This window comes from Taudactylus pleione, unplaced genomic scaffold, assembly GCF_031769625.1.
Source record: "Taudactylus pleione unplaced genomic scaffold, aTauple2 ptg000842l, whole genome shotgun sequence".
Lineage (NCBI taxonomy): Eukaryota > Metazoa > Chordata > Amphibia > Anura > Myobatrachidae > Taudactylus > Taudactylus pleione.
The window spans coordinates 4,719,988-4,849,170 of NW_028285244.1; the positions used below are offsets into that span (position 1 = coordinate 4,719,988).

Here is a 129,183-nt window from a genome sequence, read left to right on the forward strand (position 1 = left end):
ACTGACATCACTAGTGATGTCAGTGGGAGTGATTTTGGCTCTGATAGAGCCGAAATCACTCCGGAGCTTGCGGTTGAAAACCTCAACCGCAGGCTCCGGCTCGCAATTTCGATGGTCGCGATGGTCAAGACCATCGCGGCCATCACAATGCACGCTCGTATAGCCTGTGGGTGGTGACCCACAGCTATACGAGCGTCCAGGAGGACGCTCCATGAAAATGGAGCCCGGCCCTCATTCAGCGCGTGCGCTCTGCTCAGAGCGTACGGCTCTGAATGAGGGCCTACATCTGCAAGATGTTGACTGCCCTTCCCCACATTTACAGAGGGCACACAAATGTTGGAACTTGGAGGATCCTCCAGTACACTTGTATTTAGGTCTGGCTCACACATGGCAACCGCGGACACACTTGCACTCTCCTCGGGGATTTGTGATTTCAATTTCTCAGTTTCTCAGGGCACACAGTTGTTTTTTCCGAAGGGCTATCAGAATCAGCAGTCTTCCTATAGAAAGGCCAAGTGTAGTGAATGGCATATTTCCAATTTTTGGTTTATCTAAAAGCAAATTTCCCTTAAATTTTTTTCTTAACTTCAGTAGTAGCTTTACCATATCGATGGCGTGACTTAAACCCTGGGGCATGGGCCTTCATAGAGGACGAGGAAGTTGGCGGCGTTGCACTGCTGGCGGCAGCTACAACATGTGGTTCTTGGCCTTGCTCTCCTGTCATGTGACAGCCCTCCATATTTTCTGCGGTCCTGAAGCAGTGTCACAAGCCCCAATAGTGTAGCCAAGGTGTGGTTAAAAAATTCACACACGTGCAGTCGTGCACACACACAGAAATATTAGACAAAAAAAAAAGGCAATTGATTTTTATTTTTTTCAGCTCCAGAACTTGGGCCCAGAGCACAGATTGATCACGACTGGAGTCGGGGTGCTGGCGGTGTCGGCAGTGCAGGGGTACCGGCGGTGTCCTCAATGAGGGGGTGCTGACGGTGTCGGCAGTGGGGGGTGCCGGCGGTGTCCTCAGTGCGTGGGTGCCAGTGGTGTTCTCAGTGTGGCGGTGTCTGCAGTGTGGGCATGCCAGCGGTGTTCTCAATGCAGGGTGCCGGCAGTGTCTTCAGTGCAGAGTGCCAGCAGTGTCTTCAGTGCAGGGTGCCAGCAGTGTCCTTAGTGCAGGGTGCAAGTGGTGTTGGCAGAGCAGGGGTGCCAGTGGTGTCCTCAGTGTAGGGATCCTGGGGGTGTCGGCAGTGCATGGGTGCAGGTGGTGTCCTCAGTGCAGGGGTTCTGGCTGTGTTGGCACTGGCGGGGTGCTGATGGTGTACGAGGGGCGGCAGTGTCCTCAGTGCAGAGTGCCAGCGGTGTTGGCAGAGCAGGGGTGCCAGTGGTGTCCTCTGTGTGGGGATTCTGGGGGTGTCGGCAGAGCAGAGGTGCCAGCAGTGTCCTCAGTGCCGGGGTGCTGGCAGTGTCGGCAGTACAGGGGTGCCAGCGGTGTTCTCAGTGTGGGGGTGCAGGGGTGTTGGCGGTGCAGGTGCCAGAAGTGTCCTCAGTGCACGGGTGCTGGCGGTGTCCTCAATGCGGGGCTGCCGGCGATGTCCTCAGTGCGTGTTTGCCGGCAGTGTGAGGGTGCTGATGGTGTCCTCAGTACAGGGGCAGCAGTGCAGGGTGCAGACAGTGTCCTCAGTGCAGGGTGTTGGCAATGCGGGGGTGCCAGCAGTGTTGGCAGCGGGGGAGGGGCAGTAGTGTCAGTGCAGGGGGATGGGCAGCATCTTTCTTCCTCTTCCTGTGCCCATTGAGGTCTATGGCCAAGCACTTATTGGCTGAAAGCTGTGATATACAGCTCTATCAGCCAATCGGTGGTAAGCCCATAGACTTCAATGTGACTTGAAAATGGCTGCTCGAGGCAAAACTCCGAGATCCGATAGCGGGATCTCTAGGTTTAGCCTCGATTAGGGATCCAGGGAGGACGGGGAGATCCGAGCAGTGTCTCGGATCCCTGAAGTTCGGGTGGGCTCGGTTCCCTGAGAACCGTGCCTGCTCATCACTAGTAATTACCATGCATGAAAATAAAAAAATTATTTGCACCCCTTGCATGGTTTGTTCCAGATAAAGAGTTTCTTTCTTTCTTTGATCTGCTCCCAATTCAGAATCAGACCTTGTGAGCCAAATGTAATAGGGTGAGAGTTTAGAAAATGTGAGAGTTTAGCAGTAATCTCTCACATTGGTTGAGTTTTATCTTCAAAATGGGAAAACATCTGAATGAGATTTTAAATTGTGAGAGTTTTTTAAGTCTAAAAAAACATGCAAGTTCGCTCTGTTACTTTGTTTTTGGACTCTATTACATTGGAAAATGTTTAAAAAGTGTCAGAAACTCTCACTTTTCTAAACTCTCACCCTATTACATTTGGCCCTATATGTTAGAACTGGTCCAATTTGGATCCTGTAGAAAAATTGGAGGCATTTATCGCCTACAGTATAATATGATTCAAGTCTTCTGGAGCTGTAACAGAAAGCGTAAAGGGAACAACAGCTAACTGCTTCCACATATACTTAATATTCTCTTGGTAAACCTCCTCAAGGATATCCAATTTACTCAAGAGGATTCACAATGCACAAAGATAGAGTGTGTCAAGGGTCTATTAACCATCCAGAAATTAAAAGATTCTGTAGTTCTAGCTTAAAGCATTTTTACAGATATATGCATTACAAAGAATGAAAAAGAAGCCTGTGGAAAATACTCCATACACAACTTCATATCCAACTTCCTAACCTGACTTTGTGGTAGACCTTTCTAGTTCTAGCTCAGTGGTCAACTTTAGTGATGCCACTTGAAATTCCCAACGATCTCTAAACAGGTAAAAGCTCCACCAGTGACAGATCTCCCGTTGACAGGGAGGTACAAGGGGCACAGATGTACCGGGGCCCACAGATAAATCTATCTATAACTGCTGCCTTCGCTCTGCTACTCACTGCACTAAAGCAGGCAACGGTTTTAGATGGATCTAGCTGTGGGATCCGGAGAGCCACTGCACTCTTGATCTTTAGGCACCACCGCTAACAGGTGGTGTAATAAAGGTTTTTATGTTTATGGTGACATGGTGCACATGACGTCATGCCACACTGTTGAAAGGCAGAGGAGCAATGCAGCCAGAAGACCTAGAAGAAGGTGTCTGTTGGCTGGAGCCGCAAGGATGTGAGGGCTGGAGCTGGAGAGACAGAAGGGGTCCTGCTGGAGAAACACTGGGGCTGCAGAAACTGAAGAGGGCTGGCTGGAACTGGAGAAACACTGCAGGGGCTGAAGAGACAGGAGGGGACTGGTTGGAGAGATATCGGGAGCACTGGAGAGACAGAAGAGGGCTGGCTTTAGCTGGAGAGACACTGGGGGACTGGAGAGACATAAGCGGGCTGGTTGGAGCTGGAGAGACACTGGGGCCTGAAGAGACAGAAGTGGCTGGTTGGAGCAGGAGGAACACTGGTGGGCTGGCTGGAGAGATGCTGCAGGGCTGGAGCTGCAGAAAACATAGGGTAATGAGGCTGGAGAGGTACAAGGGGAAATTAAATTTAAGGGGAAGCCGCTGGAGATTATCCACAACTGGAACACTACTTCCTCTGTTGTGCCCTCAGCTGTGCTACTGCGCATAAGCAGACATATGGCATGCCGGAGCCACGAGGGGGGCACCACCGCCTATTTTACCTGGTATGAACTTTTGCCCGTTTTTGTTTATTCCTGAACATTTTTGCTAATTTGTGTATCTAACTTGGCTCCGTTCCTGAATATTCCTCAGGTTTTAACTTCATTGATTTCTAAATGGTGTACCAGATCCTTGAATGTTATTGGACCAAGTTTCTGCCTGCTGTAACTTGTTACTATAGTATATCGGACCCTTGGAACGAAATTGTCTCTACTTTTTGTGTTAGGTCTCTGTGACATTGGGGATTGGGTATGCATTGGAGCACAAACAGCACAAATACAGGCTGGTATGCATTGATATTTCTTGCTATCCTGGACTCGAATTCCAAATAACAAAATAAGCAACAATAACAATGAAAGTAAGAGTAAGTCACTTTTTAACCCTCCTTTCTTCTAACAAGGCATATATAAAAAACTCAGTGAACATTTTTCTTACCCTACAGTGTGCAATCTATAGTAAATATTGAAAAAGTGTAACAATTTTTTATACAATAGGCTATATAAGAAATAGATATTTTTTTTCTTAACTTTAGCAACATATTCAAGAAATCATGCTGGAAGATTCTTTTTTAAAAGTAGGCCATTAAATATGTGCTACAATTTGCACATTGTTGGGTGAAACCGTGAAAGTGCATTTTCTTAATTTGTCCACAAGGGGGCAGCTTTAGTACATATATAGCATACAGTGCCAGAAATGTATATAATTAGTATGTACTTAACCACTTAACTGACGACATAAAAACCGGTCAGAATTTGCTGGGTCCGGGGAGTCGGAGGAGATCCGTTGTACACATGTGTAGAACATATTTCCTCTTAAAAAAAAAAGAGCGCCGGTACGGTCGTGCCGTGTCAGATGAAGCAGAGCTGGCTGCGTTCGCATCCCATACGACCACGTCAGTTAAGTGGTTAAAGAATAAATTCAATTATTACATACAATGGCGTGATCTATAGTTGCATCTTAGTGCACTTGATCAATGTAAAGGCACATCCAAGTGCAATTTTGTCACCGTGCACGGATGAACAACTTGTATCTGCATTTACAGTGGCACGTAACTGGGCCCTTTCCCTTTAGGAGCAGATCTGGGGTTGTCATGTGTAAATGTAATACGGTAATAGCATGCATCTTTAAGGTGTGAGTCACACGAATCTTGAAATACGTCAGATGCGAGATATATGTTTAACAGTCGATGATGATTGTTGCATATTTGCTCTTTATGTATCTATACAAATAGATTAAAGTTTGCAAATCAATATACCGAACTGGAATCAAGAGTATGCAAATGTATCTTTGCTCACACACAAACAGTGCATCTTTATGTTTACTTCTAAATAAGGGCCAATGTGTTGATTGGGGCCTGTTTTTTTTTTTTGCAGTTAGGCATAAAGATGTGACCAGTGGCGTAACTAAAAGGGGGTTGGGCGGGATGCGTGCCCCGGGCGCCATCGGATTGTTGGCACGCTGCCGGCCTCCAGATCAGTGGTTAGTGTGTAGTTTGGACCGTACTACACAGTAAAACAAACACACCACCGCCGGGTTGTACACTCGTACTATCCTGTGGCAATGTGTATGTTTTAGCAGCCAATGAGAGTCAGACAGACTCTCATTGGCTGCTGCACCTAGGGCCGGAGCACACTCATAAGCTCCACCTTCCGGCACCCGCACTGGGTCATGACGTCTCTCACATAGTGCCGAGTGGGAGGACGGAGGAGCGGACAGCAGTGGGCGCAGAAATGGGGATTCAGGTTAGCGTAATTTTTTCTGTGTGTCTGCGTGTTTTATGTGTAAAAAGCACTACTACTGGGGGCACTGCATAGGGGCACTACTGGGTCACTTTATATTGGGTACTGCATAGAGGGCATTATATAAGGGGCACTGTATATTGGCCATAGGAGGCACCATATAAGGGGTACTACTGGGGGCACTATATATTGGGCACTGTATAAGGGGTACTACTGGGGGCACTGCATTGGGGGCACTTGGTTGGTAGAAAAGATATGCCTCCTACAAAAAAGTATCATCTCTAAGGAGAATGTTTAACTTACTATATTGCATCCGAACGCCCATAATTTACCTCTCCAAGCAAAAGGGGCACAAGTGCAAGATACGTGTAAAGCTGGGTGCACACTATACAATGTATTGTACAATATATCACGGATTGGAACTAATTATATTACATGTCGTATAGGGTGTACTGTTACGCCCGATATATATAGTACATGTCGTATAGTGTGTACACCAGATCCATTGTTCCTTACGGTCGTTCATCGCATCATCCCATCTAACGATACATCGCTCCATTCAATGCCGGATAGTGCAGTGCGTATGGCACAAGAGGTGTATAGTTGCATCTGTCGCTGCATCGCTGGGTTGTACAGTGTGTACCCAGCTTAATACTAAATGTGGATGCAAATGTTTGTCATGCAACTAGTTTTAGGGTCATTCGACGTCAAGTGGACCAGGGGCCCCCACTTGACCATCTCCGATTTTGTTGAAATTTTGCATGAAGGTTGGTATATATGTAGAACTTTGGTAAAGTTTCAGGTCACAGTAATGGAGTTGTGGCCCTGGTAGTGGAGGTAGGTGAATCTGTCACCAACTCCGCTGTACACAATCAGCAATGTTCAAGTAATTGCTGTGGTAGATCTACGAGAGCAAACGCTGTGAAAGTGCACATGCTTATACAACTTTTGATGCCAATTTCAAAAACCACTGCCTCAAGGCTTAGAAAAAAGTACTTTTCTGACAGTATGAGGTCAAAGTAGGCCAAACAATCCATTGTGTCAATTTTTTTCTGGAATTCAGCTGCCCATAGCTCTAAAGGAAAACATTATTTTAGAATGACATTCGTATAGCTAACTATCCAAGTGGACACCATCACAATCATAAAATAACAGACTTTATAGTAACTTAGTTCCTGTGATAATGTCATCTAAATTTGCTCTCACAAATTGCGCATTAAATTTTGCGCCATCTTTGAAGTCAAAGAGCAAAAAAGAAGCATCACCGATTTTTTTGAAACGTCGTCCACTAAAAGAGCAGACTTCAAACTACAACATAGATTTTTTTGCTTTAAAGTTAGGTCACAGCAGCGGTGAGATTGATTTCCCCCAACTTCCCCCCACAGAGGGAGACTGTGGCCCGCTGGTGGGACGGTCCCTGAATAGCGGGATTGTCCCGCCAGAAGTGGGACAGTTGGGAGGTATGCCGAAGCATGACCAGCGAAGCGAGCCCGCAAGGGTACAAGCTTCTACTATTGGTGGCCAGATAATACATTTGGGTCAAAATAACAGCGCTTTAAGGGCATCGAACTGCACTTCCGCATTCCCTCGACGTCACGTCCAGGTCCATTAACTGAAGGGGATCTGAACTCAACCCTGACAGAACACCTGTGGCAGGGCAGGCTGGAACGTGCCACAGGTTGCCTTTCCCTGATCTACTGCATTTCCTTCCACTTTTGCTGGTCAAAAGGTTTTACCAAACCTCCCCCATATTGTGCAGTATGTGATGTGTCCTCCTCATGAAGGTAAAAGGAGCCCACGTGACGTCACATATTACGCCAGGCTCTGCGGTAAAGCTACAGCTCTCATGGCTAAAACGAGCACCCAGCAGCTCCTAGCAGTAAAGGCCGAAGCCGGCATTGTCCTGTCCTTCATATTGAAGAGACTGAACGCTCCTCTTGGTCTACTAAAAGATGGACGGCGCCGTGGACGTCCGGCAGCCCAGCTGGAGACAGGATCACATGTCAGAGCAGTGTGGTGTGTTCGGCCTCTAGCAGATGGGACGGTGTGAGGGGGGGGGAGACCTGGGCGGCGTGACGTCACCGCCTGTTAGAGAATTTTCACGGCGCCATTTTGAAGCTGCAGCGTGAGGCTCCTCCGTGTGTCCCGTCTCCCGCTCGCTCTCGCCCGGATCGCAGACGCTCGCTGTGAGGAGGAGGAAGATGTCCAATAGGAACCTGAAGCAAGTTCGCATCGAGAAGAACAACAACAGCGGGGGCCGAGGCGGCGACATGGTGTCTCCCCCGCAGCAGCAGATGGTGCCCGGAGGGGGGAGGAACAGCAACAAGCGCAGCCTGCAGGAGGGGGACCCGGCCCTCATGCCGCCCAAGATGGACGAGGGGGCAGCCGAGGAGCGCGGGGTGACCATCGACATCAAGAGCCTGCTGAAGCCCGGGGAGAAGAGCTACACCCAGCGCTGCCGCCTCTTCGTGGGGAACCTGCCCACCGACATCACCGAGGAGGACTTCAAGAAGCTCTTCGACAAGTACGGGGAGCCCAGCGAGGTGTTCATCAACCGGGACCGGGGCTTCGGCTTCATACGGCTGGTAAGCATGGGATGGGTTCCGGGGGCATCCATGGGGGGGGGGGGGGCACTGGGATGATATCTGTGGTAGAGGTAAGGGGAACGCGTTTCTGTGTTCTACCTCAGTGTGTAATGGGGAATGTACATCTCTGCGTTTATGTTGCGTCAGTGGGTGATGGGGAATGCACATCTCTATGGGTTTATGTTGCGTCAGTGGGTGATGGGGAATGCGCATCTCTATGGGTTTATGTTGCGTCAGTGGGTGATGGGGAATGCGCATCTCTATGGGTTTATGTTGCGTCAGTGGGTGATGGGGAATGCGCATCTCTATGGGTTTATGTTGCGTCAGTGGGTGATGGGGAATGCACATCTCTATGGGTTTATGTTGCGTCCGTGGGTGATGGGGAATGCACATCTCTATGGGTTTATGTTGCGTCCGTGGGTGATGGGGAATGCACATCTCTATGGGTTTATGTTGCGTCCGTGGGTGATGGGGAATGCACATCTCTATGGGTTTATGTTGCGTCAGTGGGTGATGGGGAATGCACATCTCTATGGGTTTATGTTGCGTCAGTGGGTGATGGGGAATGCACATCTCTATGGGTTTATGTTGCGTCAGTGGGTGATGGGGAATGCGCATCTCTATGGGTTTATGTTGCGCCAGTGGGTGATGGGGAATGCGCATCTCTATGGGTTTATGTTGCGTCAGTGGGTGATGGGGAATGCGCATCTCTATGGGTTTATGTTGCGTCAGTGGGTGATGGGGAATGCACATCTCTATGGGTTTATGTTGCGTCCGTGGGTGATGGGGAATGCACATCTCTATGGGTTTATGTTGCGTCCGTGGGTGATGGGGAATGCACATCTCTATGGGTTTATGTTGCGTCCGTGGGTGATGGGGAATGCACATCTCTATGGGTTTATGTTGCGTCCGTGGGTGATGGGGAATGCACATCTCTATGGGTTTATGTTGCGTCAGTGGGTGATGGGGAATGCACATCTCTATGGGTTTATGTTGCGTCAGTGGGTGATGGGGAATGCGCATCTCTATGGGTTTATGTTGCGTCCGTGGGTGATGGGGAATGCGCATCTCTATGGGTTTATGTTGCGTCAGTGGGTGATGGGGAATGCGCATCTCTATGGGTTTATGTTGCGTCAGTGGGTGATGGGGAATGCGCATCTCTATGGGTTTATGTTGCGTCCGTGGGTGATGGGGAATGCGCATCTCTATGGGTTTATGTTGCGTCCGTGGGTGATGGGGAATGCACATCTCTATGGGTTTATGTTGCGTCCGTGGGTGATGGGGAATGCACATCTCTATGGGTTTATGTTGCGTCCGTGGGTGATGGGGAATGCACATCTCTATGGGTTTATGTTGCGTCAGTGGGTGATGGGGAATGCACATCTCTATGGGTTTATGTTGCGTCAGTGGGTGATGGGGAATGCACATCTCTATGGGTTTATGTTGCGTCAGTGGGTGATGGGGAATGCACATCTCTATGGGTTTATGTTGCGTCAGTGGGTGATGGGGAATGCACATCTCTATGGGTTTATGTTGCGCCAGTGGGTGATGGGGAATGCACATCTCTATGGGTTTATGTTGCGCCAGTGGGTGATGGGGAATGCACATCTCTATGGGTTTATGTTGCGTCCGTGGGTGATGGGGAATGCACATCTCTATGGGTTTATGTTGCGTCCGTGGGTGATGGGGAATGCACATCTCTATGGGTTTATGTTGCGTCCGTGGGTGATGGGGAATGCACATCTCTGTGGGTGATGGGGAATGCACATCTCTAGTGTTCCCTCTAGCTCCGGTGGCAGGCAGGGCGCCGGAGCCAGAGAGGGCAATCTAGTGCGCGCGCCGAAGGCGCGTGCCCGAAAGGGGGCGTGGTCATGAAAAGGGGGCGTGTCTATAAGACGCGTCCCCTTTTCGTCATACTTGGGGGCGTGCCCGGCGCTTACGGACATGCCAGGCAGCCCCCAAGCGCTGCAGAAAGGGATAATAGACGCGCCCGGCGTCTACTCTCCGGCGGTGACCAGGTCACCGCATGTTTCTCCACCCGCGGGACACTGCGTCCCGCTGGTGAGAACGGCTCCCGCAGGCTGTGAGGGCAGGGCGCTATTTGCCTTTTGCCCTCCTCCTGGAGGGCAGGGTGCTTTTTGCTCTCCAGAAGGAGGGCAGGGCGCCGCGCCCCGCTAAAACAGCCTAGCGGGAACGCTACATCTCTATGGGTTTGTTGCGTCAGTGGATGATGGGGAATGTACATCTCTATGGGTTTATGTTGCGTCAGTGGGTGATGGGTTATGGGGAATGTACATCTCTTTGGGTTTGTACCGTCAGTGTGGTATGGGGAATGTACATCCCTTTGCGTTTGTACCGTCAGTGTGGTATGGGGAATGTACATCCTTTTGCGTTTATGTTGCGTCAGTGGGTGATGGGGAATGTACATCTCTGCGTTTATGTTGCGTCAGTGGGTGATGAGGAATGCTACATATCCCTCTGCGTTTATGTACCATCATTGGGGAATGAACATCCCTTTGTGTTTATGTTGCGTTATGGGTAATGTACATCTCTGGGTTTGTACCGTCAGTGGGTGATGGGGAATGCACATCTCTATGAGTTTATGTTGCGTCAGTGGGTGATGGGGAATGCACATCTCTATGGGTTTATGTTGCGCCAGTGGGTGATGGGGAATGCACATCTCTGGGTTTATGTTGCGTCAGTGGGTGATGGGGAATGCACATCACTATGGGTTTATGTTGCGCCAGTGGGTGATGGGGAATGCACATCTCTATGGGTTTATGTTGCGCCAGTGGGTGATGGGGAATGCACATCTCTATGGGTTTATGTTGCGTCAGTGGGTGATGGGGAATGCACATCTCTATGGGTTTATGTTGCGTCCGTGGGTGATGGGGAATGCACATCTCTATGGGCTTATGTTGCGTCCGTGGGTGATGGGTTATGGGGAATGTACATCTCTTTGGGTTTGTACCGTCAGTGGGTGATGGGGAATGCACATCTCTATGAGTTTATGTTGCGTCAGTGGGTGATGGGGAATGCACATCTCTATGGGTTTATGTTGCGCCAGTGGGTGATGGGGAATGCACATCTCTGGGTTTATGTTGCGTCAGTGGGTGATGGGGAATGCACATCTCTATGGGTTTATGTTGCGTCCGTGGGTGATGGGGAATGCACATCTCTATGGGTTTATGTTGCGTCCGTGGGTGATGGGGAATGCACATCTCTATGGGTTTATGTTGCGTCCGTGGGTGATGGGGAATGCACATCTCTATGGGTTTATGTTGCGTCCGTGGGTGATGGGGAATGCACATCTCTATGGGTTTATGTTGCGTCAGTGGGTGATGGGGAATGCACATCTCTATGAGTTTATGTTGCGTCAGTGGGTGATGGGGAATGCACATCTCTATGGGTTTATGTTGCGCCAGTGGGTGATGGGGAATGCACATCTCTGGGTTTATGTTGCGTCAGTGGGTGATGGGGAATGCACATCACTATGGGTTTATGTTGCGTCAGTGGGTGATGGGGAATGCACATCTCTATGGGTTTATGTTGCGTCAGTGGGTGATGGGGAATGCACATCACTATGGGTTTATGTTGCGTCAGTGGGTGATGGGGAATGCACATCTCTATGGGTTTATGTTGCGCCAGTGGGTGATGGGGAATGCACATCTCTATGGGTTTATGTTGCGTCAGTGGGTGATGGGGAATGCACATCTCTATGGGTTTATGTTGCGTCCGTGGGTGATGGGGAATGCACATCTCTATGGGCTTATGTTGCGTCCGTGGGTGATGGGTTATGGGGAATGTACATCTCTTTGGGTTTGTACCGTCAGTGGGTGATGGGGAATGCACATCTCTATGGGTTTATGTTGCGTCCGTGGGTGATGGGGAATGCACATCTCTATGGGTTTATGTTGCGTCCGTGGGTGATGGGGAATGCACATCTCTATGGGTTTATGTTGCGTCCGTGGGTGATGGGGAATGCACATCTCTAGTGTTCCCTCTAGCTCCGGTGGCAGGCAGGGCGCCGGAGCCAGAGAGGGCAATCTAGTGCACGCGCCGAAGGCGCGTGCCCGAAAGGGGGCGTGGTCATGAAAAGGGGGCGTGTCTATAAGACGCGTCCCCTTTTCGTCATACTTGGGGGCGTGCCCGGCGCTTACGGACATGCCAGGCAGCCCCCAAGCGCTGCAGAAAGGGATAATAGACGCGCCCGGCGTCTACTCTCCGGCGGTGACCAGGTCACCGCATGTTTCTCCACCCGCGGGACACTGCGTCCCGCTGGTGAGAACGGCTCCCGCAGGCTGTGAGGGCAGGGCGCTATTTGCCTTTTGCCCTCCTCCTGGAGGGCAGGGTGCTTTTTGCTCTCCAGAAGGAGGGCAGGGCGCCGCGCCCCGCTAAAACAGCCTAGCGGGAACGCTACATCTCTATGGGTTTGTTGCGTCAGTGGATGATGGGGAATGTACATCTCTATGGGTTTATGTTGCGTCAGTGGGTGATGGGTTATGGGGCATGTACATCTCTTTGGGTTTGTACCGTCAGTGTGGTATGGGGAATGTACATCCCTTTGCGTTTGTACCGTCAGTGTGGTATGGGGAATGTACATCCTTTTGCGTTTATGTTGCGTCAGTGGGTGATGGGGAATGTACATCTCTGCGTTTATGTTGCGTCAGTGGGTGATGGGGAATGCTACATATCCCTCTGCGTTTATGTACCATCATTGGGGAATGAACATCCCTTTGTGTTTATGTTGCGTTATGGGTAATGTACATCTCTATGGGTTTATGTTGCGTCAGTGGTGATGGGGAATGTATATCCCTTTGCGTTTATGTTGCGTCAGTGGGGTATGGGGGATGCTGCATATCCCTTTTGCGTTTTTGTTGCGTCAGTGTGTAATGGAGTATGGGGAATGCACGTCTCTTTGCGTTTGCATCAGTGGGTGATGGCGTATGGGTAATGCTGCACATCCTTTTGTGTTAATGTTGTTAGTGGGTGATGGTGTATGAGTTAGTCTGATGGGGAACTTGTTTTCCTTTTGAGTTTGTTCACTAAGTGATGTAAGGGGAGCACACTTCCTTTTGCAATTATACTGCAGCAGTGGGTGAAAATATATGGTAGTCTTATTGGGACATGTTTCCCTTTGTGTTTATACTGCATCAGTGATTGCTGTATGCAGTAATTGTATAGGAATGCAATTCCCTTCCTGTCTTTTCTGTGTCAGTGGGTAATGTATGTGGTAGACATCTGGGGGAATGTGTATCCCTGTATCAGTGGGTGATGTATGGGGAACGCACACCTCCTTGCGTTTATACTGCGGCAGTCAATGCTATGTAGTTTTTTTTTTTTGGGGGGGGGGGGGTGAGGGAACAATGTTTCACTTTGTGTTTATACTGCAGCAGTACTTGATGTATGTATGGGCAGTGCACATCCCTTCGTGTTTATGTTGTATCTGTGGGTGATATATGTGGCAGTCTTATGGGGAGTGCATAACGTTTTACCCATGGGCAGCGAGGAACTTATCTGTGGGATGGACATCACACGGGTACTGTAATCTATTTCCTTGTACATGATGGTAGTGATCATCCTTCTGTGCCCCTGTGAGATGTCTAGTTGCATCTGAGATGACTTGTAATAACGAGAAACTTTTATTTGCCGTACAGAAGCATGTGTTAATAAAAGGCCATAGTGTTTTTTTGTTTTTTAGATGTATTTTATTCATAAAGGTGTATCTTGTTCATTATTTGTTACTTTTACGTATTTCAGTGGTGTTCAGTCAGCGACAATATGTAGAGAGATGTTTATGTAAATAACTATTTTCTTTATCCTGGCTATTTAAATAACTTCATTACTATTCTAATTCTAAGTGGGAATTCAATTGTTTAGCGCTGCCACAGTTCTTGTCTACACTGATCGGGAGCAATTCAATTATTTGGGTCGAAATGCTGCAGTATCCCATAATTTCTGCTAGGACCCTCCTGAGGTGGCAACACAAATCCGCCCAAAGTCGGGCTTTTGGGCACCCGAACTCAGCGTGCCAAGTGGTTTTCATGGGTGTAGATGCTCTACGCGTCTAATCCCGGCAAATCTAGGACAACATGCGCGATAAGTAAGGGTCGCCTGTGGAACTTATTCCGGTCGGCAAACTCTTTTAATATAGCCCGTCGGACGTCCAAAAATGATTGAATTCCCCCCTAATGGTGCATACACACGATCAGAGTTTTCCTTCAGATATGAACGATAACGATATAAAAATCGTTCAATCGTTCATATCTGAAGGAAAATCGTTCATATCTGACATGCCTGAACGATGGACGATCAACGATGCGCGTTCCCGTTTGTCAGATAACGATATCTGACATCTGATGGGTTTGCAGTCAGACTTGGACGATTCCATTCATTTTAATGTAGTCAAAAATCGTTCAATCTTTCAAATCGTTCAAAACTTTGGTAAAATCGTTCAATCGTTCAGTCGTTCATCTGACAAATCTGACCGTGTGTATGCTCCATTAGGCTTTTGATATTTTGACATTTTCTTCATATTTAGCTACATTTTTCATCAGATATTGCTGTATGTACAGCCATAGCCAAAAGTTTTGAGAATGTCACAAGTATTGGTTTTCACAAAGTTTGCTGCTTCAGTGTTTTTAGACCTTTATGTCAGATGTTACTATGGTATACTGAAGTACAATTACAAGCATTTCATAAGTGTCAAAGGCTTTTATTGACAATTACATTACCTTTATGCAAAGAGTCAATATTTGCAGTGTTGACCCTTCTTTTTCAAGACCTCTGCATTTCGCCCTGGCATGCTGTTAATTAAATTCTGGGCCACATACTGACTGATGGCCGCCCATTCTTGCCTAATCAATGCTTGGAGTTTGTCAGAATTTGTGGGTTTTTGTTTGTCCACCCGCCTCTTGAGGATTGACCACAAGTTCTCAATAGGATTAAGGTTTGGGGGAGTTTCCTGGCTATGAACCCAAAATTCTGATGTTTTGTTCCCCGAGCCACTTAGTTATCACTTTTACCTTATGGCAAGGTGCTCCAAAGGCATTGTTCATCACCAAACTGTTCTTGGATTTTTGGAAGAAGTTACTCTTAGCGGATGTCTTGGTACCATTCTTTATTCATACCTGTGCTCTTAGGCAAAATTGTGACCTTCGGCTGAGAAGCAACCCCACACATGAATGGTCTCAGGATGTAAAAGTAACATCCTATGCAGTGGCGTAACTATAAATTTTGCTCCCCCATGCCAAAAAAGTTTCAGGCGCCCCCCCCCCAACCCAAAGATCAAACACACCCAAAGACTACGTTTTAAGGTGTGTGGTTACATGATACAGCAACGTGCCTTACACATTATGACACACTAAGTAATGCCACTTATAACACAGTGTGCCACACCGGAATGCCCCTTACAACACATTATGCCACACCGGAGTGCCCCTTACAACACATTATGCCACACAGCAATGCCCCTTACACATCCCACACAATAATGCCACATATAACACATAATGACATACAGTAAAGCGCTTATAACAAATTTATGCCATGCTGTAATGCCCCTATTTCACATTATGCCACACTGTAATGCCCCTTACACATTATGCCACACAGTAATGCCCCTAATAGCACATTGTGCACACAGTAATGCCAAATACACATTATACCAAACAGTAATGGCCATTACATCCCACCCTGACAGATCTACTTCACCAACCCTCCTTTCTGCTCCTGCCAGTCCGTCACCTCCGCTCAAGACAGGTTGCACAGTTTTTATGTCCATGTAGAACCATATTATTGGGAACATAGTTTATAACCTGTAAACTGTGTATCAAATTAGTGCCCCTTATGCAATGCCCCCCGTGGTAGTGCCCCTTATGCAATGCCCCCCGTGGTAGTGCCCCTTATGCAGGGCCCCCCTGTAGTAGTGCCCCTTATGCAGGGCCCCCCTGTAGTAGTGCCCCTTATGCAGGGCCCCCCTGTAGTAGTGCCCCTTATGCAGGGCCCCCCTGTAGTAGTGCCCCTTATGCAGGGCCCCCCTGTAGTAGTGCCCCCTGTAGTTGCTCCCCCCCTCCGCGCACACAAACACACTTACCTTTATCCCCGCTCCAGTGCTGCTGCCGTCCATACCCCGGCCTCCGCTCCTCGGCACTATGGGAGTGACGTCATTTCGTCACTCCCATAGTGCCCTGCGGGACCCGGAAGATGGAGGGAGCTCCGGCTGCCGCCGGGGGTTTGAATAGGAGCCGGGCGCCTGCTGGTAACACACTCAGCGGGTGCCCGGCAGATGGAGGGTGCAGGGGCTGCGACCGTAGTTACTACTACTGCCCCCGTCACCCACAAGCTACCCAGTGCCTCCAAGCCGCTGCGGGGGCAGTAGTTACGCCAATGATCCTATGATCGTGCCACATTCAAAGTCACAAAGCTCTTTAGTATGATTTTCTTTCCTATGGAGATAGCATAGCTGTATGCTTGAGTTCATGCAACTGTTAGCAATGGATTGGTCAGCAATGGCTAAACACACTAATTAGAAGTAGCCTTGTGGTATATGTAGTCATGAGTGACTGTTTCTGAGCTTGCAAATATCTGACCTGGTTGCCTGGAAGCATTTTTTTTAGTCACGATGGTGTATGTTCTATTTTTTTTTTTTTTAGTTTATTTCAGAAAGCACATGGTGTAATCTGTTTTCTTTTACAGGAATCAAGAACACTTGCTGAAATAGCAAAAGCAGAACTTGATGGTATGATTCTCAAAAACAGACCTCTCCGTATCCGTTTTGCTACCCATGGAGCAGCATTAACGGTTAAAAATCTTTCTCCCGTCATCTCAAATGAGCATCTTGAAGAAGCCTTCTCCATGTTTGGCCCAGTTGAGCGAGCCGTTGTTATAGTTGACGATCGTGGCAGAGCAACTGGAAAAGGGTTTGTTGAATTTGCTGCAAAACCTCCAGCGCGGAAGGCTCTTGAGAGATGCACTGAAGGCGCATTCATATTGACAACGTAAGTAGTTTTATTATATTTCTTCAGTGCTCATGCTAATGAGTTCAATGATTCCTCTCAATCAGTGAATGAAATTAGGAGGCGACATTTGAGAAGTCAAATAAAAAAGACATTAGATTGATCATTCTACATCTACTACTGAAAAGTGAGTGTTTTTCAGTTTATCGCCTTGAAACACAATGGGACGTTAAATTCCATAAGTTTTTAAAGATACAGAAGAAAATGCTTAAAAAGAGGTGGATATATGTTGAAACTACTGAGTTTTATATTGTTATGATTCTAATTGTTTACAAAGGAACTGAATAAACTGATGTATAGCATTTCATAGATTAATGCCGGGTACTCACTGAGCGATTTGTACAGGTACGACATGTCAGGCCGTCATATTGTACCACGGACACACACACATTAGAATGAAGTAATGCACTACTGAGCGATCCCTCGTTCGTCCTCCCAATACCTGCAATGTGGCAGCATGCAATATCGTCCAGTTGGACCAGCCGATATCACAGGGGAGTCGCATATCTACCGTACACACTGAGCGATGAGGCCGATATGTCGTTATGATTCGGCTGGAAGCGACTTATTGTGCCGACATTGGGCTCGATTCTATTCTGCGCGAAGTGAATAGCTCTAGGAATCAGCTCCCGGAGATATTCAATAAACCGCGCAGCTAACCCCGGCTAAGGATTTCTTCTCGCCCCCCTCCGGGGATGTGAGCAGAAATGCGACAAAAGTCGGGAAGTTGGGTCGGGGAATGCCGTTCTCGTGCCTTAAACAGGGTGTTTAGTCGCGAGAACGGGCATTCTCCGACTAAACACTGCACACAATTGAATAGCTCCGGGAGCTATCTCCCGGCGCTAATTACATCGCGGCCCATTGTCTCAGCGTGTACTCAGCTTAAGACCTACAAAACTTTTTTATATGGGTGTTCTTAAAGAAATCCATTGTTCTAAAAAAACAAAACGGTATCATTCTTGTACATATGACCATGTTAGAGAATATAAGCTGTATCTTTCTTATTCTAAAATAATGAATTAAACTCATTTTGTCTTTTGTATGTGTTTTGTTATGAAGTGAACTTTGTCTTCATGTGTAATGCAGCTGATATTGTGATATGATGGTTTTATGTATTTTTCCATATTGCTCTCAATAATAATGCAGTGGTTCCCAAACTCTGTGTCCTCAACAGTTCACGTTTTCCAGGTCACGCAGCAGGTGCACAGGTGTAGTCATTACTCGCAAACATTTTAAAAGATCCACAGTTAGATCTCATTATTGCACTTGTGATTATGTGAGGAAAAACATGAACTGTAAAGCTGGCCACACACTAGATCAACTTACATCCAACCAGCCAACTAGTTGATTGGTTGGAATGAAAATCTGGTAAGGAATGCAATCAGCAATTTGCTCCCAAACGCTGGAAAATGGACCAAAACTGTTGTTTGCACAAATAGTTTAGATCAAACATTTAACAAACTTGTCAGCACGACCATTTTCATCTGTTTTCTGGCATTTAGGAGCAAATTGCTGATCATCATTTACTCCCGTACGTTACCAGATTTTCATTCCAACCAATCAACAAGTTGGCTGGTTGGATGTAAGTTGGTCTAGTGTGTGGCCAGTTTCACATTTGCCGCTTTTGATCGGGCAGGCATGAATTGGGCAGTAGCCATCCGGGTGTTTCCAGGCACTGTGTGCCTTTCACAAGCAGCGGCCTTGAGCCGCTTTGTATGTTTTAAAAAAAAAAAAAAAAATTGGGCATGCGCAGCTACTGCTGCACAAACCCGGCAGAAGCCAGTGTGCGTGAAAGGAAACATTGTTTCCTTTAGACCACTGGCATGCAGGGACGGCATAGGCACGGCAGCCGTCCTGCACAGTAGATATTTCCAGCTGTAACACCGCGACCGTGTCGTGTGAAAGGAGCCAGCAGATTCCCTGCATTACTATATTTCACAGCCGGCTAAAAACCGGGCAGCTTTTTGCCGCCCGGCTAATGTGAAATAGCTCTATGGGGTCCCGAGGACAGAGTTTGACAACTGTGCTATAATGTAATGTTGCTTCTGTCATTTTCTATTGTGTGTTTTATAATGTCTCCTTGTGCTGTCTTTTATTTTCTATATTTTGGCATACATCTGATGAGATGGGTATCTCATTCTACCCTATGTGTAGAAGCCCATACAGTAGTAAAGTGCAATGGAATATTAGTGTTCACTCAAGGTCTGGCATCAGGCAGGGCACTAGAGGTAGGGTAATTCTGCGCGCGCCCGAATAGGGGGCATGGCAAAAGAAAGGGGGTGTGTCTTTATGACGTGTCCCCTTTTCTTTACTCCTGGGGGCGTGCCCGGCACTTACGGACATTCCAGGCAGCCCCCAAGCGCCGCAGTCAGTGTGACTGGATGCCGGGGGCATGCGCCTGGCATCCATTCACCGGCGGTGACTGCTGTGCCGCCCTTTTCACCACCCACGGGACATTGTGACCCGCGGCTGGAGACAGAACCCGCAGGCTGTCTCGGGGTGCTGTGCTGGAGGGCAGCGTGCTTTCTGCCCTTCTGAAATATGGCAGGGCGCGGCGCCCCGCTAAAGCAGCCTAGCGGCAACACTAGAATGTACCAGAGGTTCCCAAATTCTGCTGTTACAGTTCACGTTTTAAGGCTATCCATGCTTCAGCACAGGTGGCTTAATTAGTGCCTCGTCATTTTGATTTAGACATCTGGACTCAATCATAGATATCTTTAATACCTGGACTGTAATGGCAGAGTTGGGACATCTGGAATATATACAGATTCAATATAAATGTTAATTAAAAATGAGCACGTCTGATTTAGTTTATCCCAAAAAATCTATTGACCAAGCATCAGTTTATACACTGAGCAGCCATAACATTAAAACCACTGACAGGTGATGTAAATAACATTGATTATCTTGTTACAATGGCAGAAGATAAGGGCTGGGATATATTAGGCAGCAAGTGTACACTCAGTTGTTGTGGTGCAAGCGTAAAGCTGCATACATACGGTACGATCTGTACCATAAACGACTTGAAAGATATCAGATGTAGTTTCACAACAGCTGGAGAGCCACAGGTTGACCAAGAAAGTATGACACTTAAGACTCAATTCATTTAGAAGTGAACTTAAATTGCATGTTCCAGCTGAAAGTACGGGAGATGTGCAGTGCGCACAAATCTAGGTACATGTAGAAGGCTTACAGAGTACATTTTATCAGAGCATCCATCAAAGCACAGACACTGTACCAGCAGATCTATGTTTGTGTGCTGTATATCAGCAGCTCTGTCAAATAAAGCCGGCTACAATGTAAGAACAAAGGGGCATTATCATCCGATCAGCATTGTTACTCCAGAATATATTTTTGGCAGCACAATCAGCGTATGAAAAAGGGTGTGTGTATATATAATTTTTTTTTTTTTTTTGCGGTGCAATATACAATAACGAGATCTTTCAGCGACGTCCTCCTGCCACATCCCTGAACAGGCAAAGTTGACGATATCGGGCAAGTTGGCCTGCATGTACGGACGATCATAGATATCGTTCATGCGGGCTGGTCGTTCACTGCATAAAAATGAACGATATTTCGTTGAACGATAGTTAGCGTTCATAGATATCGTACCGCCTGTACATTAAGAATCTGAGCGACTCTGACCAGGGCCAAATTGTGACGGCTAGACCACTGGGTCAGAACCTCTACAAAACGGCAGGTCTTGTGGGGGGCGTTCCCTGTAGCATGATCATTGGTCCTCAAGGCTCATTGATGTGCATAGATAATTATCAACTGCACCAGAATTATTAGACTCATTGTAATATCACAGAAAAAGACTATTAGGAATAAATGTCTGATTCCAATTAGGGGGTTCTACCACTGACTAATATGACTCTGCATGTTCTTTATTAAAAGATACAAATTGTTATACTTGTATTTATCAAGGTTTGTTACTAATCGTATCAAATTGTGTTCAGATGCTTGAAAAAACTTCCATTATCAAGGAAGCTCTATGTCCATGTAGCGAGTATTTGAAAGGAGAATATCCTTCAATCATGTAAAATGTGTATCAAAGGGTCAAGGGCCAGATTAAACAGGAGGAGAGAGAGAGAGGGCAACACTGCATTGTGACAGGGTTTCCCTTCAGATCATTTATATAATAAGTGTTTATCTGTCTTTTATGCGCGGCCAGAGTTTTGTACCCAGCTCCACCAAATTTGGCATGGTGGTGTACTTTGACCAGGATTAGGTTTTTGTCTAGCTTTGGACTTCGTCAGGGCCACACACTGTCACGCAATCCCATAAAACTGGGACACTCTTAAATTACACAGGTTCTGGGTCTGAGGGCCGGCTTCATACACTGTCACACTCTGCAGGCTCAAAGCAGCTCAGCAATCGATATATTCAGACTGTGGCAGACTGCATAATCAAACCACAATCTTTTTAAACTTTGGCAAAGTTTAGCAGATGGAGATTACAAACAGCAGGGGAGATTGATCGCAGCCACTGTGGGCTGGCCCCATTATTTCTTGGGAAACGGACTCCAGTCCCAGGAATTCCCCCCGATGCGCTGTGCTCAGCCTGGGATCGCCAGAGGGGGAAGTTTTCACTCCCCCGCTCCGGCAGATGAGATGTTCGTTACTGTTTCCTGCTTCGCCTTGGTATCGTGCTGCTATAATAAATCTCCCCCATTGTTTCAACTCATTACCACCTAAATGATCTCCTATATTGAGAGTTCATAATATTCACATATACAATGTATTATGCAGTTTCTGAAACTTACACTTCTATTATGAGCATAGATTAGGTCTGTTCAAGATATGAGTAGCCCACTTATTTTTTTGGTAAACTTGTTATTTATGGAACATTCTCACTACTGTCCCCATGCTGACCCCTGTCTACTGGCGAAAGCTCCTTCATGATCATCAGAGCTGGACCATGGAGCATTGGAAGAAGGTGGCCTGGTCTGATGAATCACATTTACTATTTATCACTTACATCATTTATATGGAGAAGAGATTGTACCAGGATGCACTATGGGAAGAAGGCAAGCCGGTGGGGCAGTATGATGCTCTGGGCAATATTCTGCTGGGAAACCTTTGGTCCTGGCATTCCTGTGTACTATGACACGTACCACCTACCTAAACATTATTGCAAACCAAGTACACCCTTTTATGGCAATAGTATTCCATTATTGCAGTGGCCTCTTTCAGCAGGATAATGCACCCTGCCACACTGCAGAAGTTGTTCAGGAATGGTGGGAGGAACATGAGGTGTTTATTTGGCCTTCAAATTCCCCAGACCTTAATGCAAATGAGCATCCATGGGATGTGCTTGAATAAAAAGTCTGTGCCATGGAGGTCCCGGATCACAAAACATCTGCTGGTAACGTCTCTGTGCCAGATACCACAGGACAGTGTCAGAGGTCTTGTGGCGTCCATGCCTCGACGTGTCAGAGCTGTTTTTGGTGGCACAAGGGAGACCTACACAATTTAGTTTTTTTTTTTTTTTTTTAATGTATTTTTATTGAAGCAATGAATGTTGCAGCAGCATATGACACACAAAATGTTACAACTGTTTATGCAAATAGATGATGGGTGTATCACATTGCCAGAAAAGGTAGAACATAAAAATAGTTGTGCAAAATCAGTAATTCAAATGACTTTTGTTACAATATGAGATATGGAAATAAGTCTAAAGGTTAAGGATAACCGTAAGGCGATGAAGAGTCACAGAGAACAAGAAACAAAATATGATGCCATCATCTTAATGTATCGCAATATTGGCTGATAAAAACGATAAACAAAAGAATAGTGGAAAATACAAGCAAAAGGGTTGTGCTCGCCCCCTCCCCTTAAATCCCTCATAACCAACCTGAGAAAGAGAAAACTAGAGGACATCGGGAGATCAACCTCTAAAATTCGGCACATATACCAAACAGTATTGGACAATGAGCCGTGGAGTTGAGATCTAACAGCACTGGATAACGTTGTAATGTAGCTTTCCCACACACCAAAAAACTGTTCTACTTTCTTGTCTCCTAACACTGCTCCCACCCATTCCATCCAGAAAAGATAAGAGTTTAAGCTTAAATACGGACAAAGATGGAAGTTCAGGGTGTATTCATACTTGTAAAATAGCCTTACAGCTACTGCACTAATTGCAAGCAGCAGTTTTTTGCCACCTCTAGAGATATTTTGTCCCCTTGGAGAAACACCAAAAAGCGCCCATTCAGGGCTTAAAGGCAGATAATTTATTAAATGCTCCGTTTGAACAGCTATGCACCTGCACCCAGAACCGACTAACCAAGGGGTAGAGCCAAAGGCAATGATAGAGATCTGCATATGACTCACAACTTAAAACAGCTATGAGAGGTAGTCTCCTGTCAAAAACAGTCTAAGTGGGGAAATATGTTCTATGTAGTACATTCAAAAACATTTCTTTATACATCGAAGATGAGTCAGATGATTTTTTAATGTTATGGCTGATTGGTGTATACCATAATATAGCAATAAAGGTGTCCTGTTGCCGGGGACCTGACCCACGTGTATAAGATGGTTGCCACGGCGCTGAAGGGGATAACCGGGACAACATTTTTAAATATATTTTCTCAGTGTCAATTGCAGACGCAGGTTTTGGTAGAAGTGCTGTATTGTAAAAAACTAAAATAAATCTACGTGTGTGTGTGTGTATGTTTCATACTTATCAAACTAAAACTATTTGATAAAGCTGAGTAAAGGGAGATCTTCCTAAATACATCAGCTTCCCTTTTGTCCAGAGTTTGCTGGGAGAGGTTTTAGAGTGACTTGATACTTTGCAGATGGTTTTCATGTGCTTGGATTCACTAACATGTGCAATTTCTTTCAGTACACCTTTGCCAGTTATTGTGGAACCGATGGAGCAATTTGACGATGAAGATGGTTTGCCAGAAAAATTCATGCAGAAGACTCAACAGTATCTAAAGTGAGTAATTAAGCTGCTTCCGAACAGTCTAATTGATATAAAAAGCATAGGAATATGACCCCTTTCCCACAAGCACTGAATCCAGGCAGTGAGCGTCTTAGATTTCAACGCAGTGCCCAAGACCCATTTACTAGTCAACCGGTTACTGTATATACATGGTTTACAACAAAATGTTCTCATTTGGGTTGCCATTGTACCTTCTTCTAACCTGGGATGGCTATTATGGCCAATTTTGTGTGTTCAAATGAAAATGGCATGTGGTATAGAGAAGTCATTTTTGATTTTTCCCTTTTATATAGCCCATTAGCTGAAGTAGGCGGCATTGCTTGGGTTTAAATCTTTAAGTTAAGTTAGGATCCCAGACCAATTGCCACCCCTCTGAAGTTTTCATTCAAATCTATCCAGTGGACACCCCAGATCAAAATTCTGCCCAGTGTACACCGACCAGGACCCAACCCCCCTAAAACTTGGCCAAGATCCAACTGGGACCACCTTGCGTTGGTTTAATCTCATTCGGTATTCAGTGCAGTGGTGTGCAAATGCATAAGCGGACAAACAGACCAATGAATTTATTTTATGTTCTAAAGATAGATATTCTAATATGCTGTCAGTCTGTCCCGAGAAGGAAAATCTAATTTTATAGATTTAAAAGGTAGTTATTCTATAACGCCACAAGTTCTGGAAGCCTAATGATTTTACGCCACTATTTTTGGACCATAAATTAATAGCGCTCAAGTCCCCACCTTTTAAAATAATTATAGTTCTCTGGAACATTTTGGGGGCGATTGAAATGCTTGAGCCGATTTTCAGTGGCAGGCACCCGACGGAGCAATTCAATTATTGCTGCTTTCCGGCGCGAACAGCTGCTGGCACCAGCATTTCTGCTCCCCCACCTCCTGAGGAGATGAGCAGACCTATGTGAAAAGTCCTTGGTTTGAGCAACCTAACCTGGACTTGACACTGGTTTAGCAGTTTTACACGGCTAAACACGGTCTAATTGGGGCGCGGCAATTGCAATAATTAATGGGCACCCACAAACAATTGAACTGCAACATTGGGTGCCCATTAAATACCGCGACTTAAAAAACAAATGATTTCCCCCATTGTGACCTTTAGTAAATTATGAATTTGCCCAAATTCAATGTAATGAATTACTATGAAATAAAAAAAAAAAAATCACTTTGTCCTGGCACTTAACATTATCTCGCATTTGCTGAATCAAACTTCAGCAGTCTGAAGCTATATGGATGCTTTGCTAGGTATAGTTGCAAAATGGTAATTTATATTCTAACTAACATCATGAGGGGGGCAATGTGTTACTGGGTCACGTGCAATGCTCCTGTCTCACAAGTGTGACCAGAATAAGCCAGTGGCACATTGTGTCACTGCAGGCAGAGCAACCCCTTTATGGCTCAATAGATTTTACCCAGACCACTCATGAATAACCTTATGACCATCCTTACGTCCTGAGTTTCGGGGGAAAATTTAACAGACCTTCTAAAAATGATTTGTTGGGGACATTGCCCATAGCAATGAAACCTATTCTAGGTATGTAGGACATTTTATAAGATTACCGCTATAAGCTGGTGGGTTGCTATAGGCAGTACCGCCACTTGTCCTCATTAGGTGGTTTGATAAATCTCCCCCTAATGGTAGGGGTGGGCAATAAGCAGCCCCCCCAACTGTTGTAGAACTACACATCCCAACATGCCCTGCAATGGTTTTTCTATTTGGCCATGCTATAACTGTTACAATGCATGCTGGGATTTGTTATTCAGCAACAGCTGAAGGGCCGCTTATTGCCCACCCCTGCAGGCCACAAGCTGCCTTCAATAATTAGTAACAAGATGTATGGTAACTGATAATGTTATTTGCTTCTGCTTCAGTGAGCTCTTACAGCTAATTAGTCTTTTGAATCATGTGAGCTCTGATTTGCTGTTAATCTTTTGCAGCAGGAATATGTAGATGGAGAGTTGCTGCGCTTCCCAAACTGTAGCATTGCCGTTCTCCCCTTCCTCTTTACCTATTACTCTGGCCCTGAGACAGCATGTAGGCGAGCATGGTTCTACAAGCCAGAGGACTAAACCTTTATCACAGAGCCATATTATAAAGACCTAACTATGATTTGCCTTTCCTGAAATGTCTTTTCATCTATTTTCCCTTCATTTGAATGTCTGAAAAGCAAATTGTTAAATAAAATTTCCCCTGTGTAGTAATAAATGTTCAAACAGAACAAATTAGCATGGTGGTCGCCCAGGTGCAGCTGGCCCACCAATGACAGGAACTTCCAGATCCACCATATAAGTCTCTGGCACAGTGTATATTGCAAACTGTTACATAGTATATGGGTTATGTTTGCCAAAAAGCTCCCTAGCAATATTAGCACTTGCAAAATACAGCATGTTTATTAGGTATTTCTACTTCAGGGTCCATAGGGTTCCACAGGATACCTTGGGGGTATAGGTGTGACGTCAGTCGCTGGGCACCATAGAGTTAAGCTTTTCAGCCTCCCAGGATGCACTAGGGTCCCCCTCCTATACCCCGCCCCCGAGCCAAGGCACCTAAGTTTAGTTTGGTGCCCGGCCGGCGTCGGGTGCACCTATCGGAGTGGGGGCTAGAAGAGCCCCTGAAGCTTTCTTCAGTGCAGCTGTGGCTGCACATCTGGATGTACAGCATGGACAGTCAGTCCTGACGTCCATGCTGTCTTCCCTACACCCCCCCGGTACCAGAACGCCGGTACCGATCCGGGGATGCTGGTGAGCATCTGGGGTCACAGCTAGCGGTGACCCCAGATGTTCCGGACCATGGCCGGATCCAAGGGGGACAAAGGTAAGCAGCGGGGTCCCGCGGTGGGTCCCCGCTGGTCACATGGTCCTAAGTCCCCCGGCAGGGGGCTCCCTGGGGACTGGCTGCAGCGTGGAGCCAGGCGACCAACCTGCGCTTTCCACTACCCCCTGGGACAGCGGACCGCAGCAGAGCGGTAGCGCTGCGGCGTCCCAGGGGTTAAATGCATGCCAGGGGAGCGCGCCTTCCCTGTCTCACAGCCGGCGCCTCCCCCGCTGCACATAGCCCTCTCTGCATGCTGCCGACTGGTCCTGTGGCAGCGCTCCTCCCCCAGGCCAGCCTCCTCTCTGCTCCTCGGCGGCCATCTTCTCCAGAACGCATGGTGAACGCTGCTGGAAGCGCTGGACGGAAGCATCGTGGTCTGGGTCCCCCCGCATACCTCTCCTCCGCTGTGGCTCAGGTCTGTGTATGCAGCGCTGTGTCCTACCAGGCCCTGTGTCTGTGTAGTTGAGTGATCAGCGCTGTTAGTGCAGGAATGGTTATTTCTCTGCATTGTATGTGACTGTGCTAGTGCTGCCTGTAACTTTTCTTCTCTAAACTGTCAGCTTTATTACTGTCCCTGTTTTTTCTGCTAAAGCCCTTGCGGTGCGGTGCTGCAGGGTGGTCTCTCGCCTATTTAATACTTAATTGGTGAGAGAGGTCACATACGTGGTGCCATCATGTCTGAAAGTGATTTTCCCCTCCGGCTACAGTGTACCACGTGCAAAGTACCGTTAGCGGAGGGGGAGGGTAGCGCGGAGGGCCTTTGCCGGCAGTGTTTGTCCATGGCGCGGCCTATTACGGTTACAGCACCGGTACAGGAGCCGCCCTGGGCTTGTTTCGCTCAGGCGTTAACAGCTTTAGTGGGCCAGTTAGCTCCGCAGCCCGCGTTTACTCCGATGGGTTTGTCCCAGCAGTCTGTGGTGTCGTCACCCATGCAGGGGTTCCCACGACAATTGGTGGTACCCCACAGTCTCCCTATTTCCCCGCTCCCGGGTTCTCAGGAGCCAGCGTGGGTTAACTCCCTGACGAGTTCTGTACAGCACTTGTCGGATGTGTTGCAAGGGGAGTCTGTGATGCGGCTTCATAAAAGGCCGGTGGCGTCTCTGTCCGCTCCTTATGAGGATGACGAAGGGACGTCTGATGATGGGGAGATTCTGGATCCTTACGATCAGGAACCTCTCCATACTAAGGACGCTGATGCTAAGTCCAAAGTATATATTCCTGGACTTATTCGGGCGGTCCGCACAGCCTTGGTGATTGAGGACGAAGTTCCCCCAGCGGCTAAATCTAAGTATGCCTTTTTCAAAGATGTGAAGGGCGATGCCACAGTCTTTCCTCTTTCGGGTCAGTTGGTGGACCATTTAGAGGAGGCGTGGAAACAACCTGGCAAAAGATACCAGCCGCAGAGACGCCTGGCGGTGGCTTATCCGTTCGCGGATAATTATTTTGCCAAGTGGGAATCCCCTCCACAGGTGGATTCTCACGTGACCCGTCTTGTCCGTAGTGCCACATTGCCGATGCCATCCATGTCCTCCCTTAAGGATGCTACGGACCGCAAGGTTGAAATCTGCCTGAAGTCCGCTTATTCCATTGCAGGGGGGGCAGCACGGCCGGCTATGGCCATTTGCTGGGTTGCCAGAGCGATGGAGCGCTGGGCGGATTCATTAGAGGCTTCTTTTGAATCCGACTGTCCGGCCGAACAGGCGGAGTTGATTGGCAATCTCCGTGATTCGGCCACCTACATCAACGAGGCGGCTCTAGACATTAGTACTCTGGTGTCTAGAATTTCTTCAGCAGCGGTAGCTGCTCGTCGCACCTTGTGGCTGCGATCCTGGAAGGCGGACGCAGATTCCAAGAAAGGTCTGGAAGCGTTGCCGTTTACCGGAGAAGTTCTCTTCGGTCCGGATCTGGATAAGATTGTGGCCACGCTGGCGGCAGCCAAATCGGCTTGTCTCCCGTCGGCCGCTGCTCCTTCTGGTTCTGGACCATCGTCCTTTCGGTCATCTAGGGCCCAGGGCAGGCCCAAACCACAGTCGTTTCCTCGACAGGCTGGCCCTAAGAAATCGGTCAAGCCCCGGAAGCAGGCATGGAGTACCAGACGTCCGGCCCCCCAAGCCAGATGACAAGCCTGCGGCCTGACGGTCCGGGCCTCCCTTTGGGGGATCCCAGGGTGGGAGGCCGCCTGCTACAGTTCGCCCAGTGTTGGTCGACCACTACGACAGACACTTGGGTTCTGGAGGTGGTTTCCCACGGATACGCCCTCTCCTTCCGGCACAGACCCCCGGCTCGATTCTTCACCACGGGTCTACCATCAGACCGGAACAAGGCTACGGAGCTGCGGAAGGTATTGCACACTATGCTCCAGGCTCGAGTTATAGTGCCTGTTCCATTCTCCCAGAGGGGCCAGGGTTTCTATTCAAATCTATTTTTGGTACAGAAACCCAATGGGTCATATCGTCCGATTCTCAACCTCAAAGCACTCAACAAGTCTTTGCCGGTCCCGAAGTTTCGGATGGAGACCCTACGGTCCATCATTCTGGCGCTGGAACCTGGGGACTACATGGTGGCATTGGACATACAGGACGCTTACCTGCATGTCCCTATTCTTTTGCGCCATCAGCGGTTCCTCAGGTTTGCAATCCGCAGCGACCACTTCCAGTTTCGGGCGTTACCTTTTGGCCTGGCAACAGCACCACGTGTTTTCACCAAGGTGATGGCGGTCATGGCGGCTTCTCTGCGGCTGCAGGGAGTCCGCATGTTGCCGTATTTGGACGACCTGTTATTGGTGGCAGGATCTCCAGAGCTCCTGTTACGCCACTTGGACCTGACCATTGCACTGCTGCAACGGCACGGCTGGCTAATCAACTGGCAGAAGTCCACTCTAATCCCGTCTCGGAGGATTCTGCATCTTGGAGCCTTATTGGACTCGGGACAGCAAAGGATCTTAGTGACGGAGGAAAAGATCTCGGCTTTACAGTCAAGGGTGCGCAGTTGTCTGCACAGCCGCCGGGTGTCCTTACACTCGGCGATGAGGTTACTGGGCTCCATGGTGTCGGTGTTCGACATGGTGGAATACGCCCAGTTTCACTCCAGACCTCTGCAGCACCTGATCCTGTCCTAGTGGAACGGGCTGCCTCAGTCTCTGAAGTCCCAGACGATTGTGCTCACCCCGGAGGTTCGCCTGTCCCTTGCGTGGTGGTTACAGACGACCCACCTCAACAAGGGACGTCCGTTCTGGGTTCCAAATTGGGTCCTGTTGACAACGGACGCCAGTCTTCGGGGCTGGGGAGCAGTTTCGGGTCCACACTTGTTCCAGGGCAGGTGGACGCCGACAGAAGCGGAGCTTCCAATAAATATCTTGGAACTCCGTGCGGTCTTCAATGCTCTCCAGCAGGCACAGCGGTTTCTCCAGGGTCGCCCGGTGCAGGTCCAGTCGGACAACGCTACCACCGTGGCCTACATAAACAGGCAAGGAGGAACTCGCAGTCGGGTGGCTCTCGTAGAGGTCTCTCGGATCCTGGTTTGGGCGGAGCGCAATCTTCCGGCCATATCAGCGGTCTTCATCCCGGGAGTGCTAAATTGGGAGGCGGACTTTCTAAGTCGCCAGGACGTTCATCCGGGGGAATGGTCCCTGCACCCGGACGTTTTTCAACTACTGGTGGACAGGTGGGGTCTTCCAGAAATCGACCTCATGGCGTCCCGGCACAACAACAAGTTGCCGGTGTACGGGTCTCGCACAAGAGACGAAGGGGCGTCTCTGGTGGATGCTCTGTCCGTCCGGTGGACGTTCCGGTTCGCATACCTGTTCCCTCCGGTCTCCCTTCTTCCACGGGTAATCCGGAAATTCAAACAGAAAGGAGGGACGCTCCTGTTGATAGCTCCCGCATGGCCCAGACGGCACTGGTTCTCAGACCTTCAGGGTCTGTCCGTGGACAGTCCTCTGCGGTTGCCGCTACGACTGGACCTTCTGTCTCAGGGTCCTTGCCTTCACCCGGACCTGACTCGGCTGTCTTTGACGGCGTGGCTGTTGAGACGGCCATGCTGAGGTCCCGGGGGTTTTCCAGCTCTGTGGTGCGTACCATGTTACGAGCTCGGAAACCGTCTTCCGCGAGGATATACCATCGCGTGTGGCATACGTTCTTCCAGTGGTGTCGACCGAGAGGTTATGCACCGTGGGAGTTTCGTCTGTCTCGGAGTCTCGCCTTCCTGCAAGTGGGACTAGATCATGGGCTTCGCCTTGCTTCTTTGAAGGTACAGGTTTCGGCCCTATCTGTCTGGTTTCACCGTAGGATTGCTACAATCCCGGATGTGCGCACCTTTATGCAGGGTGTTCTCCGCATTCAGCCGCTCTTTGTTCCACCTGTGGCGCCTTGGGATTTGGCTGTGGTCCTGAGGGCTCTCCAAGGACCGCCGTTTGAACCACTGGGCTCAGTGGATCTTAAATGGCTAACAGCTAAGACTGTTTTCCTTCTGGCCATTGCTTCGGCCAGACGTGTTTCTGAGTTAGGGGCTCTTTCTTGTAGACCCCCTTTCTTGGTTTTTCATGGGAACAGGGCAGTGCTCCGCACTCGGCCCGAGTTTCTTCCCAAAGTTGTTTCCCAGTTTCATGTTAACGAGGAAATAGTTGTTCCGGCCTTTAACTCACCGGGTCTTTCCGTGGGTGAGGCCTCTTTGGATGTGGTGCGGGCCTTAAGGACTTATGTTGACCGCACTTCTTCGTTTAGGAAGTCGGACGCTTTGTTTGTCCTCTATGGCTTCCGTAAAAAGGGTTGGCCTGCTTCAAAGCAAACTTTGGCAGCCTGGATCCGTATGGCCATTTCTGAAGCTTATCTTCATGAAGGCCTACCGGTCCCTCCTTCTCTGAAGGCTCATTCCACTAGGTCTGTGGGTCCTTCGTGGGCAGCTCGACGTGGTGCCTCGGCAGTTCAGATCTGCAAGGCTGCTACGTGGTCCTCTGTCCATACCTTTGTGAGGTATTACAGGTTTGACACCTTCGCCTCTCAGGATGCTTCCTTCGGGCGGCGGATTCTCCTTTCTGCACAGGAGCGTCCCCACCCTTAAAGGATACTGCTTTGGGACATCCCCAAGGTATCCTGTGGATACCCTATGGACCCTGAAGTAGAAAATATGAGATATGTTAAGAACTTACCCTTGTTATCTCTATTTCTACGAAGTCCATAGGGTTCCACAGGACTCCCACCCTGTCGCACCTGTGCTGCAGATGGGCTTTGCTCTGGTCACCGGTTTTCCGTCTCCCTCTGGTGAGAATGTGATTCTTGTATGTGTCCAGATCTTTTTTCTCTCTCTTCCTTCTCCTCCTCCGGCCTAATAACTAACTGAGGTGCCTTGGCTCAGGGGCGGGGTATAGGAGGGGGACCCTAGTGCATCCTGGGAGGCTGAAAAGCTTAACTCTATGGTGCCCAGTGACTGACGTCACACCTATACCCCCAAGGTATCCTGTGGAACCCTATGGACTTCGTAGAAATAGAGATAACAAGGGTAAGTTCTCACCATATCTCATATTTTATGTATTTTCAGGGAAAGGGAGGAGCCGCCACGGTTTGCTCAGCCAGGGACATTTGAATTTGAATACTCCTCAAGATGGAAAGCACTATATGAGATGGAGAAACAGCAGAGAGAGCAGGTTGAAAGAAACATCAGAGAAGCGAAGGAGAAATTGGAGGCTGAGATGGAAGCAGCACGACATGAGCATCAGCTTATGCTCATGAGGCAAGGTGAGAACTGGCAATGTGACCTAATCACAACTGGCATGGGTAGTTATAGTGTGTGTGTGTGTGTGTGTGTGTTAAGGAGTGGCGGTGGTGGAGTATTACACTGATGGTTTATTTCGTGCAAGAATTAAATGGCTGTTGAGAGGCAGGCACATGGGTGCTATACTATATAACTGGCTGAATGTACACTCATGTACAAGAAAAACACACCCGTCTAGTATCTCGTAGGTCCTCCTTCTGATCGGACATCAGCAATACAACGGGGCGTGGACTCCATGAGCACTCTGAAGTGCTGTGTAGATGGTGTACACCCCATGCCTTCTAAATAATGGTTCACAATGCTCTAATAGTCGCCGGTGGTGGAACCTTACCATTGATGGCACGTTGAACTCTAGCCCACGTGTTTTATTGGTTCAAATCCGGCGAACTAGAGGGCCAAAGTCGGAGCAATGCTCCTCCAGCCATAATCTGGTGGCTATGGACCTGTGACGGTGGAGCATTGTCGTGTTGAAAGATCCCGCTCCTACCTGAGTAAATGCGTGACATGAATGGGTGCTACGGACCTGTACAATGGCGCAGTGCTGTATTGAAGGATCCTGCTCTCGTCTGAGTGAATGCATGACAATGATTATATAGCATCTGCCGTTCAGTGATGTCTGCAGATGTATCAAGGGTACTATTATATTAAGTACCCTAACCCCCTCTCCTCTTCCCCCTTCTAACCATAACCCTCCTTTAGTGGTGCCTAACCTTAAACTCCCCCGGTGATGCCTAACACTAAATACCCAGGGGGTGCCTAAACCTAACTCTCCCGGGGTGGTGCACCCCCAGGGGTGCCTAACACTAACCTCCCCCAGGGGTGCCTAAACCTAACCCTCCCAGGGTGGTGCCTAACCCTAAGTCCCCCCCGGGGGGTACCTAAACCTAACCCCCCCCCTTTCTGCTAAGCGCTAACACTGCTCGGCTTACCTTGGTTCGGGAGCCATCCATCTAGATTTCGGCGTCTGGATTCAGATTGGCGTTGTGATTTCGATGCCTGTCTTTAGACCCGCGCCAGGATTTAGACAGATGGCCTTTTGACTGTATCCCTTGAATTACAATGAATGCCAGCTGACGCTGTCCACGATCGTTCAGTTTTCTGCGACCACATCGTAGTCACATGCTGGATGCCTTCTCTAATGTTGCGTAATCGCGGTATACCCTTGAAATTGTACTATATAGACATCTATATTTTCAAGATTGAGTGACCTCTCTCTCTCTCTCTGGCACCTACTAATATGCCTTCTCTGCAATGTATAAAACAGATATCTGCTTATATATAGTAATTGCGAAAGTTTTTAATGCAGGAGTTTGGTGGCATGTACTAGGAATGGAGGCAGCTGTCTCAGTTTTTGTGTTACATGAGTGTATATGCTGTTTATTTTTAAAGAGTAGCTGTTGTCTGCCCAAACTAGAGACAGTAGTTATTTGTCATGAAATACCTTATTGATGTCCTTGGTTCCTACATTATTGTACTCCTTACACATTGTACAGACCTACATATAATGTTGCTTTAGAGGTACTGGATAATAAATGCTGCCTCTACAGCGTGTAGGAGAAAGGTTTGAAGTATGCGTTTTTCTATATTTTGTTACGAAGTCTTCATCTTATGGGGAGATAGAAGTAATGTGTCTCCGCAGAATGTTATTACTATATTGTTAATAACTGTGCTCATTTGTTTATGTACTTTGTAAGGCACAGCAGAACCCTTGCGGCGCCATATAAATAAAAGATAAGATAATGATAAACCATTATTCATGGTGCAAGAAAAAATAAGCAACACCCATTTGCAATATCTTAATATTCATAAATGCGCACAGAAGCATATCACGTAAGTCTATGGCTGGACTGTGCTTAATTGAATCTCCCCCTTAATTTTACTTTTGTACATGGCTCAAAGTTGACATTGAGAAATTGCTGTCTTCCAACATCAGTTCTGGGAGTAGGATGTTCGACTAAACCACTGGAACCACAGTGTATAGTTGTGTGTGCAGGAGCTTGAGCATTATAAGAATCTCAAGTCTAATATCTTCACCTTCTATATCACATACCCGGGAGGAAATCTGTTTTTTCTCTAAAATTGTCAAAAGGAAATTCATTGGGCACGATTCTATTCAACGCGATGTAAATAGCGCCGGGAGTGAGCTCCCGGAGCTATTCAATACACCGCGCTGCCAAGTCCGACTAATGATTTCTTCTCTCATCCCTCCGGGGATGAGAGCAGAAATCCGACAAAAGTCCCGGCGCGAGGCTGTTTTCTGCCCTTCGCGCCTGAAAAACAGCCTCGCGCCGGGAAGTTAGTTCGGGGAATGCCTGTTATCGTGCCTGAATACCCTGTTTAAGGCGCGAGAACGAGACTTCCCCTACCTAACATTGCGATGAATTGAATAGCTCCGGGAGCTATCTCCCGGCGCTATTTACATCGCGTTGAATAGAGTCGCGCCCACAGTGTTAATTATCACAGTGACCAGATGACCTCACTCCGCCTGGCGATAACAGATTTTTGTCCACTGATGTGGAATAGAGGGTGGTTGCTCATCCCTGAGTGACCTGAGTCACCACTCCTAGGGATTCCCTCTCAGTCAATTACCATCTGTAACTAACTGCGTAGTGGATGGGTTACTCGTTTCCACCACCGGGCTCCTACCACTGGCACCTGGAACCAACGGCGAATGTCTGCTTATTTCCACTGGTCCCTCACAATGGCCCAGTCTGCACTGAGTAGCTGGGAAAGGGTTACAGCTTGGAGACATTGGGCTCAATCCAGAACAGTCTGAGAACAGAAGTGAATTCCTGTATTCTGGTGGTCACAGGTGCAAGCAGATGCAGGCATCTTGAAGCAAGTACAGATGTCTTTACAAAGGCTGTAAATCCACAGCATACAAGATATTACTGAAGTTTTCTCCTCAAGATGGTCAGAGAATGTACAGAGCCACATCAGCCCTTTATGTAGTAAGAGGACACAATACAGCAGATTGTAATCCTCCCCATAACTCTAAAACCAGGGAAAATACAACTCCCAGTTTACAGGAATTGGTAAATTGTGTTCTTTCTTTGCTATATCTACCACACAGAATCAAAGTAAGCACAGTGCGCTAAATAAAACATGTTAAAACACATTATTAACACCCTCTGTTCCGTGGCCACCATCTTGACCATGTATGTGGAGAGGGGGAGCCGGCAACTAGACAGACTCTGCCACAGTCTGGTAAAAGACCAACCACAAAATCTTCAGATTAGCAATCCGCAAGATTGACACTTTGTTCACCTTGGGACTCCAGTGTTTTGAGCCAGTCCTCTTCTCTACAGATAGTTGCAAGTCAGATACCTGGGTCAGAGGAACTGCAGATCTGGGCTATATGCTACACCTGACACGTACATATGCTTAAGCCCCTTTCTGCAGATTTTTTACCACAGGCCATCTGACAAAAACCAGATACTGGCTTGGCTAAAAGCCATTCTACCATTGGCTCTCAGGACTTGGAACATCACAAAAAATACCCAGTAGGTGCTATATTCCTGATTAGAGATGCACTATATCATTAATGTCAATACCGCAGCTGCTCTATATCAGAACTCTGCAGTTCCAAAATATCAGTCTTCCAAAAATACTATATAAGAGCTGCGCTGATATGTACATAGAGCAAAAAATATGTACAAGTGCAAAAAAATCATAAAATGTAGGTCTTGGAACAACCCTGTGCATCAAAACAAAACTGGGGAGGAGAAGAGGTGAGTGTGTCGTCATTCAGCCAGTGAGAGCTGTGAGGGGAGAGTCTGGTGTCTCCCGTCAGCTCTCACTGCACATCTGCTTGACAGACATTTAGAAGGATGTATATGTCGTCTTCTATAATTTCCTGTTTTAATTTAAAAGCAAGATCAAATATATTATTGCAGATCTTATGCGACGCCAAGAAGAGCTTCGAAGACTTGAAGAATTAAGGAATCAGGAGCTTCAAAAGCGGAAACAATTTCATATGAGGTAAGATTTTCTGAAATTAAGTAAAGCTGTAAAAGAAGAAATGAAACTAAAGTTACTTTGTTTAGTTTTTTTTTTACCGCTTTCTGTGTGAGACTTTTATTTTGCATGAATTAAAAGTAGCATTATTATTTTAATGTTTTTGTCTGCCTTCCTCAGCTTGATCTGGGATAGATATATAGTTTTGAACTGAAGTGTACTTTTGTTACTGGGGACTTATAATCACAGCCTGCAAAATGTAAATTAGAAGCTGATTGGTGATATATATCTCACATCAAGCTTTGATACATATGCCCCTTAATGTAGGTTTTGTCTTCCTAGAGAGTGTTTTAGAATCTAAAGCTGCCCATCCACTAGGCTATTTTGACAGGCGATTGCACGATAACGTCGTTATCGTGCAATCGCTTGCGAATCAGGCACTTTAAAGTCGGAAACTACCAGCGATGCACGCGCCCGCTGGTTGTTTCAGACATCAATCATCGGGCAAACATGCTGGTCAACCTGACGATAACGTCAGATTCAGCATGTTGCCAGATGATTGATGAGCCTGCACTGAATGACTGCTCGTGCTGTCGTTTCTATGGTCTGCTAGTGGATGGGCAGCTTTACACTACAGCAAGACTACACAAGGTCTACAGTCCTGGCAGGGACCGGACTCAAACCTTCTCTCTAAGGAGACAACCGAAGTGGCTTGAGACACCCCACATTTCGATGAGGTCTCCACTTGCAAACAAGAGTTAAGCTGGGCATCCACTATACAATTTCTGTCAGATATCTGTCCAATCTGGCTGGTTGGAATGAAAACCTGGTAATGTATGGGAGCAGATGACAATCGTCCATTTGCTCACAAACACTGGAAAATAGCCAAAAATGGTTGTTCAGACAAATTGGTAAAAAAAATTTTTTTGTCCTTTTTCCAGTGTTTAAAACCATATGATCGACTGTAATTTGCTCCCATACATTACCAGGTTTTCATTCCAACCAGCCAGATTGGACAGATATCTGACAGAAAATTGTATAGTGGATGCCCAGCTTTAGAAGTTTTGGTGAAGGTTGTAAGAGTTAGAAGATTTGGTGAATATTTTATGACAGACCCCTCAGATGTCAAGGAAACTGTTTACTCTATACTCATTATTCAAATGAAAGAGGCTGCAATGTATTTTTTCCTTCTTCCTCAGCTTTAAGTTTTGCTATGTGATGCCTGGACCACACCAGAAGAGCGGTTTATGGTCCCAGTCAGATTGCATGTATTTTATCCCTTCCTGGGGGAGGATAGACTCTAAAGAGTCTCTGCCTAAGATGGATGCCCCTATAGCATGCAAGTCAATGGCCACTACAATTTCTAGGAGTAGATTTGCTAAAGCTTATAAAAATGAAAAGTAATGTTGCCCATAGCAACCAATCGGGTTCTGTATCATTTTCTTAAAAGCATTAGAGATTTGACAGCTTGAATCTTTTCCTTTTTAGAGGCGTTAGTAAATCTACCCCCTAGTCTTCATGCAGCAATACTCAGAGATGGCTCTGTTTAGAGATGCCAACCCCTGTTTATACATATAGACCCATTTCAGCATAAGCCTAGTCTGAGTAATTTTCAGAAGGGCTGTAGTAAACAAAGATTAAAGATTCATAACTTTGGATGACCATATCATTTAAACTGGCCACACACATGGCGATCTGCACACGATCAGCCGATGTGTATGATTTGTGTACGATCTCCCCCCAGAAGCTCTGCACACGATATGCACACAATTTGGTGTCCAATCTTCAAACGATCTCTCCTGCAGTCAGACTTCCACAGTGCATCGTGTCCTAGATTGTCAGATCTGCCCTACTGCACGGCAGCTCTGACGATGCGATGTGCGATCAGCGGGGAGACGCGCATCGTGATCGTGCATGGGGACTCACTATTTTCTCTGGATTTGCCCATATTTTACACGATCTGTCGTTCCAATGTGTCGTAATCGGCCAGATCGGGTAAAATATTGCTGTGTGGCCAGCATTAAGCATCCAGGACTTAAAGGTCAGCATTTCGGCCTCAGTAGTAAAATCATGATACATGCTCTGGCCTGGGATATCGATGTGAAATATTCTTAAATTCCTGCCATTTGCAGGTAATGTCCCGTTTGGTCCCGAACTTGCTAAGATTATTATTAGGCTACAACGGAGAAAAGCTTTTTACTATATGTGAATACTCACAAGTGCAGACATTATTAGTTCTGGTCTAGCTAGTCTCACCGGCAATACTCAACATCCCATGCCAGGGCAGTAGAAGTGAAAATGTGTTTCGGGGCAACAAGATCTGTCCAAACCTTCAGCTGAAATACTTGATATAGCACCTGTGATGGAGAGTCCTTTTCAGGACTCTGGTTCAGTTCCACAACCGATATCTGGGTGCGAGAAATCATTGTCCAGGGCTTTGTTGTAGATTGACTTTAGGCTATAATCGATCTTCTGATGAACACTTGGTTTTGCCTTGGTGGGCGATATCAGGGTTTTGAAGATTTACTTGAATAGGGCTTCAGAAATGTAAATTACATGTGACGTTTTGGTACTTTGTGATGCTCAAAAATAGAGGCTAGCTTGTGACCAAGCAGACAATTGCAAGATGGATTACTTCAGTAATTTAGCAGGCATATATTACAGCATGGAAAGCTGTTCTGTACATTGTAAAGGCACATTTCACTGCCTTCTAGGCGGTACCACATCGGCCTCGTCTGAGCGGCTTTGTTGGATGTCACCTAGTCATCTTCCCATACATTAACTAGGTTTTGTGGGTTCAATGTTTTTTTTGTGTTTTTTTTTTTGTAACGAGGCGGCACAGCAACTTCAGAATGTTCCCTAACTTATCGGCATTGTTGGGGAGTCCCCAATGGTTCTGGTTTAAGCAAACACTTTATTTTATTTCCACTTGAAGCATTTATGCACTATTATATATTTTTTTTTAAATACAAAGTATTTTATAATTTGAGTAATTCGGTTATCCCGTTTCTCTTTCAGCAAGGCTGGGGAACACTGGACCATGGGGATCACTGGACCATGGGGATTGTAGGTTGGGCCTGGACTTTGCACTTAAATTAAATAGTAGCTTTAAAACCCAAGCTCCTCCCCCCCTGCAATCCCACAATTCCAGTGTTCTTTAAGTGCTTCACGGAGTAGGGCACATATTAGAGGGCTGCTTTGTTGTAGCTTAGGTTTTATTTTTATTTTAAATTTTTTTTATTTTTTAGTTAGGTAAGTGTGCGCTGTTTATAGCAGCGCACAGTCTGAGTACGACGGCTGCGTTTGTGCGCGGGCGCGTGTCGCAGTGACCCCGACAGCACTCCGGTCTCTTGGGAGACCGCCTGGGCCCATGGACTGATGCACGCGGTCACCCTTTTAGAGGGTGATGGCGGAGGGTATGGTCCTGGATGGCAGCTGCCATTTTGAAAACGTGCTTGTTGCAGCATTCCCCTCTCATACAAGAGGGGATGCACGCGCGGACAGGCTGCCCATCAGCAGGGCTGGAACCGGAGTTTACCCTACCCGTGGGTAGTACTCCTGGTCTGCGGAGCATGGAAAAAAAGCGCGGAGCTTCCCACGCTGCACTCCCACCTCCTGTTGCAGCGCAAAATGTCGGCTCTGCCATCAGCAGGTGCACAGACCGTCATCCCTCTGCAGGACCTGCTGGTTTCTCCTGCATGAAACAGGCAGGCTTCAATCTTCTCCCCTGCAGCTCCTGGAAGGCTAAGTACTCACCGTCTGTACTTGAATGACCTGCCTATATGTTAACTGCTTCTGTGTTAGCTACCTATGTCTGCGCAGGGTCAGTCACATGGGTTACCGATTCCAGCTTAACAGGTAATCACACTTGCGGTCTGTTATACTAGTTGCACTGCAGACGGTGTAATGGTTAGCGTAGCGGCCCAGTCGTACTGCAGTCGTGGGTAAATATCCTGCTACGGCCCTAATTGTGTGGAGTTTGGATACCGGGATTTGGTTGTAATTTTAATATTGTTTGCGCTCATGCACAGGGTACCGGCAGTTGCCCTCGGAGGCCTTGTGGGTGTATAGGGCCCAGTGACGCGCACGCATCTGCGGTGCTGCATCCACCGAGGGGGACCTATGTGGGCTCCGGCTTTTGGCAGGTTGGGTACGCCCTAGTGGCGCTGGTTGCAGTATACGAGGACACCAAGTAAACGGCTTGGGTATTCTCTCGTCCATGGCGCAGGCTTCTTTCCCTCTATAGGGTTAAGTACCCAATCACTGTATGTCCCGCTCTGGCTCCATGCTTTACAGCGTGTTTGGCGTCCACATTCTAAAAGGTTCCTACAAGAGACCTTATGGCACAAGATAGTGTCTGGCTCCAGCTCATCCAGTTGTGTGTTCAGACCATTTATATTGCACGCCTTTTCAGGATAACCTCTGCTGTGCGAGGTGCAGGTAGAGGGTGGTGTTGGTGGCGTCTTTCACCTTCCAGGGCTCTATTAGACGTTTGCATGAGATGGAGCTTGCGCAGTTTTGTGCCGTCCCATGGGGTGAGGGCCTATGCCCTTTTTTTCGGCTCATTGATGCTTGGCGCTGCTATCTAGGCAGTTTAGATATGGATTCCCCAGCGGGGGCTGTGGGTCTGGCCAAGCGTTGACGATGGAGTAAAGTTATTACTTTCCCTGCTGTGAATCTCTCCGGTCTCAATAAGGAAAGATAGGAGACACCGGTTTACGAGGTCTCTGTTCCTCGCACATTGCTTCCAACGGACTCTGTATCCGAGTGAAAGCATCTCCCACGATTGTCGCTGCGGTAGCAGTTTAGATCTCCGCACGCCCCCTCCTGTGCAGGGCTCTGCTTCCTTTAGGGATCCACTATCCATTCTGTGCAGGGTTGTCTCCGGTTGTTTTAATAGGTTCTGCGGTCATTATCCAGCCTTGGAAGCCTTGACACTGGTAGCGTGAGCTATGGACGCTTCTGCTGACAAATTTGTTTTGTGGGACCTCATAGTGATTTGCCCTTGGATTCCCTGCTGTCTTGGCATGACATTTCTGGCAGGCTCTGTGTGGGAGGCCAGGCAAGACTGGGCTCAGGTTGCTTACAAATATTCAGCTACGGCCGGTTTCGCTTGTAGGGTACTTTGGCTCTGCGCTTCGCATGCGCATTCCTTACCAAATTTATTTATTAACAGTTTCTTATATAGCGCAGCATATTCCGTTGTGCTTTACAATTGGAGACATAAATAGAACAAAACTGGGTAATAACACAGATATATAGGCAGGATTTGTTCCTTACACTATCTTCCGTTTGGTGAGGAAGTTCATATTGCGCACAGACGTTATAACAATTCGACCCTCTTCGGAGGCTTTGTTTGTGACTGATGCTTCGGCTTTGCAGTTACGGACTTTCCTAGGTTGTTTTAAAATACTTTCGGATCAGTGCTGTATCCCGACTTTTGCAAGGTCTCCCTTGCTTCCTCTTCTGCAACTTCAGTTCTGGGGGTGGCGTCCGACACACCTCTCCAGTGGTGTTTTTCTTGCGGTGGACAGTGAACGGACTCAACCAACCTTGGTCGGGGTGGCGTCAGTCGACCTTGTGGTAACTTTGTTGGGCATGATGGTCTCCACTACGGGACCATTCATTGGACCCAGTTCTACTCGCGGGAGTCCCAGGGGTTAATTCTCCAAACTTGAATGGGTTGCTCTGCATTCCTCTAGTCTCGGTCTTCCGTTCTGTCTGACAGTACTTGTCCCTCTCCATTGGTGGGGGGTTTTCCGTTCTCTAGTTCCAATACTTGCTCCTTCGGGATTGGCTCACTGTGACCACGGCTGCGAGCCTCCTGGGCTGAGGTACCGTGAAATTGCCTTTCAGTTTCGGGGCCTTGGGTCACCGTCCACAACTGCTCGGCTGTTCGATGGACTCGAGCTACAAGCCATAGTCCTAGCTCTATTAGGGGCCCTGTTCGTCATCGGTCAGACAAACAACTTGGCGATGGCATAGGTACGTCTTCCGGCAGGCACAAGAGCTTTCCGCTGGGAGAGCTTTGTTCCCTCGCTCTAAGCGGTGGTCGTACCGGTAGGGAGAAATCTGACAGTGGTCTTCCTACAGTTCAGGTGTGAGGCTTTAGCAGGGGGGGGGGGGGATCACATGGCCTCTCCACGTTTATGGGGCACCACAGTTTGATGTGTGATCCGGTTATGCACTGGATTTTGCCAGTGGCTGCCTTAGCTGTTCCATGGAATTTTTCATCCAAAGCATCTGTTTTTGCCCGCCACACTGTTCCCTCAGGTTTCCAGGAGCATTGAGGCTTCCTGAGTGAGGGTAAACCTAGTGGCTCCAGGCTGGCTGTGCTAGTCATGGTACGCACACATTCTCCCAAGGTCAGTAGGTCCGGGGTAACGTATTCCACTTCGTCCAGACCTGGTGCTACTGGGCCTGTTTCTACATGGTCACTTCCTTGGTTGGTTTTTTTGCGACTGGTCTTCTGTGATTGAGAGTGAGAAAGCTGCAACTTTTTCTCTCTCGTGGTTAGTACTAGGCTGCGTAGTGAGTCCGGACTCCGTTTCCATCTCACGCTTACCTCCGAGCTTGGAAACTCTACCTCTGGTGGTGTAACCGTTACATCAATGTTAATGATACAGGCTTTGGCCCTTTCTCTCACATCCAGTAGCGTTTGGCTCTTCTTCCGAGGGTCCAAACCATTTTTACAAGGTGTTCTGCGTATTTAGCCACAGTTTCATCTGCATGTGGAGCCGTTTGTTGCTTAGAAGCTGGTCTTCCTTATGGCTTATTGCCTTACCTCGGCATAGTTCCGTGTTTGGGGTTGGCAAGCTGCCTTTTTTCTAGGGCGATTTTACAGTTGCTCCGTACAGGTTTTATGTTCAAACCGATACTTGCTTCTGCCATGTACTTACACAGGATATTGGCCTTCTGGTTCTTCTTCCTTCGGCGACATCCCGGGACTGGTATGATCTGGCTCTGCTATTTGGGCTGAGCTCTGCAGATTTCCTTGGATGACACATCTTTGGCATGCCACACTGTTCTCTGCGGGTTCTTTATGACACGTGAGAACATAGTTGGATGGCTACTCAGCAGATTCTTGCGCGTTGGATCCGCTCAGTCATTACTCAAGCCTATTCTGGTGCAGGGCGGTCGGCACCAGACCGGTGTCAGTGCTTTCCGCTAGGGCGGTGGCAGTCTTATGTACAGCAGCACAGGTTCATCGTGCAGCTATCTGGTACCCTGTCAGCACATTTGCAAATTTTTACGTTTCAGATTTTTTGCCTCCGGCGGCACCCACTATGGGCATACAGTTCTCAGGTCAGGAAGCCTTTGCGTTCCCTCCCCTGGGGGCGGCTTTTGAACATCCAATGTTCCAGTGTTCCCCAGCCTTGCTGGAAGAGAAAATAGGATTTTTGGTCAACTTACCGTTGAAGCCTTTTCCCTTAAGCAGGCTGGGGAACACTGCTTTCCCTTCCTCATGCTCAGTCATGTGAGGTGTTTGGGTCTTGACCGATCTTTTCCCTACTGGTTGGTTTGTTACACGGGGTTCCTTCTACTCCCCTTCGGACACTTTTTTTTTTTTTAAAGTAGTACTGGAATTGTGGGACTGCAGGGGGAAAGAGCTTAGAGTTTAAAGCTACAGTTTAATTTAAGTGCCAGCTCCAGCCCCAACCTACAATCCCCATGGTCCAGTGTTCCCCATGGTCCAGTGTTCCCCAGCCTGCTTGAGAGAGGGATTCAACGGGTAAGTTGACCAAAAATCCTATTTTTACTGACTTCTCATGAATTGAATTAAGACATTGCATGATCTATAAGTTTAAATTAATTTTAGACACGAAGAAGAACAGAGACGTCGTGAAGAAGAGATGATACGTCAGCGAGAACAGGAGGAACTTCGGCGACAGGAAAGTTTCAAGTCTGCATACATGGACACAGTAAGTAACAAACAAATTCTTACTTTCATTTACGAACACAAGACAACGTAATTTTTCATTATATAGGATTATCGTCCCCTTTCCTAACTGGTTGTTCTGGGTTTCTTTTCTAAATTTATTTGTTTTATTTCCCAATACAAGTGAAAGGGAATCTTTCTGCCATTATTGTTGGCAATCTATAATACATTAGTTATAAGCGTAACTTCTATCACTGCTGTGTCCTTAACTTGGCAGCAGGTACTAAGGAAGGATTATATGACCGCAGTTTGCGTGGAAAATGTGCGCTCAAAAATTGCTTACCTCCAATTTATCAGACCATCCTTTCCTTGCCAAAGTCCTTCCCCCCTCCCCCCCCCCCCCCCCAAAATTGACTAACTTTACTATTTTGTGTTCATTTTCTTCCCCCCCTAGGACATACCTTGTGTGCTTTATTGCAATCATAGCTAATAAACTGGAAAGTATTTCCCAAAGATGCCTTTTATTTACTGTAACGTCTCCCTTATTCTCTAAATCTGCATTTTAACTGTTTTGGTTTTCGTTGGTAAGAATTAACCTAACTCATCTCTTGCCATGCAAGAGACTTTTAATGGGCTTACAGAATATTTTAGTTTTGGTCCCTGCTATGGAAGTAGACATAATTATTTGCATGAAAATGGATTTATAAGGGTCAATTTCGTTAGATGCGAGGGGGGGGGAGTTGCTGTCCTATTGACATGGAAACTGCAACACTTGCCCAATCTTGATTCGGACTGGTGGATTTTTGTATGCAGACCTAAGGGTCTGTGAACAAAAATCTGAGTCTAGTGTTACTGAAAATGCGGCAGGCATTTGCACTTAACCGTGGATGCCAGAAAGTTGCATGTAGTTGAAAAGACTGCTTAGTGTGTATCATTCTGTACCACGTCCCAACACAATGGGGTCTCTTCAGTTAGAAGCGACTTACACACGTCTGCGAGTTGAGGGCGGCTATATGCTTCACTTATGGTTGCGCCAGACTCGCAGATTTTGTTTGCAGCACCATAGGTCCAGGACAAGATCAGTCTGCAAGGGGGGCTATTGGCTGCATTTCTACGCTGTTACAATGGCAACTCTCCCCCCTCTCATCTAATTGAATTGACCCTACTGTATTTGTGGTAAATGACGATTTAGTTATTGTATGTTACAGCAGACATTTATTCTTTCTATATCAGTTTACACTTAGGACTTTAACAAAAATGTGCAGCCACAGAAAGTATTTCCACGGTTAATTAGTTTTATAGAATTGCATATTACTTTGAGTGACTTTATAAATGCCCTCAGTCAACAAAGGCTGTAGAACTAAGTCATTTAGTTTAACCATTTACTTCTTGTTTGAATATAGCCGCCTTCACATGTATAATTCACTGGTTAAAAATTAGAGGGGGTTCAATTATACTATACTTTATTATTAAGGGCATATTTTTAAAGTAATTTTAAGTCTCTTTGGTATTGCCCAGCCTGTTACTCATATTAAACAACAGCTAAAATAATAATTTCTCTATATTGCGGAGGAAGGTGGGATTTCATGTACAGGTTCGTACACACTGGCCGATCAGGAAAGACAGTACGATTATGACATCGTGATCACCTGTAGTGTCTGCACTGAACGATCGGTCGTTCAGTGCAGGCACTGTCCTTCATTCCTGAACATGCCAATCTGTCGTTATCGGCAGACTGGCCTGCATGTTCAGGTGATGGGCAGTGTTGGAAACGACCAGCGGGAGCTCGCATCGCTGGTTGTTTCCGTCATTATAATGCACGATTACTGAGCGATTGCTCGATTACGATGTCGTAATCGTGCAATTGCTCAGTAATATCGCCCAGTGTGTACGCACCTTTTAGAATGTGGTTTTTTTTTTTGTCTTTTGCTAATTATTTTGAAAACTAAACTCAAATATTATTTGGAAATGGATTTCAGAAATTACTGCTCACATGCTTCTGCTTGTTAGGCCAAAAAAACTTAAATAAAACTAATTTTGATTCATAAATTGTTTCCATTGTTAATGAAAAAGCAGGTGATCATCTTGATTATGTACAATAGAAATTGTCTGTGTCAAGAGAAATTATGTATATATAATGATTGTATTTTTTTTTTGCATAAACGATCATAACTTCCATACCTGTTGAAGTATAGTAAATTTGTTTTTAATTGTCTTTATATTTTTGTGAATTGAGGCCTGCTATGAATAATTCTTTCATGTATTTTTTTTTATAGTGCCAAATAGTTGTAATTGTTTTGCACTTATTATGTTTTTTAGTTAAATTGTTCAATTATTTTTCAATCTGTATCTCAAAATCTGGTATTAGAATGGTCTGCTTGATGAAAGTAAGTAAATTGTGATTACCAGACAATGACATCCAACATTGCATTTTCCAACGTTATTGGGGCACATAAAAACAGGGGTCCTCATTTGTTGCAGTAGGTTTTCTAGTCTTGTACTACCATTTTATGCTTTCACATTCTATGCATTTCATTTAAGACTGTGAAAGCTAGCAAAAAAAAGTAAAGCATACGGTAATTGTTTTAATACTGCGATTTGAAACGGTGGTTAATACCAAAGCTAGAACCACATTTGCTTTTAATTCACCTGCTTGCAACTTTAAGAAAAAAAAACTTTGGGGGGCATTTAGAGTAGGTTTCATTTGCCTTGTCTGGAAGTCTAAGCAGATTAGTGGTTTTCTGAAAATAACATTGTGTGATTTGTGTAGGTACTGTGTAAAGAAAAGAAAAAATGATGCTAATGCTACAATATGACCAGCCTGATAAGTGCTTAAACAGCTTGCACTCATGGTGGAGAGAACCCTTGCTAATGAAGGGGTTATAATTCCATCACCATAGCTTGCAGTAAGTAATGGAAGAGGAGCTTCTGTAGCCAGAGCAGAAACTTGTGTAAAAACTGCAGCCTCGTCAGTTTGTCTATAGTCCGGAACCCGTTATCATACCAGACAGTAATTAGACAATGTCTAGATAGACACCAGTTGTTAGACAGTTAATAGTTAGACAAGGATAAAAGGTCTACACAAACAGAAGTCAGACACACTAAAGTTAGACATGTAAAAACTTCGACAGGTACAAAAGATTGACAGGGTCAAAAGTTTGAAATTAAAAAGATCGACACAAATGATCAACACATTTTATTTATTGTTAGGGTTAGGCACTTACTGGAGGGTTAGGCACTTACTCCCACGGTTAGGGTTAGGCACTTACCCAGATGGTTAGGGTTAGGCACCAAGGGGCGGGTTAGGGTGAAGATTAGAACTAAAAAACAACAACAAAAAATTGTCAGCTTTTTTACCCGGGTTGGCTGTCCTTTTGACCGTCTAACATCTGGTGTCTTTCTCTTATACCACACCTGATAGCAGAAGCTGACAGAAGTCCATCATATTTATGCGTTTTATATTCCTTTTTAATAGGTCAGAAGCAGATCTATTCTTTTATACCAGATTCACTTATGCTGGGCATACACTATACAATTATCAGTCAGACATCTGTCCAATCTGGATGGTTGCAATGAAAATCTGGTAATGTATGGGAGTCAATGACAATCGTCCATTTGCTCACAAACACTGAAAAACAGACAAAAAATGCAATTCAGACAAATTGGTTAAATAAAATGAATTTATCCAATTTGAACAATCATTTTTGTCCAGCACAGGTAGCTGGCAGCTTTAGTTTCTGCAACACAAATCTTGAATGACCTTGTCTCAAATGAGCTCACTTTAGTGATCGCAAGACCATTGGATTTAAAACATGTTCCAGATCAGGTAAATGTTTGTGTGTAAATGTATAATCATTTGTCCATATTGTAAATCGCCTTGGAACTGATTTATGCTTTAAACCCTGTTTTTGTTGTACTGTGAATATTAATTTGAATATCTATACCATCCATTTGCAGATCTTTTTTGCAGTCTCATTTTATTCTAGTAATTTGCATAATTAAATTGAATTAGCCTTTTAGTGTTGCTCTGTCAGTCATATGATCCGTGTCCTATACTTGTGGGTTAACATTACGCTCAAATCACTAGGATGTTTTCAAGAAGCAGGCTCATAATTCCCTTGCAGTTTAATTAGAAATGGTTAATTGTGGATGTCGCACGTTAATTCTGCAGTGTGCGACTGCCCATGTAGACTGTTCTTAGTGGCCGTAAGCAAAGTATTGGAGGCAGTTATATTGTATCAAATAGTTAATTTTTTCAACTTTTGATAATTATGGCCAACTAATGTATTTCTGTAAATAAACATTTGTTTTTTGTTTTTTTTAAAGCATTTTGGGGTTTATTTAGAGTGTCCCCATAGTGATTTATAAGCTTGTACACACACACATATTTGGAGAAAAAACACTTGCAAATCCCATCTGCAAGTTCAAAAAAGCCTTTCCTATCAATACAGCACCTCATCATACATCATTTAACCCATCTTTCTGCTTTTTAAAAATGACAGGGTTTTTTTGGTCATTTTTTCCTATTTAAAAACTTCCTAAATACATTATTCATTGGAAAGGGTGTCCCAGGGATACTGCACTGTGTCCTGCCATTTTTGCTTTAAAATTAGTTTGATTTGTTTCCCCCTACTTTTCACCTAGTTAGGAGCTGCAAACTAAATCCATGTTGACTCCTATTGAGACTTGGTTTAACTCAGATTATTTCTAATTGAATAGAAACCCGCGTTAAGCAGTTTTCAGCCACTTTGCAGCTAATTAAATGGGTCCTTAAGAGTGATAGCTTTGGTTTCCAATACTTTGCTGTGTCTCTCTATACATTATTTCAAGCTCTTCTCTAAGAAAATAACATCTGGCAATTATACCATGTATTGACCTTCATTTAAACAATTCCGGGGCTCCGTTTTCTGCAAAGTAGTCCCAATATCACTGCATAACTTAAATGTCACGCTTCTACAGCACTAACGTGACGGCCAACATTGTGAGTCTCTCAGGAAAATCTGAGTGTGCCTTTCTTATTTTAGAGCCATTAATCTCTGGATACGGGGCACCGATTCTTTTCTGCATGCATACCATTTTGACAATGCCTTTTTAAATCCACTCTGTTTTGTTTTATTTAAACCACAAAGATTGATGCAGCCATTTGCTTAAAACATTTGGCATAGTGGTTGGTATTACTGCTTCCCAGCACTGAAGTCACTGGACTGTATGGAGTTTGTATGTTCTTTCCATGTTCTTTCCATGTTTGTCTGGGTTTACCCCATGTGTCTGGTTTCCCCTCTCAATCCAACAACATACAGTTGGGTTAATTGGCTTCTGCCGAAAAAAAAATGAAACCTCATATGTCCATGTGGTAGGGAATAGAGATTGTAAGCTCCGCTGGGGGCAGGGATTTAAGTGCGTGAAATACACTCTGTAAAGTGCTGCAGACTATGTGTCTGCTATATAAATAACTGGTAAACCTTTTTTTATATATCTATTTGCTGTTGGGTTTAACACGATTACTAAAAGATTCCATGGACACTGAATGAGCAGTAATATAGTACTATAATGCTGCAGACTTTCTCCTCACAGGCTGCTCTATATGGTTCAATGCTATGCCGTGATTGAGCCTCAACTGTCCACGCTTGTTGCTATATTCCCTGCAGTGGGCCATACCGTTATTATATATGCCCATTTGGTGGAGTCCATTTTCAATAATAATAATAAAAAAAAAAAATAACAGACAAAGCAAAATATTATTGTTTCATTAGACTGACTTTATTTGCTGGTGCTGACACACTAATGCTGGCCATACACTACTACGACCAGCATAAGATGAGATTCATCTTACGATTTCCCTTGAACTCCCCGGCAGTCCCGGCCACACGATTGAAGCAAGATCTCACGATACGATCGATCTGCAGTTTAGGAGGGAAGGTCATTGACTGTGAGTAATTGCGGTACTGCCACGATTATTATCGGTCCAACTTGCAGGGGATATTTTCATTTTTAATGAAAAGACCCATGCTATGTACAAAGGGGAACTCGCAGGGACAGTGGTTGCGGTAACCGCTGTCCCTGCGAGTACATCCCCGCCAAATTGTGGAAGTCTCTTACAGAAGTGAAAGACTTCTCCTGTGGAAGCTGACACTGCGCATGTGCACAGCGTCAGCTACTGGAGCCTGCCAGGGGCTGCGAGAGAGAGATCGAAAGATTTCTCTGTTGCTTTGGAGCCCCCCCATAGGCTCAAAGCAGTTTACACCATCTGACCATCCCAACAAAAATTAATCCGTGTGTGTGTATGTGATAAGGAATATAGATTGTTAGCTCCACTGGGGCAGGGACTGATGTGAATGGCCAAATATTCTCTGTAAAGCGCTGCGGAATATCTGTGCGCTATATAAATAACTGATTATAAATGATAAATAAGGGTCAGATCAATAGTTCCCTTTGATAATAATGGGGACTGCGATCTGCAGTGCTAATTAGCGATAAAACTGCAGTTTCTGCATAAGTTTATGTATCAGACAGGTTGATACATATGCCCCATAAATCTGTCTTCATCTTATGACTCCCATGCTTCTTGGGTGTGTGTGACCTCAGCAACACCCCTATATGGACTAGCATGGACACAATGCCAGGCAAAATCTGTTCAGGGCCTTGTTAAGGTTTTGTGCTCCCAGATCTCAATTAGTGACCTTGGTTGGACCCATCTGAGAAGGGTCTGAATATCTGGAGACTGAGGCTCTGGTTTTATTAGGGCTACAATTTGCAGCTTCAGTAGTTTGTGTAACCTTCTCGGTCATGGCTTGGGAGGCAGATGCAGACCTTTTTCAGACCATTTCCTTTTCTGTCTGGAGCTGGATAAGATCATTTGACGGGTCGGAGCAGTGGCTTTATGATGATAAATCTGCCAAGAGCTCAAGTTTCCTAATTTTAGTCCGTTTGCACCATTTGTAAAAAGCAAGGGTGAAGTTTTAAGATGACTGTTCTCTGTCACTTGTGGAGGACAACACTGAGCAAAAATAGACTTGCTCAATAGGGAAACCAGCGCCCAAACTGTCAGGTAAAACGTGTGCATGATGGGCACACTTTCAGCAGATTGTAGTGATGAGGTCTGCCAGACAAGGTATTTATGGCATTCATGTTGAACCACAAGGTGAAATGATTCTATTACAGTATAAGGAATCCACATAAGTTCCTTTTCAACTTTTGACAGTCACTGTCCTGATTGGTTGCAATGCTTCCAGGCATTATAAATAGGTACCTGACTGACCAAGATGGTCCTTATGCACTGACATTTTCAGCATGCCATTTGGTCTGTTGTGGCATCTTACAATAAAAAGGTACCTGTTAACTCAGGGCTTATTACACTATCGCATATTAGCATGACTGGCTTTAATGATGTGGCAGTTGAAACATTGTTTAATTTAAAAAAATTAAATTTGGATCTACTGACACAAGTCTCAATATGGATATTTTTGATCGGTAAGACAAACTGAAGGTAATCGGAGGAAGGAAAATGTAACAGCACTTAAGTTAAAAAAAATATATATATCTTTTTTTTTTTTTTGGTCAATATGTTGTCGATAGACTATAAAACTGTTCACTTTTTGATAAAGCATGCCTTCTCCCCCACAGGTAATTGTTCCAAGGACTTTTCATCACCTAAATCCAACAGCCAACTTGTGTGGTATTCTCACGCAAAGCAAAAATATCAGTAAAAGATGTCCATCTCCTGTAAAAAGAAAAAAATTCCATAGACTAAGGCTGGGTACACCAGAACGATTCCTGGCCGACATATCTCTCCTCGCGTACGACGTAAAATTACATGCTGCCTTTAGCAGCACGATATCTACACAATATCGTCTGATGGACCGTGCAGCACGGCCAACCAAGAGATATAGTAAATGACCCAAGGGAGCGCGCAATTACACTGAACGAACTTCATGATTTGTTGTTCCAATTTGCCTGGAAATGCCAAATCGTGAAGATATCGTTCTAGTATGTACCTGGCCAAAGTCCTGATTATAGGGGATTTATTAGCAGCATGTTAGGTGTTATTCCTTTCCCAAGTGTGTCTTTCAGAAAAAGCGAAGTCTAGCTGGTTACCACATGTCTCTTAACATTGCTATACCTGTGTTTTCCTTTTAAATCTGTGGCTGAGCATTGTACAGAGATTTCAATTCTTGTTCCTTTCATTGCTTACAAATGATGGGGGAGGACACCAGCTGAAACACTTATAAGCATAAGGTTTTTATGGAACATTATTCACAGATAGGTAATGCTACAGATGTATTCACCTTGTCAGACCCAACTGGATAAGTCTTGGTTCCCTCCCACATTTTTTTTATTGCTTTTAACTGAAGTACCCATTGCAACTACAGTACCAGTCAAAAGTTTGGACACACCTTCTCATTCAATGGTTTTTATTTATTTAAATTATTGTCAACATAGTAGATTAATACTGAAGACATAAAAACTATGAAAGAACGCATATGGAATTATGTTGTAAACAAGTGTTAAACAAATCAAAATGTTTTATATTTTAGATTACTCAAAGTAGCCCCCTTTTGCTTGGATGACAGCTTTGCACACTCTTGGCATTCTCTTAATCTGTTTCATGAGGTAGTCTCCTGGAATGGTTTTGAAATAACAGGTGTGCCTTGTCAAGAGTCATTTTGTGGAATTACTTGCCTTCTTAATGTGTTTGAGACCATCAGTTGTGTTGTGCAGAGGTAGGGTTAGTACACAGTGGACACCACTATTTGGCTACTGTTGTAATCCATATTATGGCACCAACCACTCAACTCTGTAAAGAGAAACGACAGTCCATCATTACTTTAAGACATGAAGGTCAGTCGATATGGAAAATTTCAAGAACTTTGAATGTATCCTCAAGTGCAGTTGCAAAAACCATCTAATGCTATGATGAAGCTGGCTTTCTCGAGGACTGCCCTAGGAAAGGAAGACCAAGAGTTACCTCTGCTGCAGAGGATAAGTTCATTAGTTACCAGCCTCAGAAACCACTACTTAACAGCACCTAGTGTTCACTCTAGCTCCGGCGGCAGGCAGGGTGCCGGAGCTAGAGAGGGCAACTTTGTGCACACGGTCGAAAAGGGGGCGTGGCCATAAAAGGGGGCGTGTCTATACGACACGTCCCCTTTTTCATCATACTTGGGGGCATGCCCGGCACTTACGGACATGCCGGGCAGCCCCCAAGCGCTGCAGACAGGGAGAACAGATGCTGGGCGCATGCGCCCGGCGTCTATTCTCCGGCGGTGACCGGGTCACCGCACATTTCTCCACCCGCGGGACACTGCGTCCCGCGGGTGAAGACTGCACCCGCAGCCTGTGAGGGCAGGGTGCCGCACCCTGCTAAAACAGCCTAGCGGGAACGCTAAGCACCTCCGATTAGAGACCACATAAAGTCTTCACAGAGTTCAAGTAGCAGACAAATCTCAACATCAACTGTTCAGAGGAGACTGCGTGAATCAGGCCTTCATGGTCGTATTGCTGCGAAGAAACCACTACTGAGGGTGAACAACAAGAAAATTGTTTGGGCCAAGAAACACAAGGAATATGGACATTAGACCAGTGGAAATCTGTACTTTGGTCTGATGTTTTGGTTCCAACCGCCGTGTCTTTGAGACGCAGAGAAGGTGAGCAGATGGTTTCTGCATGTGTGGTTCCCACTGTAAAGCATGGAGGAGGAGGTGTGATGGTGTGAGGGTGCTTTGCTGGTGACACTGTTGGTGATTTATTAAAAGTTCAGGGCACGCTTAGCCAGAATGGCTAACAGCATTCTGCAGCGCCATGCCATCCCATCTGGTTTGCGCTTACTGGGACCATCATTTGTTTTTCACCAAGACAGTGACCCCAAACACATCTCCAGGCTATATAAGGAATACTTGACCAAGAAGGAAAGTGATGGAGTGCTGTGTCAGATGACCTGGCCAGCACAATCACCCGCTCAGCTCCTCTGAGAACTCCTTCAAGACTGTTGGAAAACCATTCCAGGAGACTACCTCATGAAGGTGATTGAGAGAATGCCAAGAGTGTGCAAAGCTGTCATCCAAGCAAAAGGGGGCTACTTTGAAGAGACCTGGAAAACATGCACTGTTTGGGTACCTGAGGACCGAGTTTTTGAGAACCTGTAGATTAGTTTGTACAGCTGACCAACATATCGTTCCATAGGTCGTGCCATCACAATTAACTATTTGCAGTCACAGCTAGTTATTCTTTACGAGAACTGTAGAAACACAATGAGCCGATACTCTTTCCCAGCTGTATGATCAGCTTTGCAAATGTACAGCAAAATGCCGACCCCTTCCCCCTGTCTCAGGTTAGTGCATTGTTAGCGACCCTGAAGAGAATATGCATTGTACAACCTCCCTTTAAGGACATCAGGGCTTCAAACTTTAAAACTTACGATCTTTAAATTGGCATTTTGAATGTACCACAATTTGAAACTTTGTCAGCCGTAGGATATAGCTAACAGGTTTAGTGAATTCTGTAATTTTACTTATTTGATGTTAAAATATACAGTTTTGTGCATTTTGATACAGCCAATCCCGAAGCCTTTGTATTTAGATATAATATATACATTTTCTTAATAATGCAAAAGTTCTGACATCTGAACTCATTTTTTACAGATACTGGTCAAATTATTTTGTACTTGTTAACCTCACCTGTGTATTTTATATTATCAACAGCACTTAAGTACAGTAACGATAGTAAAAGATGTATGATGAGAACATTGTATCTGCATCAGAATACTTGGTAATATGGCTAAAGGATTGTGCTTTTTTTTATGTTGACTTTGTACACTGCTTTGGGCATCTGAAAATATACATGACTGATCTCTCCATGTATATACATTTTGTATCTTTAATACAATATATGCTGGTAATTTACTTAATGGTTCCAATTATTTTATACTTTCAAGATATATCAGATTATTTTAGATCCAATTCATAAAAATATTTGCATTGAGCTGATCTCATGGGATTTTTTTTTTTATCTGCCAAAGACCATTTAGGTAGTTGCTGATATTAATTTTTAATTGTATGTTCAGCCATTAACACGAACAGTAATGTGCATGTCTGTATGTGTTGTGATGTTTACTAATGTCTGAAATTGTGCAGATGCAGAATTATACTTCCACAAGGTCGTCCATCAACTGCTTAGTGGTGCAATATATATGGTCTTTCCAGAACATCCCATAAATACTCAGTTGGCTTCAAATATGGTGGCCGAGAGGACCATAACATGTGGATAACATCATTGTTGCACTTAAAAACCATTGAATAAACACACATGCGTAGTGGGTGGGAGCAGTACCATTAAGTAACCATTAGCATTAACAGTCATTTTAGTGAGTGACTACCCAAAGCATTCCAGTAATATAGGCCCTGCAACATTATGGAATCACCAGAACACTTCACTGTTGCCAAGGTGACATCTGTTGGTCAGACCTCTAGAACCAAAAATGCAGTTCTTCACCTACAGATGTGTCTACATTACTTCCTTGCGCGTTAAGCAGCCCTTCTAGTTGTGGCATGCCATGGAGTGACTCTGTAGCGTTGAGTGTATTTTTATGCGACGACTTATCGTCAAATGTCTTATTCGCAAAACTATGCTAAAAAAACACACTAGCTACTTCTGCTGATTAAAATGATGTGCGGCATGCCTATATTCTGAGGGTGTTTCTGCATGCAAAATGCTATGTTAGTGTCACAGCCGCTGACACTAACGTAGTATTTTGCATCGCTGCGCGATTAAGAATCATTTGATGGTAAAAAGTCGTACAGAAGACACTTGTCGCTACCGAGTTGCACGGCGCTCACGCATTCTGTTTAACGCGACTGTATAGCAGCTGCCTTACAGGGTGTTCCTATATTTTCTGCCAGTGTTGACATTACACAGATACATTTAACACTTGACCTTATTAGGGTGAATCGCCCAGTGAAGAAACTTAAGGGAATTCTCATATTTAAGGGAATTGTGTATGTAGAAACACCATAAAATCAATTTTGAAACATGTGCCATCATTATTAGTGTGTATACTTTTTAAAAAAATTTTGGTTTAAATATTGAAGGGATAGTTACAATTTTACGATCAAAAAACAGGAGAGGTGTAGAAATTACTAGTGAATGAACGCACAATGCTAGCAAATGAACGGACAAGTCCAGTAAATGAATACTATGGCTTAAATTTATTGAATACAATCTTAGATTAGATCTATTCACTATATTTTATTGATTTAAGATTACTGTATTAAACATGAAAATGTTCATTCACTGTCTGATTTGCCCTACAATGAAGTAACTGTTATTGCTGAATAAAGTTGGTATGCAGCAGTCAGTGGAAAATTAAGTACTTAGGCCCAGATTTATCAATAAGTGATATTCTTGTTATCACTCGTTACTAATCCTAAATAATGCTCCTACCAATCAGCTCCTGTCATTTTTCAAACACCTGACAGGAGCTGATGGTTGGAGTACCATTTAAGTTTGGTAACGAGTGATAAGAATAACACTTGTTGATCTGAGCTTCATGCTGGGCACACACTGGCAGGTGTATTGGCCAATCAATTGATCGGCCAGTATATCTGGTGCCAGTCGACCAGTATGTACCAATGATGTCTGTGAACGACGTCCAGACATATCGCGTCGGCTGTGCTGCACAGGTGATGCCCAATATATCTGCAGATATATTGGGGCACTGTGCTGTGCCTGTACACTTGCAGCCGAGGGGAGGGGTGCGAGATACGCCCTCCGCCAGCGGGACCCGTCCCCCTCCAACACACAGAACACAGATGATGGTTGGTCAGTGTGTATGAACAACCATCTACAGATCAGTCAATCTGCAGATAGATCTGTTCAGTGTGTACCCAGCATAAGATAGTATGCAAAGTACTGCCCTTCTAATACACACCATACTAAAATGTGAGTGTAGATAATGTACATTCATTAAATTGAGGGCCATATTCAATTAGTGGCGAAAAGGCTGTTTTTTTTCGCCATTGGCGCAATCTGCTGATTTTCACACACAACCTGCGAAAACGGCAAACATTCAAAAATGGTTTTTAAAATGGCTTCTCTACGACATGAAAATATACTTGCACACTTTAATGTACCCCCTATATATGTGGCACAGTAATTTCCTGGAAGAAAAAAGCTTTCTATAATTTTTAATGATTTTTTATTTCCACTCAAAATGTGCATAGTCGATTTTCACCAAAGTGCACAACTTACGAAAAAATTGTGAGGTAATTTATTATTAGGGGGGGGGGGTTCGCCTTTTTTATTGCGAAAATTGGGCAATTTTGCAGACTGCAAAGAGAACTGCAGTTTTCACCGCTATTTGAATACAGACCATGACCTGATGTACACCAATGTCAAGGGTTGGGGACAGGATATCAATGAAACATTCCAGAGTCAGTGCTGGCAGCAAGCAAAACGTAGTCATTGGAATGGCCAAGGTCATTAATAGTAAATGATATACAGAACTTGGTACAGCAGGTAGATCTCAGGAGCACAAATTATTACAAAGAAGCCGGGGATATCACTGGCTCGTGTGATTTGCCAGACATGCTATTTAAACTTGTCTGGGCCAATAGACTGAGAAGTGACTATACCCAGCACTGCTGCTTAGTGTGAGAGGGCTTTGCTCTGACAAGAGCAGGACACTAGTGGGGTTTCTGTGGCATCATATACTCAATAATGTGTGAGCAAATCTATGCAAACTTTTTTGCCTAATGGTATAGAAACAAGACAGGCAATATATGCTGGGAGGAGAAAGCTCAGGTCATTGTGCCTTCTGAGACTTCTACTCTTTGCTATACATTTATAATGTGTATTCCAACTCCTTGATTTTCTGTAAAGACCACTTTGCCATCCATTGGCATCCTAATATGCAAGTATGGGTTGAAAAATGTATCCAAGACTTGGCAATAAAACTAACATAAAATGGTGACAGATCTTCATTTAGGCATAACAGAACTTAATAATAAAGTGTGATTTTTCAGATGTTTGCAGCACAGATGTATAAAACTCCATGCAAAGATAATTGTCATGAGACTGCCGTAAACCTATATGGTGAGCCACAGGGCTAACATTACAGAGGATAACTTTATGCTTTCTATTGATCTGGTATCAAATTACTTTCTGGAATACTGGAATTTTTTATATGCCAAGATGTAGATAGAATGGTTAGATTGAAAGATAATTTAATTTTGTATAATAAGGGATTTTACTTTAAATGAACCATTAATGGGCTTGTACACAGAAGCATTGGAAGGCAAAAAAGGGATTTGTGCGCATTGGCATACAAGTCTGTAGCATTTTACCATTAACGTTCCGGAACACTACAAGTAAACGTTACCGGTCCAACCACTTGTTTTGTGGACTATAATCAGAATTTTTAAAACTCACACACACACTCACTCTTACTTTATGAGTTGAGTAAGGGACGCTGGCACTTGGGATCCCGGCTGTCAGAATCCTGACAGGGTTAAGATTCTGACACCTGTTTATCCCTACTCCCTAATCCTCCCTCCCTGGTGCTTAAACCTAACCTTCCCCTAACCCCAGTAATTACCATCTGGATGCTGGCGCCAGGACTCTAACAGGTGCCGGCATTCTAAGCACTGGCATCCTGACTGTCGGGATTTTGACCAGATCATATATATATATATCATATATTGAATTGAAGGCCCCACTCACATCCATAAAACCCTTCACAACAAATAGATGTGTATATATACACCTTTTTTTTTTATAGCATCATTTCACTAGAGATTATATCCTCCTACCAAGTAATGTCTGGACAGTATGGTTTGCCAAATGTTACTTTATTTAAAGGTAACTTTTCCATTGTATGGTAAAACAAATCTAATTATAATTTAAGATTTACACAACAATGAGAATTGGGAAGAAGAGGCGGCCTACAAGGCGAGGGATGAAAGGAAAAGGAAAAAAGAAGGCCAAACTGCTGGAAATGAAGAACATTACCAAATGAAATGGGTAATTTAGGATGACCCAAAACTTGGTTGGACTTTAGTAACTACATTTGTTTACAAAGTAGTGATAGTAACACTTTGTATAATAGTGTAGATGTGTGCATGCCATGTACTATCATGAGGTGTGTAAATAGATGTAATGTGTGATGAAATATGTCTTCTGTACAATTTTAATTAATAAAAACTTGGAAATGCACCTGGGCTTTGGCATGTATGAACAAATTCTTCCATTCTATAGTTAAAATGGATTAGATTTTTTTTTGTAAAATTTTAAACGACTGAAAGTTAAGAGGGTTAGGGCTTACATACACGTGAGCATTAGCAATTCTCTGTGCAGGTGATTTGACGTTACTTTGAGATACAATCGTGAACACTGCACTAGTATAGCGTACTATAAATTCACAGATGCTAATGAGCATTCCATTCCCTCAGTATCAATTATATTAACACAGCAGCAATGTTGAAATTAATACTTATCGTAATTAAATGTGTACAGGTCCTTATGGTTTGGAGCACTTGACTGTCTATAGCTGGCCACACATCTAATGATTGTCTGTCCAACCAGTCAACTAGTTGATTGGTCGGAATGAAAATCTGGTAAGGCATGAAAGCAAATGACAATATGTAATTTGCTCCCAAATGCCGGAAAATGGACAAACTGTTTTGAACAGATTGTTTAGATCAAACATTTAACAAACTTGTCTGATGACCATTTTCATCTGTTTTCTGGCATTTAGGAGTAAATTGCTGATCATCAGTTACTCCCATACGTTACCAGATTTTTATTCCAACCAATCAACTAGTTGGATGGTTGGATAGATAATTTGTAGATGTGTGGCCAGCTTTAAGGTGCCTACACACAGCGATATTGTACACGATCTGGCCGATTCCGACGCATCGGAACGACAGATCGTGTAAAATTGTGAGTAAATCGTGAGTCCTCACGATGCGATGCGTGTCTCCGCTGGTCGTACATCGCATCGTCAGATCTGCTGTGCTGTAGGGCAGATCTAACAATCTGGGATACAAATGCCCTGGAGAAATGTCTGGCTGCACGATGGATCATTTGAAGATTGAACACTGCAAACACCAAATCGTGTGCCGAGGAGAGTTTTTGTGTAGGCACCTTTAGACCAGTTACTTGGCTTTCATGATGCATGCTAAATGCACTTTCAGCAGTTGAATTAAACACCTGTGTATATCCTTGAAAGGGCATTTTACTACCCTTTATATAGTTTTGATTTAAAATATATTTCATCTCTGATAGAGATGCATTCCATTTGTAAGTGATCCTCAGATTGTGAACTGGTCTGCACATAAGCATTGTGAAAATGGTTAGAACCTTAAGAAAATGAAACACTTTTAGGATGTTTTTCATGAGCTTTTTGGTGTTGCAAATTTACCAGTATATTCTGTTATAATGGTAGCATGCATCTTATGAGGAACTTGAAATGCAATGCTACCAGTTTAGGAAGTACATATGGTAAAGAGCCACCAAGAAATTACTTTTCTGTCTATAGTGCGCGGAATGTGCCTGCTCAATCACATACTGTACATTTATTTGGAATGATGCTGAAACATATCTTTATTGTTACTGAATTTTTTTTTTAATCAAAATTAAAAATGGGGATGTGCTTCATATTTTGATAGACATTTAAGCACTCAACCCAGTGGCAATTTTCCTGATGTTTGTTCTGATGCCTAAACTCTTAAATATCAGTGAATAGCAGTTAAAATCATGTACTCTTCCCTCACAACTAAAATGTGGAGAAAAGTTGAATCTTTAATCACTCACATCCAAGTGTTCCTTCTATAGGATTATTAGACTGCATTAGGCAGCACTTGTAAGCTGGGCATAACCGTATCTGCGACCGGTGCAGCCGCCCAGGGCGCATGGCCGAAGGGGCAGCACAGTCGCTGCACCAGTGGTTCTTATGTCAGGCTTCTGGGGGGTGTTTGTTTTGTGAGTTGACTGGCGCACACTTGCTGTGCTTGCAAACCATATAAATATCAAATATGCATTACATGCGCTGGTCCATATCTGTATTTGTTTAGTGGGGCTAGCTGCAATGGTAAGTGTGATATATTAAACAACAATGGCTACATGCAGTTGTATGATGTGTGCCAAGCAGTCATAGTATTTTCCGCACAATCAGACTGGTGCGGAAATGTAATAGCCTGCGGACTGTAAGCATGGGCGAGTCCCGTGCAAGACTGCCCAAATGTTTTAAAGTGGTAGTCATTTAAAGGGTAACACCAGGTTGCTTTTTGCCTTTTAAATGACTGCTACTTTAAACATCTGGCAGTCTTGCATGGAACTCTCTGATGCCTGCAGTTCGCATGCTACTACATTTACCCCATGGCATTTTGCTATGTTTTTATAGTGTGTGAGATGTTTGCAAGCAGTTTTGAGTTATGGTCCAGCGTATGATTACAAATTGAGATGATGCTCTCAAAGAAGGTGCTGGAACAAGTCCGTGACTACTGTTTAATAACTTGTTTGTTGTACTCTATTGCTATAGAGTTTTTTTTTTTTTTTTTTTTTTCTCATATCTACCTTTTCATATGTATCATATTTATCTGTAGGAATTTAAATGCTTATGTTTTCAGTTAATTATATAGATTATTATTAAAACGAGTTACTTGTGGATGCTTAAGATTGATAATGCTGAGAATTTTTCCTAAATGTGGCTAACTGAACTTATTATCGGTCTTTTCCTACTATTGCTACTATGTCATTTACTTATACCAAAGGAGTCAAGCATGCAGCATTTAAATGGGCTTGGTTTCATCCAATGAAAAAAGTCTGTCTCTTCTTGATTATAAGGTGGTTACAGACCTCAGAAATAGAGATCTGATTATTTGTTTCTATATCCCTTTAAGAACTTAACATATGAAATCTGCATCTAAATTCATAGTTTTGCATAAAGAAAAGTGTACAAAAAATAGTGTTTAATATTTTTAATCACAACAATGGGAACTGCAATGTTTATTTGTACTCTGCGTTTAACATGTTATCACTGTTTTAGATTGTAAGCTCTCTAGAGCAGAAAAACACCTTTACTTACCGAACTTTCCACTTCTGGTTTGTGGAAAAACCCTGACATCCTAATGGTCATGACCGCATCATATTTAAATCTAAATTATTTAATTAGCAAAGAGTCTGCTTCAGTATGACAGTGCTAAAATGGAATTGTTCCACTGTACCTTGACAAATCCACCAGTTTGTAGATGAAAGGAAAAACCTTTTAAATATTTTACTTTGTGTGTGTGTTTCAGCAGTTACAGTAAATTAGGGTAGGCCATGTGGGTGTGTTAACTGGGAAAACTTCAACTCTCCACTATCACTGTTAAACCAAACGTTTATCTTTAATTTTTAATTTTTGTGTCTTCAAGTAACTCAAAATATCTTCAAGGAATATTCCTAAGTGCTATTTTGTGTTGTTCACCCGCAATTGTAATGTAAAACTATTTTTAGGTTGACTATGAAAACTATGTTTATTTTCAGAGAGAACAGGATTTGAGAATGGGTGATATGGGCGTCCGTGGAGCAATAAACATGGGAGGTAGGGATTTTTACTGAAAACAAAAACCTTTTTATTTTCTTAAACATACAATTCTTTGAGACTACATTGTGTTTCCCATGGATATTTTTGTAATTGGAACTTTGCAAATTGTATTTAAAAATTAAACATGAATCTTTTTTCACAGATTAGTATTAAGGAAGTCTTATAATAATAATAATAATAATAATAATAATATAATCATAATGTCACTATAGTTCACACTTTAACAACTAGTTAACTATGGGATGATTCTCCCCGCCTTAATAATTATCTTATGCGCATATGCATCTGCTTGTGCACTTATGTCTCTAACCTGGTGAGTATACATACAGCAGTTTACAGTAGCAACCAGTTGGAGATTAGGCACTAACTTCCCTAGCATTGCACTACTTTGTCAGAAATTTATTTTGAGAGGTACAAATCTGTCCACATAACCAATCCTTAAATATAGCTCCAATTAGCGCCATTTAACGCGCCACAGATTTCGCTACCTAGCCTCGCAAAAACATTCATCCTTACGTAGTACACTATAAGCGGACTAGACCGTAAAATTAGAAGGCTAAAGTACACAGCCCAGTTTAACCACTTGCCTGGTGTAGTCGCAACAGATGCAACCACACCAGACTGGGTTTTCCCTGACCTGGTCGCATCTGATGCGACCAGTGAAAAAATGTCCACTAGGCTGCTGCGGGAAGCTAATCTTCCCATAGCCATCTATTATCAGTGGGACCTGCTGGTCCCCCTGCACCCTCTGCTCCCCTTCCTTTGTGTCCCGATCACTGCTGGCCACAGTGATTGGGTACCCCCTTCCCAGCGCAGCTGCGAAGGCAGCAGTGACTTCCATATACTCAGAAGCTGCGGCTCCTAGTAGCAGCTGTTGCACTTATTTCCCGATCGCTGTGGCCATCAGTGATCCGGAAACTGGCTTCACTCTTCTTCCCCTCCACTAGAAGCAGCAGCCCCTGCTGTCGCCCCGAGCAGCCAGCATCACCCTTCTCCCCCTCCACTAGAAGCAGCAGCCATGGGTCATGGTAGCCTCGGCTGCTTCTGTGTCCCCAGACAACTGGCATCACCTCCCCCCCCCCTCCGCTAGAAGCCGCAGCCCATGGTAGCATGACGTTCCTTCTCCGCCACTTTGTGTGTGTATGTATATATATATATATATATATATATATATATATTAGATCCCTACCCCCCCCCCTCGCTCAGTCTCCCCAGCTAGCAGTTTTTATTTCAAAAAGGTCCCGACAATGGTAAAAAAAAAAAAAAATTATAATAATTTTTACATTGTCATAGCTTTTCAATTGCAATTTTACAGTTTTCTTAAAAATTATATTGAATTGGGTTTAAATTGCTTTGTCTATATTTTTTCAAAATATGTTAAAAAAAAAAAATATTTGGGAATTTTTTGGAAAACCTATTAGCCAGGTAAGTGGTTAAACAGGCAAAATACAGGTCCAATGCGAGTGACCAGCGTCATGCATTATCAACTTAAAACATGCTGGACATATACACCATCAGGTAAAAATATCGGGTAGTCTGACCAATTATCTGACATGCTGACAGCATCCAATGTCCTTTACATACACTGTCAGATTATAGCAACGATATTGGATGCTTTCAGCATTTCTGGTAGTTGAAATTGCAACACTAGTTATCGGATCTTTTGGACACGCTGAACTATTATACCTGTCCGACGGAGCGATATTTACTCTTCGGACAATACAATCCTCGGCCGATCAGTCCAATAAGTGAACAATGTATGGCCAGCATTAGTAAGAAATTAAATCAATGCATGTAATCTAATGAGTTTTCACCATATGCTTTTAGAATAGATGCAGATTACCGCCTTAACCTCTCACCTCAAAATACTCGTACAATCCCTCAATGTCTGTTCATCCAAAACCCATCACTTTAGAATTCCATTCACCAAAAATCGCTTGTCATACCTCCCACTTGCTTTAAAATACAAGTTTCTCAACTCACTTTTCAAATAGGGGCCGAGGGCATAAGTGGGGCATGTAAAGCAGACAGAAGCGTGCAGACCGGTCATAAAGCAGGAAGGAGTTGGTGTCCACATAAACTAGGCGCCGCGAGCCAATTACAACCCTCAAACTGCCTGTTCCCCATTGCCTGCTGTAGATATTATTATGTTGAGGATCAAAACTATTTTTCTAAGTTTGTTACAGAATGCTTACATTTTATATTAATGTATATCCATTGATATAGATCTACCTGTTACATTACTACAGTATATTTTGGTATAAATTCTGTCTGTATGAACGCAGATATTTCTAGGGTACGTTAAAGTTCCAGTGAGTTCTTAGTATTATGTAACTGTGTACATCCTACTTGATGATATTCACCCAAGTGTTAAGTATTTTAATGTTTATAATTGTACATTTGTATGTGATACTGTAAATAAGTTTTTTAATTTCTGATTGTAATCCGTTATGGACTAAATTGAATTTGTTGCATAAATGGAATTTAAAAAAAATATAAATATTTGTAATAGAGTTGTTTTCTGTCACATTTTTCTTATGCAGTAGCAGCCAATTGATCACATTAGAATTGTAATTGTTTTTAAATTAAATTTCTCTTGTACGATTTAAGAAGTTTTATTTGTTCCGGGAATACATATTTCCATATACATGAAAAAAAATAGTTTTAAAGGGTTTTTTTTTTCGTTTTGGGTTATTTGAAAATTGAATGTAAGGGCAACTTGTCATTTGTTATAAAGCCCACACAGCATTGACAGTTTTTAAATACTTTCAAAGTTTGCAAAAGAGGAAGAACAGTTCTAAGTATAGATTGTTTTGCGTAGATACCTATAGCCCAGCACCTGCTGGTAACCAAGGTCCACCTCCTCCTCCAATGATGGGGATGAACATGAACACCCGACCAACTGTTACAAGCCCTTCAATGGGGCCTGGTCCTTCGATGGGCTCTGAAGGAGCTGCAAACCTGGGAGCTGCCATGATGCCTGATAATGGAGCAGTGGTAATGTATTTGTAGTTTTTCTTTACATATATTTTCACTTGTAAACAGTAACTATTTTCACAATCCAGCCTATGTTCTCTCTTTTATTCAGTTTTAGAATACAATGCAAAACTTTAAGCATGCTCAAGTGACGATTTGAGTATGTTGCTTGGAAGCAACCCTAAATATTATTTTTTTTATTTTTTTTACTTTAATGGTTTTAAAGGTCTTGGTCTCTTATTGAAACTTTGAAGAATTAAGTGTCTTTTTCTTTAAACATATATATATATATATATATATATATATATATATATATATATATATATATATATATATAGGTTTGTTTTTTTTAAACATAGTTTAATAGACTTAATTCTTTATTTTATCCTTGCATAATTTTAATAGTTGACTGTATAATTTTCAATACATATTTAGCAATGGTTTTTTTTCTATTTTACTGCATATTGTTTTGATGCGATCATAATCTTTGCTCATGAGCTACTTATGTTTCAAACTTTGCATAGAAATGTCATACTCGCCGTTTTGCTAAGCCTTCATGGCAAATGTATAAAGTGAAAAATACTTTCTATATAAAAGAAAAGGCCATTTAACGTTTGTAGTTTGCATCACTTTGCATGGTCCTTATTAACAAACACAAATGAAATGTAGTTTCAAATATTTTAAATTCAGTTTATTTTTTCGGAACTTTGATTTCTTCCAAACTATTCTTGTGCATTGCACTCACCCTAATGAAGACTCTAAAAAGTACATTTTTAAATTTTGTCTAACTTTTCGTTGTTGTGATGATTTCTCCACACTTTCTCAGTATTTAGATTAAAATTGTTTCCAATACATGCTTTTTTATACCTAGAAAGCCTTAGGTGCGGTTTAGTGGCTATTTGTAAAATATTCATAAGAAAAAAATATGAATACTGTGTAAAAATTAATGATTCAACCTGTCGAAAACCTCATTTTAGACGACAATTTCTAATCATATTTTCACCACTTAACTGTTCGGTCATTTGTATATTTTTATTTTTTTTTTGTACCAAAATGGGCAGACAAAATAATTTGATGTCTGGATAACCCATACTTTATATAAAAAAGTGCTAATAAAATTTGTTTTAATATTCTAAATCATTTCATTGTTCAATAAAAGTATACCTCACAAAGGAATTACTTTCTTTTAACCTAGGCTAAAATATCTTTTTATAATTCTACCTTGTAATACATTACTAAAGCAGAATAATCGGTAATGTATGCTTTGTAGTGATGCTTCATATTTACCATTTTGCACTCTGCATAATTCAATCTTAGAACTATCTTTCAGAAACGCAGTATATAAACACATTTTCATGTGCAAAATGCATAAATTACATACTGCACTGTCATTATTTGATTAACACATTGAAAAAAAGAAATTAATACTTGTGTGACTGTTGATGCAAAAATGTATTTCCAAAGGAAATAAGTTAAAAATTCTTAATGGAAGAATACAGAAAAAATAGTTACTCAAGATCATATCTTAAACATAGTTTTTTTTATTTATAAATGGTAATTTAGCGCAGCTGCAGTGTGAATAACTTTGTGGATGAAACATTATTTATAATTGATATTATTCATATATTTTGTGATGACCACCTTTACAGATTTTTCCATCTTTGGTAGCTACCCAATACGAACATTGTTAAATGTAGCTATCAATATTTACATACTATATTTAGGGGATAGTTTAATGTATACTGTGAGGTAAAAATCATTTCACTTGTATGAGCAAAGAATATCATCCAGTCATATAAGTAGTATTTGATGCAAGTAGGATTTTCTGATCCATAACTAATTTAACAGCAATAAAATGGGACATTATTCACACAGAAATATGCAGCTGGTACTTTGATTTAAATCTTTGATACCAAAAATCCTTTTTAGGATACTTTTTTTTTTTTTTCCTGAAATAGTTACTAATTTAAATGCTCCTTTCTTCCTTCTATGTACGACTCCGCCGGATTGTCTTCTGAACGTCATCACTGCACTTTGAATATTTCCAATAATATTGACAAATCTTAATCTTATGGGACTGCACATTGAACGAATGCACTTATAGCGCAATGATAGATTCTCACAGCCATCTCCATCACAAATGGGATCTCCCATGGTTAACAGAGCAGGAACTGAAGCTGCTCAGCCAGCAATGGGTGGTGTAAATGCAGTTGGTGGTGGACCTGGTGGCTATGGTAGAGGAAGCCAAGGGGGAAACTTTGATGGATCTAACAAACGTCGCCGTTATTAGTACGTTAGTCCATACTGTGTAGTAAATAAATTCCAGTGGAATGCCTTTTTTATTTTATTACTTTTGTTTTTGTCTTAATTCTAGAGTTTGTAGTAGATTTTTGTTATGTAACTCATACATTTTGTGTTTTGATTAATGAGATTGATAATGCCTCATTGTGAAAGCTAAATGTGACTAATCTATTTGTAATAGTGGTGTAAAATGTGCAGTTATATAATTACAATAAAGGCAAAACATCCTTTGAATTGTTTAATAAAGCTATTTTAAAGGCAGGGTTTCATTGTCTAGACTTTATAAAATATTTTTTCCCCTCAATTTCACTTTTACATTACTTCAACCATTTTCGTATAAGTGTTTTATAGCAAACTTGTTCTGATTTCGTGTGTCTATAAGGTTTTTTCCTATTATATCCCCCCTAATTACCCACTATACCGTTCACTACAATACTAATCATAATGGAATAAAAAACTAAGGAACAAAAAAAAGACTCCTAGTCTTCGAAATGCATATATTTAGAAAATAATTATAGGCCAAATACAATTTTTTTTTTTTTTTCAAATTGTATTTTGCTTTGTGATATTCTAAAGATCCTTGTTTTGTGGAATTTTAAGAACCTTGAATTCAGAATTGGGTGAATGTAAAGTACTTTTTTTTAATTTCAAGCATTAAACAGTTGGGCGGGGGAAGGGTTGTACTAAAAATATATTTTGATGTACAGTTTTGACTTTGGTATTAGCGCTACATATATAGCTTATTACTGAGAAATGTGCTACCTTATAAGTAAGAGTCTACATTCTTGCATATTTAAATAGGTATTATTCAGTTTGTATGTCTGGCCTCAACATGATTTACTGGCTTGCTGTGTGGTTCTTATATTTCACTTTCCCACACAAGGGCATGACTTGTGCATACTGTTGCCTATTGCTTAAAGAACCTGAAGACATAAATTTCCTTTTAAATTGTTGCAGGACACTTCTGACCACACACAGGCTGTCACTGACTTCAGTGAAACGAAACAAAAGCTGTTCATTGTTGCTGACAACTCCACAAACATGCGCACGCATTGTGCTATGTGCCAAGATACGCTATGACACGTCCCTGTTCGCGGGAGTGCATCTCCCACTCAATCCTATGGCAACGCGAATGTGTGTCTCCGATTGCCCGAGTGCGTATCACGTCACGCATGGCGCTATTCGCAGCACTACTTGTCAAGGATGTAGCTGGGCATATCTGTAACATGAGCTCAGATATTGCTTGCACTTTTTAGTTTAAGTTGAACATTTAATAAAAATCACATTTTACATTTTTATTAACCCTTATTAGTATAATACATTTGCAAAGTATACATTTGATATCCTATAAGAACTATAAAATACATTTAGGGATATAATTTGTAGGGTTGCATTAAATTTGAAACTAACCAGGGAAGAAATCAAGGCTTTGTTTTTTGTTCCTTATTTTTTTTGTTTGTCCGTCCCAAAACGAGTTTTTTTTTTTTTTTTTTTTTTTTTTTTTTTTATCCCGATTTTGCTACCAAGAGGAACTTTTTCTAAAACAAATAAAGTCCAGCAAAAAACTAAAATTCATTTGGGTACGTAATGAAGCAAAAAATGTATTCCCAGTGTAAAACAAATGCTTCAAAATGTGAAATCATTCTGGCCATATGTCTTTAACAATTTCAAATGTAATCTTCCCACCACCGGTCACTGACCCTATTTGTAGGTAAAAATGGCAGAGTGGTGCTAGGACTTTAAATGCCATCAGCTTAATGGTACACCAAGAGATGTTGTCTAGATGACACTATCCTGTGGCATAATTTCCAATTAGGGTATCACTTGTGGGAGGAACAGTCTCCAGAGGGATCCCCACAATTTGGGTAAAGCTGGTGGATTATTTTTTAAATATATTATTAAAAAGGTGAAATTATCCTTTAATATATTTAGATCTAGGAACATCTTTGACTGGTTTTATCAGCATTATTGGTAACTGTCCTGAACGTATTCATTTTAGTAAAAGATACAAATTGCTTAACTATAGCGAGTTTTTACATTCATAACACCTCTTTTCCAAACATGTTAATCGGTAAATGTAGCTTCAAATTTGAAAAACACGTTCAAAATTTTAGAGGTAATTTAATTAGCTGCGGTAAATTACCTCACGCTAATTGCTCCCCAATTAGTTCCACTTAATGGGGATTTCTTTTCGGGTCTCATGAGAAGCCACTTAACGCCTGAATCCATGAAGTTATCATGGATTAAGGGGTTAACGCCAGATAACCTAAGTTAACGCACATTAACACTTTCATTTAACGTGCATTATCACAGGCATCGGGAGAAAAAGGGAGCCTAATTGAATAGACCTGGGCACGCTACCTCCCTTTTTTTCTCCCCCAATAATTTATCAGGGCTAATTGATTTCCCCCTCTTTAATTCAGAATGCACTGGTTATATAACTACGCTGATATCTTTTGTCGCACATCCGTTTAGGAGAAAATAATTCTAATATGAAACAGCAATTAATGAAGCACAATACTACCTGTGTATTCAGTTTATTTTTGTTTTTTTTAAAAGCCGGAAATGTATACCAAATAAAACTTTTTTTGCCATATTACCAATGATAACTCATTTTTTTTTTAACAATTTTCAGTATATTCTATTTAAATCTTGTTTCTATAGTTGTTTTGAGGCTCAAATGTGTTCCTAAAGAACAGAATGTTAAGCATACATAAAAGGTTCTTGAAACCATATCCATATTTTAGTAAACAAATAATAATGTTTTTATAATTGTAGTTTTCCAAGGTGACCTCGGTATTAGTAATGTAATCCCTATTATATACTTATTTCTAAGATGACATCACTGAACTCCTATTAGTGCAGTACGACCATGACCTAGAAGAGATAACGAAATCCAGGTTTACTTATTTAACTATGCATCATGCGTCCAAAATTTAATGTATAATTGTAGGATAATTCTCCCCTTGAGTACGTTTTTATCTGAGGACTAGAACCATTCTTCTGTTCCCCATAGTTATACTCTATGGAAAATTATTCAGCAGTACGATATTTTACATTAAATATGACTGTTAATGGATCCTGTGAACGTCCCAATTGTATTTGGATGACAGATTGAAACCTTTGGAAATAAATATTTTAGAAATTAGTTTCTATATAGATAAATTACACTTTAAAAGAAAATGTCAAATTATTAAATACTCGTAACAATATAATAAGTATTTTCCCCTTTATTCCAAAATCAAGGCTCTACATAAATATTTCAGATTGATACTGGTATTCATTGATATTCATTGTTCTCTGCGCCTGTTTTCTATTGAACAGATTTAAAGGTCCATTTTTTCTTTTCCTCATTTCTTTTGGGCTGAGGCAAAAATTGGTAAAGTGAAAACATAAGACTGTTTTATAATTTAAAGTATTTTTTTATACTTGTACCATTTATTTTGTGTTTTATGTAGCTTTCTTTTACATTTTGTCATGTGGATTCTCATTTGATGGAAAATAATTTGCCAACAAAAATTTCATAAAATTAGTTTATACTGAATTATAAGTTCGTAAAAATGTATTATGATGGGTGTTACAAATACGAAATGTGAACACGTGTAAACATCAAAAGTGAAACTCTACAATGCCTTTACAGTGCACATAAAAATTAAAGAAACAAACTTGTGTAGTTCTTTAGGTGGAGGCATTCTCCTCTCTCCATAGTAAATTTCTAAAAAACACAAAGTTTAAAACTGCAAACCATTATTCAGACCTACTGTATGGTGACCAAATCATTGCTTTTAAATCAAACAAGCTAATTTATGATTTCCTAATGGTGAAAATATTAGATAAATACATTGTTTTTTGTTTTCCTATCCATAGGTCATGCCTGCTTCTATAAATCAGTTTCTAAGAGAATGCAAATATATATTTGTATGTCAATAACAGAACAGCATGTATTAAGAACTTGAGTTATGAATGAAAATTAAGCAATGACATTAAAAAGCTCTAAAACATAAATATTATACAATCTATTTACTTGAGTTTGGCCATATATACACATACATTTTTTTTTTGCAGTATGATGGTCACTTTTTATTTTTTTCTAACATGGCTGCCGTAATCCTATGAATATTACTATTATTTATATCCCCTAATTGCTTACATATTTGCCAATCAATATTTTTTTTTCCCCTTTGGCATGTAATGGTATTTAAATGTTGGAATTGTCTGCTAATGTGCATTCCTTTTTTGTTTTAGATTCAAGCAAGTAAACACGTGTAATTTTTTTGTTAAATCTTAAATTGTGTTCACTTTTATTTAGATACATGCAGAAGGGCACAGTAACACACATCAAACTTGAAATTAAGGCAGTGATATGTTTATCTGTACATAGTATAAAATAAAGTCCCTGGTCCGCATCTGTCTATTTGGGTTAATCTTGAACCACTGGATGGATTTTGATGCAGTTATCACTCTTTTATAGAGCATTTGTCGAGGGAGGTTTAGGCTTAGGTGTCACAGCAATGGACTTTATTTTATATCATGTAGATTGCTACATATTATCTGGTTTCTCCAGAAAAATTGATGTAAGCCCTGTTTACTGATACAAAATTTCAGTGTTTCCCTTTTTTTTTTTTTTTTTTACCTTTCCTATTTAATTTATGTGAAAAATTAATCTTTAATTTCAAACTACTCCAATAAGTAAGTCTGCTTTGGCATGACCAATAAAGCACTGAGATAGACACTTAAGGGTACATTTACTAAAGTGAGTTTTTAGAAGTTGAGATGTTGCCCATAGCAACCAATCAGATTATAGCTATTATCTTCTAGGAGGTGCTACTTAAGTAGAATTTGATTAATTGCTATGGGCAACATCTCCACTTTTAAAAACTGTCACTTTAGTAAATATATCCCTTAATGTGGATGGAGTTGACCTAAGTGGAGACTATTTTGCTCAAGGACAACTTTGTGACCCTTTTGCGTGTCACGTCAAAATTTACTTTGTGTTTAAGTAAGGAGGAGAAAACGACTGTCTACAAGGCCATCTTATAAGACCTCGGATAAACAAGACTGACTGTATATTAAAAATTGCTCCTGTGCGAAGCCAGAGAGATTATATATAATGTATGCACTCATGTTTAGATCCAATGATCACAAAGTCATAAGTGATCATTACAGCAATGGCTGCAGCAGCCCTGAACATATGAACAACTTTTAGGGACCATGCACCCCTTGCTGAACACTGAGTGTGTATATATAATTATATATTTACAGAGACCGATATCGCTGCGCTTTTACCAATTCCAAAAGTTAATAGCCTTTGCCCAGCAACAATTTCAGAACTGAGCTCCAGTTTCTTTTCATCTGTCTTCCCTTTTTTACTTGAATCCACCTGTCTGGTTACGTGTTAGCTAAAATTCAAAAACATGAAGGGGGTGTCACATAGTGCATTATCTGCTAAAATTTATTCAAGGCAAGCAAAAACAAAACCTCAATATAAGGCAATAAAGCTCCTAGTTATAATAGCGATACCGGAGATCCTTCTCGTCAACTGCAAGTGGCTACGTAGGACACCACCCTACGCATTTCGTCTTCCAGACTTTGTTAGAGGGCTGGCCCAGCATACAAGTTCATTTAAATAAGGCCCCTCAGCCAATGAAAACTTTACAATTACGTGGTGCATACAGCTGAAATGCACAATTCAATCAATACATATAGCTGTCTTTCAAAGCTATTAAAGTATTTCTGCTGTGTGCACTGCATAATTGTGAATTAACATTTTCAGGTTTAACATCGATCTTAAATTTTAGTGCATACAAACTTAGATTAGATACTCTGCTCATTCTCCTTGACCTCTCTTGCTGCTTTTGATATTGTAGACCACCCTCTCCTAATGCAAATCTTTCACTCCCTTGGTCTTGGTGATACTGCTCTCTCCTCGCTGTCCTCTACCTGACCTCACGCCCTCTCCTCACACGTATCTCCAACTGTCTCTCTGCTATCTCTTCCTGGATGTCCCAGCGCTCTCTTAAACTGAACATGTGTAAGACTGAGCTGATCATTTTCCCAACCTCCTGCATAACCTCACTTCCCACAATTTATCATCTATTAACGGTCCAACTATCTCTTCTGGCCACCAAGTGCGCTGTCTTGGAGTTATCCTTGACTACTCCCTCAAACCACACATTCAGTACCTCTCGCAGTTCTGCCGCTTCAATCTCAAAAATATTTCTAGAATCGGACCCTTTCTCACCATGGAGGCAGCCAAGACCCTCATCCGCTCAATGGTCGTCTCCAGATTGGACTCTTGTAACCTCCTCTTATGTGGCCTCCCTGTCTACTACCTCTCTCTACTTCAATCTCTCCTTAATGTTGCTGCTGTGCTCATCTTCCTCTCCAAACATTTTACATCTGCCTTCCCTCTCCTACAAGCCCTACACTGGCTCCCCTTAAGAACCCAATTCAAGGTTCTTACCTCACAAAGCCCTCACCCAATCCTCTCCCACTTGCATCTCAGATATCATCTCACTTCACACTCCTGCCCGCCTACTTAGCTCAACAAATGCATTCCACCTCTCTTGCCAACTGATTACTTTCTCCTACTCCCGCTTCCAAGATTTTGTCTGTGCTGCTCCCCTACCTCATGTGCTTCTCCTTCCCTCACTCATACAATAGTCTACTCCTAACTCCCCACATGGGCACCTAACACTTGGTTGCTGACGCCCTGCTGCTTATTTGAGTGTTATGATCACTATTGCAGTAATGTCTATAAACTATGTCCTTGTCCTGCATTATTTTGTACTGTAAGTCCCTTTTTTTTTTTTTTTTCTTGTTTGCGCAATTATGTACTTTGTAAAGTGCTGTGGAACCCTTGTGGCGCCATATAAATAAAGGATAATTAATGATTGACTTATTAATGCAAGTCATATTATTCACTTGACTTGTCTGTTCATTTGCTAGCATTGTGGGTTCATTCACTGGTATTGCTACACCTCTCCTTTTTTTTTTTTTTTTTTGGTTGTAAAATTTGAAGAATAATGAAACTAAAAATGTATTTTGAAAGTATACGTTTCAATAAAGATGGCACATGTGTCAAAATAGTTTTTATGTTGTATCTTATGCATACACCATCCTGTTAAATATGAGCATTCCTTAACCGTTAATTTGCTGGACTGTTCACAATATAAAATATATATATATATAGTATAAACAAAGGTGCTGCACTCACTTGTAAAAAATCACACAAACCATAGCAGTGATAATAGATTATCACTGCTGTGGTTTGTGTGATTTTTTTTTTTATTATTATTATTTTTTTTTAACAAGGGAGTGCCGCACCTTTTATTTGTTTATTTAACCCTTCTGTGAGGGCACCCCTGCTATTTCTTCATTTATTTGGAGTGCCGGACCTTGGGTTTATTTATATATTCTCTCTGTGTCTCTTTCTCTGTCTTTCTCTCTGTGTGTGTCTCTATCTCTCTGTGTGTGTCTCTCTATCTCTCTGTGTGTGTCTCTCTATCTCTCTGTGTGTGTCTCGACCTCTCTGTGTGTGTCTCTCTATCTCCCTCCCCCAACCCCCCGGAAAGTATTCACTGCGCTTCACTTTTTCCACATTTTATGTTACAGCCTTATTCTAAAATAAAATAAAACCATTTTTGTTCTCCAAAATTCTACACAAAATACCCCATAATGACAACGTGTAAAGTGTTTTTTGTGTGTTTTTTTTTTTTTTTTTTTTTACATTTTTGTAAATTTATAATATAATCTCATGTACATAAGTATTCACAGCTTTTGCTCAATACTTTATTGATGCACCTTTGGCAGCATTTACAGCCTCAAGTCTATTTGAATATGATGCCAAAAGCTTGGCACACCTTTCCAGTTTCGCCCATTCCTGTTTGAACGATAACTACGTCGTTATAGTTAAATTGTTCAAAAGTTTGTTACGTGTGCATGCACCTTTAGTATTTTTTTTTTTTTTTATATTACATTTGCAAAAATCTTACACATTGTCATTATAGGGTATTGTGTGTAGAATTTTGAGGACAAAAATTAATTTATTCCATTTTGAAATAAGACACTAACATAACAATGTTCCGGATGCACTGTGTGTGTGTGTCGGATTTTACCTTCCAAAAAACGGGACTCAGAGGCAAAACGTCATCTTGCATGGGCAAACATCATTCCTGGACAAAAGTCCAGGAATGATGATGATTGTCCATGCAAGATGACGTTTTGCCTCTTTGAGTCACATTTTTTGGTGGGAAGAATCCGAACTCTGCGTGCAAATTCTAAACTATCCGATATATAGATAGATAGATATATATATATATATATATATATTTATTTATTTATTTATTTAATACTTGGCACAGACAGGCAGCACTTCCAATAAGTGACCTGGTGCCTTCGGGTACCCCAGCCGGACTCCAACACACAGAAGGCAGCACTCGGCAACCAAAGACAGACAGCAGCAGGTAGCTTCAATGTTTCGAAGTTTATTGCTTTGTCATTCAATGCCTACCATGTGTATATTCTAAAAATGTGTATGTATGTATATATATATATATATATATATAATATTAAAGAATGCACTCACCAGGGCTTCTCCATATTTTTTTGAAGAAAAAGTTTGGAAAAAACTTACTTTAATAGTATAAACATGTCATAAGGTCGATGTTTCGACCGCACAAACGCGGTCTTTATCAAGACACCACAAGTGAAAAACAGGACATACAAACCCCCTAAACCATGGCCGCATTATATACCCATTATATACCCATCTCAACTTTTAGTCTGTGAAGCATAGAACTTCATTTTGTTCAGAATTAGAAGCTCACTTCTGCCAGTGTCACTTCCGGTCTCGGAGGGGTGTTGGGGGTGGAGCCTAAGCTAAGCCTGATTGAGATGAGTGTGTGTGTATATGTATACGTGTGTGTGTGTATATATATATATATATATATATATATATTATATAGTTATAGTAGAGAGAGGCCCCACAGGTAAATAAAGGGATTGTCTAACCCAGTGGTTCAGTTTTTTTTTTTGTTTTTTTGTTTTTTTTACCACGGCGCCGTAGAGTATCAGCATTTTTTTCTATGGCACGAAAGGTTTCTTAGTGAGAAATTCAGCCAAAATTAAATGAAGTATATTGTTCATATGTCACCCTTAGGTTCAGTTATGTGGTGGTTGACTGAGCTGCACTTTTTTTTTTGCCCACATTTTTGATTTGCACTCATTAGCACTGGTTATAGCCCTTGACATTGACTAAAAATCATTCTATTTGGTACTGGACCACCACCCCAAGGCACCCCTGCAAGTTCCCTGCTACACCCCAGGGTGCCGTGGCACTCAGTTTGGGAACCACTGGTCTAACTGATCTGGACATTTTTAGTAAGCTATTTAAAAACACTTCTCATCTTTATATGTGAGTGGCTGCTAATAACCAGGGATGTGTGATGGTAGTTCACACATATTTAAAATTTATCAACAATGGAGGAAAATATGATCGCCTAATATGGTAGATCAGGACATATATCATACCATGCTCCTAACTTAGTGCGTGTAAAGTGCAAGTGCATAGTAATGTGAAATAAAATAAAGAACTTTCTTTTTGCCAGTATCTTCGGTCACATGACCACCCATAGATTTTCAGCATATAGAGGTTAAAATAACTACAACCTAGCGTGCACTGGTATATAGAATTGCACTGTATTAAGAAATCTTAAATTCCACAACTACCCTTTAGGGATATTAATTTCCCAAATAGGTATCATTAACAGAGGTATGTTAGGTTTTATAAAACAGGTTTAACATTTAATTTTACACAGTGAACATTACATCAAATAAGTAGCACCCATAAAAAGAATCAGAAAAATAATCGGTTATCTGTCTAAGCTATCATTTTCAGGTTTATCTGTGCAGTCCTGGTGCGTTTGGTCTAGCAAGGAGACTCCAACATGGGGATGGATGGGTATGATATGTCCTTATCTACACTATTAGGCACTCATCTTTCCATTCATATATGCACATACACACAAATATAAATATATATATTTTTATTTATTTTTTTTCCTTTATGTGGTGCCACAAGGGTCCTGCAGCGTATTACAAAGTACACAGATGAGCAAATAAGAAACCAACGGCTTGCAGCACAATATAATGCAGGACAAGGACATGGTTTATTGATATTGTTGCAGTAGTGATCATAATACACAGGGCGTCACTTTGTAAGGAGCTGTGGAACCCTTGTGGCGCCATATAAATAGAGATGTATGTGTGTGTGTGTATATATATATATATGTATGTATGTATGTATTTTGTGGGTTTATTTATTTGCAAAAGCAAATTATACCTGCTCAATCAGCTAATAAGATATTTTTCAGCAGCCAGAGTGAAAACTAATGGTATCCAGAATAACATGGCTATTTATGTACATGTCTGCAAATGGTTGTATTATCATTTTTCTTACAGCTGTGCAACTTGCAATACCGTTAGTTTGCCTAAATCCGTACTAAATGTGGAAGTTGGGTATGAAATCCAGGCGGCTGAAATGCTTACGCCAGAAGCCCAACACACTAGATTCCTGACGGGGCAGGTAAGTATACTAACACTACCCTCCCCCCAATCCACCCCAACCTTCCCTTGGTGCCTAGCCCTAAACTCCTGGGGTGGTGCCTAACCCTAAGTCTCCCCCCGGGGGTGCCTAAACCTATCCCCCTATTCCCACACCCTAACCCTCCCTAACTTCCGCCCAGTGGTGCCTATGCCTAACCCTCCCTTCCCCTAGCCTAACCCTAACATCCCCACCCCCCGCGGCTAACAGCTAAGCTAACCTTCTCCGCTTACTTTAGTTTGGCAAACAGACTGTCCGGATTCCGTCGTCGGGCTAAAGATAGGCGTCTGTTTTTAGACGTCTATCTTTAGTATTAAGTCGGGATTTCGACGCCGGGGTTCCGTTAGACAGCTTCCTGTGTGTCAGTATTCTAACTACATGCAAATGTTGATAGGATTGCACAACTTTTAAGGACTAAACGGTCTTTCAGCAGCCACTGATACAGGTCATAAGTATACGATGCCATTGCTTTATCTGTTAAGATGTGGATGTTTGATCACTGGGAAGTAACTCTACTGCTGTGGTGGTTATTATTGCTTCTTAAAGCACGTCCTACAAAAGGGACATACTTTAAAGGTGATCTAATTGATATAATGAGAGGTTCAGGATTACTAAAGTTAATGCGGTTATTAGAGTGACAAAATCTCCAAACTCTTACCTTTTTATTTGAGTACACTTACATTTTAAAAAGCATATATTAAAAGACTTTAAAACTGAGCATGTTCTTATTCGGATATACTGGTACCAGAGCCCAGCTTGGGTGAGCATGCAGTGTGGGAATAGATACCAGGTGTACTCCAAAGTGACTTTTAACACGGCTGAGGTGGGCAGGTGGTTCTCTGTCCTCAGTCATAGATATCTGATACATCAAACACCAAGTGAGGGTCATTATCTTCATTAATGCTGAACCCCTCAATATGTCTGGGGAAGCTGTGGTGGAAAACTTTACTTTGCACACCACGGGGGTTTCTCTTGTGTGTATATGTGTGTGTGTGTATGTATGTATGTATATATATATATATATATATGTGTATATATATGTGTGTGTGTGTATATATATATATATACACACACACGCGCGCACATATATATATATATATATATATAATTTTATGTGTGACCAACATTTACACATGCATTCAGTGATGTACGTAATTATCAATTTGTGGCACAAATGACCACTGGTCTACTTATGGCCTTTGTGGTATATTTATGAAATCATTGTGTTAGAATTGTTTCTATAATTCATTAATTAACTCTTTATGTAAAGTTTAGCTCCCCCATACCCCACAGTGCTTTAACAATTGTTATAATGTGTATAGTGCTGGTGAGTATAGTGATTTCATATAAATTAATGCTAGAATAAAGATATTAGAAGAGAATTAACAATCTAGTCCTCACAAAGCCCTAAAATGTGACCTTTAACTCTAATAATAAGGTTTCACATGGTCATTATTTAAAAGCCCTGTATGATAAAAGTACATATAGAATGTGAAGTTTATTTTTTTTTACTTCACTACCTCTCTAAAAATGCCTGTCCTTTCGCTGATATGCCAATTCATTTAGCCCATGTCTTAAAAATACTCACCCTATATATATAAAATCACCTCTATCGTCAAATATCAACCTTCTTTGACAATCAACCCCATAGGATTATCATATTTTCGCATTCACCAGTACCTCATTAGTTTCTACTCCCACTATACAGTTATCCTCTGTGAGCCTTCTGCATTCCCACCAAGTGGTGGTGAATACTGAATTCTGTTCCCTCTGCAGTGTAGGCATTTGTAAAACACAATATGACTTATTTTGCTTAATATAAATGTGTTTAGTTGACAGCAATTGCAGGTGAAACATTAAAGCTGCATACACACACTATTTTGTTACAAACTATTTTCTGTCAGATTTTTTAAAGTGTAATGAACGATTTTTGTAACTTCCCTTAATGAAAATCGTTCAGTTGGTCAGTCAGAATGAACTACAAACGGGAACACACATGAATGATAATCGTTCATCGTTATAACTCTGAAACTGAACAATTTTTTTCAACGATTGAACGATAACGACGTAATTATAGTTAAATCGTTCAAAAAGTCGCTACATGTGTATGAACCTTTAGAATTGCACCTGGGAATCTCAGCAGAATGTGACTTTCTGAAGCACAATGCAGTCTGCAAAGTGCTTTGGTTCAAGTCATGAAATTAACATATTCAAAGACAAAATCAAGATGAGATTTCGGTGCCGAGTGAAATTATATTGTTTTTAAATACTGCAATGGTTAAAGTACAGAGACTGTGATGAAAGATTGTCACAGTCTGACATTACTAGTCACAAGGATGAATGTTTTTTTTCAGCTTATACAAGTATTAACATTGGTCATCTATTACACTGTATATATGCAAAATAAATCTGTTTAGTAAATGGAACTTATGTGGGGTACGCACTGGGCCGATGGGATCCAACGATTTGTAGGGTGTATGCACAAATTATCTAGTGCATACACACTTACCAATCATCTACTCAATATGTTGGTCCACTTGTTACATCATATTCAATGGATATATCATTTGAATGTGTGTACGTACTGACCGTTTGTCAGGACAAAATATAGGGCCAAATGTAATAAGGTGATGGTTTAGAAAATGTGAGTGTAAGCTCACACTTTTTAAACTGAGCCACTGGAATAGAGTCCGAGAACAGGCAAACTCGCATGTTTTTCAGACTCAAAAAAAAACTCATTTAAACTCTCGTCCAGATTTTTGCCCATTTTGAATATACAACTCGACCAATGTAATAGTGGGAGAGTTTACTGCATTTTTTAAACTCCTCCTATTACATTTGGCCCATAGTTTGTTGGCAGTACGAACAATATATCAACCTTTTGTAATTTTTAGCTTCTACATTAAAGAAAGTCTTACTGCATTCTGGCGAGCGATTTAAAGCTATAGATATGAGGAGACCAGATAATGTAAAATGGCCACACTGCTGTGTAACTTCCAAACTAGACTGATGGTCTGATGGAATTCACTGGGATAATCAAGCAGGTTGCTTAAAAACATGCAGGAGATGACCACCACCAGTCTGTTGCACCAACAGTTAACGATAACATGGACAGGCTCCATTGGTGTTGGCTCTAAATCAGTCTGATCATCTATATCACCACAAATTCTAACATCCATATTACGCCAGCATGAATGCGTTTTATAGAAGCCAAAGTTATATGGCCATGGCCTGATTAAGGATAGAAAATCTGATGTGCATACACAAAATGGCAACCTTACAAATTACACCCTCGTATAACTAACTTACCCAAGAAACTTTGTATAAATGTATGTCAATGTTAAATGTATTTTAATATATAAATCATTGTAAATTTTAATTTGTTGGCACTTTTTGGACATGTGGCTACTTTCTTATATTGAGGTTTACAGTGTTGGTATTATGTGACGTACAAAATTATGATAGGAACATAATGATTTCTCTCATTAAATGTTGTGTTTAGAAAAGTCTTTTTCAGCAGAATCCAGACATTACGACTGCAAAGCACCACAAAGGGAATGGTGACACATCCGCTCAAGAGCATAAGTATGAAGGGTCAAGAAATTCAGGAAATCCTATTTTTTTTTCTTTGAGGATAAATAAGGAGTAATAGTTAAGCTACCTGGTAATGTAGATCAATCTGTGCTCTGTTCTAATTTCTTAAAGGAGATACCATTTTTCTCAAATGCATGATCACAAAAACACCATAGTTGTACTATATTTAGTTTTAACAACAATAATAATGTTTTGGGCAAATATATTAAATGATTCTTACACCCACAATTTAAATTTTATGGGGCCAGTCCAATTAGGTGTGAGTTGGGTCCTAACAGCCGTTCTCACAGCAAACTCGTGCTGCGAATTACATTTGCAATCCAATTTCAAACTTGCATTTAATTTACAGAGGAAATTTTGTGTATTTTTGGGCGCACTTCCCTGAGCAGGTGAAAAGCTAGAGAAAATCTTTATTTCAAGGTAATGTCGGGACACATCAATCACTTAAGCCGTGTACACACTGGGTGATATTTTGAACGATCACTTTATTGTTCAGTCGCTCACTATATTGGCCAGTGTGTACGCAAAAATGATAACTACCAATGATGCGTGCAGTCGTCGCCCGAACATGCAGGCCAACCTTACAATATTGCCAGGTTGTTGCATGCTCGGGGATGATGGAGGATGCCTGGCACTGAACAATATAATTCATGATATCATTCAGTGTGTATGCTCAATGTCGTTAACGACATTGAGCACAACCCTGCCGGGGACACACTAGACTGTTGCTCACTGAGCGAATCATCTAGTATGTATGCCCCTATACAGTGGTTTAAATGGTATAATTTGCCCAATAATGACATGGCAATTTTCAGGTGAATTTATCTAAAAAGCTCAATAATGGGTTTAAATGTGTGACTGGTACGTGGATGTGGGCCAGGGTACGTGGAGTTGTTGTATTGATGGGAGGGAGGTTTTGAACTTGCAGATTATATAAAAACTTTCACTGGACGAAATACACTTTTTTTTGCTATAATTTTTCAACCCTTAATTAAAAAGTACAAAGATCAGCCATTTGACATCTTTTAAGATCATCCATTACTTTCCTTATGGCCACTAACCGCCTTCTATAGAGTCCTGCTATCTCAGTTGTTCCTATTTTTGGGGGGGTCAAGGATGGCATCCCTACTTTCATGCAGTTCTCCCAGGGCGCATTTTATAAAAAAAAAAAAAGTTACCATCACGGTGGGTACCACGAAGTTTCATTCCTAACTGGATCTCGCATTTGTGCTATGTATGTGTGTTTCATGAAACTCGCTCCTAGTTGGATTGAGCCCCTAGTGTGCATGTATTAAAATGTAGAACAGCACATTTTCTTTACGATAAGTAGGAAATTTGGGGTGTTGAGTACTAAAAACTGTCCTGTGCATGACTCTCGGCAGTTCTGATAGCGAATGAGTTGGTAACAACTAAAAGTTACTTTCTGATTGTCAATATCCTTTAAGTTAATTTAATGTTAAGGTTATGCAAGAGGTTGTGCTGTACCTGTGAAAAGTTCAACGGACAAAGTACATGGGCAGGTTTTTCCTTGGGATTTATTCATGGTGAGTTTGCATCTTGCATTTGGAACATGAATGGCAAACTACAAGCTCTACACCAGCCATGGACCTATTAACCATGGCCCTTTGATTTACATTAAAGAATAATTCCACAAAACATCTCATTTCATTTTGGGTGGAATTTTTACAAGTTATTACTCATATTCCAAGTTTATTTACCTGGAGTTTGATGTTTACAAGATTTTCCATTTATTCAGCCAACATTCCTACACAGGGAGCGACAAGTTGTTGGACCTTCCTTGCTTCTGCCAACCCAGTGTCTCCACTTCAGACCGGCATATGATGTACACAGGCAACACTTGCCTGCTGCTGTGCACAGGAACCAGGAGAGCTGCCCAGGGTATTGGAGGAATTACAAAATATTGGGAAATCCAAACTTTTTGTGTTGGTTGAAAGTGTGCTTTAATTTTTTTATTTTCTAGCAGATGTATTCGCTTACAACATCTCGTTGTGATCGCAATAACATGTGTACCTTAACGTGTTGTCTTAATTTCAATGGCATCAAAATGGGAGTTAGAGTGACTTTTTTTTTTTTTCTTCATTTGATCAGTCACAGATTGTGCATGTTAATGGGTTACGTATTGTATATTTATACAACAGTGCAATACCGATTTAATAATATGCTTTTGTTTATAGTTTCTTTGTAAAATAATGATGGGGTTGGTCATGATGTCAAAGCTCGCAGATTATGAAGGTATTCTGCATGTTAAACCCTCCACTGCACAGCTGATATGAAACCACAGACTACTTGGCTTAATTTAATATCACACTTGGTCTTAAATTTGAATTACTGGTTACTATCATCCAAATTATTTCATTAATACACAATTTACTAAATTTGGTTAGCATTTTGTGCTTGTAAAGTCAAGGTCAATCAGTGGAAAGTAATTTATGTAGTTTCTTCTGATCACTGTGACATTATAATACTTAGTATCTCAATTTTTCTAAACCTGTTTTATGTGGTAAGAACTGCATTTACATCATGAATTGTTTACAATATTTTATGTGAAAATTATATTTCAGTTCTAGGGGAAAGATTTTGCTTTGAAGCCTCATGTAGCCCTGTTCAAGAGCTCTGTAAGTTGGTAGATCTTGGCAAATATGCTGATGATCAACCGTCTTTTGCAAAACATGAGTTCATTTAAAGCTCTGTCCCATAAGTACCACATTTTCTCCTGAGTTGTGCCAAACCAAATTAATTGTGTCCACTGTTATATATTAGAATTGGATTTATATTAGAATTGGGAGGTAAGATAAGAGCTGTCTTGGGACATCCTAGATTTGTGCTTTTACCCCTTCGCTGCTGACGACGAGTTCAACTAGTCATCTGCATGTACATTAAAGCTGCAGACAACTTGTGGGAGTAGTGTTACATTTTCTACTGGTCTGGTTTACAGGGGGAAACGTGCGCCAGTAGATGCATCTGTACATGTGGGGTACAATAGAGCTTCTGGTTTAGTTATTGTCTTGTTATCACAGATGATGGGCGGGATGCATGACTCATCGCATTTGGGATGTGATGCATCCCGCCACCCTTCGCATGCATGCCTGTGTTAGTAACGCCGGTATGCATGAAAAACACTGCAAAGGACAGCGCTCTCGGTTAGAGCTGTCCTTTGTGAATGAGGGACTTCTGGGTCCATGACCCAGGAGCCCCTCTGGCGTCCTTTCGGGTTGCTTGGAGGGATCCAATTGGATCCCTCACAGCACTCTTCTGATAGAAGCACATCGGCTTCTATAGGGTAACTCCATCTGAAAATTCCGTTGCCAAACGCATCAAGGCTATAGACAGAAAAAATTTATTTGCGTCTGTGCTAAAGGATTGACACTATTAAAAAAAATAAAATAATAAATAGCGAAATATCCCATGAGCTCTGTACTTGACTGCACTGCATTCCTGTTTGATTCATCACCTATCTGACTTTGCTGTCTACACCTGCTCCCACAGAGACTGCAATTGGAGCTGCCCACTTACTTCATTTTTATATGCTGGGATCACACTGGCCGTGGTAATTAACATCTCAGCAGGTAAATATTCAAGCAGCCACACACTCCCCTCTGCTTGCATGACCTGCGGCTCTGGAAACTAGCCAGTGTGAAGCGGTGTGTGGTATAAAGTCTCCCTCACTTGCCATGACTTTGCGGCTCCAGCAGGTGAGAACGTGCAATGACGATGCTCTGGTAACTGCTCTCCTCACATCGTGAGAGCTCTAGTCATTCGGACATCTAAGGATCCTCTTACAAGAGGTAATGTATTTCAGCAACAATATTTATATCACTCCGGTGGGATATACATATATAGAGGAGGCTCTTATAATACACAATTAGAAGAGATTTTTGGAGTGCTCTTCTGCGGACTCTGCTATACATTATTACAGGTGTGTAAAAATTGAACACTGTTTAGTTAGACATATAGTTAGAATCCTGGCCCTATCTGTAGCCCGACGACGGAATCCCAACAGACTGCTTCCCGAGCGAAGGTTAGCTGTTACCCGTGGGGGGGGGGGATTGGTTAGGCTTAGGCACCCCCCAGGAGGATTTAGCCTAATCCTAAGGGATGGGGGGATTAGGCTTAGGCACCCCCCAGGAGGGTTATGTTTATGGTGCGGGAAGGGGTGGTTAGGTTTAGGCAGGGATCATAGCAGGGAGAAGGGTGGGATTAGCATACTTACCTGTTCCGTCGGGATTCTGCTTTTTCGGGCTTCCGGCGTCTGCATTTCATCATACCCAACCCATTATTTATAATTATGACGTGATTTATTCTACCAGCGATATTATTTTATTGTATAACATTGTGGTAACATATTGCTACATTTTAACTCACTGCAGTCCGATTTACATGTAATTTGATATAAATAAATTCTTTCTTTAGCGCATGGGATATTAGTTTTATATTTTTTTTTTTTTAGTAGTGTCAAATCTTTTAGCGCAGACTCGTACATTTTTTTTTTTTTTTTGTCTTGGTGCATATTAGAAATGCAGTCAAATCCACATTTTCGGGATTTCACAGCATTTCTCCCTTTGCTGCATCCCGCTAGATGACTTTAACAGCACACACACACAAAAAGGCCAGATCTACCCCATGTTGCAAATTAAAATAGGGGTCCCCTCACTTTATATGTTAGGTTTGCTAGTATAGCAAAGGGTAGCCCTTTCTTGGGCTCTGATTTTATTCCTACACATGTTTGCAGATAAAATCAAGATGGGTAAAATCTGAAAAACAATATATGTATATTTTCTATTGTAGATATTTTTTGTGTGAAAACTTGCAACAGTTTAGGAATGGTGAAAACTTGTTTTTTGTGGCCATTTTAATTGTGTTTAGAATAATCAAAAAGATATATATGGTAATTTCTGAAAATAGAAAGCTTCTGAAAATTACAAGATATAATTTCTGTGGCTTCCGTATAAATAAGTCATAGATGCTGGAATGTGATGAATGCAAACATTAAAAAAATTATCTCTGCAACCAAGGGATTAAGCACCATTATTAAGGTTGGTGTCTTCCTTTTCATAGTCTGCAGCCTTCAGATGTTTCTGCTGATAGCAGTTGAGCTTCGTATTTGTAGCAATTGTAATTTACCTGTACCTCTGGTCTGCTACGAACACTGAGCCGTTAATAGCAGTTATTATAGGCACATATAAATTGTGCCTATTAATCAAGCTAAAGGATTTACTCCTAATGTAATTATTCCAACGGCCTGCAATGTTCGTTCAAACTGGGCTTTGATATTAGAATTTGACATTGATCAATAGAGCCTCATTCCCTGTATAATCTGCCGGTACCCAGCATGTTTTACAGATTTCTCTAGTACAGTTTAAACATTTTATTTTATATACTTTTGGATGGTGGCTGGCTGTATAGATCTGCATGTATGTATATTTACCATGTTGTGTTATCAAGGTATAATGTGTATACACATGCAGACTGAGAATCATATAGTGATGTGTGTGATAAAAACTTTAAAGGTTCTGTTATTCTGATCATCACCTGTACAGCCCTGATCTATGGAATAAACCTGACCTTTTAACAGAATTAGTGACTTTACCCCTGCAGTGTCTGAATTTTTTTATTTTATTATTGTTAACATGATTGTAATTTATATTTGAGAACATTTGTGATGACATTTATAACCATTTTTATCCCCCAAAATATTAAATGAATGCTCAAGTATAAGTGAATATGGCAGAGGTTCCCAAATCCGGTCCTCAAGGCTCCCCAACAGTCCAGGTTTTGGAGATCTCCATGGTTGAGCACAGGTGACTTAGTACCTCAGTCAATTTGATTTAACCACCTGTGCTCAACCATGGATATCTCTAAAACCTGTACTGTTGGGGAGCCTTGAGGACTGCGTTTGGGAACCTCTGATATATGGGTTTATGTAAGAAAATGTCAATGGTGTATGCGTACAATAGTTAAGGAAGTACTCAGAGCTGCAAATCTTTCTGATTAAGTAAATGGATGCTGAAAGCTAAAAAAGTGATACTGTCAAGTCGTTTATGAATGTGATTACATCCTAGGATTATCACTGGAAATTGGAGACGTCATTGGCAGCTATATTTCTTGTTAAAATGCTTTTTATACATTAAATTGGAACACATTTCAAAAAAGTTTGATTAGCCAAATATTACTTAACTAAATTATTTTAGCTTTATTCGGAATATTGTAGCCTTCACCCCTTTAGCTGTGTTCATTTTTGTAGAACTGTACAGTAACTGAGCAATGATCTACTTGGCAAAGGGACCCAGCTGGATCATGTATGTATGTCCATCATTGTATAGACTGCGGCTGTGTTCCTGCATCTCAGCAGCCAGATACTTCAGGTAAGGACCAAGGTGATCGAATTTTACAGTCCCCCAATAAATACACAATCTCTGACATAATGAGCCTCGCATGATTTACAATGTATGTTATACTTGTGTATGTACCTTGTCAGTTGTGGAAAGTATGTGTTTTGTTTTTTTTTTGTTTTTTTTTTTACTTTTGCTTAAAATTAAGATTTAGATCTATTTGTACCAGATTGTCACAGAACATTAAAGATAATCTGTCATTAAATATTTGGGCAAAACCTCACTTTCTATCTTTTTTTTTTTTTTTTAAATTACGGTGTATGCAATGTTTTCTTTCCTAGATGTAAAATTTATATAAAACTATAGCTTTCTGTGGCTTTAGTTAAACATATTGATGCTTAAAATACTATATAAGTATGTATATTTAAATGTGTTCTTATTTTAGTTTGCCTTTATAGCACATAGTACATGGAACTGGACTACTTTGTGTGAATCTCAGTATAATCCCCCTTCCACATTTGTTTGCAGAATTACATGTCATTTTTGTAGTGATATTTAGCAAACCTGCATAATAAAAAAAAAATGTTGGACAGGTATATGAGTGCTGTATGGATGGGACAGATTTTTAAGATTGCAGGTGGGACTAGGTATTTTTTTAACAAGTTTTTAAAAGTGGCTTCAAATTACTCAAATCCGCTTACTTGCATTTTTATGCACACCAAATTTATCTAGAGAATTTATTTTAATAAAAAAAAATAGCTTGATCATTTTTTTTTAAACTGGTCTTAAAATGGAAAAATCAGCCTTTTAAAAGCATCAAATGTTTTTATTTTGAATAGTAAGATATCTATAATCAGTTTTAGGCAGTTTTTTTTAGGGCACAAGCTGATTTCCCCAGTTATATTTGAAAAAAAACCAAAAATCCCAGGGTTTTTAGCATAGAAAAAAATGTGCTGAACTATTTCCAATTGGACAGCATGAGAATAAAGAGCAAACATAGCCATGTTATTCAGAAATTGGTTGCGATAGCCACGCTAATGTCTGCTACTAAAATCTTGTGTCCAATTGAATATGCCTCTAAATATTATTACTGGTAATTACATTTCAGGAGGTTTTTTCCTCTGTAACGTTTACCAAGTTTTCCCTAAATTCTGTCCTCGTGGGCCCCCCAACATTTCAGGTTTTATGGATATCCATGCAAGAGTACAGGTGACCTAATACCTCAGTCATTTTGAAATAACCATCTTTGCTCAATCATGGATATACTTAACTCTGTGTCATTGAGGTTAGGTCGTAATGACCTGGAGCATTTTAAATTACGTGCATCTTTTTACTTGGTTATGCTAGTTTGCCAAACCTCACAGTAGCTAGTTAAGACCCCTTCCTACCCGTTTTCTGCTACCACTCAGTCAGCTGGCGTCAGCGCAGAAAACTAGACGTTGCAAACTCCAAAAAAGTGGTCGTGACCCAACCTCAATGTCGATGTAACAGTTTGTATTTTAATTTTGGAAGATCTAGTTACATTTTTTGTTAAGATATTAGCAATAACACAGACGTTAAGTTTGTTGAGATTTTTTTTTTTTTTTTTAAGCCTATGTAGAAATTAAAATAAAGTTCCTTCTCTGACTTTTTATTTTATCAAAATATCTCATTATTCCAAATATACAAGTGATCTTCTAAATTCATACTTCAGATTTCAAAATGGAGCAAAAATTATACCCGGGTCATAATGACCCACCTCAACGTCCTGTACAAACTTTACACCACAATGATGCCGGTTTAAACCTGGATTGTTAAGGGGCATGGTAACCGTTTGGGAATCACTGCTTTAACAAAAATAAGTAGCATTCATTTATGTCCCCTATTCTGCTTTTAAGTGGAAAGTCTGAAATTACAAAAAAATTTTATGAGCACTAAATTCCTTGTCTCTATACTGTAAAATAATTTAAAAAAAAAAAAATTGTGGTGGTCACAATTTTCTTTGCTTTAAGTCAGAAAATTTATTTTCTTTAGCATGTAGTGTTTTTCCATTTAGCCAAATTATCCTGCAGTTGTTTTCCTTTTTTTTTTTTTTTCCCCTCATACCGGCAACACAGTAATTTATTTTTTATTAAATGCACACAAGTTTTGCATGGGTTACCTTGTGATCAGTTGTGTTGCAGTATGATGCACTGTTAGGTTAGGCAGCATTGTATTATAATAGAATAGAAAGTAATTGAAACCGATCAGCTCTTTGTGGGGTATATTTACTAAAGTGCGAGTGTTTAGAAGTGGAGATGTTCCTCATAGCAACCAATCAGATTCTAGCTAATATCTTCTAGATGGTGCTAGATAGGTAGAATCTGGTTGCAATGGGCAATATCTCCACTTCTAAAAACCCGCACTTTAGTAAATATACCCCAGTGACTTTACTTTGTATGGCTTTGCCTTTCTCTTGACTTGCAGTGAGAGAGCACCGTCTTGGTCTTAGTTATACCGCTTGCATATGATACTGTATTCCTTTCTCCTGCACTGATGGGCCTGTTTTGGGGCTAAAAAAGGGATGCATTAAGATCTTTATTACCTAAAATGTAATGGTGACTATTAGCCATCTTCTATTAAATTCAAATACTTTTTTTTTTTTTTTCCCCACTGGCCTTGAGATGCATTTAGAAATAGACAATGATTTCTACCTGTCTCCTTATCAAGAGACAAGTATGTTATTTTCAATACGGTGTATTTAACATGACGGCAACAGTCATCTCCTCTTGGCTTTCAATGCAACATTGCCAACTCCTGTTTAATTATTGAACACAAATTGTGCAACTCGTGCCTAGTTAAAGGACTGAGCAGTTTCAAGTATTGTTGATGCAAAGCATGAGTAACATCTGCACAGCAGATGGAATGATGCAATGAATGACCTGATGGTGTTACATGCAGCATGTAATGTCACACTGCGGCGTTGTACCCCGGATCGTACAGCGAGCGTGATGCATCGTTGCTGGGTGCACATTGTATAGTGTGTACCTGGCTTAACTACACTAGTGACAATGTGTCTAGCACAGCCCTATTGCTATATATTTTTTTTTTTCTACCCTTCTAGCAACTGTTTGTTCCATATCGGACCAGCCGCACTAGCTGCTCTGACATATATAAGGTTGATCGGCAAAGGAGTATTCTGCAGCAATACTTGCTACCCACAAATAGTAATGCAAAGATAATCTAACCCTAATGTATTGTGCCACACTGGCCAGTATCTATTATGCATTTCCCCATAAAAATAGCCACCTAAAATTCATTAAGTTAAACCTGGTACTCCATGACCCCCATGTATGCATCATTTGGTCTTTTTCTTCTCTACTTTGCCACGGTCTTGAAGACAGTACAACAGAAGGAAACACCCATGCACACGTGTGAGCTTTCTGGTGTTCCAACCAATCAGATGTGTGAGAGAACTGATAAAGGAGTCAAGATACCCAAGGTACCATTAAGCTATATTGAAAAATCGAGGTTTTATACGGACTGTATAAATAGTTTTAAAGAGGCTAAATTATATGCTGAAAAATTGAGTTTACCATAAATCGCTTAATATGTAACCACTTCAGAAAACCGCTGAACAATTAGTGGGGCCTAGAGATCCATTGATCGTCAATCCTCACCCACTGATCAACCCCACCTCTGAAAGATGTTTGTGAGATTAGGATAGAAATCAATGGATATTTGTGACTTGCTGTTTTTTCAGCAATTCATTTGCATTGCATATGGGGGCTGTATTTGGACCCTTAAGGGCATAAACACTAGACAATGTACTGAAAGATATTGGCGAAAGATACTGGGTGTACACACTAAACGATATCGTGAACAATATAATTCAGTGACGTTATCCTGCCACATCCCTGAACAGGCACTTTCTGACGATATCGTCAGATTGGCCTGTATGTTTGCATGATAGCAATCATTGATAATGACCTGTGGGAGTGTGCATCCTTGGTCGTTTGGTCCATATACACTGGACAATATGATCAATATATATCGTTGAACAATATCGTTCACTTTTATAGTCTAGTGTTTGTGCCCCATTAGTGTAGTTAACTCTTCACAGCACTCTTTTAGAGCCGAAACGTCTGTTACAACTACAGGTGTGTCCTCGTACATCTATCCTTTATGCGATGTTAGTAGTACTAGGTACTTATGATTTAAAAAAAAAAAAATTGTCGCAAAGGAGTAAGTATACAGTCTCAGATAAAGAAACGATGCCTGGAGTAGGTCTCTCGTATCTGACTTGTCTTTTGCCTTTTTACATAGACCATACTTTTCCTCAATTTGTGTCTTTGCTTATAGTGTACTAGATGCTTAGGATCAGTATTTTTATAGCAAAGAAATTGGTATAAATTTGCCGATTAATCATAATGCATGCGCGAGTCACTTGTATCAAACCAGTCTTTTGCCATGGATTGTGTACTTTTCCCTCCACTCTAATAGGTTCTCCTTAATTTTGTGTCTTAGCTTGCTTATGGTGTATTAGGCACTTTTGGATTAGTGTTTTGGCGCAGCAAAGTCCGTGGCACACTAAACAAGGTTATTTGGTGAGATTTGAGGATAGGTGTATGTGGACACACAAGCTTCACTAAATAAACATGATCGTCTTAGAGCAGTGGTGTCGAACTCTGGCCCCTCCAGCTGCAGTGGAACTATGCATCCCAGCATGCACTGCCACATTTTTGCTATTAGGGCATGCTAAAACTGTGGCACGGCATGCTGGGTAATGTAGTCCTGCAGCAGCTGGAGGGCCCGAGTTTGACACCACTGGTCTTAGAGTTTATTTTGCAAACTAGATAACTACTTCTCAAATGTAAAGATCTATAAACTGACTACATCTGTAAACTTAATCAATTGGCCTTCCAGTAATAGTAAAGTATTATATTAAATACTACATATTAAGTCTTTGCGTCACTTTAAATTGACTCTAGGATCACTTTTGCTTGCTGCTCAATTTACATTGTGTGGTTTGTTTTATATTTTGGTGGTCTGTCTGTTGTCTTGTGTTTTTAATAGTTGCCAGTCCAAAAGAATCAAGTTTAAATTAACAGCTGGTCTATATAAAAAGCTAATAACCTTCACAAATGTTTAATGAATTATCATAACTGATTTTTAGATAATGTAATCTGTAGGTGGTATATTTTCCTACATATGTGGCTCAATCCTAAGAGGGTGCAAGTTGCTATTGCCACGGCATTAAAACGCTGGCAATGAAACCGCATCCCACACTCCTGGCAGCCAGAATTGGCTCATTTTTATAGGACTGGGAGCAATTTTTGAGCGAATTCGGGCTGCTTTAAATTGCAGCTGCTGCCGCACTAACTCGCATTCGCGGGTAATCAGAGATTAACTCCATAGTCATATTCAGTTATCATTAAAGAGAGTATTCGCTACGATGCTGTGCCCGGGGCTATTCGATTGCAGCCCGCAGGCTGCACTTAACGCCTCCTGAGGCTCGGAAACAAATCCACGTTAAGGATGGGATATCTGCCATTATCGTTGCTGCTGTTAACGTGTTAATACATAGCTCTGGGTACTTAACCAGAAATCTGTGGGTTAGCCATAGTTTTACTACACAGGGAGAAGGGCTTGTAATTGAATGGCACCGTCCGTAAAAGTCAGAGGCTACAACTCTCTTCCCTGTGTGCTAAGATAATGAGGCCAATTAAATTCGACCCATAGGGGAAAATTCAGAGCGATGTGCCAACGAGCTGTCTGCGCATCAGCCGTTTATGGGCCGTGTACATCAGATTTCCTGCTCACCTCTACTTTCTGTAAGGCAAAACTTCCGATGATGGCCTACATCTGCAATTCCGGAATAGGCCATCGCGCTGAACTGAGTTGCCCTCATAGACTTTCTTTAAGTAATCCCATTACATAATCCATACACCCTGTTTTTCACAAGTTTAGACATAATTGCCTTTAAATTGCACCATGTATGGCTTCATAAAGCCGAACCCAATCAATATTTGAACAGATAGAGGGACTATGCATACATGGTCCGAAGCTGTAGTCATTTGACCAAGCCAATGATGACCTCCAAATTTAGCTACACGTGTACGTTAAATCAGACTGATCCAGTTTGAGTAATGCAGTTGGTTCGGCTTGTGTAAGGCTGCTTGATGGCCAATGCTGCCATTGCTCGTGTATTTTTGCCACAAAAAAATGGAAGCTGATAATAGCTTCTACTCTACTAAATAGTAGATGTAAGTACTAAATCAAAATTCTCAAATTGTTTGCTTCTAAAAAATCAACTGTCAAATAGCTGCAACAGTATTTCTGTATGTTACGTAGGTTATTTCAGATAAAAGTATTGTAAATATTGAGTTAGTAAGTTGTTGTACCCAGTCTAGTCAATTTACAAAGACAACATAATTTTTGAGAGATACCAAGTTATTATTATTAATAGCCTTAGGTACATTTTGTACAGTTCTGGAAAATTTCTCATTACTTGTTTGAAATACAACTATGCTTTGAAAGGCTTTCATTTTTGTAGACCTAATTTTATATATGTGATATGATTTATTTGCTGATTGTACTATGTTTGTGTCCGCTGCCTGTTTGTTCTGTATCTAGTGGATTAAATATTGATATGCATTTTACTTTCCAGGATCCCTTTTTTAAAAGAAAAAAAAAATATATATATATATATATATATCATAATATTACATTATGTATAAATAATATATGCTAGCTGTGAACTCCATATATTCTTTATGGATGATTAATTTGGTTTAAGGGAAGCCAAATAGATCATTTTAATCTTGTGTCTCAGGTAAGTTCCGTAAATGTGGTACTAATGCAGTGCATAGAGAAGCGAGTTCTAGCTGGAATTATTCACTTTCAAGCCAGAGTTGTCGTTTAAATGATTTCTGTTTTCTTACAGCAAAGTATAAAATATCTATTAAGTTGGTTTTGATTACATCTTATTTCTCATCTGTATCAACAATATACGCCTGCAGCTTGGTTCATGGCTGCTGCTGAACTGGTGAACCAATAATATTTTATTTGTGATGGAAGTAGGGATTCGCTATCCACAGTTTTATTTTTATGCGTGATCTCATGGGACACATTGTCATTAGGCACTCTTTGCACATACCCTTTATTTCATGAGAGTGAATAATTGCATTATGATGTGTCTCCATAAAGTAGGAGGAGGGTTAATAGAATTATTTTGGGATAAATTCATCTGAATCTATAAAAAGTTACTGTGGTGCCGGGTACACACTAGACTATATGTTGTCCGATTCGGCCGGTGTGTACCCTCAATGTCACTGACTATGTGTGCTCCCGCGCAGCATCAGAAATATCGCCCGTCTGACCTTTTCAGTACAAGTTCTGTCAAGGGAACATACTACCTCAATACTCTTATTAACTTCTGAAACTCCTATCATAGCTTAACACTGAAGGGATCTGATGCAGGTCAGAAAGCTGAGTCTGCAGTCATTTGTAGTTGTTCTAACGTGTGAAAATTAATCCATACAGCAAACTTCTGCATAGCCAGGTATGCTTGTCAGTCCGTCTGCTTTGTTAGAGAAGCAGAGCACAGTGGACTTATTTAGTTAAGTATAAATGTTTATTTCATGTCTATTTTCTGCCTAGAAATACGGATTTTAATAAATCTTAAAATGACATAGTGGTTTAACTTTCCACTTAAAACAGTATTTTAGCATAACAAAAACTCAGATTATTTTTTTGTTCAGGTTTGTGTTTAAGGACCATATAAGAGATCTTTTCACCAACGCTGCCCTAGCCATTTCCACAAAACCCAGAAAGCTGTTATCACAGCACTAGGATACATATGAAAAGGGATTTTGAGACTTTTTAATTTCTTTCCTCCCAAAATATGTGACGTTTTAATTTCTTTCCTCCAAAAGGTTCAAAAACAAACTTTAATATAATCTGGGTTATGGATGTATTCGTCTAAATGACATTCTGTTGTGCACTCTAAATTGCACAGTTTTTTGTGCAGTTATCTATACCAAATTATAGATTTCCCTATTAGTGTTGCAGATATATCCAACTGCTTTTTGTTTTCTGAATTGCCTGAATGTTTAAATTTAGTTTCTGTAGATCTAATATTTGTAGACTATGCAATTACTTTGGTAACAAACATCACTTTTTTTTGATGGTTTGAGTTTTATCTAACTTTTTGGTCTGATTGAATGGTGGGTTTACAGGAGGGAAAATTTAATCCAAGCAGCAATACTTTTGTGCTCAAGTAAGCATAAGTGTCTCTTTAATAGTCCTCTGATTTTATTTGTCTAAATATCAAAGGTAAATGAAGTAGTAATTACTCTTTAAATGACTACATCACTACTGAACTGTTGTGATAATTACCAATCCCTGATTGGAGAACACTGTTTCTGATCAGGTTGTCCTTCCAGAGTCCTGATTTGTAAAAGTGGATAAAGAAAACAATCTTCCAGGTTAAGACTATATTTCCCACTGGAATCTAGTGGCATACTTGCCACATCATGTCAGTACTGAATAAATTATAGCTAGATGCTCTGATATAGTTGTCTTTTTCGGTTGTGTATATCACTTGACTCAGAGTTGAAAGCCATATTTCACCAGTAACCGTATCATGCCTTACAAAAATGTATATCGCAAGTGAGCTCTCAAATTACTATAGCAATTATATATTTTTTTTTTTTTTCCTGACAAGCAGATTGCCGGGACGCTTAATAACGTTCTCTGCATGCTGAAAATATTTTAGTTATATAGAATTTCAGGACTAAAAAAAGTGTGTGATGTAATTGTCTTGTTTGGTATAACAAATAAAATGAGTACAGTATCTGTTTAAGAATCCAAAAAATATTTCTCATTCTGATAAATTTTGTTTTAGCTTATCCCCCTGTGAGACACTTTTTGTGTCGAAGTTCACAGGAATTTGCAGTGCTCCAAAACTACTGCCATAAACCATGGCAGCCGTGAGTGTATCAAAGCAACTTAGGAGGGCTTACGTAAGTAAGGTAATGACCTTTTCTTATATGAAAGCTTTCAAACTGAATTTGTTTTATATTTTATTTTTCCTCTATTTTATTAAGCTGTTTTTCACGACGTATAGTTTTTTTTGTTTTTTTTTATACTGCATTTCATCTGTCAAATACATTACCATGGGAAGGGTATGGCTGGAAATTCTAAATGTAAGCAAGCACTTAAAGCTTTATATTTAGCAGTTATTTAAATTATTCTTTGATTTGCAGGCACATTATAGAATTGTGTAACTGTTGCAAAATGTAAACATTTAAATTTTGTTCTTTAGAGATTTGTGGTTATTTTTAATAAGATCTTAACGTTCTTCCTTGTGTACGCTGTTTACTGTTTTATTTTTATGTTGTATGTGTGTGCTTGACATGAGGTGAGGGGTTCTTTTGATGCATAACAATTTTATTCAACACCATTATCTTTATTGTACAATAAGAGTTTTTACATATTTAGTTTGCATTAAATATTGTGAAATTAAAGGTATTTTAACTTCAGGTAACTGGTTTAAATATATTGTTTTTAAACCAAAATACTGTTTAGTGATTATGAAGTATATCAAGTATGTATATTGTGTAGTGTTCTCCCCAGGCTGTTTTTTGCGGGTGCCCCACCCGGCAAGAATCAGCCTACCACCCGGCACTTTGGGAGCCTGCAAGTGGGGACAGTATCTGGGAGCTGTATAAAAATGACCAGATCCTACAGACTTTGCAGCTTTTTCATAATCAAACAGCTGGGCCTCTAATAGGAAGAGGAGAATTAATATATAAAATGTTATTTCAAGTTTAAATCATTATAAGGTCAGGGTTTAAAACATTTTATTATTGCGAAAGCCCCCACCCGGTGGCTACTTGATGCCACCCGGCTAGAAAAATTTTCTGGGGAGAACTCTGTTGTGCATACTAAGTTGTGCTGATACTCCTACCCTAAATGTGTTTCTGATACTGGGGAAAAAATGACTTGCTTGTTTGCATTCAGTATTTTTACATCCTAAATGTTTCCTCTACAGGCTCAAATAATGAAATCTAGTCTGCCAAAAACCAAAAATTCTGTGCAGTATGTATGTGTGTGTGTGTGTGTGTGTGTGTGTATATATATATATATATATATATATATATATATATATATTTATATATATATATATATATATATATATATATGTATATATATATGTGTGTGTGTGTTTCTACTTTGTATTACATGAACTGTTGCATATAAAATAAGGAACATTTTTGACTATATTGCTTCCCCATGTTGTATTACTGTAATTAAACTAGGGGAGGAAAGGGAGCATGGGGACAGGTGGATAATGAGCATTTCAAAATCTGTTGTAACAAAAATAACTATATAGTTGCAGTGCCCAAAATGGCCATAAAGCATCTAGTAAAAAATTTAATTTATAGATCAGATTTATTAAGAAGTTACTTTTATCTAAACACCATACAAACACAAATGTCTTACTGTTTTGGAATTAGTTTGCAGCCAAAAGAGCCTGTAGCGTTCATGCTTTACTTGGCGATATCTCTTCAGTTTATTCAATTAACCTGACTAAATAGTAGACTTTATAGGTAATACTGCTTTAATAATGCAATGTAAAGTAACAATCCATCCATATTAAGGAAGGAACAACTATACCTGTGTTTCAGCCATTACAGTAAAACTGACTTTTCTGCAAAATAGAAAGCAAAGTAATTCCTTGTAAAAGCCAAGCAAACTCATAAAAACATTTGTCATTTATTGCTACATGCATACCTCATGGTACTACTTTGATGCTTTCATTTTCCAATGCTAAAGAACATATTTGTACCGACTTGCATTGGTTCTGAATTCTTTTCCCACACAGTATCGGTGAATTTGTCAAAGTACTGTGTGTGTACATATGAGACATTTTAATAGTAGTGATACTGTTTTTGTTTTTCTTCTTGCATGTCAAGTTCTATATGACTACGTATGGATTTATCATTTCCTTGGAAGCTGAGCTGTAGGGAGAAATTATAGCTGGCAGTGAGATTTGGTAAAGTGATGATCTTACCTTCACAGAAATCTTTTACAGTGTTAGTTAAAATACAAAAAGGTTCAATCTGAGAAATTATTCCCAAATTGTCCGGCTTCCCTGTTTCAAAAGAAGGATGTTTTATAGCGGATGTAACGTACTCTTTAATTTTAATTTTGGATATCCAGCTGTAATTTAATGGCTAAAATTTGGTGGGGAGGCCCCCAATAAAATCTAATATCACACCCCCTTTACCCCCATGATAATGGATTTAATTAATTAACTTTTTTTTTTATGAAACATCCACATACATTAACCCAAAACTAATATATCAATCACTACTTTTAAGTTATTTATATAATAAAGTAAACCAATACCCATCAGTGTATGTAGTTTTTAGCATTTTGTACATATTTGGCAGGGAACCAGCAAAGATTTTGAAAGTTTTCTCTTATCTGATTTAGGGGAGGGAGTTAATTAGGGTTTTGAGTTTTCTACCTATCCTTATCGAACAGTATTTCCTTATAGTCCTTGCTAATATGTAGTTTAAAATCGTGCAAGTGGACGGAAATTAACAGCATGCATTTGAGGCAAGCTTGTGGTGCAGCGCACGGCTCTGCTGGAAGTTCTGTCTCTGAACTGGAAAGGAACGACTGCTTATGCTTTCTGGCTGTGTGATCAATATAAGTAGTTGTTTGATCATGGAGTATAGCTCCTGGGGGACAATGGCTGATATGTTAGAACCAGGATGAATCTAATGCAGTGGTTCCCAAACTGGGTGCCTTGGGTTGGAGGTCCAGTACAAATAAAATTTTTAGTCCGTGTGATAGGCAAAGCCAGACTGCCAATCAAAAAATGTGGTTAAAAAAAAGTGGAGCTCTGTCAACCACCACGTGACTGAACCTTAAGCTGGCCATACACCTACACGACCAGCATAAGATTTCCCTCCGACTCCCTGGCAGTCCCAGCAGCATGTTTGTTGTTTTTCTTAGCACAGGATCTGTCGTAAGATCGATCCTGTGTCTCACAGGCTCATAAGGGAAACAGTCATTGAAATTACTTGAATTTCCACACGATGGATCGCATGAACAAAATAAACGGCACAATCTGCACACGATACGATGGTCAAGATATGCTGCACATCTGATCATAAGGCCTGATTATTGGTGCTGCAAGAGCGCATATCGGATCGTATCTTGCTAAAATAAAATACACGATTTTCACAAGATCCATCTTATGACCCGTCGAAAATCGGGCAATCAGCCCAAAATCATGCAGGTGTATGGCCAGCATAAGGGTGACTTATAACAACAATTTACTTAATTTAAGTTTTCCTGAATTTCTCAATAAGAAACTTTAGCCCCAGGGGTGGGGTGCTGTGGAAAACATGCTGATACTCTAGGGCGACATGGTTCTAGAAAGTTTGGGAACCACTGATCTAATGGTTTAAAAAAAATATCTAATTTTATATGTGGCGTGCAACAAGTTATTATGTAAGGTAACTACGACACTAATCATGTAAATGTTGGAATATATATATATATATTCCATCTATGTCATCTGTTTTAAAAATAGAACAATATTTTAATCTTACCTAATGAAAATATATAATGTGTGTGCACAGTTGTTTAAAAAAAATTGTTGAACCATATTGCAGCAAGTCTGCTATATATGTTCTTGTCACAAAATTATAAAATACCTGTTGTCATAATGAGTTAAATATTTTGATGAAGAGACAAGAGTGAGGAGAGTTGAGTGAAAATACAATAATTTTTGAGATTGCACACAGCTGTTTGGGGTGTTGAGCTATCAAATGACTGACCGGCGCTGTGCATTAGGCTGCCTCTTCCTTCACTTCCTGGTCAGCTAAGGAGGTAATGCATTAGACTGCCTCTTCCTTCACTTCCTGGTCAGCTAAGGAGGTAATGCATTAGATTGCCTCTTCCTTCACTATGCATTAGACTGCCTCTTCCTTCACTTCCTGGTCAGCTAAGGAGGTAATGCATTAGATTGCCTCTTCCTTCACTATGCATTAGACTGCCTCTTCCTTCACTTCCTGGTCAGCTAAGGAGGTAATGTGCAGACTCATAATTCCATCCAAGCAGGTCAATTTTTATTTGAGTGGATCATATTATGATCACATACTCCACACAAGTTTTATAGTTCTGGATGCATTATGGAATTCCCTGCTCTATTAATTGTAGAAATATTGCAAAGTCTGTTTCCTTGGTTCACACTACACACCAACACTATTGGGCAGATTCAGTTAGCCGTGGGATTTACCCAGCGGCTAATTGCTGCACTGGACCTATTGAATTAGCGGGGATTCCTCGCACGGGAGTCCCCGAAACCCCGCGCGCGAGTGTCTCTGCAGTCGGACTTTACCTCGCACCTCGTTTAGGTGAGAGGTAAAATCCGTGTCAAAACGATCAAATTGGCCTCGCGCGAGTCCCGATTTTACGGCGCGGGAAGAAGGCTATTTAATTGAATAGCTTTTCCCCGCGCCGCAGGAATTTAGGCCGGTAATTAGTTGCGGGGTAAATCCTGTGGCTAATTGAATCTGACCCTATATCTTCCCCACCCCTCCTGTTACCATCCCTTAGCACGAAGTTTCACATGCGATATATAGGTAACGTATAAAATAGACATATAGAAGGTAAAGTAAATGTAATCTGACATATCGTTCTAACAAGACAGCAAGTAATCGACAAACTAAATAGGACATGGATGAGGGCGACTGTTTGGTGGCTCATTATATCTTGAAAGGAAAATAACGGTGAGTCTCTGAGTCTAAGGCAGTTCTGCACTCAATGAAGAGCGAACGCAGTCAGTGTGAGAGAGAGTCAAAAGGTCTACAGTTATGATGTAGACATTGCTAAAATGTTGATTGACATGTCCATTTCTCGGAATTTCAACAGTCAGAATATCGATATTAAGGTTAGGCTGAGGGGGGAAGTTGGGATTAGGCTGCTGAGAAAAAAAGGGGGGGGGGGAGGGGAGGTTAGGGAAGGAATATTCACCGGACCGATGGAGCATCGGAGGTCTGACCGGAAATGGTCACATTACTGCTAAAACCCAGAAGCTGCGAAGGAGCCACTGCAGTTCTCAGGAACAGGTAAGTGATCACTAGGCCACATTATAATATGTCGACCTTTCATGAAAGTCGACATGGTCAATGTCAACATAATGCATGACGACATACACCACACCCATCAGTACCTTATTGGGACTACGAGATTATACAGGGAGCACTGAAAGTAAGGATAGTGCAGGGGATGAACATTTGGAAGGAAGGCCCTGTCCATGAGTGCTTACATGCTTAGAGGATATCTGTTAACTTGGAATCTAACGACCTCTGCTGTCCCCAGGCAGATGACGAATTGGCAGATATCATGGGTGTGTTGATTGCAGTATTAATTACTTGAATTTTACACCCATAATTAATTTGCTAAGGAAAAGAATAAAACCCTACTCGAAATGCTCTCATCTTCTCATGTATGAGCATATATCCTCATGGTTATTGCTGAGGAAAGCATGTCCCTGGTCTTAGAATCAGTATACCAAGAAAGATAATTTTTACTGGTATAGCCAGATATCATCTCTGAGCCACTTGCGTTTTATACTATAAACTCTAAATCTGCATATTTCTGAAGTATTGTGCATACTTGTTCCTGCATATTTTGTCCACCCATCAGTCCGTGCTATACCTTTCTATTCTAATTGTTTCCTGACACACATGACTGTTTAGAAGATATCATATTTTTCAACTGACTAGCCATGCCAAGTACCATCTGCTCGCCAGCTATTGTTTCATTTGTCCTCGTTCCCTCGCCTTGGGCAGACTGTGACTCTCCTGCTGTTACATAGAGCATGTTCGAATGTGGCGCTAGAACTGGGGAGCTACCTGTGGCTTACCATTTGTCTTAGACATTGGAAGACCATTTTCATCTGACTTTTCTTATGGTTTACTGTACGCTTTCCTCTATTTGTGCGGTACTATAAATGTTGGACATGGATTTCACGTATTGACATTTATATATAATGTTGCTAAATCCCAGTGTTTGCTTATCACTCGTCATTTACGTCCATAGAACAGATCATGTGCTTTGCAGACATAATGTATGATGCTAATCATATAAAATATTTACATTGCAAATGTCCTGAGCAGGACGGTTTGTTAGTACAGGTTGAGTTTCCAACATCCAAAATGCTTGGGACCAGGGGTATTTTGGATATCGGAATATTCCGTATTTTGGAATATTTGTAAACTATAATGAAATATCTTGGGAAAGAGACCCAAATCTAAACACAGAACGCATTTATGTATTATATACACCTTGTATACATACACAGCCTGCAGGTAATTTTATGCAATATTTGTAATAATTTTGTGCCTTAAACAAAGTTTGTGTACATTGAGCCACTAATGGTGCATACACACGGTCAGATTTTTCTTCAGATCTGAACGATAACAATTTTAAAATCGTTCAGTCGTTCATCGTTGCACACGTCAGATTTTTCTTTCAGATATGAACGATTGAACGATTTTTGGCTATTAAAATGAATGTAAATCGTCCAAAATGGACTGCAAAACACATCAGATGTCAGCTATAGTAATCTGACAAATAGGGAACGTGCATCGTTCATCGTTGCACACGTCAGATTTTTCTTTCAGATATGAACGATGCACGTTCCCGATTTGTCAGATTACTATAGCTGACATCTGATGTGTTTTGCAGTCAATTTTGGACGATTTCCATTCATTTTAATAGCCAAAAATCGTTCAATCGTTTATCTGACATATCTGACCGTGTGTATGCACCAGAAAAAGCAAAGGTTTCACTATCTCAGTCATGCTAAAAAAAAAATTCCATATTTCAGAATATTTGCATACGGTAGACTCAACTTGTATGTTTATGGTCATATTTGTGGTTGTATTGCTCAGAAGGAAATGTTAATTTTTACAGAGCCGTTCTAATACAATAACGACTACATCATTCTAGCCATTGTTAGCTGCATAATGTATCTTTCCATATAGGCTGATTCAATTTATTTTTTACCTTTTTGTTTTCTCATTTTTTATTTCAGTCCACTCTATATACTATATATACTCTTATGTGCAGGGCCCTCTACCCTCTTGTGCTTCTCCTTACTTTTACTTTCATCATCTTACTCCCCAGTAGGGCACTTAACACTTGGTTGCTTTGCTCTGTTGCTTACCCGGGTGTTATAGTCACTAATGTAGCAATGTATATTATCCTTGTTCTCATCCTGTATTGTATTGTACTATGACTTACTGGTCAACCTATTTATGTACTTTCTAAGACGCTGCGGAACACTTGTGGCGTCATATAAATGATAAAAATAATATATACTTAATAGGCAGTCATTTTTTAATTAATTTGAGTTTGGAAATTTCTCATGCTAGGGTTGAAATATTTTGATTATAAAAAAAACAAAACTTTTATTCCAATTGTCCAGAATTTACTTTGATATACCACATGACTAGGTTTTAGAAAGTTAATATTGCAAAGTCATGGATAAGGGGCTAGTTCAATTGTGCCACCGAACATTACTGCCTGCACATATATCTGCCGTATGCAGTACTCTGATCATCACAAGTTTTTCTGCTACCTTTATGGGGTGTTCCATTCCAGCTGAAATTGTATTGCCCCTAAAGTTTTAAAATTCGTTTAAAAGGAAAAATTTAATTTTTTTTCAAGCCTTTATTTTTTAATTTTTTTTATGTTTTAGGACTATTCATACTTTCACGCGTAGTCATTATTTTTAAGTCATTATCTCCTTTAGAAACTCTATTGACATTGCTAGTGCATGGTGTCGTCTTGTTTGGACCTCAATCAAAATTAGAAGCTATGCCACCTGAATGTAGCTTTTAATTCCTACAAAAATAATAAGGCCAAAATAAAATGGTGGAAAAAAGTTCACTGAGCACTTCAGGGATTTCTGTAAAATTTATTTACTTTCATTGAATTTATTTTTTTTATCTGCCATCTTTGAGTAAGGTGTAGGGCATACTATGGCAGATGTTTTGATCAAATACTCAATTTATTTTTTTCACAGTTGATGTAAAACCATATGTCCACTTAAGTGGACCTCGTGCAATACAAAGATCCATAATGTTTCTGTAGTAAAATAAGCAACATGATGAGACCAAATTAGAACAATACCAGACATTTTTTTATTTTACCTTTTTTGCAAGATATTAAAATAAAAAAATACTTGCACAGTTAAAGTACTGTTCCATGATAGTATGGCAATTTTTTGTGTTGTGGGTGGATGTTGTCCACTCAAGTGGACACGTGTATACCACCTTTAGTTTTACAGATTGATACAATTTTTTATTTTTTTTTATAATTCCTGAAGACTATTAATTGAGAAAAAAAAAATCTTACTTTAGGTTATCATAATTCATGCATGACAAAAGTTAAAAGGGTTACCAATGAGATATTGTATTTCTAGTAGTTTATTGCAAAATGTTCATCTGTCTTTAATGTGCTTTGTCTTAGCATGTGGAAATTGTACACATTCTGTCTGTATGTGTTCATGTACCACTCAGACTGTTACTTTAATAAGCAGAGAAAAGGTAAAGATAGTATTGGATGACAGATGATGGTGCTGGATACTGTATCAAATATGAGTGAGTCTAAAGTATGCATAGCAATAAACGTGTACATTTGAACTCTGTAGAGCCATTTAGATTAATGCAACAACTGTCCAGCTACTGATTTGAAGACAAGATTGTGACATTTGTTTTTGATTTTCTTTTGAATTAATAGACTGCAAATGGATTAACCATTGCTTAGTTACTGTTCCGATGACAATACTGCTTCATCCTGCAACATGAGTAGTTTTATGGGAACTCTAAACCGTTGACTTTTTCTTTATTTTCTAGTTGTAGCCGATGAACTATAATGTCAGAAATTGTTCTCAGAAAGGATATAGAGATTACTCCATTACACAAATACTCTTAAATGGGCTTCAAATCCATAACATATTTGAAAATTCCCGATAAAGACATGGTGGACTGGTTCTTGTTTTTTAATATGTTCACAGAAAGTGTTCACAAAATCTTATTGTAAATGTTTTAAAATTAGAACTGTTATCTGACACTTCCTGTTTGTAGGTAACACAATTTGATTTCACAGCTGCTCCTTTTAATTGATCAGTACCTGGATATTTGTTGCATTCAGCTAACTGGCACTCTAATTGCAGGCGTACACATTATTTTTTGATAGACATATTAATAACTCAGATTACCAATGCCATCTTTGTACATTTGCTCCACTTATTAATTTCAAGTTCTGGTAAACACGCACACAATGTGTACCATTCCCCCCACCTGCTAAGACTCGGAACATTAAGTGTATTATAGACAGTCTTGAGCAAGAAATAAGATCCCATTGAGAACTCAATGTTAAATTGTGTTATGGACAATCTTAAGGGGGGGGTGGGGTTTGGTATGATTTGTCAACAATTATCATGTCGACATGAGAACATGCAGTATGTTGTCATGGTAGGATTGTCAACAGTGAACGTGTTGACCTTTATCATGTCTACGTGGATGGTATGTAAACATGATGTATTGTCAACAAAATGTCCCTGTTAGCCCAGTGGTCCCTTACTTTTTCCTGGCAGCAGTGGCAACTCCAGCGTAGTGTTCACATCCTGGCCAGGGTTACGGTATTAATCCCTATCTATAGCACTCCCCCTAGTGCCTAACCTCCCCCCGCAGCCTAACCCTCCTGGCGGTGCCTAACACTGCATCCTCATGTTGACATTTCACCTAGCGACCATTCCAATGTTGATATTGTGAACGTGTCGATACTGAGTATCAACATGTTGCCTGTCGACAGTTTGAACAATGTCGACACAACATGTTTACTGGCGACCTTCTGACTGGATACCAGGGGAATGTTTTCAAATTGTTTTTTGTAGCCTTGTACTGTTAACTTCCACAAATCTTGTCATGTAGTATATGAAATTAAAGCCTCTATTTATTCTTCATAAAAAAATCAATATTTAATAAATTCAAATATATTAACCTTTCCTCTGAAGATTTGATTTTTATATACTTACAAATTTCTGCATTTTTGACATTTTCAAACTAAATAAAAAGCTGAATGCAATAAAAAAAATATTTTTACATTTGAGACATTCTTGTACATTACTAAACATGTGCAGAGAATGAAACTAAAAGATATGGGTAAAGTAATTTGCATTAGATGACTTGACATAAAATTGCTCATATGCTTGGAGATAAGGGAGAACAGCTCAAATATAAATTCTAGTATTTTTAAGTGTTATCTCCTGTTGCATCCCAGGGAGCTGAATTGTTTTTGTTACCAAAGTTTATCTTGTTTCACTCTATGTACACAGATCTTTTTATGACACTGATTATGATTTATGTGGGAATGGATTTAGATATAGTTGTACAGATTCTGCAGTAATTTTTTGTCAAGGTTTCTAATCTTACAACTTAATTTTTGTGCAATGTTTCTTACCATATTTTTATTCCTAGCTATATAATCTTTTGTCTTAGAAATATATGGTCTTAAATAGGGTTTTTTCTTTTAGGTTATGGGTTACTCAATTCTGTCACACAAAAATGTGATATATTTTTTCAGTGATTTCTCTGACCAAATTAAATCCTACAAAATGCTGATGTGCTATTGAAACATGGCTGGCTTAATTTGTCAATCCGTTTAAGCCAAATATGTCAAGTTTAAATTCTTTGTCCATAAATGTTTTATTTACTAACTTATATTTATAAAACACCATCATATTAAATTGTGCTTTTAAGTTAGAAACACAGTAATTATACAAGACTGTATCTTAACAGATAGAGGTAAGAGAGCCCTGCTCACAATCTTATACTCTGTGGGGAAATTGCATATTGGTTCGACCTGATTTCAAGGGTAAATTGTCCTTGGTAGGCTATATAAACCAGTCATACCAGCAATGTTAGTCTGGGGGAGTGAGAGGGTTGCTCGAGGATACAAATGTAAGTTTTTTTTTATTTATTTTTTTTTTGTGAAGTGTCGAGGCGTGGTATAAAAAAAGATGTGGGGCATCTATTATGTCATTGTTTCAACATTTTATTTTAAATCGGAAGAATAAATGACCTACTAAGAGACTTTGGGATGATTTTTTTTATTTAGAAATATGTACTGTCATCTATTCAAGATCAGTTGATTTCTTTTTTTTTTTTTTAATTTTAGGTGTATTTTTTGCATACTTTGTACAGATATAAATACCATCGTAAGTCTAAGGGGTCTATGTACTAATGGCTGTGATTATTAAGGATTCATATCGCATGAGGATATTTTAATTTTTATGAAAATATCCCCGCTATGTACAAAGGGGAACTCGCAGGGACAGCGGTTGCGGTAACAGCTGTCCCTGCGAGTTATATCCCCGGCAAATTGTAGAAGTCTCATGTTTGTGAAAAACTTCTCCTGTGGAAGCTGACACTGTGCATGTGCACAGTGCCAGCTTCTAGATCCTGCGAGAGAGAGATCGAAAGATCTCTCTCCTGCACCTGGAGCCTCCATAGGCTTAAAGCAGTATACACAATCTGAAGATGGTGTAAACTACCGAGGCTAAACTCTGAAAAGCTTTGCTTTTGTTTGGTACACAGGGGACACTTCGTAGTCCCCATTGATAATAATGGGGACTGCGGTCTGAAGTGCTAATTTCTGGGAAATCTCTTGCGCACGGAGGTAAGATGTATGTGGATACAACACATGAGGCCTGTGCAACTCTGTATGCGTCTTATTCGCAAAGCTATGTTAATAGGATGCACAAGTAGCCTCTACTGATTGAAATTATATGCCTATATTCTGTGTACAACTGCGGCTCTATCTGCATGCGAAATGCTACGTTAGTGTCAGCGGCTGTGACACTAATGTTGCAGTTTGCATGCAGATGCTGCCGCACACAGAATACAGGCATGTTGCATATCATTTTTATCAGCAGAAGCTGCATGTGTGTCCTATTAACATCATTTTGAGAATAAGACTCATTTGAAGGTAAAAAGTCACCCGAAAAGACACTCTGTGCTACTGAATCACGCGCAAGGAAGTAAGATGCATGTGGACACTTTAGGTGCAATACATTAAATAATGCACAAACTGCAGTTTCTACATCAATTTATGTAAAAATAAAAAAAAACAGCTTGATATATAAATATGCGAAGATTGTTAGTGTAATCCCACTACAATGGCCCATGTATGAATTCATGCCTCACTAAGACATGGGGCATGATTTCATACAAATTTATTAGCCAAGTTTTTGTATTTATATATGAAAGTCATAAAAGCAGTTGATTCTGCAAGGACAATTTCTCGTCTCTCGTTTTGTGGATTGCCAGTTTAATCTGTGAATCTAAAGTTACAGCCTTTCTTAGGTTTTGCTTTTCTGTTTTCAGAGCATCCTCATAGTCCATGATGGCGGTTAGCCTGAAAGAGTGCAGCTTTTCTGAAAGAGGGACCAGAAGTGCTCACAGATGGACATGTCCATAGTCCTAATAATTTTCAGGTAAGAAAGTTGGACATAAGCCATGGAAGTTCTTCAGACAATATAGAAAAATGTACATAGTTTGCTTTGCCAAATTTCATTATTGCATCTGAAACTGCTGTGAAAACGTATTGTGTAAATTGAACCTGATCCCTGGCAAACGCAGCCTTCACAAATTAGATTATCACATCTCGTTCATTGGCTGTACTTCAGCGAGTCATACCTATTCATTTCCTGCTCTTAAATGTAATTGACATTCAGCAGAGCCAAAACAGCATAATTGTGCTCCGTGCCGGCCCTGCCCCCTGAGCGTGTTGCGCAGAGGGGGTATGATGGGTAGCTCCAGTAAGTGCAGTGCTGTCCGGGCGTCCTCTGGACGCCCTAGCAGCTGTATAATGCTGTGCAGGGTGCCCTTCTGAAGTATCCACGGGTGCTGCAGCAGCAATCCTGGCTGCAGGGTGCCGTTATAGACTCCCCTGCTAGCCAGGAGTAAGGGGTGGCGACGGTGCCACCCGCAGAGCCTCTGTGCTTCGTATGGCATCACCGGTCGCCCATAGTTACGGCCCTGATGTCCAGTAACCAATTTAGCATTTTATCTGGATTAATCAAAATCGGCAGATTAGTGAGGACTTTGTTTTTTTTTTAGACCGGATGGAGGTCTTGCAGGTGCCTCACTATGTGAACATGTCGGTGCATGGTTTCTTTTTTTAATCAACTTATTCCCATACTCGCTTTTGGACATTTTATAGTGCATTGGTATTTCTTTTATAATGCAATTATACTGATACATGTTGTCTTTCTGATGAACCAATTATATAAAATATGACAACAATAACAATCATTCCTAAATAAAGGTTGATATTTAGAAGCACATATTAGAACAGCATATTAACTGCTTAAAGTTCATATAAATCTACCAGATTATATTGACTGCCTAACCTCCCCTTAATTAAATATCATTTAAAAAACACTGTCTAAAAAAAAAAACAATGGGCAGGATGTAGTTGCCACAGAATTGGTTTAAAATATACAATCTTCAACATAATTTAGACACTATAAAAATATCACACAACTTTAAAAATCAGAAGTCAGCGACATGGTCTGTGAAGATGCACCTATGTACTGCTGGTGCACTTCTCACTGTTCACAACCTGGAGCAACATAAATCAATCGAACTTCTTTTTATTCAAGTCGAACTGGAATTAGGAGCCAATAAATCCCATATACTTCCTTTGATCCTAGGCGTATTGCTCAGTCCAAAAACGTAGATTCTGAAAATGCAGCAAAGTTTATTCCCAGAGATACCTGGATTACTGATGCCTTGTTAGCCAACTTTTCTGTAAGATTTTTTTGTTATTAATAACAGATTTTAAGTATTTCTTGTTGGTAGTTGAGGTCACTGATTATCTTGGGAATCTGGGAAATGCTACAGATTGTCCCTAACATTCCTGTAAATCAGCTCATGCTACAATCCAGCTGATGTGTTTTTATCTGGCACAGAGGCTGTACAAATCCTGGGGCAGTGCCACTGTAAGTGTCGCTGGTACACAATGTGGAACTTCACTATACGTGTTTAATATTGGCTGTGAAATGTTTCCCACTCTTGTTACACTAGGTTGGCACCAATATATATTCATAAAAACTACTTTTTAAATAGTTCCTCAGTTTTTAGTGTTTTTCAAGGTTAGCTAAAGGTGCGTACACAAGTACGATATCTATGAATGATAATGATATCGTTCAACGATATATCGTTCATATTCATTTATGCAGTGAAGGACCAACGATGCATGTTCCCGCATGAACAATAACGATATCTATGATCGCCCGTACATGCAGGCCAACTTGCACAAAATTAGCAACTTTGCCTGTTTAGAGATGTGGCAGGATGACTTCACTGAAAGAGCTCTTTCAAAGATTTCTTTCAAATCGTTGGTGTTACAAATTGTACTGTGTGTATGCAGCTTTAAGTGTTCCATACGTGCAGGGATTTGGGCATTCAGGATATTTTATACTAAAGTTGGACCTAAATCATAGTTGGGCCTAAAATGACAGTCCTAATCCAACATCTGATCAGATTCAGTCAGAAGAAAATCCAGCTGGCCGATGACCCTGATTTGTTAGTGAGCATAATCATCGGTGGACTGTATTACGTGAACCTCGATTGACATTGTCTTGACATCACTAGTATTAAACTTTACAATAGTGCCATTTTGATAAGAACTGATCAATTCACAGAAAGTATAAACACTTATTTATAAATAATAATCGTATTGGGACATTAGAAACATTTTCACTGCTGAACGAACAGGATATGTCCGCAATACATCTTGCTTTATTGTGATTCCAGACTTGCCATCTAATTTTGGGCAAATCTGGGTTTATCCTTGTATGCACATAGCTGCTTAGTGGATTGTACATCTTTCTAAATCCACTGTCAGGCACATCTCCCCCATGGCCTACTTTTGTTGGTTCCTGCCCCATTGTACAGTACTTGACTATATACAGGACTGAATGCAAGAGGACACTCTATACCCTAAAGTCTTATTTATCACTACAAGAAACATTTGTTTATTATACTTTGTAGTATTGTACTATAATGTAATATCAGAAATAAACATAAGCTTTTACTTTAATGCAGCCATAGCTCAGAGAACTGACAGCTGTAGGAATGTGGCCCCTGTGACTTCCCTTACTGGATCCTCGGGAACAGCATGCTGAAAGTTTTCCAAGGGACTTACTGTCAGCGGTAGACCAGGGGTGAAGTGAGCCAGGAGAACCATAAAGAAGCCAGAATCTGTAATTGCCTTTAGCAAGATCTGAGAGAGCGGTGCAGATGCACAAATAAGTCTGCATAGAGTAGTCCCAAGAGGCTCCTATCAGGGGCATTCTCCAGGGTATGTGTTCTTTCTTTCTCGGCTTCCTAGGGAGTGCAGCTTTACCCTAGAGAATGGATCTCCAGCCCATTCCTGTTTGAGCGCTATCACCAGACTTCAGTATCCCACCATATGTACTACTTCAGTCACTAACAAGCAGTGTTTATACAGCAGTGTACTTTCCCCTCATCTCTCTGATTTGTATTAAACAGCCCTTGTTAAACAATTGTCTAGCCCAGAGGTTCCCAAACTCTGCCATTATAGTCCAGGTTTTAATGCTTGAGTACAGGTGACTTAACACCTCAGTCAATTTGATTTAACCATCTGGACTAAAACATTGGATATCCTTAAAACCTGGACTGTAATGGCGGAGATTGGGAACCTTGGGTCTAGCCTCTAGTCAACCAAGGGGGAGATAAATTAAACTGCACGGCTAATTAGCCGCGATGGATGATTCAGTTAGCGGGGTTTACCTTGTGCGTTAAGACTGAGGTGGACTTTTCTTCTCGGCTTCAGGAGCTGCAGAGAAAAGTCTGCGATAAGTGGCAACCTGATGGGGTTTAATGCTCTGGAAACCCATTGATTATGCATTTTACCCAGTGTTTACCGCGCGACGCAATCAATTCGCCCCGCAGCTAATTGAATTGCCTCTCCCCAACTGTTCTAAATTATTAGTTTGATATCATTTACATTTTGCAACACTAAAAGTTACGTTCACTCAAAAATGAAAACACAAAATGATCATGCCTAACTGAATTCATGATGCTTGGTACTTAGCTGGAAAAACTCCTGACGTGAAGTTTTTACTTCTCCATGAACATGCCAGGTATAACGTCAAACACTGTTGCTCTGATTTGAGTAGAACAGTTGTGAATAACTGGCCTCCTTTAGCCGTATGTGCCAAGAAGGGTCCACACAATGTGCCATGTGGGTTAGAGCAAACAGCAGGCATTGAATTCATCAGTGCCGTCTACAGTTTGTTTCCATGATTTAGCTAAGAAGGTCATGTATTCACAACATACATATGAAATCGGACAATCTTTTGTGAAGTCACAACTGTTGGTTTCATGCAGAAGTCCTATTTCATACATCAGGAGTTTTGCTGGTAAGTTGAAGTCTAATTTTAATTTGGGAAATATCTGAAATATTTCTACTCTTAAATGTGTTAAATGCATTGACATATTAATATGCTTCTCTGTCCCTCCCCTCTACAGGTTGGATCTGGAAGATACTGGGGTGCTGATGGATGAAAATCTGTATTAAAGAACATATATATTTATTTAATGCTGGTTATAAATTTATTCTGCTATACAGTGATCCAACTATACTATAAAACAATTTATGTGGAATTTTGCATTTCCAGTGGTTATTGTTAATCTTTCACAAATTCTGGTTTTCCTGTGTGGGTAAAGCAAAAAGATAGACAAAAATTCTTGTTTGTTAAAATACAAACAATCAATAGTAACTAATTGGGATCTCATAGAGTTTTAACTCCGTAAGCTTTCATATGTGCACTTTACATTATAAAACAGTATCAAGGAGCGAGAGGATGGTGGGGATGCTTGTAAATAAAGACATTCTTTTTTAAAATCCATTGCATTGCTTTCTGGTTTTGTTTTTGTTTTTTAATACGTCACATCAGTCAGCTAAGATAAATAATAAAAATGTTGAAGTAGACCGTTTACTGATGTCGAATTTACAAGTCAATATGTCTCCCAATTGCTAACAGGTAATAATGAATGTGATATAGAACAACAAACCATATCCAAGGACAAAGCTTAGACTCATTGGTGTTGGCCCATAACAGTAAAAATATGATACAACTTCTTGAAAAGAAATAGAGACTTGATCATAGTTTGCGTGTTTTGAACGCTGGTTTGGAGATTGTGTATCAGTCAAGCTTCGGGGTATGCACTAATTTGGAAAGGGGGAGGGGGCTTGGACTGCACACCCTAATTTTAAATATAATAGGTGCTGCCATGCTGAGACTTGTAGTATAATGCAGGGGGCATATAATGTGTGTGCACTCTAGGTACTAAGAACAATGATAATCAAAATAATCCTGATATACTCCATGTTAATTGTAGAGTTTAAGTGAGGTTCTTGGGGGGAGGGGGCTTGGACTGCACTTAGTACCTAGAGCACGGTCCTCAAGGCACACTAATAGTCCAGATTTTAAGGTTAGCCATAGTTTAGCACAGGTGGCTTAATTAGTACCTTAGGTATTTTGATTTAACCATCTGTGCTTAAGCATGGATATTACTAAAACCAGGACTGTTAGTGTGCTTTGAGGACAGAGGTTGGGAATCACTGCCCTAGAGTGTGCGCCTGCATTCCCCCCTACCCCTTTCCACTATATCCGTGTATAGTACACTTGACTCCTTCTGTTTGGTATTTGCACCCCACCCATCTGCCCTTAGGTGCTTTTAATCATCATCCCAGGTTCCTAAATTTCTGTCTACATATTAGAATGGGCTCTATTACATGTAAGTCCTGGATATATTGACTTAATGTGTTAGAGACCCATCTTATGGGGTTCAACTTGATGTGGATATCAGGATTATTTTGATTATCATTGTTCTTAGTACCTAGTGTGCAGCTGCATTCTATGTCGCCTGTATGCACCAATTTGTAAACTCTGCCAATAACCATTCCAACCATTGATTGGCTTGGTGAAAAAGTCATCCTGTGCCTCATTGTGAGAATATACTGATGGCGATTAAGTTCTCCCTGTATCTATATGATGGGAGATTAGTGCTGTGTTGTGCAGAAGGATGGCTACACTTTTTTTTCTTACATTCGGAAGTTTCATAAATCACTATGGAAATGATGTGCTGGCTAAGCCTAGGTGATTATATAAAAATTGGGGTATTCGCTATGATACATCGGCAGCGCCAGCCCGACATGGAAGGAAATCCCAATAGTCTAGAACACAGGTTCTCAAACTCTGTCCTCAGGACACCAAACAGTACATGTGTTCCAGGTCTCCTCAGAATCACAAGTGAAATAATTAGCTCCACCTGTGGATTTTTTCAAAATGTGTCAGTGAGTAATGAGTACACCTGTGCACCTGCTGGGTGACGTGGAAAACATGACCTGTGTGGAGTCCTGAGGACCGACTTTGAGAACCACTGGTCTAGAAGGTAAGTATAAACTAACCTCACTCTACCCCCTAACCCTCCTTTAGGGTGCCTAACCCCCACTTCCTGTGCCTAAACCTAACCCCCCCCCCCTTTCCCCACCACCTAAACCTAATTCCCACGGGGGTGCCTAACCCTCCCTCCCCCTAGCCTAAACCTAACCTCCCGGGGTGGTGCCCCCCGGGAGCCCTAACCCTCCCATCTCTGTCGGCGCACAGCATCCCTTCGATGGGAAGCCGGGCGCCAGTCTTCCGGCGTAGGTTAGTTAACCCTCGCCGGGATTCTGTAGTCTAGATGCCAACGGTTGGCATTGTGACCGCCGGCATCATAAGCTTATACCAAATTGGGTCTCCTGGGGAAAGTATAATGTGGACTTTTTGGTACTTGGACTAAACATGCTTCAGTAGCAAAATTATGGCTCTACTATAGTCCATTAACATTTTAAGACATGTCATTTGAAATGGTGATATTGACCTATCTTGCTAAAGATATTGCTTGGTCAGCTGGGAAGGAGATGGGATGGGCAGTTAGTAGAGGAAGACTCGTGGGAATCCTGGGGAGGGAAGAGTTTGAGCAGAGCCTGGTTTATTACAGTGCCAATTATGTCATCTTCTGAGGTACATTGCATATACGTTGGAGTCTTGGGGTGTTCAGTTTAGTGGGTTAGAAGTGGAGAGGGCAACAAGTGTTTTTCATTTTGGCGCAATAACACCAAGCCTAGGAAAAACATTTAGCAACATCAAGTAAATAAAATTAACAATTATGAAAGTCTCTAGTCAGTTATACATTTCACAAGGTAACAACCTGCTAATGTTTACTAAAACAAAGGAATAATCGAATGACCATAAATAGCCTGCATGGTCCCTCAGACTTTCCCCTTTTTCTTTACCTTTCCACGGCTGCTCATAAAGAAACAAAACATTTGAGCCTCTTGGCAATAGAGGTGGGGGCTCTTGACTGTGATCAGGAACTGCATTAGCTTAATCCATGAAATCCAAATGGAAATCTGGAGCTTTTATGTGGCCAGCAAAGTCATTTGTCACTTGCAGAATAGCATGCAAGTAAGGGAGATTGCTAAAGGGGTGGCTGGGGTGCTGTAATCCTGTGACAATAAACTCCTTTTTGTGCTACCCATTCATTTTTTAGTTTATTTTATACATAGGGATACAGAAAGTGCCAGGTTGATGCCCAAAAGCCTTGGGTAATCTAGTCAGCTGTAGACTGCTACACATTACCCGGTATCCTCTCTCCCCCCTAACACTTCAAAGAACTAACCATTATGAATAAGTAGTTATCCCACAACTTATAGAGTAAAAGGCAAAATACAGTCAGTTGCATAAATATTGGGACAGAATTTTCATATTTTGGCCTCTATTCACCACCACAATGGCTTTGAAATGAAACAAACAAGATGTGCTTTAACTGCAGACTTTCAGATTTAATTTGAGGGTAATTACATCCAAATCAGGTGAACGGTGTAGGAATTACAACGGTTTCTATATGTGCCTCCCACTTTTTAAGGGGCCAAAAGTAATGGGACTATCAACTCAAAAGCTATTTCATGGGCAGGTGTGGGCTATTCCCTCGTTATTTCATTATCAATTAAGCAGGTAAAAGGTCTGGAGTTGATTCTAGGTGTGACATTTGCATTTGGAATCAGTTGCTGTCGACTCTCAATATGAGATCCAAAGAGCTGTCACTATCAGAGAAGCAAGCCATCATTAGGCTGAAAAATCAAAACAAACCCATCAGAGCGATAGCAAAAACATTAGGTGTGGCCAAATCAACTGTTTGGAACATTCTTAAAAAGAAAGAATGCACCGGAGAGCTCAGCAACACCAAAAGACCCGGAAGACCACGGAAAACAACTGTGGTGGATGACAGAAGAATAATTTCCCTGATGAAGAAAAACCCCTTCACAACAGTTGGCCAAATCAAGAACACTCTCCAGGAGGTAGGTGTATATGTGTCAGTCAACAATCAAGAGAAGACTTCACAAGAGTGCAGCGTGGAGCCAGGTACTAACCTGCGCTTCCACTATACCCCTGGGACAACGGGCCGCAGCTGAGCGACAAGCGCTGCGGTGTCCCAGGGGTTAATTGCATGCCAGGGGAGCGCGCCTTCCCTGTATATAGCCGGCGCCTCCCCCACTGCACACAGCCCTCTCTGCACCTGCAGATTGGTCCTGTGGCAGTGCTCCTCCCCCAGGCCGGCCTCTCTGCTCCTCGGTGGCCATCTTTGTGAAGCATTGTGGAAGCTGCTGACTGGCATCGCGGTCTGGGTCCCCCGGCATACCTCTCCTCCGTTTGGCTAAAGGTCAGTGTATGCAGCGCTGTGTCCTACCAGACTCTGGGTCTGTGTAGTTGAGAAACAGCGCTGATAGTGCAGGGATTAATTTCATCTGCATGGTATGCGAGTTCTGCTAGCGCTGCTACCTGTACTTTCACTTTCTACTGTCAGCCATTTTACTGTCCCTGCTCTTACTCTGCTAAAGCCCTTGTGGTGATTGCAGGGTGTAACTCCCACTATACTAACAAGTATCAGTGAGAGGGGTCACATACTTTCCATCATGTCTGAGTGATTTTCCTCTCCAGCTTATGTGTACTAAGTGCAGTGTACCAATAACAGAGGTGGAGGGTAACGCGGAGGGGCTATGTTGGCAGTGTTATTTATTGGCGCGACCAATTACTGTCACGGCTCCGGTACAGGAACCTCCCTGGGCTTGTTTCGCTAAGGCGCTTAGTGGGCCAGCTTGGTCCGCCACATGCGTTTACCCAGATGGGATTGTCCCAGCAGTCAGTGGTGTCACCCATGCAGGGTTTCCCGAGACAACTGTGTCTCCCTATTTCCCCTCCCCAGGTTTCACATGAGCCTGCGTGGGTTAATTCTCTTGACAAATTCGGTACAGCATTTGTCGGATGTTTTACAGGGGGAGTCTGTTGCGGCCAGTGGCATCTCTGTCTGCTCCTTATGAGGATGACTATGTGACGTCCGATGGTGGGGAGATTCTGGATCTATCTGACCAATAACCTCTCCGTACTAAAGAGTCGGACGCTAAGTCAAAGGTATATATTCCTGGTCTTATTCGGGCAGTCCGCACGGCTTTAGTTATTGAGGATGATCCTCTGGCGGCCAAATCCAAATATGCCTTTTTCAAGGATATTAAGGGTGACGCCACAGTGTTTCCTCTTTCTGGTCAGTTAGATTATTTAGAGGAGGCGTGGAAACATCCCGGAAAACGGTATCAGCCTCAGAGCCGTGGCTTATCCGTTTGCAGACAATTCTTTTTCTAAGTGGGAATCCCCTCCGCAGGTGGATTCTCATGTGACACGCCTAGTCAGAAGTGCCACTTTGCCCATGCCTTCCATGTCCTCCTTGAAGGATGCTACGGACAGCGAGGTGGAATTCTGCCTTAAGTCCAGACCGGCTATGTGTTGGGTAGCCAGAGCTATGGAGCGCTGGGCTGATAGTTTGGAAGCGTCTTTGGACTCTGAACAGAACAGGCCGAGTTGGTGGGCAATCTCCGGGACTCGGCCACTTGCATCAATGAAGCGGCCTTGGATACCAGTATCCTCACCTCTAGAATTTCTTCTGCAGCTGTTGCTGCTCATCACACCTTATGGTTGCGATCTTGGAAATTTGATGCTGATTCCAAAAAGGCCTTAGAATGTTTGCCTTTTAATGGAGAAGTCCTATTTGGTCTGGATCTGGACAAAATAGTAGCTACGCTGGCAGCAGCCAAATCTGCATGTCTCCCGTCTGTTACGGTCCCTTCAGGTTGTGGTACGTCGGCCTTACAGGGCCCAGGGTAGGCCTAAAGCACAGTCTTTTCCACGACAGGCTGGGCCCAAGAAATCTACCAAGCCCAGGAAACAGGCCTGGAGTACCAGACGTCCGGCCCCTAAGTCAGATGACAAACCTGCTGCCTGACGGTCCGGGCCTCCCTTTGGGGGATCCCAAAGTGGGAGGCCGCCTGCTTCAGTTCGCCCAGTGTTGGTCGATAACTACGAAGGACACTTGGGTTCACGAGGTGGTTTCTCATGGGTATGCCCTCTCCTTTCGGCACAGGCCCCCATCCCGGTTCTTCACCACAGGCCTTCGATTAGACCGGAACAAAACCTTGGAACTGCGGAAGGTTTTGCACACTATGCTCCAGGCTGGAGTTATAGTGCCTGTTCCATTCTCCCAGAGGGGCCAGGGTTTCTATCCCAATCTATTTTTGGTGCAGAAACCCAATGGGTCTTACCGTCCAATACTCAACCTCAAGGCCCTCAACAAGTCCTTGAGGGTGCCTCTGTTTCGGATGGAGACCCTACGGTCCATTATTCTGGCGCTGGAACCTGGGGATTACATGGTGTCATTGGCCATCCAGGACGCTTACCTGCATGTCCCTATTCTTTTGCGCCATCAGCAATTCCTCAGGTTTGCAATCCGCAACGAACATTTCCAGTTCCGGGCGCTGCCTTTTGGCCTGGCGACAGCACCACGAGTGTTCATCAAGGTCATGGCGGCTCACCTGCGGACGCAGGGAGTCCGACTGTTACCATGTCTGGACGACCTTCTGTTGTTGGCAGGGTCTCCAGAGCTCCATCTAAGCCATCTGGAACTGACAATTGCAGTACTGCAGCGTCACGGCTGGTTGATAAACTGCCAAAAGTCCACCCTGACCCCGTCTCAGAGGATCCTGCACCTGAGGGCCTTGTTGGACTCCCGGCAGCAGCGGATCTTTGTGACGGAGGAAAAGATCTCTGCTTTACAGTTGAGGGTGCGCAGTTGTCTGCAGTGTCCGCCGAGTGTCTGCACTCGGCAATGCGGTTACTGGGCTCCATGGTGTCAGTATTCAACATGGTGGAATATGCCCAGTTTTCACTCCAGACCTCTGCAGCAATTGATACTGTCCAAATGGAGTGGACTGCCTCAGAGTCTAAAGTCCCAGACGATGGTGCTCACTCCGGAGGTTCGCCTGTCTCTAGCCTGGTGGTTGCAGATGACCCACCTCAACAAGGGTCGCCCATTTTGGGTGGCGAACTGTGTCCTGTTAACAACAGACGCCAGTCTCCGGGGCTGGGGAGCTGTCACGGGTCCACACTTGTTCCAGGGCAGGTGGACTCAGGCAGAAATGGATCTTCCAATAAACATCTTGGAACTCCGCGCGGTGTTCAGTGCTCTCCAGCAGGCACATCAGGTTCTCCAAGGTCACCCCGTGCAGGTCCAGTCGGACAATGCCACCACCGTGGCCTACATAAATCGACAAGGAGTAACCCGAAGTCGGGCAGCACTCGCAGAAGTGTCCTGCATCCTGGTGGAGCGCAATCTCCCAGCTATATCAGCGGTGTTCATCCTGGGAGTCCTCGACTGGGAAGCGGATTTTCTCAGGCGGAAGGACGTGCATCCGGGAGAATGGTCTTTGCACCAGGACGTCTTTCAACTTCTGGTGGACAGGTGGGGTCTTCCAGAGATAGACCTCATGGCGTCCCGGCACAACGTCCCGGCACAACAACAAGTTGCCGGTGTACGGGTCTCGAACAAGAGACGAAAAGGCGTCTCTAGTAGATGCTCTGTCCGTCCAGTGGACGTTCCACTTTGCCTATCTCTTCCCTCCGTTTTCCCTTCCACGGGTAATCTGGAAATTCAAACAGGAAGGAAGTACGCTCCTGTTGATAGCTCCCGAGTGGCCCAGACGGCACTGGTTCTCGGACCTCCAAAGTCTGTCAGTAGACGTTCCTCTGAGGTTACCACTACGGCCGTACCTGTTGTCACAGGGTCCTTGTCTTCACCCGGACCTGACTCGGCTGTCTTTGATGGCGTGGCTGTTGAGACGGCCATGTTAAGGTCCAGAGGGTTTTCCGGCTCTGTGGTGCAAACCATGCTAAGAGCTCGGAAGCCATCCTCTGCAGGAATCTACCATCGTGTGTGGCATACGTTCTTCCAGTGGTGTCGACCTAGAGGTTATGCCCCTCGGGAGTTCCGCCTGTCTAGAGTGTTGGCTTTCCTACAGGCTGGCCTAGACCATGGGCTTCGCCTTGCTTCCCTGAAGGTGCAGGTGTCTGCCCTGTCAGTCTGATTTCATCGTAAGATTGCTTAACTCCCTAATGTGCGCACCTTTATGCAAGGTGTTCTTCGCATTCAGCCACCTTTTGTTCCACCGGTGGCTCCTTGGGATTTGGCTGTGGTCCTGAGAGCTCTCCAGGGACCGCCGTTTGAACCACTGGGCTCAGGGGACCTTAAATTGCTTACAGCTAAAACGATATTCCTTCTGGCCATTGCTTCGGCCAGACGTGTTTCTGACTTAGGGGCTCTCTCCTATAGACCCCCTTTTCTGATTTTTCATAGGAACAGGGCTTCGCACTCGTCCTGGATTCCTTCCTAAAGTGGTATCAAATTTCAACATCAACGAGGAAATCGTTGTGCCGGCTTTTAATCCACCTGATCTTTCAGTGGGTGAAGCCACTTTGGATGTTGTGCGGGCCTTAAGGATTTATGTTGACCGCACTTCTTCGTTTAGGAAGTCGGACACCTTGTTTGTCCTTTATGGCTTCCGTAAAAAGGGTTGGCCTGCTTCAAAGCAAACTTGGGTAGGTTGGATTCGTATGGCATTTTCAGAAGCTTATCTTCATGAAAGTCTTCTGGTTCAATCCTCCTGTGAGGGCTCATTCCACTAGGTCTGTGGGTCCTTCGTGGGCAGCTCGACGTGGTGCCTCTGCAGTCCAGATCTGCAAGGCTGCCACGTGGTCCTCTGTCCATACCTTTGTGAGGTATTACGCTTTTGACATCCTTGCCTCTCAGCATGCTTCCTTCGGGCGGCGGATTCTCCTTTCAGCACAGGAGCTTCCCCATCCTTAAAGGATACTGCTTTGGGACATCCCCAAGGTACCCTATGGACCCTGATGTAGAAATATGAGATATAGAACTTACCTTAGTTATCTCTATTTCTACGAAGTCCATAGGGTTCCACAGGACTCCCGCCCTGTCGCACCTGTGCTGCAGATGGGCTTTACTCTGGTCACCGGTTTTTCCGTCTCCCTCTGGTGAGAATGTGATTCTTGTGTGTGTCCAGATCTTTCTTTTCTCTCTTCTCCTCCTCTGGCCTATGGCTTGGTATGTAACTGAGATGCCTTGGCTTAGGGGCGGGGTATAGGAGGGGGACCCTGATGCATCCTGGGAGGCTGAAAGCTTAACTCTATGGTGCCCGATGCCTGACTTCATCACCTATACCCCATGGTATCCTGTGGAACCCTATGGACTTCGTAGAAATAGAGATAACAAAGGTAAGTTCTTACCATATCTCATTTTTTTATAAAAATATCCCGGCTATGTTCTACCGGGTACTCACAGGGACCACTGTTTCCGCGAGTTATATCCCTGTGAAAGACTTCCCTGGGGGAAGCTGACTTTGCGCACAGTGTCAGCTTCCGGGGGCTGTGGGAGAGATATCGAAAGATCTCTCCCCTTCCCTTGGAGACCCCATAGACAAACAGTTTACACCATCTGAAGATGGTGTAAACTACCGGTGCTAAACTCCAAAAAGCACATAGTACATAGGGGTCAGATTGTAGTCCCCATTGATAATAATGGGGACTGGGCGTGGCTAGGCAGCCAGATCGACCGGACGTGCTGTGCTGGTGCTCCACATTAAAAACCAAAAAGTCACACCCTCTACCCTATATTAACAAATTAGACCACCCCAGGTGTCACCCTGCTATCCATGCACCTGCCGCATCCAAGATAGGAAAAAAAGTGCCTCTTTGAGTGGTCTCCTGCCGCTCCGCGAGCTGAGGCCTGGTACCTCTGCCCAAGCCTGGGGCTAAATTTAAGAGGCAACGCTGCTGGGCTCTATCGCAGGTTACCGGGTCTGGTCCTGCTGCGGAAGCGCTGCCTCTCCCTCCTGCTGCTAAGTGGTCAGCCGCTGTCGGATCTCCGCACTACCTCCTGCCCGTACTCCTTCCCTATCGCCGGCACCCACTAGCAGCAGCTAGCTGTATACCTCCGGAGACGCCCGCCATCTCTGATCCCTCTGACCTGCTGAAGGTACTGACGGAAGTTCTGGGCTCACCCCGGGGATACCCCTGTAACCTTATAAGGGAGCTTACAGATAGCCCTCTCTTGCTCCTGCTCTGTGCTATGAGGGGGGTGTGAAGTAAATGTGACGTCTCAGTTAAGCCTCCATATACAGTACACATACTGCCTGCACCCCTTACTCTAGCTGTGGAATTAAGTTGATCTTTGCCCTGATACTCCATGGGATATCACAAGCGGGGTTTATTATTGCTTTTCACATTATTACCCCAACTCAACGTTATATCTCTGCAGAAAGTCTCTTTTTTGGGGGGGTTTTATGTGAATTCATATGTGACTGTGTGACTCCATCTTGTGGTCAGATGTTGCCACTGCAAGTACTCAGAAATGTCTTTGCCATATAAGCGCCTGCTAAGAATGTTGTACTCTTAGATGGCTGCCTAGTACCTCTATGGCAGGAATGGCTCTCCAGCTGTTGTAAAACTACAAGTCCCAGCATACACTACTTCAGTTTTGCTATTAGGGAATGCTAAAAGTGTGGCAGGGCATGCTGGGATGTGTAGTTTCACAACAGCTGGAGAGCCACAGGTTGGCCAGACCTGCTCTATGGAGGACTGACTGGTGGGGATAGTCACTGCTCCTTCTCTACGATGCAATTTAACAGATGAACCAATCATATGCATAACCGGCTGTGGAGAATGACTGTAGACCTCCTCCTCTAGACTCCCCCATGATTTTGGCTTGCGTCGACCCTCTCTCCTCCTGCGATTGACCTGCATCTCTGACTATATAGCCTCCTAATCCTCCTTTCCTAAGCAGCGAGTTGCAGCTGTTACTCTACGTACCTACCTTCTGATACTTGGAAGTTTTTTCATGAGTCGAAGAAGAGATCGGGTGTCGAAGTCTTCCAAAGACTCCTCTAGAGCTGATCTTCGTCGCTTTCTCCACTTTCAAAAAGACTCCATCATGAGGGGCGTGGCCTGACTGGTTTACTGGACAGCAGCATTTCTTTGGAGCTCCTGGTCCTTGTGCTCTAAAGGGCAAATAGACACTGCATCCTGCCTCCCTGAGCCTCCTCTCACCTCCAGCGTGTGCCCGCTCTCACCCTGACCTGATTCCTGCACTCTGGCACCATTCTGCGGGGTCCAGAGATCTGCGGCCTACTGCAGCTCCAGAAGCCGGGGGCTAAATTTTGGAGCCCACATTGGAGTACCTGGATGCTGCCTGCTGAGACCCTGCCAGCTCCTGTTAGTGTACAGCTCTCATGTCTCCTCTCTACTCCTGCACCCAGGTTGGTGATTGACTGTTTATTTTTCACTTGCCTTTCTGAAAGGCTGTGATCCCTTGCCTCACCATGCTGTTCTAGTGATCTAGTGATATTATGTTACCCTCCCCCATGAGACCTCTTCAGCTCCTGCTCTTCTGATTGAACCTCTGCTACCTACTATACTCCTAATGTGATATACAACACTCCATACCTACTTGCTGACATATATATCCATCTCCTCCCTATATGACACCATAATCCAGCATCTCTAAAACCAACTAACGTGCAGTCTCTATTTTTCTGACACCTGTGCCTCCAACCTCTGAAGCCAAACGAGGCAAACTCTCTACTCTTGACACTATATCTGCCGGGAAGACCTCGGTAGCGTCCACCTCCATGGCCGCTTCCCCATCCAGTCTCATGACCAGTCTGGACCCCACTACTGACGCACCGCTTACAGTCCGTACGCTCCATCAGATGCTCCAAGCGTTCCGGACAGATCTCACCTCTGAATTCCAAACCTCAGTTAAACAATTATCTGCTGAAGTAACGAATGTGGGTGACCGCACTAACCATTTAGAAATAAAGATGCAAGAACTTGTGTCCTCCCATAACGATCTTCTCACCTCCCATAATTCTGTCCTGATGGAATTAACAGCGGTTAAGGATAAACTCGCTGACCTAGAGGACAGATCAAGGAGAAATAATATTAAGATAAGAGGGGTCCCGGAATCTGTGCTTAATGATGGTCTCCAGGACTTTGACCTGACCCTTTTCCAGAAATTATTACCATCTGCTGAGGTCCGCGACCTGTTAATTGACCGTATCCATCGCCTCCCTAAACCCCGCACAGCCCCTGGCAGTTCCCCCTGGGGTGTTTTGCTACGCCTTCATTTTTTCCATATTAAGGAAGATGTCCTCAGAGCTGCACGGTTGGCAGAAGACTCTGAGGTCCTTAGTAATCTTCAACTATTCCCAGATCTCTCGATCCATACCATGAACAAACGTAGATCTTTCCAACCTATCACCAAGGCTCTTCGTGATAATGATATCCAATATCGCTGGGGTTTCCCGGTGAAGCTCTTGTTACGGAAAGACGGCTCCACGTTCGTCATTTCGTCTTTGGAGGCCGATGTCAAGTTGTTATCAGAGTGGAAAATCCCTGTCTCTATTGCATCAGCGTCTCCTAATCCCATTCAGTCGGAATGGACCCAAGTTGTATGAAGATTTCCTGGATTTATACAATATCATTTGTTATTTTATTGGTTGAATCATATGCATTTTCCTGGACTGGGTTGCTACCTGGTAGCCTATTGTAGCACCAACAATGTTTGACCCTTCCGGAACGAGACATTCCTATTGTTCCTGTTTCTGTTGGTCGCTCTGCTCCGGGACGCTATGCATTGGTCTTCTTAGCCGCAAATATATATAGGTCTTAGACCTTGATTTATTGATAACTATGGCCTATGTTATATCACAGGATTTGCGACTATGGTGCTTGTTATTTTATTAAATCCTATTTGCTATAGTAACTAGGATGTCAGTTTCACGTATAGGTTTTGAGAAATTTCTTATATGTTGATATTGTACTGTTTATACTGTTTCTATTTTATTTCTTGTCCTCGGCAGTACTGATAGTTCTATTTTCAATCATGTATGATATATACTGCCAGTATTGTATTTTCTATGTTTTACAATGTCTGTATGTTTTTATATAGGTCGTCTCTGGGTGGGTATTGGAACAGTCCACCCCCCACATGTTAACCATTTCGCCGTTTTTTTTTTCCCCCACAGCAACTACTGTGGCCCGATATACTGGGCTGTTAGATTTGATTCTGTTTCACCCTTTTTTTTTTCTTTCCCTTTTCTTAAAGATGTTTTTTTCTTTTGTTTTTCATAACGGCTATATCCACGGTGCTCACACAACTTTATGACTATAAATGGTTAAGGTTTTTTCCCTAAATGTCAAGGGACTTCACTCCCCACATAAACGTCGATTAGCTCTCTCCACTTTTCATCAATATAGAGCAAATATTGTGGCCTTACAGGAGACGCATTTCTCTTCTGCTGCGCCCCCCATATTTAAAGACCATAGGTATCCTACCTGCTATACCGCTAATGGCCCATCCAAACGGAATGGGGTCGCTATTTTATATCATGTAAATACCCCATTTGTACTACATAGGAAAATTGTAGTTAAAATTGGGCGTTTCCTTATTTTTACTGGCATTGTTGAGGAAGTTCCAGTTACCCTAGTATCTATATATGCTCCCAATTCTCGCCAGGTCCCTTTCATGAGAGAAATTTTGAAAAAATTGCTAAGGTCCGTCAAGGCGCCCTAATACTGATGGGTGACTTTAAACTGTTCCTTGACCCCAAACTGGATTGCTCTTCCTCGCAGGGACACTCTTCCCCCCCCCCCCATGATGTGGGCCCCTCACTTGCTTTTAAGAAACTGTTAGCTGAGTTTGACTTTTATGACGCCTGGCGCACCCTTTCCCCAGATGAGAGAGACTATACTTTCTTCTCTTCTGTCCATAATAGCTACTCCAGAATAGATCTTATTCTTCTGGATAAAAGGATCCTCCAGTCCACTAAGAAAATTTAAATTCTCCCCATCACTTGGTCCGATCATGCTCCCCTCCTTTGGTCCTGGAGTACTGATAAACATTTTCCCCCTACACGCCCTTGGCGATTTCCTGACTACCATCTCCATGATCCTGAGATTCTAAAGGCTCTTACGGATTCTCTCACGCTATATACTCAGACCAACTCGCCTTCGGACACTTCAATTTTTACATATTGGTATGCCCTGAAGGCGGTACTTCGCGGCACCTCTATCCAAAAAGGTGCTCAACTTAAAGCTCGCTCCCGTAAATCACAAATCGATTTGGAGTCTTCCCTTCGATCCTTGGAATCTCAGAATTAGGCCCACCCTAATAGGTTGTTACTTAAAAAACAACTGCAAGAGGTCCAACAGCAGCTCCAGAAACTGTTTATGCTCCACATGCACTCAGCCCTTACTCGATTATGTCACAAGTTCTATACTGCCGGGAATAAAGCTTCTCGCCTTTTAGCTCGTAAACTCCGCGGTCACCAAGCCAGAAATGGGGTTAAGTGTCTTCTCTCCCCCTCCGGTTCCAAATGCCTTAATCCCCTCGACATTGCCAATCTGTTCTCAAAATGCTATGCAAAATTGTATAACCTGTCTGAAGATCCCTCCACCCCTCAACCCACAACCCTTATTATTTCTTCTTTTCTAGATAGTTTGCCTCTTCCTACCTTAGATGCAGGTAGCCTCCTTGGTCACTGGAGGAGATAGTCTGTAATTAGGCAACTACCTAAAGGTAAGGCCCCGGGCCCAGATGGCTTTATTAACTCTTTTTACTCTGAATTCAGAGGCGTTCTTTCCCCAATCCTTTTACAGCTATATCTAGAGGCTTCTAAAACTAGCTCCTTTCCAGCCGAAATGGTGGAGGCACAAATTGTGACTATCCCGAAGCCGTGCAAGGACCCCTCTTGACTGTAAAAACTACAGACCTATA

At 42.0% G+C, this 129,183-nt stretch overlaps 1 protein-coding gene across 3 annotated transcripts; it reads left to right on the forward strand.

The window, feature by feature from the left end:
• Positions 1–7,490: 7,490 nt before the first annotated feature.
• PSPC1 (paraspeckle component 1) lies at positions 7,491–114,809 on the forward strand. Of its 3 annotated transcripts, XR_015872878.1 has the most exons (10): positions 7,491–8,010; positions 16,708–17,009; positions 23,877–23,972; positions 32,337–32,533; positions 36,467–36,551; positions 44,347–44,449; positions 62,923–62,980; positions 65,805–65,980; positions 110,254–110,363; positions 114,430–114,809. XR_015872878.1 is itself a non-coding variant. In XM_088458554.1 (9 exons), exons 1-9 carry the CDS (start codon positions 7,627–7,629, stop codon positions 68,247–68,249), a joined length of 1,587 nt encoding a protein of 528 aa, XP_088314680.1. In that variant the 5' UTR covers positions 7,491–7,626; the 3' UTR covers positions 68,250–68,521. The 3 variants fall into 3 exon arrangements, 2 of the variants coding, with proteins under 2 accessions (XP_088314680.1, XP_088314681.1); XM_088458554.1 differs by lacking the exons at positions 110,254–110,363; positions 114,430–114,809 and adding an exon at positions 68,064–68,521; XM_088458555.1 differs by lacking the exons at positions 62,923–62,980; positions 65,805–65,980; positions 110,254–110,363; positions 114,430–114,809 and adding an exon at positions 59,303–59,610.
• The last annotated feature ends 14,374 nt before the right edge of the window (positions 114,810–129,183 follow it).

What these genes read in the sequence shown, in the direction of transcription:
- PSPC1 (XM_088458554.1), top strand. Translation starts at nt 7,627, where the DNA reads ATGTCCAATAGGAACCTGAAGCAAGTTCGCATCGAGAAGAACAACAAC. An exon ending in GCTTCGGCTTCATACGGCTG is followed by an intron (nt 8,011 to 16,707) that starts GTAAGCATGGGA and finishes TTTCTTTTACAG; the next exon opens with GAATCAAGAACACTTGCTGA. An exon ending in CGGAAACAATTTCATATGAG is followed by an intron (nt 36,552 to 44,346) that starts GTAAGATTTTCT and finishes AATTAATTTTAG; the next exon opens with ACACGAAGAAGAACAGAGAC.